The 128,084-nt window shown below is 48.4% G+C and overlaps 1 protein-coding gene across 3 annotated transcripts; it reads right to left on the bottom strand.

The window, feature by feature from the left end:
- Nucleotides 1–4,863: 4,863 nt before the first annotated feature.
- GNA12 (G protein subunit alpha 12) lies at nt 4,864–104,394 on the bottom strand. Of its 3 annotated transcripts, none has more exons than XM_059154221.1 (4): nt 103,990–104,394; nt 60,825–61,040; nt 8,611–8,661; nt 4,864–7,560 (listed from the first exon to the last, which is right to left on the bottom strand). In XM_059154221.1, exons 1-4 carry the CDS (start codon nt 104,302–104,304, stop codon nt 6,991–6,993), a joined length of 1,152 nt encoding a protein of 383 aa, XP_059010204.1. In that variant the 5' UTR covers nt 104,305–104,394; the 3' UTR covers nt 4,864–6,990. The 3 variants fall into 3 exon arrangements, with proteins under 3 accessions (XP_059010204.1, XP_059010203.1, XP_059010205.1); XM_059154220.1 differs by having other exon boundaries at nt 103,948–104,394; XM_059154222.1 differs by lacking the exon at nt 103,990–104,394 and adding an exon at nt 90,472–90,576.
- Nucleotides 104,395–128,084: the final 23,690 nt, after the last annotated feature.

Consider the following 128,084-nt stretch of genomic DNA (forward strand, 5'->3'; position numbering starts at 1 on the left):
CAGAAACACCATCAACGAGGCTCCCTGTGAGGCCAGGCCAAGTTGCAGCTACCCCGAGCCTCTTGACACGCTTGTGAGGTTCTGGCCACGAGGCCAGGCCCAGTGTCCCCTGTCCTTGGGCCGCTCCTGCACATGGGCCACACTGCGCTGCTTCTCTGGCACTGTCCCCTCCCTCCCGCAGCTCTCTGGCTAGACTGCAGCCTCAGTGTCACCTCCCAGCTGTGGTGAACATGGGACCTTCCAGGTCCCACTGACATGCTGAGCACCGTGTCACGTTCCTCACAGTGCTCGACCTCCCATTTGTAAGCCTGTGTCGTGGGTCTCTCACCGGCCTGAGGTCCGCGGGGACCAGGCAGGACACCGAGTCCCGCTTGCCACCAGCTCCCCGCCCACATGGCACATGAAGACACACTCACCTGCTCCTGGAACAAGTAGCCGATCGAGCAGAGGGCTTCTGGGCTGGAGGATCCTGTCTGAGGTGGATGTCCCTGTCTTTTCCCTCATTTGGACTTTTGGCAACACATGGAGATTCGCTGTCTCTTGCCACACCAGCTAGAGTGAGAGCAGAACTTCAGAGGGAGTGTGTTGGACCCTTCCGTGAGGACGGGCTCCTTCTGCCGTTGAGCCCTCAGGCCGGCTTGGTGCCTTCCTCCTTCGGGCCATGTGGGGGGATGCTCCCGGGGGCTGCACTGGACAGACGGGTGAGTCACAAGCTGGGGGACAGGGCTGGGAGCACGGGGGTCCTGGGAGAGAGCACTGTGTGGGGCCCGAGTGTGCAGAAAGGGGCTCTTCTCAGAGAAGCCACCTTGTGTCACGGGCAGGACCCGCAGGGGCTCGGTCGCCTGCCCGAAGCAGGAAGCGCGAAGAGGCAGGGAAGGGCCAACACCCCTGCGGCACCACCCGCCATGCCCTCTGCTCTGGGGCCACCCTCCCCAGCCCGTCCCACCCCCGCAGCCCTCACTCGTGGCCCCCACCGCATCCAGATCCAGGAGCTCCCGGCACAACCAGTGTAAACCACCGGACTGGCATCGTCCATGCTTAGGAACGTCCCACAGCCAGGGGAAAGTTCACCAGGTCGTGGGTGTCTTAGTCCCGGGATTCCCGAGGAGCCTTGGACATGCGGAGTAAACCCTACACAGTTCAGATTTTTGGGAGCGCTTTTGAATTACGTTTTCATTCTTAAAATTAATAAATGCCATCAATGCACGTGAAGAAAAAGCCCAGTGGGGTGGGGGATGTGCTGGAAGCCCAGCTGCAAACAAGAGCATTCTCCCTCTGAACCAAGCAGGGGCTCCTTCCTGCGGGGACGCAGGATGCCCCCCCACCTGCTGGGCTTGCAAGTGCACAGCGCGCAGGGGTGAAGCGGAGGTGTTAGGAATCCTTGTCACACTGGCTCACTCCCTTTCCCAGGTTTCCAAGGTCAAGGCTGTGCCTGAAGGGATGGGAGGCAACCAAGGTGGGGCTGGTGTTTCTCTTTATGCTAACACTACCCACGGCACTTTCCTCCCGGAGGTCGGGGCTCCACACTGTCGCCTGGGGGGCTTGTCCTGCCAGGGCTGGCACGCAGAGGATGAGTGGCAGAAACGGGGAGGGCCTAGATCCGAGGCCACGAGCATCCACTCCCTGTGCCTTCCTGCGGCCGCACGCCCACGAGACCCAGCGGGAGGCCTCGGCTTCTGCAACAGCGTCTGCCCTACGAACCATGCACTCCTGGATCCATAGTCACCCGTGTTTTTCCATCCTAGAGTTGTCACCCGTTGGAGCCGCGGGGCAGTGGGAGCTGGTGTTGGGCCAAATGCTGGGAAAGCAGGCAATTTAAGGCAAATTGTAGTACATTTAACAAAACCCCATACACAGAACGCAGTACAGTGCATCTCTACCCTTCAGGTAGGTAGGAGACGCTCACCTGGCACACGGCGTTCACACACGCAGGCCTCCAGGTGGCACTGTGGGCAGGCTTGGCTCTGCGTGAACTTCCAGAACGGTGCCGGTGGCGGAGTGGGCAGCCGTTCCTCCTAGAGTTTCCCTCAGTGAAGCCCCCGGATGGGCTCTGAGCGGGGTCTCCACAGGAACACTGATGCCGCCACACCGGCCCTGCCCTTCGTGTGGTCCTCTGGGCGCTCAGCCCTGGGCGTGCTCAGGGTGGGCACGGAATGCTGCATCGGGTCAGAGGATAACCTGCCAAATTTAGTTGGTTTGAATGGAGTGAAGAAAAAGAATATTTGCAAGAGGCCCAAAGGTAATTCTTTAAGATTCTAGAATAGAAAGATCTGTTTTAAATTGCTTCGTAAGCAGGCAAGTTCTAGCAAGAGCTCAACTCCAAACAGGACAAACGGTGGGGGAACAGCCAAAGTTGTGCCCCCGCCCGCCACCTGCAGACCACAGCCAGAGTTCTGCCCACCCGTCAGCATGGGGAGTCTAAAAGGTGTCCGGGCTCGCCCAGACTGCCTGGCTGACTCCCAGGGCAGGTCCCCAGTCCCCCAGAGGACTGACAGCTTGCTGGCGACAGCTGGCAGGGACTGGCGTCTGAGGAGGGTAGCAGGGTGGGCAACGGCGGGAGGCCCCCAGTGTCACCCAAAGCTGCGGAGGCCATTCCTGGAGGAATAGGGGCGTGTGGGCACAGCTGGGTGCAGGCACTCCCCCAAGTGCTCCCGGCCCGTCAGTGGCAGGACAGATGGTCTCTGGCCCCGGCTTCAGGGCAGAGACCGTGGGTCATGAAGCGGGGCCTCCCAGCCTCCCGGCTCTGTCTTCCTCCCGGGTGGCCACTCTGACGGCCTCTGGCACAGCTGACCCAGAGCTGGGGGAAGGGGCCGTCCAGCTCTTTTCCGCCCTGCGGCAGACGTCAGGACAGCCTTACCAGACTACGTGTGGTCCCCGCGGGCCCTCAGGGAAGGGCTGTTCCCACAGGGAAATGCAACGGCAGCTGCGGTTGGCTGGGACTCTGTTCACTTGGGGGAAATGCATCAGCTTTTAAAAACACAAAATAAAGTGAACTCACGGGTTAATAAAGAAAGGCCCGGAAGCGATAGGCCGGGAACAAGGGCGCCTTGCTGTGACAGAAGAGGAGCCGCTGGAGAAGGGACATCCTCCCCGCGGCATGGCGGGTCTGGCTCCGCGGCGCGCCGGCCCAGCTCCGCTCTACTCCACACTCTGCCTCATGCTCCGGCGCAAAGTGGCCCATCACATGCCTGTAAGCGCTGAGACGCGACACGTGCCAGCTGGTGAACCGTCTTCATGAACCAAGCGAGCTCCTTTCCTCAGGGGACCTGACAACTTTCTTGTCAGCGCCCAGCAGGGCCTCATGAACGACACTAGAGCCCAACGTCCCCACACGGGGCTCTCAGCCCCCTGAGCTGCAGCACCCCCCACCTCCCAACCAGGACTGGCGGCCCTGACGCCAAGTCAGCAACACACAGAACCCATGCACCAGCTCCCTCAATTTCCAGGGACTGTTCCAGAACAAGGCCCCTAAGGCACATCAGACATACCTTACAGAGAAGACAGGACCAAAAGATGAGAGACGGCCCAACGCTGGGAAAGGGTCGGCCAGAACTCGCTCTCCAGAGAAAACCCACCACTGCTTTCTTGAGGCAAGGCTGCTGGTCCCAGTGAGGGGCAGAGCTGGTGGCCTTGAGTTACATCATGAAGCAGAATTCTCACTGAGCTAAGCACAGAATGCTGCCTGGGAGATACCCTCCAGGTCTTCAATCTGCTTGGACCATGTTCCTACCAGATGGCCCCGCCTGGATGGCTCAGCCTGGGGCCTCTGTAAAGCTCGTCGGGGGATCTGACTGAGGCGCCCGCGTGAACCACTGTCCTGTCCCGGCATTGACATGTGTTGAAATTGGGACCCGAGAGCTCAGCCCATAACCCACAGCCCTGGGGTAACACAGAGCACGTAGCATGCTCATTGCCGGCACTTTTCTGGGGGTGGGGGTGGGGGTGTCTCTACCCTTCCCACATGTACATGTGCATCGTGGGGCTCTCCCAAGCCACGGCCGCTGGACAGCACCCGCAGGCCCCTTTCTGGAAAAGACCGCAGTGTGACGGAGAACCTCGGGGGTCAGGACAGCAGACTCCCTACCTGCCTTTCCCTCTGGCGCCCTCTAGTCGCAGGACTTGGGCAGAGCCAAGTGTCAGTCCTCAAGCTCTGACCTCAGAACTGCACGTAGGGCCTCCCTCCCTCACCGCATGCGAGGGCCGCGCATGTGCGCGTGCGCGCGCGCGCGCACACACACACACACACACACACGCACACAATCGTCTCTGTGTACAAAACACTTTTATTAGCTCTGAAGCTGTGTTTCAGGCGGTGTCCACACAGCATGCTCTTGGAAATAAAAGCCAATTATCAGATAGCGAACTTCAAGTATGGTTTGGATTGGCATTGCTGGGCTCTGAATTTAGGGGACTGGAAATCTGACATGATGATTCGGTCTGAATGTGGAGGACAGAGCTTAACGGACACCCAGAGCAAAGACGGTTGTCACCACACCGGACCCTCCAGCCAAGGCTCGCGGGAGTGAGGTGGGAGCCACGCGTTGGCCGTGTGGGCCGCATGCATCCCGGGGGCGCCTCGTCCCGCCCCAAGTCTCACTGAATCCATGTCCGCCTGTCCCCAGGATGCTCAAGTGAGGTGATCCTAAGAATCTTGGAGAGTATTTTTGGATCTCAGAAATAAAAGAATCTGGCTTATTTTTCTTTTATCTAAGAAGTAAAAAAGAAGAATACGGATGCTGGAGATCACTGTACATCACCAGGCTGAACGAAAAGTCTCAGACCGTTTCTCTATAAATAGAAAAATATTTCCAGGAAAAGCCTACATGTGTCCTTCTATGTAAACAGTAGAACTAAGAAGAAAGATCTTATTTTGAGGAAGTTTATTGTTACATTTTTGCAATAATAGATGAGGCACGACTATCTCCTGCTTCTCCAACAACTCAATAAAAAAGACAATAATCAAGGATAACAGTGAAGTTAAAATAAAAAAAAATACAAAAGCCGAAGGTTTTGGAGACAAAAACAACTACAGTCTATGTGTGGGAAAGCTGTGAATGGTTTTAGCCGAGCCTTGCAAATAGTTTCCTTCCCCAATTCCAACGAACCCCAGAACTTCGAGCTGGGGTCTTCAGAGACTGCCCCCCCAAGCGCCAGGGACCCAGGGCGCAGCGCCCGCCCCACTCTCCATGCAGCTCAGCACACGCCCCCAGCCCCTGCTGCTTGTGAGTGTCCACTGTGGGCTCAAGGGGCCGGAGCATGGTGCACACGGCTGGTGGGGCAGCGTGGCCAGCGGCAGCTGGTGAGGACCCGACAGAGACTTGCAAGGAGGGTGCACCACGCTGGGGACCGGGCTGGAGGGACCCCAGACCTCCCTGAGGGAGCCTGCCAAGAGTGCTCCTTTTCCTTTAAGCCACAGTCATCGGCACGGAGCCTGGGTCACATCCGTCAGTCTATGAAGCAGAACAGGAACAGCACTGTTCTTTCCCAGCCAAGGGAACCAAAACGCCAACATCCACGGACACAAAGCCTTGAGCACCGAAAGAGAAAGGCTCTCACGTTGTTCCCTCATTAAGAACACTGATAACAAGGATGACTCAGGAGAAGGTTGTGCTCCCTCTCCCTGACCCCAGATGGGTCAGCATCTGCCCCAAGACTCGCGTTTCCCTTGCTTGCTGGAAAGGAGCCAGGAGGGAGATGCAACCGACCGGGACACAGGACGGGGAAGAGGGCGCCCGGGGATGGGGGCGCCCGGGGATGGGGGCCTCACAGCTGTTACTTGGCCACAGTAATGGGCCAGTGCCGGTTAGTGGAAGCAGTCCCAGCACAGAGGACAGACCATCCTAGGAGAGGGACGCATGGCGGGACCAGCATGGGATGCAGTGTCCTGAAGCCAGGGAGAGACCTGCACAGAGCTAAGGGACCAAGTGCACACAGGGGGACATGTGTCCGCCCATGCCCACACTCATGGGCTCGGGCAGCTTCTCCTGGACGAGAGCTATATCCGGTGGTGTTTGCTGGTGACGTGTGTACACGGATAGAACAGAGACCTTGGTAAGAATCAAGACCTCAAGCACAGCTGAGAGTGGGGACCAGCTGTCTGAAGGCATCGGGGTGGCGGCAGTCTGCAGAAACTCGGAGAGTCTGGGCTTTTGGAAAGGTCAGCTGTGGCACTTACAGAGGTCTGCTAGGAATCCTGCCAGTGTTCAGGAGCCTCAGAGGAAGAGGAAGTGCTCTAGCACCTTCCACAAGGAGAGAAGGCAGATACAGCCCAGTGCTGGTGCTGGAGGGGCGGCATAAGGACAGACCCCTGCGAGGCCGGGGGAGGATGGGCGGGTGCGTGTAACAGGCACGGCCCCCGCCAGCACACAGGCCGTGGGGCATTAAGGCAAGCCCACGCCCACCCTCTAAAGCTGGGGGCCCCTGGCCGCATCTCGGGTGCCTGGACCAGGGTCTCTCAGAACCGGCACCAGGTTCTACAAGGCAATGCATGTGCTCTGGGAGGGGCACGGAGACACCTGCTCTCCCGCAAACCACCATCAGGCCAAGCACTCGGGCTCATCTGTCTCACGGAAGACTTGTACATTAGAGGGAAAAGCCACCTGCAAGGCCAGCTGTTTGTGTTGTCATTACCGAGTGTGTGTGTGCGGGCACGTGTGCACACCTGCCGCGCACACACAGTCCTCGATTAAACGGTGTCAAAGAAGGAATACAGAGAGAGAAAGCTGTGTTACTAGGTATTACGTGTTAATACCAAAGTGACCCCTTGGATTCTCAGTAGTTTGACTACGCCCCGGGTTCAGTAGCTAACGTCCGAGTGTCCGCGTCCCTGGGCCTGAGTGCGGCGGCGTGGCCCGTGTGGCTGGCGTGGCCAGTGCGGCAGCACTCCTGAGCCCGGTGCCGGTGGCACGGGTCCGAGAAGCGCCCTGCGGGCCCAGGGAGGTGGGACAGCGGCCGCCGAGGCTGCTGCGGGCGGCGGAGAGGGGTGTCCTCTCACTGCAGCATGATGTCCTTCAGGTTCTCCTGCAGGATGGTGTCCTTCACAGCGTGGAACACGAAGCGGATGTTCTCCGTGTCGATGGCAGTGGTGAAGTGGTGGAAGAGCGGCTTGCTGCGGTTCCGTCTCTTGCGGTCGAAGCCCTGCACCAGGAAGCGCTGCACGTCCTCCAGCCTGTGCGGGTCGCCCTTGAAGTCTGGGAAGTGCTTCTTGATGCTCACGGTCTTGACCTTCTCCACCAGGAGGTCCATCTTGTTGAGGAAGAGGATGATGGAGACGTTGAAGAACAGCTTGTTGTTGACTATGGTCTCGAAGATGTTCATGGACTCCACCAGCCGGTTGGTGCGCCTGTCCTCCATGAGCACCTGGTCGAACTCGCTGGAGGACACCATGAACAGGATCGAGGTGATCCCGTCGAAGCACTGGAACCACTTCTGGCGCTGGGACCGCTGGCCGCCCACATCCACCATCTTAAAAGGGATTTTTTTAATAACGAAGTCATGTTCCACAATGCCCTTGGTGGCTTTCCGTGCCAGCAGAATGTCCTGCTTGCTAGGAAAGTAATTCTGTAAAATATGGGAGAAGGGAGAAGTTGAGCAGGAGAAGAACCTGGGAAAATAAGGATCAAGAGTCCGACAGACTTGGGCAAGAAGCTGAACCAAATGCCCAAAGCTACTCCCATCTGAACCACCAGACGCTGGCTACAGAACAGAAGTGAAGGAGGGAGCGGCTTGCTTCAAGCGTGCAGAGGCTCCCCAGCCCGAGGCAGGCTGCTGGTGTCCCCGCTGTCCGCTGCGGCCAGACCCTCACTGTGTTCATGTCCACAGGAGCCGACCACCGGGTCTGTTTCTGCCCACACCCACCTCTTTACTTCCTGACTTCAAGAGCGTGAGCGTTCCCAAACCTTACTGGGAACCAACCTAATCTAGGTTTGCAAAGCTGGCTAGAGTTAGTTGGCCGTATATGTAATGCGTCATTCTGGGAAGCCTGCAGGAATGATCCAGCTACTTCAACACTGGGAGAAAAAGACAGATGAGGGGGAAACCTACAGAGTAGAAGACATTTGAGAGATATGACCCAACTGCAAAGGACGGGCCTTATGAGGGCACGGCTCCAACCGTGCACAGAAACATGCTAACGAGCGCCCCAGGTAGATGCCCGAGTGGACTGGATGGCAGGCGAACCTGGGGCACATTGCGGTGTCTCAGGAGCAACACCGGCGACAGGAGCAGGGGCCTGGACAGAGCCGTTACTGAGACAACGCGAGGATGCATGCGCTCCGGGGAGGGGGTACTGGCCCAGGGGCGTGTCCGATGGTGTGTGTGTGTGTGTGTGTGTCCCATCACAAAATGTTAAAGGAAATCCTCTGTTCACTCACACATCCCTGTGTCCTCTCTGGTAGAGCGAGAATGGGAGGTGGAAACGCTCGCAGCGAGCATGGACATGCCCTCCGCTCTGACACAGTCGGGAGCTGAGTGAGGGCAAGACGCCATGGCCCCGTCCGCAGTCATCGGACGCGGGGCACCCAGAGATGCTGTGCGCACCTATGTGCCGGGGGCCACTCCAGCCTTCCCACACGCGGCTCTCGGGGTGCGGGGTCTGGGGTCTGTACTCACCAGCTGGCCGATCCGGTCCAAGTTATCCAGAAAGTACTTCACCGATTCACCCTGCCATGGAGGAAAAACACGCACGACTCAGTCTTGGTGGAGAGCCCTGATTTGGCGACCAGGAGATCACAACGGATCACCTGAGTGTTATTTCATCTCTATATAATGGGAAGGCAGAGAGACTAAGCGCGTACAGGCATTTTTAAAAAGTAAAAACACAGTCGAAAACATTTTTAAATGTGGTTTCCCTAGGATTCAGTTCAGGCTGTGTTTTTAAAGCACCTGGGTGAGTCTGGTGACAGGCAGGGTGCCGGCCCCTATGACTGGGCTAACTCTCCCTTTCCAGATGTGTGCACTGGCCGGCTCCCGAGCCAGAAGCTCCCGTGAGCACTCCGTGAGCAGTCCTGTGTGGACAGAGATGGCCCAGGCCACTGCAGACGTGGTCTCTAGAGAGGGCGAATCTTCCACAACAGAACTGGGACCACACACTTTCCAAGTTCTGGAAACGGGCCTAACATTCCATGGCTACTCCCCACGTCTGTATGACCTGATTCATAGCCTTGAGCAAGGAGAACCTTCCGGCTGGATTCCTGTGGTGGAACAGCGAACCCACCGCCCCGCTAGATGCCTTCTGCCCTGAATGCAGATACAGACACTGGTCTCCACCCAACGTGCACCTTACGATCACCCAGGGCCTGTCTCAGGAAAAGCGTTTAGAGGGCGTTCAAACACGGACTGAAGGGAGTGGAACAGGGGAAGGGGTGAGTGCACAGGTGCGGTGATTCTCCCTGCAGAAGTGGGATGCAGGTGAGTCCTCACACCCCACACGGAGTCCGCGCATGGAGGACACGGCCTCCCACAGGCTCCCTTACGTGGCCCCAGGCACAGGCACACTGTGGATGCCCACAGGCGCTTGCACAGAAGCGGGCACGGGACAGGCTGACGCTCTAGACTGTCATGGAGGAGACACCATCGGGAGACATGGCATTACGGCTCAAGTCTGTGACGTTATATAAAATAACAGAGAAAACAGATACAATGACAGGAGCAGTCAGCCTCCGACAGGCCTAAAGGAAGACAGTAAAGAGGCAGCTTCCTTCGATGGGAGTCAGCTGTCCTGTTTTATGACGACAGCCTTTGGAGCATTCGCAAAAGAGCATTTTTAAGAGGGACAGAAACACGCATCACACACACACTCGGGCACAGAGGAAGATTCCCAAATGCAGTTCTCCTTCCAAAGATCGGGGTGTGGTAGGTGCAGTCTGCTTTCTGCTCTAGGGACACACTGGCAGGGGAGGTGGCACCTGGAGCTCCAGGATGGAACCCTCAGTTCCCGGCACCCAGCCGCTGCCACTCTGCCAGCCGCCCCCTTCGGCGCCTGTCCCGTCCAATGCCAGCTTGGGCGTGCAGACAGCCATTTCCGCAGCATGAGACAGCTGGTCTGCTCGTCCCACTGCCTCCCCTGCAGGGCAGGACAGCGTGAGGCAGCTGGTCCACAAAGAGGTTGAGACAAACCCATCTGATCCGTGACTTCCCCCAGAACCCCGTCTCTCTCAGCCCCCTGCCTCCTGGCCAGAGACTCTGCAGGTGCAGGAGAGCCGATGAAGTTGCCAGCGGTGTCTGTGCGCCTGGAGGCCAGCTGGTGGCAGCCCCTCCCAGCTCAGGCCACCCGGGGCCGCTCTGAGGTGTGCCATGGTGCCAGGCAAAAACAGGAGGAATGTGCTCCCTGACCAGAGCTCGGTGGAGGATGAAGTCACGGCAGTGCCGATGGCCTGGCCAACGTTCTGTCACCATGGCGTGACAACTGTCCTGGGGAAACACCGAGACGTGTGTGCTCACCCCATGGCACAGGTGTGAAAGGAGAAGTGCTCCTGAGAACGAGCTAAGGATGAAGTACGAGAAAAGCGGAAAAGTTTTTATGTCCCAGTATGAATGGAAAGATCCCTAGTGAGCTTGAAGTCAGGGTCGCTCCACCTGTGCTTCAATGTTAGCATCCTTTCCCTCCTTCATAGGTACAGGAGTTATCTGGGATTCTCTCCACTGCCTACAGGCGCATGAGGAGGGGACCCAGTCTCGAGCCTGGCTGGGCTCTTCTTGGCGCTACCTTGTGGGTCCACGTGAGAGCTGTTCCAGAGCTGTCTGTCCACGGAGCTCTCTGTCACGGGGCGGGCGGCCAGTGGGGAAGAGGAGGGGAAGCTCGTTCAAACCAGCCCCGCCAGGCTGAGTGGGAACTGTGGTTGGGACACTGTGGCTTGCCGTCAGGGACTGGGGTGTACGCCATCACATTCGATACGCAGCCTACGGAATGATCATTCACACGGGCTTCAAGGTTCCCAGAGCATCAGCCCCTTAAAAGGTCCAGGTTTAAATTCTGATGGATCTCCAACCCTGGGGGATGGAGTCATGGCGAGTGGCAGGAACGAAACTGCCCCCGTGGGATGAACCACTCAGTGCCCGCTGCGGACGGACTGTGCCCCCCAGCCCCATCAGGTGCTAAAACCTAGCCCCCAGGTCCTGTCATCGAGCAGCGGGGCTCTGAGGGATAGAGTCCCCATGAACAGGGTCAGTGCTCTTATAAAAGAACCCCCAGAGCACTGTCTCATGAGGACACAGCGAGACGACACTGTCCGTGAACTAGGAGGGAGCTCTCACCAGACCCTGAGTCTGTGGGCACCTTGACCTTGGGGTTTCCAGCTTCCAGAATATTTCTCACAATCACAGGCGTTATATTTGCCAGCAGACCAAACCAATGAAGACAGCACCTTGACAAAAAGAGTATCACATGTGGTGAAAACAGTCTCGGGGTCCCCTCGGTAGTCACTGCAGTCATGTGGTCCGATGAGAAAGAGTATGATAAATGGGCTTTTTCTAATCCTACCTGGTCTGAAAATCTAAGCCACTTCTTTAACACCATGGGTGCATGGATCAGACAAGACAGAATCTGCTAGCCCACGCACAGAGGCCACCGGTCACATGCTCGATGTCACACTACTTTCCCGACCCAACTCCCAGCAACACACGCATTTTCATCACCACCAGCTGGATGGGTCTGGGGTGCTCGTGGTGGAGAAGAGGGCGGATCAAGCAGCAGTGAGACTTCCTGGGGTGCTTGCAATTGTGACACAGAGAGGCAAACGCAGCCAAAGATAGCAGGCAGGGTGTGGACACACCACACCTGTAAAGAGAGTAAGCTTTTTGGCCAGTGGACTCTCTTCTTCACAATGTTCTTCCCTGGAAGCACCCATGACCCACATCTGCCGCGGACACATCACATGTGGCGGGCTTGCTGCTGCTTTGAAGCTTCTGTCCCCACAACCAGACCCAGCCCCCTATACACCCATCTGTCGTGTGCTGGTGGTCCCTGCGTTATGAATGGTCCGGTATCAGCGGACCTTGTGCACCTCATCCAGCTAATTCAAGATCACGAGAGAACAGACTCGACTCTTGCAGTGCCACACAAGACCAGGCCATCTAGATCGATATTTCAGGTCGACTGGTCACACCTGTTTTCCAGCTAGAAGTGAGACACGTTCTCCCACACCCTTGGTTCAGGTCCTGGTATTTGCTCCCAGTGCCGTGGGCTGACAGATGCACAGCGGAGGTGAGGGCGTGAGGAGTACCTGCTGGGTGAGAACCACGCGAAGTTGAAGGCGGAGACGGGGACCTCAAGGGACAGCGGTGACAAAGAGAAACACGAATCTGCACTTGGGGCTGGTGCCCTTTCAGTTTGCAAGTCTATCTCGGCACGCACGAGCTGTCCCTAAAGTTCCTGGACCCGGTAAGTTGATTCTGTGTTCCAAAATGGGGTCAGTCACATGGGATGGAGACACGGGCTAGTCCACGGTGAGCCAGAGGACTCGCAAGTTTACTTCCCTCGTTTAGCATAAAAAATTACAAACACAAATTTTAAAACTGCTGTATATTAGGAACAACAACGATGTATTCGAAAGGTCAGATTTTCCTTCTCGTTACTTAATAAATATCAAATTTAAGACAGAACTTTGGTTTTATCCAAAAACCAAATGTTGTTTGGCTAACTAAACAACGTTTGAATATAGAACTTCTACAAATACTTAAAAAAGATGATCTAACTCCCAAAAGAAAACCCTTCACTTAAATTTGGGATTTGCCAATACCTATGACATCTCACGGGGTCTTGTGAGAGTAAATGGTATCATAGCTGTGACAGTACGGAAGAACATAGAGCATCATATTAATACACATCATACAAACGGAGATTCTCAAATTTTAATCTGGATGCCTATAAATTGTCTGCTGCTAATTTGTAATCCTAAAATATTAGGTACAAGATTCACTATAGCAGCTCCACAATATCCAAAGCCCAGGGAGAACCCAAGTGTCCACAGACAGAAGGAAGGCCGGCTGGACAAAGCACATTTTCTTCACGCGGGGAGTCAGACCGGCTGCGGAGAGCGGATGCCTGACACGCGCTATGTGAGAGAAGAGGCAAACGAGGAAGTCTCTTGTGTATAAGAAATGGTGGCAAAATTGAAACAGTCGCTATTTGCTTATATTTCAGCAAGGAGACACCGAAAGGTAAACCAGCAAGGGATACAGGTGGAGAGGAACAGGGCAGGGAGAGCAGGGGAGGAGGCACAGGGTAGGACAGAGACATCGCGGAATGCATTTTGACTTTGGAACAGATTAACACAGACTTTGGAACCCTTAACATAGCCATTCAGGATGTCCCTGTGCTTGTGAAGTCCCCACCCCAGTTCCCAGGGACAGCTGCTCCCTGCCAACCATGATTAAGACCCCAGGAAAAGGTCCAGAGTGCCAGGCCCCACTCATCTGGGATTTTTCTTTCTCTTCAACTTTTAGGTCAAATTCACATAATTAAAAATGCATAATTAAAAAAACAAAATTTTTAAAAATTACAACCACTCAGAACGGAAACCAAACTACAACAAGCGAACCTAACAGTGTGTCAAGTGGGGGCAGAGCCCAGGACGCTGGTGGCCTTGCACTTCTGCCCCAGAACGTGCGGGTGTGGATAAAGCCGGCCCAAGGCTGGCTCACGCTGGTGGCCCTGCCTTGCCATTCAGGATGTCCCTGTGCTTGTGAAGTCCCCCACCCCAGTTCCCAGGGACAGCTGCTCCCTGCCATCCATGATTAAGACCCCCGGAAAAGGTCCAGAGTGCCAGGCCCCACTCATCTGGGATTTTTCTTTCTCTTCAACTTTTAGGTCAAATTCACATAACATAAAACTAAGCACTGAAAGGTGTGTAGAAGGCACCTGGCTGGCTCAGTGGAGCATGCAACTCTTGATCTTGGGGCTGTGGGTTTGAGCCCCACACTGGGTGTTCAGATTACTTAAACGATAAAACATAAAAAACCCATAAAATTCTGAAAAGCAAGTGTATAAATACAGTGGCATATAAAGTATTCACAGCGAGGGGCAACTGCCCGCTCAACCTTGTTGGAAGACACTGTTGTCCCCACCGAAGGTAATCCCGCGCCCAGCAGTGGCTGCTCCCCCTGCTCCCCTCAGCAACGTGTGCTCGTGGTTGACCCACATCGCAGCAGCTGTAAGTGCCTCCCTCCCTTCTCCCCCCCCCCCCTTCTCTGAATACCCCACAGCAAGCATGCACCACACGGTGCCCGTGCACCTGTCAGCAGATGGACATCTGGACTGTCTCCAGCACCTGGCTGCGGTGATGAACGGTCATGCGCAAGTTTTCCTTTGAACACCCATTTTCAATCCTCTTGGGCATATGTTCCACCTAGCAGTGGAATTTCTGGGCCATACAGCAATTCTATATTTAAGTTTTTAGGACCCATGGCACTGTGTCCCGCAGTGGCTACACCCACTGGCATCCACATCAGCAAAGGTAAGCAGCCTTCCGTCCCCACTGGCACTTGCTAGCCTCCGGATGTTTAAATTAAAAAAAAAAAAAAATTATTTGACAGAGAGAAAGAGAGATCACAAGTAGGCAGAGAGGCAGGCAGAGAGAGGGGGAAGCAGATTCCCTGCTGAGCAGAGAGCCTGATGTGGGGCTTGATTCCAGGACCCCGAGATCATGATCTGAGCTGAAGGCAGAGGCTTAACCCACTGAGCCACCCAGGCGCCCCAAGCCTCTGGGTTTTTAACTGGAGCTGAGCTACTGGGTGTGAAGTGTGTCTCACTGTGATCTTGTCTGGCTTTTATGGTGGTGCTGTCTGTGCGTTAAGAACTTTGCTGGTGTACGAGGAGCTGCTAGGCTCATTCCCGAAACAACTCCTCCAGGTTAGTAGTAAGAAGTACAGACTCAGCCTGGACGACCACAGATTTCGAGTCTTCCTTTTTTTGTGGTGGTCCCTGTGATACAAATGAACTAGAAAGAAATTCCAGAGCATGATTTCAGACATTCTTTCCTCCAGATAAGAAAGCGCCTACCTCAGGGAGTGAGGGAGGCTGGGAGTGGGGGTGGGGAGAAAGAGGGCTCAGAGAGTTCCTAAAGGGTTCCATTGCACAATCCCATCTTTGTGATCCCACATGTAAAGAACCTCCAAGTTGTCACTCCAGTCCTCATGACAAGACAAAAGCTGAAGAAGCTGATAATCGACACCCCTTCTTAGATCCAGCCCAGATCTGATGTGATAGGGCAAACCACTGCCCTCCACCTTGGAGAGGCAGTGAATACAGAGACTTTCAGCTTCTTGGGGACAGACAACGTGGCTGGAGCCAGCCATTGACACATTATGCCAGACTTTCACCAGAAAATGACAGCGCCCACTAAAAGGCAAAAATCACAGTCCAAAGAGACAGAGCAAGAATCGGAGCCAGACTTTGATATGGCAGAGGGTTTGGAATGAACAGACTGGGGATTTAAAATAATATGTTAAGGGTTCTAGTGGAAACTAGATATATGTTAAGGGTTCTAGTGGAAAAAGTGCATAACATGCAAGAACAGAAGGGAAATGCAAGCAGGGAGAGGGAAACTCCTTGACTCATGTGGAAATACTACTAGAAACCAAGAAGAAATCACAAAGTACATTAGAAAATATTTGAAGGGGCCCTGGTAGCTCAGCAGGTTAAGTGTCTGATTTCAGCTCAGATCATGATCTCAGGGTCCTGGGATGGAGCCCTGCGCTGGATTGTGCTCAGCAGGACATCTACCAGAGGATGCTATCTCTCCTCCCTCTGCCCACACCCATGTGCTCTCTCAAATAGATAAAATCTAAAAAAACAAAAACAAAACAACAACAACAAAAAAACCCCAAAACTTTCAGATGTAGTTAATGTATAATTTAGGGGAGAAACCTCTACCTCTAAATGTTTGTATTAGGGATGTAGGAAGTGCTGAATCACTACATAGTACACCTGAAACTAATATAACACTGTATGTTAACTATAATGCCATTAAAATAAAAAATATTAGAAAAGAAAAATGATCCAAAATCACTGACTGAAGTTTCTTTCTCAAAGGGCCTAAAAAGGAAGAGCAAAGAAAACCCAAGGTGAGTAGAAGGAAGGAAATTACAAAAACCCCACATATCACTGAAATAGGAAATGGATGCACAATGAAAAAAACTAATGAGGCCAAAAGTTGACTCTTCAAAAAGGCCAAGAAAATGTGTAACATTCTAGCCAGAGTAATACAGTAAGAACAAGGGCAATCACTAGCATTGACAGTGAAAGGGGAGTTACACTACAGACCCTACAGACATTACAGAGATAGTAAGAGAACATTATGTACAACTTCATGCTAACAAACTGGATTTCTTAGATGAAATGGACCAAACTCTTTAAAGATTTTAATTTACCAACAGTGAAAGCTGAATAGATCTATATTTAGTTAAAAAACAAAACATGAATTTGTTATAAAAAATGTTTCCCACAAGAAAACCTGAGGCCCAGTGGCTTCATTGGTGAATTCTAGCAAACACTCAAAAGAGGTGATGCTAATCTTGCACAAACTTTCAAAGAAACCAAAGAGGAAGACTACTCGCTAATGCCTTTCATGAGGCCACCACAACCCTGACACAGAACTGACAAGCATTACCAAAAAAGCAAAACTACAGACCAAAGCCACCTTGCACAGACACAGTATTCTTCACAAAACCTCAGCAAGTTGGGGCATTGTGATTTATGGTAAGAAATGTATATTTGGTCTTCATTCCCTGGCAGGCAGAGCTCCTAAAAGCCTTGGGATTTTCCTTGGTGATAAAGAGATAAAGATATCTTTTGTAATTCATAACAAACCCCTTTCAACCTCACCTGTGTTTACATTAAGGGGACTTTTGGAAAGCTCCCAAGGACAGGGGCTGGTCCCCAGAAGAACCAACCTTGGTTTAGAAGACTAACTTTCAGCCCCACCCCAACCACTGGGGAAGGGAGAGAGGCTTTGAAGTTGAATCACTTGCCAATGGCCAATGATTAATCAATCATGTCTAGGCAATGAAACCTCCATAAAAATCCCTGATCTATAGGATTTGGAGAGCTTCCAGGCAGCTCAACAAAATATCTCCATTTTTGGGAGGGTGGTGCACCCCAGACTCCACAGGAACAAAAGCTCCTGCGCTCAGAACCCTTCTGGAATGGCACTGCCCTGTGTATCTCTTTGTCTGGCTGTTCAGTTTGTATCCTTTAATACCCTTTGTAATAAACAGGTTAATCTAGTAAGTAAACTGTTTTGAGTTCTTTGAGCCACTCTAGGAAATTAAACCTAAGCAGGGGGTTGTGGAAACCTCTGATCTATAGTCCATGTTGGGAGGCCTAGCTAGTACAAAAAAAGCAAAAAAGCAGGCAAATAAAATAAAAGGCATAAGAATCATAAAGGAAGAAATAAAACAGTGCAGATTGCATGACTGGTTGCTGCTCTGTGGACAGTTTCTCTTTCTCTGGGGAAGTGCTCAGGAGATGGCTGGGTAACATGGTTAAGTGCATATTTAGGCTTCAGAAGAAACTCCCAGGCTATAAGCCAGGATGGCCACGCCACTTTCCATTCCCACCAGCAACGTGGGAGAGGCCTGGTTTCTCCATGTCCTCACTACTTTTGTTTGGTAGGGCTGCTGCTTTGCTTTTCTGGTTTCTAGCATGTATCTCAGCATGGTATTGCATTTCCCCTAATCTGCAACGACCCCAGTAGCTGGTGATGCTGAGCATCTTTCCACGTGCTTCTCTGCCATGTGCACATCCTCCTGGGGGAGATCTGCTGGTATCTTTTGTGCACTTTCCAGTTGGATTGTTTTATCATTGTTGAGTTTCAAGAATTCTTTATGTATTCTAGGGAAGGATCTTTGGTTAGATGTGTGGTTCACAAATATTTCCCATCTGTAGCCTTACAAGAGGGTCTTTCTGCAGAGCCAAAGTTGTCATTTTGAGAAAATGAAAACTGACTTTTTCTCTCCAAAATGATTTTTTTCTCTTATGGGTTTCGCATTTGGCATCACGTCTAAGAATACCTCACCCAGCCCCAGGTCCCAGTTGCTACTACGTTCTTCAAACTCTCTATTTTATGTTGAAGTCTATGCTCCACTCTACGCAGTACCCAAGGTCCTGAGATTTAGTCCCAGTTCCTTTCCTTTTTCGGTCAATGGATCTCCAACTGCTGCAGCACCACACGTGAGAGGCTAGTTGTCTTTTGTTGGACTGCTTCTGCACCTCTGCCCACATCGGTTGGGCATAATTGCGTGGTGCTAGCTTTGGGTCTGTTCTGCTGGCCCACGTGCCCATCTCTCCACCAGTACCACTGTGGGGATTACTGCACAGGCCTGCCAGGTCTCGCAAGACCTGAGACACCAATGGCTAGCACTCTACTGTTCACTTTCAAAATTGTTTTGGCTATGCTTGTGCCTCTCCATACAAATTTTGGAATCATCATATTTATATTTGCAGAAGTTTTGAGATTTTAGTAGGAACAGAAATCCATATATAAAGGTGGGGAGAACATCGTTCCTTTAGTGAGTCTCCTAATCCAGAAGCGTGATCTGTCTCATCTGTTCAGATCTTCTGATTTCTTTAATGAGTGTCCTGTCTTTTTTTTATTTTTTAAGATTTTATTTGATAGAGAGAGACACAATGAGAGTGGGAACATAAGCAGAGGGAGTAGGAGGGGGAGAAACAGGCTTCCCACAGAGCAGAGAGCCCAATGTGGGGATCGATCCCAGGACCCCAAAATCATGACCTGAGCTGAAGGCAGACGCGTAACGACTGAGCCCCCCAGGCACCCATGACCTGTCATTTAAAAAAAAAAAAATTATTTATTTGACAGATCACAAGTAGGCAGAGAGGCAGGCAGAGAAAGGAAGGGAAGCAGGCTCCCTGATGAGCAGAGAGCCCGATGTGGGGCTTGATCCCAGGACCCTGGGATCATGACCTGAGCCGAAGGCAGAGGCTTTAACCCACTGAGCCACCTGGGTGCCCCTGCCTGTCATTTTTAATCCTGTAAGTCTTCTACGTGTTTCGCTAAATTTACATCAAAGTATTTCCCCTTTTCCTTGCCCTTGTTAATGGTATCGGCGGTTTAAATTTCTGTTTCCATGTGTTCACTGTTAATACACAGAAATAACGTTCATTTTTTTACCCGTGTCCCCTAGCCTGTCTGAATCGATTTCACTAGTTCTGTGACTTTTTGGTTGATTCCTTGGCATTTTCTATGTCATCTGCCAATAAGAATTTTTTGGATCTGTGTGCCCCAGGCTTCCTTTCTTATATTTGCTGTCTTACTGCAGTAGCTAAAACAGATTTTTTTTTTTTTAAAGGTTAAAATCCTCTTCATTGGAAACTGTAGAACACCGGCACAAAAAATTCAAGACCCAATAACTGGAGAGATGTGCCATGTTCATGAATTGCAGAAGCCTCAATATTGTTATGATTCCAGTTCTCTCCAAATTGATAGAAAGACTCAGTATAATGCCAATCAAAAGCCCAGCAGGCTGTGTGTGTGTGTGTGTGTGCGCACGCGCGTGCGCACACGCAGAAAATGACAAGCTCATTTTAAAAACATATTTTTAAACAAGTGACCTAGAGTAACTTAATTTTATAAAAGGAAAACATCTTTACAATGCCTGATTTCAAGACCTTCTATGAAGTGGGAGCAAGAGTGGGACTGGTGAAAGGAAAGCCATACAGACAACAGAGGAGAAATGAGAGTCTGGGAACAGGACCTCCTGTAGACGCCAAGTAGGTTTTGACAGTTGTCAAGGCAACTCAAGTGGGAGAAAGGAACATTGTTTCAAAAAATGGTGCTTGGAAAGACTGGTGACCTGTATGGGGGGTAGAAAAAGGAACAGAGACCCTCATCCATACCATACACAAAAACTATCTCAAAATGTGCCACAGACCTCAATGTAACAACTAAAACTACAGATTGAAAAAACCCCAAAAAACAAAAAACAACCTATAGGTGAAAATCTTCGTGCTGTTGGGTTAGGAAAAGATGTCTGTGCTGGGAGAGTGATAAGATGGGCTTCAACGACTTGTGCCTTAGTACGATCTCTTTCCCTCCAGCAGGGGGCAGCACTCCCAGACTGGGCTACTTGGAGCTGATCCAGGGTGGGCCTGATCTAATCAGGTGAGCCTTTACCAAGAGGCACCAAGTTGTGAGACGAAGGGGCCCACGGCATGGAACCCAGGGCAGCGCCTGGCAGACCAGAGCAGCTGCTGGCCAACAACCAGCAGAATGATGCTCTCTGTCACACAACTCCAAGGAAATGAGCTCTGCCCATGACAGGGGACCTGGGAAAGGCCAACAGATGAAACCACAGCCCCATGGACCACCTGATCTCAGCCTGGTGAGATCGCAAGAGCGGACCCAGTGAACTCCAGGCACAGGGACTTCTGACCTGCATCCACTGTGAGACAATCCATCAGTGTTGTGGTTTGACCTGGCTTTATTGTAACAATTAGGGACATGGAACAGGGCTAGGCAAAATCCAGGAACCAGGAAAGAAAGGGTCACCTTCTCTGGTATGCTCTCAGCTTACCAACAGTGTCTTGGCACGTAGGTACCAAATGCTTGCGGGTAAATGAAGACACGGCTTTTTTCAAAGCAGCATCTCCTAGTGCTAGCTTAGACATTACTTCCTTGGGTAACTCGGTGGATTCCTGCCTTGCATTTGGTGTCTAGGATCGATCTAGAGAGACTTGCCCCTACACTGGAATGGCAATAGGAATGATTTCTCCTTCTCCTTATACTAGAGCTGCCTGATTCCCCTAAGACAGACGTTCTAAAACATAGTGTCTGAAAAATCTCTCGCTAATAAGTAAGGCATTAGTCATTTGTTAACTTGAAACAAAGGGGATGAGTCAGAACGCTGTTTCTTCAGGTTCTTTATGGAAAGCCCCTGTACTCTGACTGACTTATTCAAATCAAACAAAGGAAACTCCTCCCCCAAATGCAGTATCTCCTAAACTATCACTATTGACTGTATTAGAAATGACAACCTGACAAAATTAAAAAAAAAAAACAGAGGAACAGACAAGCATAAGTCTGGTTAGCTTTCGGAGTGATGACATTGTCACATGCCAGATGTTTTCTGGAAAAGTCCATTGTCCGCTCCTGAGTGAACGAGAGTGAAAAACACACAGGCTATCTCAGTATTATCCTGAAAATCATGTTGGTCTCAGGACCCCAGACCACACTCTGAGAACCACTGCCCCACAGACCTCTGTATGTGTACCAGAATTCCCCCAGCGGCAAGATTGTCAAAGCCAAAGCTAGCAAAGCCCTGAGTTCAAGGGATAACTCACTGACAGCACCTTCTAGAACAGCACAGGAGAATGAAGAGGAGGGGACTATCACCATCGGCATCAACAGGATGAAACTCAAAATACTACAGTGAATGAAAAAACCCAAGTCCCAGTAAAATATTTACATTCTTCTTGATTTACGTGATGCTTAAAAACTGGCAAAACTGAAAATAACAGTGATTCCAGTAGCTTAATACACATACTGTACTTACTATGTGCCCGGTGCTGATCTGAGGGCTTTACACACAGTAACTCAACCTCAGAACAATGTGTGCGGAAGGCACTCCTGTTCTCCCTGCTCAGTGGGTAAGAGCGGGCGAGTTCTACGGGTCCTCGGCACTGCTTAGGGTTCCCTCAGTGGTAAATACGGACGAGAGGAAGGATGAGTCCAAGTCCGGGCAGTGGCGTTCTCAACAGAGTGCGTGCATGGTGGCTGGCGAACCGTCACCAGTGTTCTCAATCTGAGCAGCAGGTACAGACACGTGGCTCATTCTATTTAAACTGTATATGTGCTTTCAGACCCTCTTCTGTACTCATACAGGATAGGAGCAATACTCACACATCTTACAATTTTAGAAAGGAACAGAGGGAGAGAGACCGAAACGCAGGGAAGGGTGTCCCCCCAGCGGCCGGCTCTGAGCCAAGTACATCTGTCTGTCCAGGGACCGTCTCGAGCATTTCTCCCAGACCCCCCAGTGGGGGTCTGCGTGCTTCCCGCCTGCCCCTCCTCCTGCCACCAGGCTGTCATGGGACTATAAACACGCAAGTACAACACAAATACTTCATTTAAGAAGTCTGACACAGACCAGACGAGCACCTGGCCCCACACGGTTGAGGAACGAAGAGTGGAGCAAGGAACAGGTGCCAGACGAGGCAGAGGGTGTGCTCTTGACCCGCGGCCGTCCTGTCCTCTGCCTCGGGCAGCAGTGGGAAACCCTGACAGAGGACTAACCCGGCAGTCATTAGGAATTATTCAGGATTTCCACGTTCGGGAGAGATCACTTCTAGCGAACCAATTCCAAGCAGTGCTGCCGCGTGAGTCCATGCCTGATTTGCTCCCAAAGGTCTGACCAGCCCTGGAGCGAGTTAGCCCATCTCTGGTGGCCAGAGTCGCCAATCCTGCAGTGCTCTTCCAGCCGTCCAGACGACACCAAGGTTCTCCCCTCTGGGGACAGGGCATTCTTTACCCCGGACCCCAGAGACTCAGGGCCCCCAGGACACAGCACCGGCCGAGCTCTCAGGATGCCTCCCAGAGCTGGTGCAGGTCCACCCGGGCACCCACCACACAGTCCGAGAGTCCCCACAGAGCCCCCCAGAAAGCCTGTGGCTGTCCCTTTAAGCCTCCACACCCCGCCCCCACGTCCCTCCCCCCACTCCTGCAGGCAGCTCATGCAGGCAGCTAAGTTTAGCTCCCACCACTTCCAGTCTTCCCTCCAGGGACATCCTCTGCTGGTGGGGCTGGCTTTCCGAAGGCCCCAGATGCTGGCTTCGCTGGAAGCACTGAGGGGCCTGATGAAGAAGAGCAGTCCGGACCCCAGGAAGGCGGGGACCGCCCCCACGGGCCCCCACGCACAACCGTTCTGGGGAGTGGCTCTTCTGCAGGGACTCTTCCTCACCCCAGCCTATTCTGTCCTCCGCAGTCAGGACAAGGGTGGCCTTGTCAGTCCTCCCAGTCTGTGACTCATTTGGGCCCAGCTTGTTTTGGGCCTGAAACAAGAAAATCAAAACAGAGCCACAACACAACATGGCACCTCACAGACCCCAACCCATTTCCTCTGCCCCCTGGACCTCGGCTGTAGGAGTCCTTTCCAACTCGGGCTCGCGGAGGAAAACCCGGCTGCACGGGAGGTCATGGGAGGTTCCTGTCCCAGCCTGTGGTGCCCCTGTCACCCCCCAACCCGAGCTGTCTCCAGGCTGGGACAGAGGCATCCAGGGCCTCGGTTCCCAAGGGAGCGTAGCGACCAGTGCTCAGACAGCAAGCTTCGGAACTCACACAGCTCCAAGGATGGCTGATGTGGAGACAGAACCCGAGAAACTGTAGATGGAAGGAGAAGTAAAGAAAACCCAGGAAAAAATTATTAACCAGATGTGATGTGGGCTCCACGGAAAGAGGAACCTGAGGGTTTCTTCTGCAGCCGGTGGACGTGACTTTCCCATCCTCCAGAACCGCTGCTCGCTGATGTTTCAGCTCTACGACAGAGGTAACCCCTTCTTCATGGAATACGTGCTTCCAAAGCCGCCTCCAGGCCCTGAACTCAGAAACATTTTCTCTCCATGCACGATTTGGCAACTCCCGGTCCTTCTCTGTGTATATGTGAGTTTGCTAACAAAGCAAAACAATCCCATCAACAAGCTGCCAGCACGGGGTACTGGGAAACAGAAAGGTGACCGGCACTGTTGTGATAAAAAGGTGAACCAACAGCAATGAATAGGTTGCCATCGTACTTTTTGGTTGTGCTCAGTGCCAAACGGTTCCTTAGATCACAACTCGGGCTCCGGCTCTGGTTCCTGGGGTCCCAGCAGTCGTACCAAACAGTGCCAGAGCCTAAGAGCCACGCGGCCCGTCCGGCTGCCCAGCCGTCTGTCCGTGACCAGAGCCTGCCCGTGACCCTTCACAAACCCCACAAACATCACACCTTCATCCTCATTCCTGCACAACCACCGCCTCTCCCGTCAGTCCCCTAACAAAAATCTGCCAGCAGAGAAATCTGTGAAGCAAGACATGCCCCGAACCCTGACTCTATGCCCCAAACTCTCTGACTCCGAGGCTGGGGGCTAGTGGACACAGGACTCCTCTCGAGGAGGAGTTGTAAGGGCCTGGCAGGTGCCTGGCTAAGGGACGCCACATAGACCCTCAAGGTATGCGAGATCGCCGATGGGGTACGTGGCCGGGTCACTACACGGCTCGCCCAGCCACTGGGCGCGCACTGTCTCATGGAAGCCGAACAATCTAGTTGTTCCCATTTTCCTACCTGAAGAAACCAAAGCTTAGAAGCTCAGTTGCCCAAGGTCGAAACAGCTGCTCAGCCCCAAAGGCCAAGCTGGTAAGCAGCCCGCATGCGGCGCCGGGGTGCCGGGCAAACAGCGGAAGTGACCAAGGACCACACGCCACGCTCCATGCTCATGACTGAAGTCCGAATGTGCTTCTAAAAAATTCAATTAGAGTGAGGACAGTAATCTCATGCGACACATGACCCGTCAGGGAGACAGGGCTCAGGGCGACAGGGCTCAGGGCGGCAAGACAATGAGAGGATAAAGCATCTCACTGGGCAGAGCTTTGAAGCCAACAGCCTCCCCCTCGACGGGGATGGAGCCAAAGCCAGGGGCTCAGGGTGCCTTTGGTGGTGGGATGTTTACCCAGCCTCATCCTCTCCCACCTTGGGCTGAACAAAAGGGAAAGAGAAGTGCCCAATGCAGCTTCCCCTCTGCCAAAAACTGACTCATCTGCAATGCTCCAGCCTGGCTCTCTGGAGCCAAAGGCCAGGTCTGCTCATGGAACCAACCAGAGCTGTGGCTGGCCCGGAGGAGAGGGGGGCAGGGGCAGGAGGCCGGAGGCAGGGGTGCCCCAGACGCGCCAGCTCCTCGTAAAGAGCCCTTGTGTTCTAGGCCCTCACTGCCAGGGCCGAAGGCAGAGGGTTCGGTGCCCTCGGACAGCAGGACCAGGGACTCAGCAGCCACCCCCTCCGCAAACACTCTGAAGTCTGCTCTCCTTCCGGAATCACAGAAACACTCCCTGCTGACCAAGTCTGCAGGACTCCTGAGACCCCACTCCCACCACAAAGCCCATGGAAGCACACAGAGAGGGCAGCGTGCCCAAGGGGACTCGCGCCCCGTAGCATGTGGGGGGAGCCGTGGGAGCCCCAGGCAGAAGGACCGTTGGCGTGCACTCGGCACAGTTTACGTGTCTCCTCTGGCAGACGACACTCAGAGCTCCGGTACAGGTAGCCCACAAAGGGCTTCCTCCTCTGGCCGCGCCCGCTGAGTAAACACTTGGTCTGAAAAAGCTCCCCAAACTCCTTCACCTTGGCTACAGGGCAGTTCTGCCAAGGGGGATGTACCCCCTATACGTGTGCACAAACTTGTTTTTCAATTTTGCATGGTCCTATGATCTAAAGCTAGCTCAAAACAAAAGAGAATTTTTCCAAAGCCTAAAATGCCTGGAGAGAGCCATGCAAAGGTTTACATTTTCCAGATATGCATCATAAAGAAGATTCTGGAAGCAGGCAACGACTGGTTACTGTGTTAACTCTCCAATTGTGCCAGGGAAGTTAAACATCTGGAACCCTCACTAACTGCTCTTAACAAAAAAAAGAAAAGAAAAAGAAAAAAAAATCACAGTAGTAAACCTCTACCCTAAAAAAGATTACCTTACAAAAACCAATTGAGCAAAATGATCTTTATTTAGGTTCTGGTTTGTCACTGAGGGAGACTGTTCAGTACCACGTGAGCTGGTCAAAGCCACCTACAAAAGCAACGTTCAGGTCAAGGCAAGAGGAAAGTTTATGTAATTACTTCTGTGAAACCGATCTGTTAAGCAATTTGGAGGTTAGACCTCAGTCAGTAACTAAGGGTCTTGATCAACCCCCTGGTTTATTTTTTTGTTTTGTTTTTTTCCTCTGTAGGGGAAAACTGGATGTGAAATAAACATCCAGTTCACTTTCTGCCTTTAAGAATCAGCACCAGCTGGGGGCGCTTGGGGGGGCTCAGTCGGTGAAGCGTCTGCCTTCGGCTCAGGTCACGATTCCAGGGTCCTGGGATGGAGCCCTGTGTCCGGCTCCCTGATCAATGGTGAGTCTGCTGCTTCCTCTGTGTCTCCCTCTCTCCCTCTCACACACACTCCCAAATAAATTAAAAAAACAAAAATCAGCACCAGCCAGAGGGTTAGAATTTAGACCTCACGAGCCAAGTGCCACCTACTGGAGCGTGCTCTTCTTGGGATGCCCACAAATGTGCATAAACCCCAATTCAGGCTACCTTTGGGGTACCTCCTTAGAACAACATCACAGATTTGTCCAGGAACAGAGCCAAGGGAGACGCAAGCCACCCACAGCCTGAGCAGCAGGAACCTCCTGGACAAAGGGGACATTTGAAAGGTGTCAATAAATTGCTTCTCAAAGCAACATGTTTTCCATCTCAAATGGAGAATTTTGCTTGATATTTCCAAAAAATGTTTTTAAACCCAGTAAATAAAGGAGTGAACTGTAGGGTTATTTCACAAAATCTTGCTTCTTAAAGCTCAGGGAAGACACACTTATTTTATCACATTCTGCCTGAAAGTACTGAACAAAGTTCCTTTTAAGAACAGAACTTTCATGGAGAAGACAAAGTATAGATTTACTTAAAAAAAAAAAAAAAAAATCTGCCCCAAACTAGAAAAGCAGTTCTGGTGATCAGCGTCCGCTGAGGCTGAAATGAGCACTAATGACGGGTCTGGTCCTGATCCCTGTGCTCCGCTGAGTTGACCTGGGAAGGCTAACTCACTGCTTGCTTTCCCTAGAGGGATCAAACTCACTCTCCTTAAGAGATCCTGAAATCTTACCACAAAAATCACCTCCAAAGAGCCAAACGTCACCTTTCTTGGTGGCACCTTTAATACAGATTTTCTTTTAAAAGGCTGCCTAAGAATGTTTATGGTGGCATCTTTCTTAAAAGCTGGAGAATGGAAACCACCCCTATGTCCATCACACACAGGGGAAGAGAGAGAACATGGTTCATCCACATCATGGACTACTTACTAGTCAGTGAGGAAAATGAAGCACGTGCCGCCCCGGGCTAACGCAGGAGGGTACCCCAAACATGTCGTGCGGAAGGAAGGAAGCCGGACACTACAGGCCAAATACTGCATGACCCCATTCCAACAAAATATCCGGAAAATCGTCGGAGGCAGAAAATGGATGACGGAAAGGTCCTACAACTCATGGTAGTTAAATCTGCTAAAAGTCACTGAATAGTACCCTTGGAAAAAGCTGCCTAAAAAGAAAAAAGTTTCCATGAAACCAAGTTATTTACTCAAGAATGCTCCTGTTTTGCTCACACTGAGAATTAGTCCTCTCCGTTCAGGCCTAAGAACTAAGTTGGAGGCTCAAAATTTTCATGGCAGGGAAAGCTCCAGTTATAAAGTGGGTTATGGGGCTGTTTCCATCTTTATTAAACCACCGGTATTTAACAAAACAGCCGCAGGAAGTTAAACAGACCCTGAATGTCAATTAAAAGGATCTCGAGTTAGTAGCCCCACATGGAGCGACAGGCGTCTGCTTGTTCCCCTCAAAGGGCTGTGCCCGGCCCAGGAAGCGGGGCGTGGACATAGCAGGTCCCGGGAGCAGAGCTACAGTCTGTAGCATCTCCCTGTGCTGATATAGTTCTGGCTTTGTGGAGCCCCCTAAAAAAGGAAGGCAGAAGCCAGGTGTGTGGTTTGGTATAGCTGCTAGTCTGGGGATTCCTTTTTTCAAGGGCATCCTCTCTGACAGCACTTGCTTCCCTGAGGAAATGTCTGCGTAGGAGGCCACTGCTGGGCTCCCCTCCTGCAAGACAGGTGCGGACACCCCCAGCCCAGAAGCAAGGCCGGCTGTGTTTTATGTGTTCTTCTCACATTTATTTACTGTCAGACTCATTCTTCCTGTAAGACTAAAACTCTACCTTCCTTTATTTTATTTTATTTTATTTATAAAGATTTTTATTTATTTATTTGACAGAGATCACAAGTAGGCAGAGAGGCAGGCAGAGAGAGAGAGAGGAGGAAGCAGGCTCCCCACAGAGCAGAAAGCCGGGGCTCGATCCCGGGACCCTGAAATCATAACCTGAGCCGAAGGCAAAGGCTTTAACCCACTAAGCCAGCCAGGCGCCCCTCCTTTATTTTACTTTATTTAAAGCTTTTATTTATTTGACACAGAGAGAGAGACACACACACACACACAGCAAGAGAGGGAACGCAAGTAGGGGGAATGGGAGAAGCAGCAGGCTTTCCACAGAGCAGGGACTGGGATCATGACCTGAGCCAAAGGCAGCCGCTTAACGACTGAGCCACGCAGGCATCTTGAACTTCCTTTAAATAGGAGGGGAAAGAAAGTCCTCTTCATAATGTGTCTTTACAAAAAAAGGGGGCAAAATTGTTACCTTTATAATTTACTAAAACCATTTTGGCATCTGATGGGAACTATGTCAGGACCTATGTGTGTCACCACTTTGAGGCAGAGAGATGGCAAAGATTAAAGAAGAAAGCATTCAGACACAAAACTATGAGAAAGAAGGTGGGGGGAGGGGGGAGGGAGGAGGGGTGAGAAAGGGAGAGAAAGGAGGGAGGGAGGAGGAAGAGAGGGGGCGAGCGTTCGGCAGTGGGTGAGGAGGAAGGCAGTTCTCAGGACACCCCTGCGACTTGTCTTTACATTCAAAATAATCTCAAAGAGTTAAAAGAAATTACAACTGGAGATCTTTTATACTTGTGCTGCTGGAGGAAGGTGGCTAACAATACTTCGGAAAGCCTAGTCAATGCCTACTGGGAGTCTGTTTCTAGAAACTCATCCACAGGAAGGACGGGACAATGCCGTGTCTGCAGAACGGCTGCCTTGGGGACTCCCAGATACAACAAATTGTGTCTGCTGGTTGTGTATTTAACTGTCGCATAAAGATGTTGCAGGAAGAGTCCAGAGCTCTCCCCGCAAAGGTTGCGGTGCCTTTTCTAGAAGTCTCCGAAGGCTGCCGCACTGGTCTCCTCATGAGTTTAGGGCTCACGGTGATATGCCCCTGATATTCCTTGGGATCTGCTGACCAGGCTATAGTGGAGACTCTGGGTGGCATTATTTGGTCAGTTATCTGAATCCTCCAGACCACAGTGGGGCGCGGCCTTTATTCGGACTTGAGGCCTCTTTCTGTTGCATCTGGGTATCAGGTTGTACTGTTGCCAACAACTCCATGAGTTACTTTCTCTACCATGGTTCAGGGAACCACAATCACGCTAAAGAACCTCCTCTCATTCAAATATTTTGCTAAAACCATAGCCTTTAAAAAAGTTCACAAAATTAACAAGATTTCAATTCTAATATTTTTAGTTGAGGATAAGAAACCCGAAGCATTTCTACCACACACCCCACCAGCTCGTTTAATCAAAACCAAGGCCCACCCTCTGAGCTGGGGCTGCGAATGAACACGTCCGTCTCTCTTGGCTCCTCTTTGCAAGGCTGAGGGGAGCTGTATTTTTGGCCCCAGCTGGGTACTGGGCAACATCTGAAGTACCTCTCATTTCTCACAGCACGTGCCAGCGAATCCTGATGGGAATGCAAACTGTAATTACTGTTGCCCTTGCTCTGCCCAATCCTCTTAGTGAATAGAGGCCCTGGAGATGGAAGGAAGCATTAATTATCTCAGATGCTTCTGTTCAGGCTGAGTGCAGGAAGTGCCGAGGCAGGTCCACTGCATTTTGTATGGTGACGAAGTGACAATCTGCAAGCTGAAGAAAATGGGGATCCTTCCTGAAGGAAAAGGAGGCACAACCCCTGGAACCCCAATTAAGTTTCCCCCAAATTTTCGCCCCTGACATTTATAATCGCTTTTGGGGAAAGGAGCATTCATTTTGCCAGGCTGATGGCAAAAGTCCAAACAAGAAGATTTTGCTGAATGAATGAATGGGCAGGGGTAAGTGGGTACTCGCTAAACTCCAGAACTCACTTTCAGACTTTGTGACTCAGATATTCAATAAAAGGTGAAGAAAATCACCTCTAACAAGCAGTGAGGTCTGCATCCGGTGTTTATCCCTGGCAACATACCTTGTTTGTGTTGCATAGTATCACATACACAAAATACGCCATCTTAACTGCTCTAAGTGTGCAGTTAGGAGCGTTACATGTATTCACACAGTCGTGAAATGGATCTCCAAGGTTTTTTCTTGAAAATCTGAAATTCTGACCTACTCCCTGCTATACTGCTCCCCAACCCCCTCCCCCCGAGGGACCCCTAACTATGTTCTGGTTTTATGAATCTACCTGACATACCCTTGGTGAACCTCGATGCCCTTTTCCCATCGTAGCTGGACTATTTTACAATCTCACCCACAGCAAGGGCGGAAGTGTTCCAGACTCTCCAGGTCCTCACCCACACCTGTTAATTTCTGGTGCTCCAATAGCAGCCATCCTAATGGGTGTGAGTTGGTATCTCACTATGGCTTTGATTTATTATTTCTTTGATGATTACTGATGTTGAGCATCTTTTGATGGCCATTTTTGTATGAAAGATCCATTTGAATCCCTTGTCTATTTTTTTTTTTAATAGGGAGATTTAGTTTTTTGTTGTTTTTTTTTTTTTTTTTAAAGATTTTATTTATTTATTTGACAGAGAGAAATCACAAGTAGGCAGAGAGGCAGGCAGAGAGAGAGAGAGAGGAGGAAGCAGGCTCCCTGCTGAGCAGAGAGCCCAATGCGGGACTCGATCCCAGGACCCTGAGATCATGACCTGAGCCGAAGGCAGCGGCTTAACCACTGAGCCACCCAGGCGCCCCGGGAGATTTAGTTTTTTAAAAATATATTCTGGATATGAACTCCTCATCAGATTTGTGACTTGTAAACATTTTCTCCCGTTCCATCAGTTGCCTTTTCATTTTGTTGATTGTGTCTTCTGATGCACAAAAACCTTAAAAATTAAGTTTGATGTAGTTCTCTTGGTCTATTCTTGCTTTGGCTGCCTGTGTCTTCTTCAAGAAGTTACTGCCAAGTCCAGTCTCATGTAGCTTTTCCCCTAATTTTCTTCTAGGAGTTTTATAGTCCTAGTCTTAGGGTTAGGTACGTAATCCATTTGGAGCTAATTTTTGTATGTGGTATAAGGGCCCATGTTTTTTAAAATAGTATTTTTTACATAGCATTTCACTGAGTGTGTAAAATAATAATAATAGCAATAATAATTTAATAATAATAATAAATGTATAAAAATCTGTTTGACCCTATCAGTAGCCATCTGGTGTATTTCCAGTATTTTGCTATTGTGAACAATGACGACACAAGTACATCCTTTACTGAAGCTCCTCACAGATGATAGCAAGAATCTCCTAGCTTTTTAGGAGTTAAAATTAACTTTTGGCCAGCTTGTTTCAAATTTCATGTTTTACCTCTTCACTACTTCATGGGTACTGCAATCCCTTACCTTGAAACCATCTGGACTAGACAGACATATTCTGGAATTCAGAAATTTTCAGATACGGGGAAGTAATATGGTTCATACGCTCTACATTACAAAATGTCCCCAGTTGGGACCTCGGGTAGCACCTTATAACCAGATATGCTAATACCTATGCTATAACATGCATATATATGTAACACACACACACACACACACACACACACACACACACACACACACACACACGAGTTTTTAAAACTGGTGGGGAGGCAGATGATAAATGCCTGAAGGTAAGTGAGGTCAGGCTTTGCCAACAAGCAAGTGCAGGTCAGGTCAGGTCAGACTGCATTTTGCTGCCAAATGAGCAATGTTTCCATCAACAAAGTTTATACTCACTAAGTGGAGTGGCTAAGGAATTGCTAATTTAAATCTGTATCTCTCGGCTTCACTTTCATTGAGTTCAATCTAAGGAAGGTGAGGAACCTTCCATTTTAGGTCCTGCCTTAGGAGGTTAAGGTTTTCCTACTATTTCTCTGATGCAGGGAGCTCAGTGAAACACTAGCCACATGGAGGACAGCTCAGAATGGAAATATCCAAGAGTCCTCTGAGATCCGCCCTTCCAAATCATGGACAGAAGACACAGGGGAAAAAAAGATTAGGATGAAATCAAATGCTAATAGTGATCATTTCTTATCTCTTCCATAATTGTTGTAATGCAGTTATAGATATTTAAAAAAAATTCATTCATTTATGGGGCACCTGAGTGGCTCAGTCGGTTAAGCATCTGCCTTCAGCTCAGGTCATGATCCCGGGGTCCTGGGATCAAGCCCTGCATCGGGCTCCCTGCTCAGCGGGGAGCCTGCTTCTCCCTCTCCCTCTGTTTGCTGGTCCCCCTGCTTGTGCTCTCTCTCTCCCTCTTTCTGTCAAATAAATAAATAAATTCTTGAAAAAAATTCATTCATTTGTAAGACTAGGTAACCAATGAATACATACAGGTAAAAAATTTTAAAACAGGGATAAAAGAGGATTTGTACTCATCCTGCAAGTTAACCACCACTGCCAACTAGTATGTACTCTTCCAGACCTTTGTCTTCAAATTCAAGGCGCAGATGTAGGTGTAGAAATTTACAGTTTTAGTCTTTGTTTGGCTTTCCATAGATGGGATCAAATGCTACGTATCATTTTTTCAACTCAGATTCTACCATGTCTCAGTGGTGCGGATCTTCACCCCTTCTAACCAGCCCCCGGGAGCTACTGACTAGGACTACTGGGGACATGTCCTCAGTTAGTCTCTGCCACACCAACGGTCCTCACAGTGCCCTCCTGGGACACATGTGTCTGTAAGCTCTGTTCCCACACACAGAACTGCCGGCCCAAAGGCTACACGCGTCTACATCTGTAACAGCTCTGGCAGCTGCCTCACGGAAAGGTTCCACCAATTCATGTCCCAGTGAATAAAGGCTGAAGGGATCTGTTTTCCCATGGCCTCACCACACCGGATATTAGCAATCTAATTTCTTCTTTTTTCCCCCTACCCACACAGTTTGATGGCTGAAAGGTGGTCTTTCATTACTTTTTTAAGTCTGGGTTTTCTCCTGATCACCGGGGGAAGGAGGGTTTCATACTTATAAAAGCAAACACTTCATAGTAACAGCTCCTGATAGAAACACCGTGGTGACATACAGAGGTAGGGTCCAGTTCCGACTACACACTAACTGAGCATCAGGAGGAAAATGGACTATCTGATTGAGCACAGAGAGCCACACATAATTCTAAAAACACATGGCTTTACACACGTTCACAGCCATATTGTAAATAGGATAACCATAAGCCTCACTCTGCCCTGGGGCACCCCATTTCAAGCTCATTGTCCCGGTAAAATGATTAGCAGGGTTTGTTCCCCCCCCCCCCAACACGCCCTGCTTTGTGTCATCAGATTTTACATGTGGACACACTGTGGCTCAGTAGTCAGTAGAACCCTGTCAGGTGTGACCTCGTTCAGCAAGGCCGGTTACAGGGCAGTGCGGGTTCCCTGAAAGCGGCCTCCTTTATTAGTTTGAGACCTTGCCAAGTGCCTGAAAGCGAACAGGGAGTGCGCCTCTAACTCGGTTTCTTCACGCAGGATTATTACAAATCAGAATTACGGCCCCATTTGCTCCCTAACTGGTCCCTGCTTAAATGCCAGGCTGTTACGCGGCCTTTCGGCAGTGTTCTAAGGTCGTACGAACATGGAGCTTGTAAGCATTAGGCTCTGATGACTTCCTGACACAGCGGTGTCAGGAGGAAGAAAATTAGGGAATGGAATTATTAAAATCGAAGAAAAGGGGCGCCTGGGTGGCTCAGTGGGTTAAGCTGCTGCCTTCGGCTCAGGTCATGATCTCAGGGTCCTGGGATCGAGTCCTACATCGGGCTCTCTGCTCGGCAGGGAGCCTGCTTCCTTCTCTCTCTCTCTCTGCCTGCCTCTCAGTGTACTTGTAATTTCTCTCTGTCAAATAAATAAATAAAATCTTTAAAAAAAAAAAAAAAAAAAAAATCGAAGAAAAGAGTCTGACGTACAGAGCTCAGGAATCTCGAACATGCAAACTGCATTTCGTCCGACTTTCCAGACAAACAAAAAACAACATCCCATGTGCCTAAAGTTGCAAAACTACAACCAAGTCTGTTGCTGACTGTGGATAGACTGAACTGCACAAGGTACGCATAGTGCTTTGTAATCTACTGTTTCTCTACCCCCAACTTACCCTGTCATCTCTCCTAATAAAATATCTCTGCTTTCCATGTTTGGGAGATGTGGTTTGCCTTTCTTTTCCATAAAAGGAAAAGAAAAAAAAAAAAAAACCCAGATAATTAAATTTTTCGACTGGGTGCCAGGAGTTTCAGTTCCTGCACCACACTTCTCACTTGGAGGACACACGTTCTGCGAACTGTCACAATGTCACGTTGGTCCAGGAAAGGCAGTGTTAAAGCAGCCTGCCTGGTAAACACATCCGGTCAACTACACTCACTGGCATGTTTTCTACAACAGACATAAACTCGGGAAGCACGAGATAAATCTCAGTCTTCAAACAATTACATTCAGTGTTCTATTTAAATCACCAAGTTCAACGCAGCCGCCTTCGGGGGCCAGTTACCAGGATCAATCCAGTCTACGGAGGAGGCACTCAGAGCCTCAGATGACCCTGACCCTGCGGTGAAAGGAAGAAACTTCTGGAACGATAGCAGAAACTCAGGAGACTGCTTTGTCCGGGGAGCTCTTGAAGAAAGGCGGTCCCTTCCTTCCCCTCCCACCACAAGGCAGAGAGATCCCAGGCCTTGCTGAACTGAATATGTAAACAAAGACAGTGACATTCCCAGAAGGCTCTGTTCAGTGAGGGACCTTCATAAGGCACCAGGAAAAGAATCCACTTAAAATCTGACCCGATCAATGAAGAGATGATGATGATGATGATGATGATGATTTAAAGGCCCGAGGTATAACCGACAAGCTCAGAACTGCACACATGCAGAGGGTGCGATGTGCAAGCTTCTGGTACAATGTGGCAAATCCCAGTGACAAATGTGCCTCCCGCAAATCCCAGTGACAAACGCGCCTCCTGCCTACTGCCCCCCACCACCGCCCCCGCTCCCAAAGCCCCGAGATTCCTGAGTGTCTCTTCTTTCCCGTACTCCCTTCCTGGATCCAGGCAACACTGACCTGCTTTCGTCACTACATATGAGCCTGTATCTTCTAGAATTCTACACCAATAAAATCAGATAGCGTGGACCCGTGTGAGTCTGGCACCTTTGCTCAAGATAGATATTTGGAGGTTTGCCCACGCGGTAGTGGGTGTGCACCGTCCATTCCTTCTACTGTGTGGCAGCCGCGGAGGTGACTACGGCCTTCATCCATTTGTCCACAGGCAAGTTCGCAGTTTTCAGCTGCTACAAATAAAGCAGCTCTCCACATCTGTGGATGAGTCTTTGTGGGGACATACATTTGCATTTCTCTTCAAAAAATACCTAGAAGTAGAAAGGATTGCTCACAGAAGTCTAGGTCTGACTTTAATGAAGTGCCACATGCTTTTCCAAGGCAGCAGTTTCACCTTCCATCCCTGCCGGCACCCCTGGAGAGCTCTGAGGGTCACCCCTCTGCAGGGTCAGCCCTTTTCACAGGTGCCACGGGACCTCATGGTACTTTCCGCCTGCGTTTGTGCACCGGCAGGAGACTGACTCAACCTTTTCATGTGTTTAAATCTGCCATCTTTTTTTTTTTTTAAAGACTTTATTTATTTATTTGACAGAGAGAGATCACAAGTAGACAGGCAGGCAGAGAGAGAGAGAGGGAAGCAGGCTCCCCGCCGAGCAGAGAGCCGGATGCGGGCCTCGATCCCAGGACCCTGAGATCACGACCTGAGCCGAAGGCATCGGCTTAACCCACTGAGCCACCCAGGCGCCCCTAAATCTGCCGTCTTAACCACCGTTCAGATCTTTCGTCCTTTAATAAAATTCTGGGTCGTTTATTCTCTTATTATTGAGTTTTAAAGAGTTCTTTAAATATTCTAGATACAAATCCTTTATTAGATCTATAACGGCAAATAATTCATTTTCATTCCCTTAAAAGTGTCTTTCACATGCAGATTTTAATTTTTGGGCCTTGATTTGATTTCAGTTAAACATGTTACGGTAAAAAAATAAATAAAATATAAATTTTGGATTCTCTATTCCATTCCATGGACTCATTTGTCTATCATTATGCCAATCCTATGCTGTCTTAATTACGCAGATTTACAGTAAGTCTTGGAATCCGTTAGTTTGGTTTTGTTATTCTTTTTCAAAGTTGTCCTGGCTACTCTAGGTTCTTTGCATTTCCATATAAATTTCAGAATCAAATTGTCAATTTCTACAAAAAGCCCATTGGGATTTTGTTGAACCTATAGATCAATTAGGGAAGAAAAGACACATTGACATATCAAGTCTTCTGACTCCTGTACATGGTATAGCTGTCTATACATTTAGATCTCAGCTATGTTTTTGTGATTTTTCAGTATATTGCAAGATTCTGCACATCTTTTGTTAAATTTGATGCAAAGTATGTCATTTTTTGGTGCTACTGTAAAGGCTACTTTAATCCCAACTTATGATTATTTATTGCTAATGCTTAAAAATACAATTATTTTTCAAAAAGACTGAAATTGAGAAGGTACAGAGACTTCCCAAAAACCTCTGGCCCCCACATATGCACATCACTCTCCAGAATGAAGCATTTAAAAAAAAAAAAAAACCCACAAGACTGAGCCTGCATTGACATATCATAATCACCTAAAGGCCATAGTTTACCTTGGGGTTCACTCTTGGTGGTGCACGTCGTATGGTTTTGGACAAAAGTGTAATAAGATGTTTCTATTGTTTTAAAAAATCCTCTGGCCAATGTCTTCATTACCCCCTGCCTTGTGCCAGCTACAACCACTGATCTTTCTTGTTTTTGCCTCTTCTAGAATGTCATAGAGATGGAATCCTATAGTAGGGAACCTTTTCAGATTGGCTTCTTTTACTTAATTTAAGGTTCTTCCATATCTTTTCATGGCTTTGTAGCTCATTTCTTTATATTTCTTTTATTATTATTTTTAAAACTTTTGTGCCAGCTGTGGGCACAGAGAGTGCCAAGCTTGCCGTGGACACCGGGTGCTCTTCTCCCCCTTTTTCCTCCCTCCCCCTCTCCTGGAAGGCTTGGAGAAAGTTCGTTACTTTTCAGAGCAGAATAATATTCCATGGTCTGGATGGACTAGCGCGGATTAACGCATTCGCCTACAGAAGGACATCTTCGTTGTTCCTAAGCTCGGGCACTTAGGAAGGAAGCTGCTGTAAATATTCATGTGTAGGCTTTTGTGTGGACGGACATTTTCTGTTCCTGTGGGTAAATACCTCAGAGCATGACTGCTGGATCATATGCTAAGACCATGTCCAATTTTGTAAGATGGCACCCAGGTATCCCAAGTGACGTACCATTCCACAGCCTCACCAACAATGTCTAAGAATCCTTGGGTCCTCCACGTCCTTAACAACACTCGGGGCTGTCTGCATTCTGGATCGAGGCTGTTCTCACAGGTGCGTGGCAGTAGCTCATTGTTTTACCTTGCACTTCCCTACTGGCATACAGTGTGGACCATATTTCCATGTGCATATTTGCCATCTGTGTATCTTGTCTGTTACAGTTTTTGGCCCATTTTTAAATCAGGTTGTTTTCTTACTGTTGAGTTTTCAGAGTTCTTTGTGTTTAGGATAACATGCCCTCATCGGGTATGTTTTCTGCAAATATTTTCTAACAGTCTTTGTGGCTCATCTTCTCATTCACTTGACATGGTCTTCCGCGGAGAGTAAATTTTAAATTTTAATTTTAATTTAAAGCAAAGCCATTCTTTCTTTCATGGTCAGGTCTTTGGTGCTGTCACTAGAAGGCATCCAAGACCTAGACCCTCAAGGTCATCTAGGTTTTCTCCTACGATCTTCTGGGAAGTTTTCTAGTTTTGCATTTACATTCAGGATTGTGATGGGAGTAAGGTCTAGAGTCTTTCTTCTTCTTCTTCTTACTCTTCGGCATGTGACTGTCCAGTTGTTCAAGCACCATTTGTTGAAAAGACTATCTTTGGTCCACTCTATTGCCTTCACTCTTCTGTCAAAGAGCAGTTGACTGGGTCTATTTCTGGGCTCTCTATTCTGTTCCACTGATCTACTTCTCTGTTGATTACCATAGCTTTACAGTAAATCTCAGAGTGGGGAGGATCACTCTTCCAAATTTGTTCTCCTTCAATTTGGGTTGGCTATTCTGGATCTTCTCTTGCCTCTCCATATAATCATCAGGATCAGTTTCTCAATATCCATAAAATGATGTGCTGGAATTTTTAACTGGGATTGCAATGGTTGTGTACATCAAACTGGGAAGAACTCACATCTTGAAAATAGTAAGTCTTCCTATCGATAGACATGGAATATCTACTTAGCTCTTTGATCTTGTTCATCTACATTTTGTAGTTTTCCTCACACAGATCTTATACATATTCTGTTATTAGAATTATTCCTAAGTATTTCATTTTTAGGGTGCTTCTGTAAATGATGTTGTGTCTTAAATTTAAAATTCCACGTGTTCATTGTTGGCGTCTGGGAAAGCAACTTGACTTTTGTATGACCTTGCATCTTACGACCACATTATAATTGCTTTGTACTTCTGGGATTTTTTTTTGTCAATTCTTTTGGCTTTTCTACATAGATGATCATGTCATCTGCAAACAAAGAACAGTTTTAGGTCTTCTTTCCTAATATGTATTCTTATTTCCCCTTCCTTGCCTACTGCAATAGCATGGACTTCCAGTATGATGTTGGTAAGGAGTGGTGAAGGAGCAGGCACACTTTATACTTGAACTTTATGGAAAAACTTAGTTTCTCACTAAGATTAAATTAAATGTGATGTTAGCTATAGCTATAGCTTTTTTGAAGATAGTCCTTATCAAGTTGAGAAAGTTCCCTTCATGAAACAGAAGTAGTGAAAGTAGGCAGCGTAGTCTTGTTCCTGATCTTAGAGGAGATGTTTTCAACCTCTCATCACATAGTATGTTAGTGGTGGGTTTTTCATAAGGCTTTTATCATATGAAAATAAATTCCATTCACTTATACTTATTAACTGTGTTTATTAAAGGGTATTGAATGTTGTCAAATGTTTTTTCTGCAATGACAATACCATGTGTTCTTCCATCCTTCATTCTGTTAACATGGAGTATTACAATAATCAATTCTCATGTTGAACCATCCTTGCATTCCCAGAATAAATTGCACTTGGTCATGGTATACAGTCCTTTTAATATGCCACCAAATTCGGCTTGCTAAGTGTTTTGTTGAAGATTTCTGAATTTATGTTTGTAAGGGACACTGGTTTTCTTATAGTCTTTCGCTTTAGTATCAGGGTAATGATGGCTTCACAGAATGAGTTAGAAAGTGTTCCCCTCCCCCTCATTTTTGGGGGAAAAGTTTGAGAAGGATTGGTATTAGTTCTTTTTAAAATGTTTGGTAGAGGGGCACCTGGGTGGCTCAGTAGGTTAAAGCCTTTGCCTTCGGTTCAGGTCATGATCCCAGGGTCCTGCGATCAAGACCCGCATCAGGCTCCCTGCTCAGCAGAGAGCCTTCTTCCACCTCTCTCTCTCTCTCTCTACCTGTCAAATAAATAAATAAAAATCTTAAAAAAAAAAAAAAAAGTTTGGTAGAATTCACCAGTGAAGGCATCATGTCCAGAGCTGTTCTCTGCCAGGAGATTTCTGATTGCTGACTCAATATCCTTATTGGTCATAGGTCCATTCAGATTTTCTATTTCTTCATAATTTAGTCTGGATAGGTTTTGTGTTTCTAGGAATTTGTCTCACTTCATCTAGGTTATCAAATTTGTTAGCATACAATTGTTCACAGTTCTCTCTTATAGACCTATTTTTGTAGAATCAGTGGTTAAGTCCTTATTTTCATTTCTGATTTTAGAACTTGAATCTTTTTGTCTTAGTCCAACTCACTAAAAGTTTGTTGATTCTGTTGATCTTTTTGAAAAACCACCTTTTGCTTTCATTGATTTTTTTAATTGTTTTTCTGTTCTCTATTTCGTCTATCTCTGCTCTAATCTTTCATTTCTCCCCTTCTGCTAGCTTTGGGTTTAGTTTGTTCTTCTTTTTCTAATTCCCTCAGTTGCAAAGTTAGGCTGCTTTGAGATCTTTCTTGTTTTTACAATGTAAGGATTTACGACTATAAATTTCCCCTTTAACATGGCTTTTACTACACCATGTAAATGTTGGTGTGTTATGTTTTGTTTTCATTCTTTTCTAAGTATTTTCTAAGTTCTCCTGGACCCAATGGTTAAAAGCATGCTGTTCAATTTTCACAGATCAGTGCACTTTTCAGTTTTACTTCTATTGATTACTAACTTCATCCTGTTGTGATTAAAGAAGATGATTTTTATGATACCTTTTTAACACTACTGGGATCTATCTGTAGTCTAAGTTAGTGGTCTATCCTGGAAAATGTCCCACGTGCACTTGAGAAGAGTATATAGGCTGTTGTCGTTGGGTGGCTGGTATAAGCCTGTTAGGTCTGATTATTCATTGTGCTGTTTACTTCCTTTATTTCCACCTTTATCTTCTGTCCAGTTGTTCTGTTCATTATTGAAAGTGGGGTGTTGAAGTCTATGGCTGTTACTGTACAACTGTCTACTTCTCCCTTTGTCTCTTTTTGCTTCATGGATTTTGATGGTCTGCCATAAGGTATCCATGTTAATAACTTGTATATTCTTGTTGCAGTGAACCTTTCATTAATATATAAACTTTTGCTTCTTGCAACTTTTTAAAAATTTAAAGTCCTTTCTTCAGGATGTTAGGATAGCCCCCCTACTCTCTTCCGCTAACTAGTTATACAGAATATTTTTTTCCACCTTTTCACTTCCAATCTGTCTGTGTCTTTGGGTTTAAAGTGAATCTTCTGCAGGCAAGAAATAGTTGGGACATGTGTTTTCATCCATTCTTCCAGTCTCTGTCATTTAATTGCACAGTTTAATCAATGTGCACTTAAAATAATTACTGATAGGGAGGGCCCTACCTTTGTCATCTTGCTATTTGTTTTTTAGCTTTTGTATTCATTTCCTGCATTACTGTTTTCTTTTGTGTTTAGGTGAAAGTAGTGAGTTTCTAAAAAATTTATTTGAGAGACAGCACGCACACATGTCTGAGCAGGGGACCGAGAGAGAATCTCAAGCAGACTTCTTGCTGAGTATGGAGCCCAACATGGGGCCTGATCTCACAGCCCTGAGCTAAACCAAGAGTTGGATGCTTAACCAACTGAGCCACCCATGTGCTGTGAAAGTAGCGAAAGATTTAAATTCCTTTTTCATTTCCCTTTGTGTGTACAAAAGAATGAACTACCAATAATGTAACAACACGGGTAAATCTTGGTCATTACACTAAACAATTAAGCCAGATTTAGGGGCATAAATTATTCCAGTTAAATGGGCTTCAAAACCAGGTAAAACACTAATCTATATTGATAAAAACCCCAGTGGTATCACTGGGAGGAGTGGTATCAACTGGGAAGAAGCAGGAGGATCTTTGTGGGACGCTGAAAAAAAACTCTTTTTTAGGGGTGCTTGGGTGGCTCAGTGGGTTAAGCCTCTGCCTTTGGCTCAGGTCATGATCTCAGGGTCCTGGGATCGAGGCCTGCATCGGGATCTCTGCTCAGCAGGGAGCCTGCTTCCCACCCCCCTCTCTGCCTGCCTCTCTGCCTACTTGTGATTGCTCTTTGTCAAATGAATAAATAAACTCTTAAAAAATTTCTTTTTAAATTTTAGACGAGGTGGTGGTTACATGAGTACACGCACAGGTAGAATTCAGTGAACTGTACACACTAGGGTTTGTTCATTCATGTACGTCAGTGATTTCTCAGTAAGCCAGTGAGACACCGCTACAGGGTCCCTAGAATAACTACATGAAAAGGACAAAGAATAGCAAGGGCCGGTAAGGAGAGGAAGGGGCTAGACTTGAACTCTGCTGCTGGAGTAGAAATAGATATAAATGCTGCAAAAAGGATACTAAAACTGACTTCCAGACAGACGACAGCAATGCCCACCTCTCTTCATCAAAAGACTACAATATTCACAGTAACATGTTCTGTCAAAATCCCGAGTGCCCATCAACAGGGGGGTGCATCCTGAACTGCATTATATCCACTCAAGAGAATCCTGCACACCAGTGAGAATGGAGGAGTTAGACGCCGTGCCCTGATGCGATGAGTCTCATGCAACATGATGCGGAAGGAAAGAAGCTAGTTACAGAAGAGTAAATAATGGACGGAGCCACATATACCAACTACAAAAACCAGGCAAAACCTTCCATGCTGCTGATGGTCAGGACTGGTTACTTCTGTAGAGTGGGAGGGAGGGGCTCAATGAAACGATCTTGGGGTGCTCGTCATTTTGTATCCTGATTTGGGTAAGGTAACATGGATGTGTTCAGTGTGAAAACGGAGCTAATATATACCTACTTCTTTTTATATAGAATTATAATGCATAGATGTGTATATATACACACACGTGTCATATATATATACATGTGTAAGAAATTCTCTAACGACAGTATTTTAAAAATGAAACAGGGAAAAGTAAAGTAGTGGTGGGTGGGGTCATGATGTTAATCAAGAAAATCAGGGTAACAGAAGGTAAAATTTGAATCAACTTAAGATGCAGGAGGATGCCAGGGGATGAGAACAGCAAGTGCAAAGGCCCTGAGGCCAGACTGTGCTCAGAATGTTAAAGGAATAGCAAGAAGGCCTGTATGCTTGGAGCAGAATGAAGGAGAGAAGGAGAAGGAGGTAGGAGTGTGGGGAAACAGGATTTCACATCATTAATTCATCAAACATCTTAATTACTTAAAGTATAGCTAAAGCACAAAGTTTAAGAACATAAGTTAACACCTATTACTGAATACTCTTTCAGACTTAAGATTTGTCTTCCTTTTTAGACAAACCACTTTCAAAGATGAATAAAACCAAACAATTATAAGAACAAAAATATGCATAAAGCCTTGTCTATTAGTTGTTTCCTTTAAAAAAAAAAAAAAGACAACGTTGCACATACTTATCCAACAAAACATGTATTTGAAGAGCCAACTTCTTACTCGGGGTTTGGCTTATGGCTCATGTGTAGTGGACAGCACGGTTAAGCACCTACTATACAGGAATCACTATTACTATCACAATCAATAATAATCTAAAAACTGTGTGAATTATATAATTAAATTTATGGACATTCCTCTTTCAAGTTTGCTGGTAACATACTTTCCTTACAGAATTTGAACTTCTCACTATATTATGAATTACTTAACATTTTTAAAGTTTTTGGATAGATAATACATGTACATAGTACAAAATTCACAAAGCTTAAAAAAGAGGGTTGGGGGAGCGCTGGAGAAATAGGTCTCCCAGCTAATAAGGTCTTCGGCTTGATCATCCCTTTCCTGGAGTTGGTACACTGCTTTTTCCTGATTTTACAATCTTGTTTCGGGTTAAACACCATGATATAAGTTGGCTGGAATGAGCTATCAGCCAGCCAGAATGGTCTCAGGAGACTAGGATTTCAGGAAGAAGTTCTGGATGGAAATGAGCACCAGGTCAAGAATAAGAGAGAAGAGGAAAAATAACCTGGAAATGGAGCCCAAGTCCCCCTCCCCTGTCTTAGCAGAGCTCAGGAGGACCTCCATGCCCCGAGTCTCTGCCAGTGTCATTAATAAATGCAGCAGAAACTCGTGGTGCCGGCCACCCACCAGTCTTTCTCTGGCTCCAGCATCCTTCTGCAGTTCTGAAGTGCCCGTGACAGGAGCAAAGGGAAGGGAAATGACCCCCAAGGGACAGGACTAAAATGGGGTGCATGAGGATATCCTGCGAGGGGAGCGACCGGAGGAGACACCTGAGATCCGAGAATCAGCATGAAAAGGAGGAGAGAAAGGCAGCCAATTTTGAGCAAGCTGCCAACATAGCGGGGCTCGGACCCCCGTACCCAACACTCACACTGGGAGCACAACCAGGTGGGAGAAGACGGGAGCTGTGGGTTGTCGGCACTTTGGGAACATGGGCTACTGTGGAGTCACAGATTTCCTGTGCTCAGGCAGAAACCAGGACTGATGGCAGAACTCCACGGACGGTTCCACTGGGCGTCCCATCATACCTCCTGGGAAGTACAAACACAGAAAGAGGCTCTGGAGAATTTGCTAAAATGCCTGGAGTGATGCAAAACACCCATGCAGCGGGCCTTGGCCATACAGAGTTCCTTTTATATCAAATATCCCATAAGGAATGAAATCAAGGAAGGTGCCTTGTGAGACAGGTTCCGACCAGAACTGTCCTTCCCGGGGTACCATGTCACAGCACCAGAGCACCCGTGCCCACCATCCGCTTGGCCTCTGGGAACTTCACAATCACGCCGGCCCAGGGAAAGTGCATACACCAAAGTGTCAATAAAAAGTCACCTGGCTTCTGGGACTGAAACCCCATTTACTGAGCAGAGGTTTCGGTGACCAGTTTTGTTACTGCCACAACAGAGAAAGGGCAGAGGAAGAAGGCAAAAAGCAGAGACTGTCCTGGGCTCATAGAGCTGAGTGCATCTCAGAGCTACCCTTACTATAAACACAGCAGCATTCTAAATGTCCTACATTTAGTGCCCTGAGCGAACGTGAACCTTGGTCCCTCCTTTCTCTCCCTGAATTTTGCTTTCCTCACAGTTCAGGGGGCTGGGATCTCGTTGAAAATGAAGATTTCAATGCCGTCTAATGCTCTGGGCTCCAAACTCTTGGGAAGGGAGGAGGACAATCCTATTCTAGCTAGAAAAGCATCCTTGATCCAATGGGCAACATTAATGCAGATCTAGCCATGCAGCCAAACACACAAGACACGTCTTCTTCTAGAAATGCAGAAACACAAAGGACTACAGTAAGCTGAAGTAGAGAGGTTGGTTAACTGCCTTTGGGAAAGGAAGCGGGGAAGAGTGAGCAAGGGCAGGGTCACTGTTGTGGGCTGAATGTTCGTGTCTTCCCCTGGCCCACCAATGTGATGGGACTGGGAAGTAAAGCCTTTGGGAGGTAAATGGGCTAACCGGAGGTCTTGAGGGACGAGCTCCACGATGGGATCAGTACTCTCCCTAAGAGGAAAGAGTCCAGAGCTTGGTCTGAGCAGGCACCAAGATGAGGGCCCTAGCCAAGAACCACATCTGTAGGCATCCCAGTTTGGGACCCCCTGCCTGCAGAACCACGAGAGAGAGATGCCGGCTATTTGTGTCACTCCACCCCCTCTCCGGCCGCCGTGGTGTTCTGTTACAGCAGCTCTAGCCAGCCTGAGAGGGCAGCCTTTGAATCTGCTGGCCCCGATCTGAAAGGTTCACAGATGACACCTTTGATCTGTTTCTAAACCTTGAACTTACAAGCAGCAAGTGTGCTACACAAGCTTGTGGGGCGCTCCTGGTGATCCCAGCAAAGGTGCTTTCCAATATCAGAAGATGAGGGCCTCATCCAATCTCTTGACCTATTTGTTAAATGGCCAGCTGTCCACACCTTCAAGGAATCCCCAAGGAAATGCTCACACACAAGCTAGACTTTCCCGAGACTCACTGGGATACATTTGCTCAGTTAATACTGACCTGCTAGAAACCCTAGGTGACTTAAAACAAAGAAAAGGTGTTTCACCACAATTAAGAAATAAGGAAGAAAGAAAAAAAAAGGCCTAACGATAAATCCACCATTTCATCTGGCCTTAATGCAAAATTCTCAGGAAAGTTCCCCTAAGGACAGCAGGAACAGGGGCAACGCTTGCTTTTCTAGATGCCTCTTTCCCTAGACCTAACAGAGCTTTTCAGTCTCCTGATTACTTACCTATCAATCTTATCAACCTGGCAGTGGCCTCCTTCCTATGTCCATATGAGGGCTTTCGTTAGAAACCCACCTTGTTCAAAGTCCAGTTGTCTCTGTGACATGGAGTGACTGTCAGGTTTATGAGGACTTCTTCACACATGGGGAGATGCAGGTGCTGGGGTGCCCTGGTGCCTGGTGGGGGGTCGCTTGTTGGGGGGAAGGAAAAGAAGCCTCCACCTGCAGTCCACAGCCCAGGACTGAGTGCAGAAGAAATTCTAAACCAGCATACTAGTTTCCTAGACAGACCTGTAACGCCAGTATGATGCTACTAGGTGTTTTCACAGCTCAGAGCCAATCTAAAAGGAGACGTGCGGAACTGGAGCTCCCACAACAGGCAGCAAAAGGATACCGAGAGTCCAGGCCTCTCCCCAGGTCTTGGGCTCACTCAACACGCGCTCAAGCGGACCAGATTTCTTGAAATCTGCTCAAAGGAGGTGGGGGTGAAGAGGGGAGGTGAAACTGCCATCCTTTGAAACTTGCAGAATAACAGCACATTTCAGTTAACCAGAATTACTCAGACCTTAAGCCTTCTTTCAGGAACAATGCAAAAGTTTTATGAAATCATTGTCTGCAGACGTTCATTTTTACAATTCATTTTAAAATGTTTTCATGGCTTTTTCTGATTATAAAAACAATATATTTCTGCCACGATTAAAAATAACTTTTAAAATAGACTCTTTTTGCAATTATAGACATGCATAAAATGAAAAGTAACAACTGGAGTAGTCCAGTGGATATATTTACTTGAGGTTTTAATTTTCTTTTCTTTCTTTTTTTTTTTTTTTTTTAAGATTTTATTTATTTATTTGACAGAGATCACAAGTAGGCAGAGAGGCAGGCAGAGACAGTGAGAGGGAAGCAGGCTCCCTGCCAAGCAGAGAGCCCAATGCGAAACTCGATCCCAGGACCCTGAGATCATGACCTGGGCTGAAGGCAGCGGCTTAAACCACTGAGCCACCCAAGCGCCCCGAGGTTTTAATTTTCTATGCATATATACATATACACTAATGAGTGTGTATGTGTGTGCGTGTGTGTGTATACCTTTTTCTTTCTTATGTATGTACCGCTTCTCGGTCTGTTTTCACTCGATGTGTCAGGGAATTGTTCCCGTGTCAATGCACAAGCCTCTCTTCCAGCTTCTCTAACTGTGCAGCATCAGCTCCACGGTCGGCAGCCTCACAGGTGGTCAGCCAGTCCCTCTGCACAGTGTCTGGGCTAGTTCTTCTTTGCTTCAGCATTTACAAGCAATACATTGAACATTCTCTACACACACTGTTTGCATATGCATCTAAGTACATTTTCCCTCTCAAATCTTCATCATTATTACTATGAACGACCCATGACACAAGACAAGTGCGTGAGAGAGAAATGTCCAACCGGATTGTAAACACAGCGGCCACCACAGGCAGTATGAGCCAGGAGCAGCACTCCAGAAGGGCCCTCAAACAGCGCCCGCCCTGGCCTGTAAAGCGAGCCACCATCCCAGTGCTGGTGAGGACGTTTCCTAACTGCTCCCTGGAGCTTTGTCACAGCATGGGCACTCAGCAATGGTCTGCATTGCACTGGAACCCTGCGGTAATACGCCGGTGGGTCGGACTTCTTCGGATCGATAGCACAGCAGCTGCTGACAGGAGCGGTCCTTTGTTTTTGCTGCAGTACTCACGGATAAAAACCAACTTCTTTACCCATTTGACTGCTGAGGAGCATCTGGATGTTTTCAGTTATGAATGATGCTGCCATATGTACATGTGCACACACACCTGTCTGCACAGCCAGGAGGGGTACTACTGAGCCACAGGGAATACAGATTTGCAACTTGAGCAAATAACACCAATCTGTTTTCTAAACGAGGTATAGAATTTATATACTCACTAGCACCAGGGCTTACCAGAGTTCTTATCACTCTACATGCTTGCCAATTCTCGGGATTGTCAAATGTTTTAATTCTGCAAATCGGGTGAGCAAACCACAAGATAATGATATTATTATTAATATCATTTCATTGTTTTGAAAATGTCCACTAAGGCTTTAATCCATTTTTCTACAGAACTGTCTATTTTTTTGTGGATTTGTGGAAGTTCTTTAAACATTCTGGACACGTTTCCTTTGTCAGTTATAGGTGATGAACTCATTCTCTGCTCCTGCAGCTGGTGGGGTCTCTGGATGAACGGTAGTTCTTAATTTGATCGTAGTCAATTAACCTTTTCTTTTGCATTTATTTGCACTTTTTTTTTTTTTTTTTTTTTTAAAAGGAGAGAGAGCACGCCTGTGAGTGGGGGCGGGCGGGGCAGAAAGAGGAGGAGATAGATAATCTTGAGAAGGTTCCCTGGCTCAGCATGGAGCCCGACCCTGGCTGGATCTCAAGACACTGAGGATCATGACCTGAGCAGAAATCAAGAGTCGGACACTTGAAAAACTGGGAGACCCAAGGTACCCTCTGCATTTGCACTTTTAATCACTTAAATTCTTCCCTGTACCAAGATCATACAGACTGTTCTATACTACCTCCTAAAAAAATACATCGTTTGTTTTTCAGATTTCGGACTTTAATCCATTTGAAACTGGGTGTGTATACACAGGGTCCAATTTCACTGTTCTCCACAAAGTTCCGCCAATTTACTTCTCTAATTCTGCTGCACCAATTCCCCACTGTACTGGTTATTAACTTTTTTTTTTTTTTTTTAAATACAAATCGCAGTGTCAGATTTATTAGAGAAGGGATTAGCAAACTTTTTGTTTTTCCTGTAAAGGTCCAGATGGTAAATATTTTAGGCTCTGTGAACCACATATAGTCATCTTACTGCATATTCTTCTTTTTCTCTAAGCTTCAAAAAATGTAAAAAACATTCTTAGCTGGGGAGGGTCTAAACAAAAGCATGCCATGAAAGTCAGCCTGTGGGCCGTAGTTTGCTGACCTTTATGAAGAGCAAGTCCCTCCTACTTTATTTTTATTTTTATTATTTTCAAAAAAATTTTATTTATTTATTTGACAGAGATCACAAGCAGGTAGAGAAGGGGGGTGGGAAGCAGGCTCCCTGCCGAGCAGAGAGCCCGATTCGGGGCTTGATCCCAGGACTCTGGGATCATGACCTGAGCCGAAGGCAGAGGCTTTAACCCACTGAGCCACCCAGGTACCCCGCCTCCTACTTTATTTTTCTTTAAAAGTAGCTTGACATATCAGTCCTCAGGGGAGAGCAAGTCAAGACCACAATGAGAAAAAGAAAAGAAAGCTGGAAGACTTACACTTCCTGATTTCAAACTTACTACAAAGCAACAGTAATCAAAATAGTATGTTACTGGCCTAGGATAAACATACAGACCAAAAGAAGAGAAAATAAACCCAACATGTATGACCAACCGATTTTTGTCCATGGGGCTAAGACCACTCAACGGGGAAAGGGCAGATGTTCGACAGGGACCACTGGACATCAATGTGCAAGAGAACGAATGTGGATCCCCACCTCACTCCATATACAAAAATTAACTAAAAAATGGATCAACAATCAAAATGTGAGAGTACATAGGGATAAATCTTCCTAATTCTGCGTTTGGTCACGATTTCTTTTTCTTTTTTTTTTTTTTTTTAAAGATTTTATTTATGTGACAGACAGAGATTACAAGCAGGCTGAGAGAGGGGAGGAAGCAGGCTCCCTGCTGAGCAGAGAGCCCGATGCGGGGCTCGATCCCAGGACTCTGAGATCATGACCTGAGCCGAAGGCAGCAGCTTAACCCACTGAGCCACCCAGGCACCCCTGGTCACGATTTCTTATTTGACACCAAAAGTATGACCAACAAAGGAAGAAACAACAGATAAATTAATCTTCATTCTTTCTTATGTTTCAAACCCTCCATCTGGAATCCCTTGCCTTTTGCCTGAAGTGGAGTCTTAGGTATAGCAGATAATAATCTCCTTCTCTGTCTGAAAATGTTTCTGTTCTACTTGCATTTTGCAGAATTCTAGGTTAGTGGTTATACTCTCTCAAACACAGCACTGACTCAAACATCATTCACTCTTTATGGTTTCTGTTGTAGCTCTTGGGAAGCAAACTGCCAAACTGTCCCTCCTTGAAAGTTCATCTCTACCATTTTCTGTAGCTGCTTTTAAGATTTTTCTGTCTTTGGCTTCTACAGTTCCATTGTGATAGGTCTAGTTCTAGGTGTTGTGTTTTTTTTTGTTTTTTGTTTTTTTAATTAATCTTGCTTGAGACTCATTAGGATCCTTCACTGTGATCTGATGTTTTACCAGCCATTAGCTCTTCAGGTAGCACCTTTGCTCCAGCCTTCTTTCTGTAACTCTTGCTGAAAAGTAGGTTAGACCTTTTTGCACCAGGCTCTGTGCCTCTCAACTGAGCTTTCTATTTTCCTTGTCTTTCTGTTCTACGTTCTTGAAATTTGCTTCCTGTATTTCTTCTACTGTATTAATATTCTCTTTTATTGGGCTCAAACTACTGCATAACACATCCACTGAGTTTAAATTTTGGTGTTTGTATTTGCTAATTCTAAAAGATCTTTTAAAATATGTGAAGTCACTTTTGATAGTTTCCAGGTTTTCTCCTGGAGAAATTTTCTAACTTTTATTTTCCTGAACACATTAAGTATGATTGTTTTACTTTATTTATTTATTTTTTTAAGTAGGCCCATGCCCAGCGCGGAGTACAACACAGGACTTGCACTCAAATCCTGAGATCAAGACCTGAGCTGAGACCAAGAGCCGGATGCTTCACCAATGGAGCCCCAGGTGGCCCAAGTATAGTTGTTTTAAAGTCTGTCTGGTAAGCCCAACGTCTAAACACTTCTGCTGGCCTTTCTTCTGGTTCTAGGCACTGTGCCTTGTTTCCTTGTGATTACGGCTATCTCTAAGGATGCTCCCCTCAACCCCTATCCTTAAAAACATTTCTGGGGAATATCCAAGGTTTAGGATGAAAGTGTCTTTCCCAGAGAGGTTTCTATCTGCTTCTACCAGGTACTCAGGTACACCACCCCGTACGATAGCACTATAAACTAAACTCAGAGCACTGGTGGTCTTCTTGGACTGCCTTACAGAGCCGAGGACCACGTCCTCAAGGGAGCCTGCCTAGACGGTTTCGTCTCTTCCCCCTCCCGGCCCCGGTTCAGCAGTCAGGCAGTGCTCTCCACTCTCCCCATTCTGCGGGTTTACTTTGGTTCACCCCTCCATCCCCCACGCCCCGATGTCCCAGCTCACTGCAGGGGGATTTCCTATCAGATTCCTCAACTCTGGCAATCTTAAGTCTCTACCTTCCCTTTGAACCCTGAAAAGTCTATGAAACAGTGCAGTTTCAGGTTCATGGCTCAGATCACCGGACATCTCAGGGAAGCAGCTGCCAGGGCTCAGCTCACCTCTGCAGGTCTCACACTGTCAGGTTGGCCTGGGGAGTCTTTACCATCTTCTCGGCACTTAGAGGCTTTCATAAAGTTGTTTTCAACATTCCATTGAGCATTTTCAGTTATCTTCGGCAGAAGTCTCTGGATAACAAGCCTGCGGTAATTAGGAGCCAGAAATCTCACAGTAACTGCTTCAGAGTAAATTCCTGGGACGATGAATTACTGCCAGAGGAAGCAACGCTCTTTGCTTTGACGCGCACTGACAAACCGAACCACTTCCCCCTCTCCTGCCACCGACGGATGGCAGCACCTATTTCCCAGGACCTCAATCAGCGAATTCTTCACGACCACGACCAGTCTAACTGACAGAAAGTTACTTCATGGGGTGCCCGGGAGGTCGGTGAAGCGGCTGACTCTTAGTGTCGACTCGGGTCATGACCTTAGGGTTGTGAGATCAAGCCCCGCACCAAGGCTCCTCTCTCAGCGAGGAGTCTGCTGGAGATTTTCTCGCTCCCTCTGCCCTTCCCCTGCATGCGTGCTCACTCTCTAAAATAATCTTAAAAAGAAAAGTTACTTTGTATCTGCACTTGCAAGGTGAGCAGTGAGGATGGCAGGTTTGACTTCTTCTTCAGTCTTAACGTACTGGCTTGTAAGCACTCCTGTTGCAGTTGTTTCTTATGCTCTCAATATATTAAAAAACACCTTTGTTACATGTTGTGATTTTTTTCCCCTAATTTGTCATTTCCCCTTTCACTTTCTTTGTGATGATGTTTGCCATACAGAAGCAAAAAATGTTAACTCAGTCAAATCCATTATTCTTTCTCTTGGGGTTTCTGACCTTGTTATCACACAAAATACTCCATTATTAACTCCAACCACTGTCACACCTCAGAGATGATGCAGATTTGGTTCCAGACCACTGCAGTAAAGTGCACAGCAAAATAAAGCCGGTCAAATGAATTTTTTGGTTTCCCACTACACACAGAAACTAAGTTTAAGCTACGCCGTAGTCTGTTAAGTGTGTGGGAGCATTATGTCTATAACTGCCTTAAGAAAGAAATGCTTGATGGCTACGAGATGTTAACCATCCCCTGAGCTTTCAGAGAGTCCTACTAATCTTTAGGGAGTCCTAGTCTTGTCTTGTCGTCAATGGCTGCAGACTGATCAGGGTGGCGGCTGCTGAAGGTTGGGATGGCTGTGCCAAGTTCTCAAAATAAGACAGCAATGACGTTTCCTGCCCTGACGGACTCTTCCTTTCACGAGGGGTTTTCCTGGTGCGCGTGATGCTGCTGGATAGCATTTTACCCAAGGGACTTTCAAAACTGGAGTCGACCTGCTTCAACCCTTCCGCTGCCTTATTAACTCTGTTTATGCAATATTCTAAATCCTCTGGTATCATTTCAGCAACCCTCAGAGCATCTTCATTGGGAGCCAACACCATCTCGAGAAACCACGTTCTCGGCTCCTCCGTAAGGAGCAGGTCCTCATTCTCTCAAGGGCCGCAATTCAGCCCTGCCTGCAGGCTCCACTTCTGGGGCTCCCGCTATTTCCATAACCCTTTAATTTGTAAAGAACACTCGACCTGCAAAGCGCAAGGGAATGAGGCCGGCCTGCACGTATCACATTTCCACCCAGACCACGACGGCACCAGCTTACAAACCCTCCAGAGGCAGGGCTTGACAGCAACATTATCCACAGGGATCTGTGTTAAAATGCTTAACACTTCATGTTTTTTCCCCCTAAAGGAGCAGATTTTAGAGGTCTGTAAGTATATAATACTATTCATGATTAATGAAATGAAAGGGAAAAGCCTACATCATGAGCAAGAACATGTAAGTTTCTCACCAACCCCCACTCCAAGAATAGCACAAGTCTGTTTCCTGCTTCTGTGTCCTCAGGCAAGAGCCACCAGGAGGAAAGCTCAGCGTGGCCCCCTCGCCGCCCCCAGCCCCCGGCACCGGGATCAGGACCCGGACCAGCCGTCAAAGGCTGGAGCTACTCGGGGTTCTCTGCACTGTAGTTCTGCCAGGCCCTTCACTAGCTCTGTCACTGCAGTCAAAATGCTTCAACTCCCAGGCCTCAACCCATCTCAGGAGCAAACAGGAGGATTTGGTTAGAGAATTTCAAGCCCCTTTGACATGAACAGTTAGTTTTAAGAAGGCTGCATTTCCCACTATGAATCACACTATGAAAGTTACCTCAGTTTGAAAGGTTAAATGCGCGCACACACACGGTACCAAAGTGAAACTAACCTCTAGTCTCCTTGTACCTGAAACAGAACTCCACTTTCTCCTAAAGTTATCCATGAATTTCTAACACTTCTGAGCTGCTCTTCTGAGATAAAGATGATGCCTTCTCTGTCCGTCCATCCATAGGAGTCTGCACCTGCACCCTTGGCTGCATCCGTAGTCACGGTGATGCCCCCACACAGGAAGGGCTCCTCAGAAATAAAGAGGCACACGACAGACATGCTGCATCTCAAGGGCATTACAGAGACAGAGGTCAGCCTCAAAAGGCCCCACACTGTATGATGGCATTCATACAACCTGACCAACTGTAGGGATGAGAACAAATCAGCGGTTGCCAGGGGCCGCAGTGGGGGAGGAAAGGAGCTGTGTGACTATAAAAGGAGCAGCACGAGGGAGATCTCTGTGGTGAGGGAGCACTTCGTTCTGTGTCCTGACTCCAGGGGCGGTTACCTGTGACACAGAACCGCACACATGCGCACATGCACACACACTGCACCTATGTCGACTTCATGGTTTCCTTATTATATTGGAGTCCTATGAGATCTACTCACGGGGGAAAACAGGCCAAGGACGCAGGGACCTCTCTGTACTATCTTTGCAACCATCCACGAATTTATGATTACTTCAAAATCAAGAAGTTAATTTATCACTAATTAAATCAAAATTAAGAAGTTAAAGAAAAAGGCGACAAAAACAGGCACCTAGAAACAGACAAGTATAAATCAATGGAAATGTGTTCCCCAAAGAAGAAAGGAAGTACAGGGTACCACTGGCAACTCACAAAAGAATAATTATAAATGGCTAATACACATAAGAAAAAAACCTAATAATCATGAAGTTGTCCTACTTTTCAGTTGGTAAAAATTTAAGAGGAATGAAACTAGCATGGCTGGTGATAAATAAATGCAGGACGGCAGAGGGACAGGGAAGTCCTGTGCTGCATGGCAAGAGAGGGGCTCTTTGCTGACTTCAGTGTTCACTAATTAAAGACCAATTCCATGCTAATGGGACACCTGTGACCTCCGCTGCTCCCCCAGCAGCACTGGAGGGGCTGACGCTTTCCCTGGGGGCTTGAAGGTCTCTAAGCTGCCCTCTGCTGCCCTAGATCCTCACTTTTGGCACCTGGAGGAAATGAAGGGTGACTGACCTCCACAGAAAGATGGGGACGTGCAGCATGATGCATGTCCCTGGCAGCGAGCACGGACGGCAGGATGCGTTTGGACACAGATACCATGAATGCAGGGTTTACTTCCGTGGGCTCCAGAGGCTGTTCCAGACACACAGGTGGCCCGGAAGGAACGTGCAAAGAGAAACGGACTTTCCAACAGTGTCCTCAATTTAAAATCTAAAATAAAATACTGGGCTCAGTATGAGCCACAGGGCTGATGCTGAGGGAATCCTTACGCTGGATGGGCAGTGAAACCAGAGGACCTCCAAATTCCCCTCTAGTTCTATGACACAGACCTGACCACGTCTCATTGCCTCCACCATGATCATGCTGGTCTGAACCCCCACTCTGTCACCTAGATTACTATAAAAGCCTTCAAACAGGCCTCCCTGTTTCTATTCTTGAAACAGGGGCCAAAACAATCGTGTTAAAATGTAAATCAAACCAAAGATACCGCTCTGCTCCTGGGAACCTGTCCCCTCTTACTCTACCTGCTCACTGGGCTCTGGAACACAGGCTTGACCCCACCTCAGGGCCTTTGCACTGGTCACTCTTCCAGCTAGGACACTTCCCCCTTCCCCTGACACCTACAAGTCCTGCTCTCCCACCTCCTTCAGGGTTCTCAAGTGCCACTTGGGGGAAGCTACAGGAGTCTGGGCTCCCAGTACAGACACAGAGTCGTCAACAAAGTGGCTCGGGTGTCTCTGCCGTGTTCTGCACATCACTTCCACTGTGGGCTTGTGCTGAGCACCCAGGTTCTCAGCACTGGTCAATAGCCTCTGGGGAGGTGGAGGGGTTGGGGCAGATGTGTCCAATCATTTTAAGAGCAAGACTCAGAACAGAGTCCCAAGGCTGCACCAGACCATGAAGAGTAGAATATGCAGGCTGGCTCTGGGGCCATACGCTCAACACAATTACCGTGATGGCAGGGAGCATAGAACCCCCACCCTGTGATCACCCTGTTTATCCAAGCATGCTCCCCCTCCCCACACTCTCCCAGCTCCCTGATGCTTTCCTCCAACACACACGACACATTCCTGCTGGTTTAGCGACCGGCTCCTCTTATCAGAAAGTCAGCTCCTTGCGTTGTTTGTTTGCTGCGTTTTCCCCAGGACACAGGGCAGCTGCTCCACAAATATTTGCAGCTCCTGACTCAACAAAGGAGAGTTCCAGTAACTTAGAGACCCAATTCCCCCTCCCTGGGGCTCCATACGAAGCCCCCAATCAACTCAGAGGCAGAAAGGTCCCAAAGGGACTGGGCAGAGGCTGCTGGCTGCCAGCCCGGCCTGGGGCCGTTCTGTGCTTCTGGCTCAGGAATACCAGGCTGGAAGGGCCCACAGGCAGCAGCCCCCCTGCAGGTGTGGCCAGAGGACTCAGCTCCCAGATGAGATTGACGATGATGCGCCTGGCGAGACTCCTAGGAAGTTGCCCTAGAAGGAAGAGGCCAGCCGCTCCTCCACACCCACTCCTGCTCTCTGGCTGGGGTGCAAGCCAGGGAAAGGAGCCCCATGACAGGACACTGGGAAGGGCCTGGACAGAGGCCTGCCCTCCCATCCCTGGACTGGCTGTCCCAGAACTTCTTCACCAGAGAAGGGGAAAAAAACCAGTCCCTCCCATGTGGGGTTTTCTGCCACGTGCCACCAAATGTCGCAGGAGCAGCAGACGCCCAGGAGCACCAGCATCGTCTGAAAGTAGAAAGATAGTCTAGTACGCCCCAAACTGCACTACAGGAAACATCGCAAGCTACAGGCAGATGCTCACTGCACTGCTGAGGGTTTTCTTGTCTCCCTCTCGTCTAAAACCTCCGATGACAGCATTTTAAAAAAATCACGACCACAGGGTATCCAGGGAGCAGAGAGAAGATGGGATGAAGGAGTCCAGGGCGCGGCAGGTGCCCGGGCGGCACTTGGGCGGGCAGAGACCCAGCCAGACACACTGGAAAACACCTGCGTTCTCCCCAGACAGCCCGCAGACATAACCTGTCACCTGCCAGGCACTCGGTGACCTCAAGTCTTACTCCTAACCCACCAGCTTCCAGGGAGTGCTGCCTGCGTGGCCAAGAGCACCAGCCAGGCCACCACAGAGGACATCTGTCCCTAGAAGGACGGGGCTGGCTGCAGGTAACTGTGCTGCTGGGGAGCAGGCCCTCTGACTCCTGTGCACTCAGGGAAAGCCACGGAAAGTGACTGTAGCTACAAATCGCTTTATCTTTGCTTAGCCTCACCCTCTCGAGTCCCAGAAGCTCACTAAGAGAGCTGAGGGACGTGACCCTGCGGCATCCAGCCTTTTGAAAAGGGACCGGTTCATTCTTTCCTCAAATGATGTAACTGATGTTTGTTTCAGGAATGTGAAGGAGAATTTGGGGCACTACTTTACCCCGGAGCTTTAGGGAAGAGGCATTCTAAGCCTAAGAACTTATAAACCCTGTTCCTAAGCCCTCAAGAAGCCCACGTCCCAGGGGTGAGGGACAGGAGGAGCAGGCGGCCAGGCGAAGCCCCTGCAGACCGTGCCTGGCAGAGCTGTGCGAACAACTAGGAGGAATTCCAAAGCCCCAGGCACCACCAAACTAAGTCTGACGCGTGGGGACCTCACGCCAGGCGCAGGGCCGGCAATCCCAGGGCTTCTTTCAGAGCCAATGTGCTATTCCCTAAGCCACAGGGTCACTTTCACTCTGAAAACATCACACTCAGTGGCTTCTAAGGAGGCAGCATCACACACAGAATCGTGATGAACACCGTCTGCCACATCTAAAGGAACCTGAACACCCAGCCTTTCTGAGCAACCTCCAGGAAGGTTAAGGGGATTCCTTGCAATGTGACAGGAAACAAAAATCATTCTGTGTCATAAGCACAATCGCCTGATTCCCAGAAATCAAGAAATCCTGCACAGTCCACATAAACTTGCTCCTCTGAACTGAGCCTGGAGTCCCATCTTCCAAAGCCAGAAAAGGAAGGCAGTCTCAGCAAGGGACAAGGCCCTGCCACTTGGAAATACGCGCTGAACGGATGTGAGAAGTGAGTTACAATCCACGTGGCCTGTCCGGTGTGTGCAGCACACCTCCTGAGGGTGGCCCCAGCTCTGCACAAATGCCACGGGAAGGCACGTGAGGACTCCAACAGGAGGCACCAGCAGAGGACACACCAGACCAGGAGCCCCACCCAGCCCTAAACGCAGCGGGCTGGCCACGCTCTGGAGAGCATGCTGTGAGAAGCCACAATTGGCTCCATCCATTCAGGGAGATCAGCACCCCGTGATTTCCCTCACTGTTCACCCGCTATGTCCGGGGGACTGGGGGAGTCCGACGGTGAAGGTGAAGAGGAGAATGAACTATAGAACAAAGAGGTGTTCAAAAGACTAGCCCCCACCCCGCCTGGTAGCGGTAAAGCTAGCAGGGAAGCTAGACCCGGATGGGCCGAGCCCAGAGAAGGGGGCAGAGCTATGGAAGGCCCAGAGCAGCTTCCTGCTGCCCCCGTGGCCCCGCCCCCGTCCCATCTCACTGCCAATGTCCCCAGTGGTTCATTCTATCTCATCTTTATAAATCTCCTTGAAAAAACCTCTCCCCTGACCACTGCTTGCCACATTAGAATTGCCCATTTTCTCCCTTTGTAGACTCCCTAATGAAGACTCTATATTCCTCAAGTATATTGCTTGTAGCATTTTACTGCTATTACTCGTTTGCACACCTGCTTTCAGAATGAATGGGACTCGCCTTCAGCACAGGACCTGGCACGCAGAAAGTGGGAAAGCACACCGGCCGATGCCCAGCGACGAGGACGACGACGTGCGAGCCCATGGGCCCTGTCACTGCAGGAGTTATGCCCCAAAGACAGCAGGCACACAAATGCCGTACCGTTCTAATGAACGAGACCCTAAATTCAAAGGTATAATAGAAAGCAGACAAACTGTGGAAATAATATCCCTATTTGGTATCACAAGCAGATTAATTAGTTCGTAATTTGCAAGACACGTTTAAAAATCCAAAATTCAGGGCGCCTGGGTGGCTCAGTGGATTAAAGCCTCTGCCTTTGGCTCAGACCATGATCCCAAGGTCCTGGGATCAAGCTCCACATCTGGCTCTCTGCTCAGCAGCGAGCCTGCTTCTCTCCTCTCTGCCTGCCTCTCTGCCTACTTGTGATCTCTCTTTGTCAAATAAAAAAATAAGATATTAAAAAAAAAAATCCCAAATTCTCTTTTATTAGAAAAAGGTCATAGAAGTAGACAATATTTATATTCATTGCGCCTATGAGAAAAACTTCTTGGTTTGGCGTCTCGCAATGTCTTATTTATTTGAAAGCTAAGGTCCAACATGGTACAGGTTATCTTCCTTTCTTTTTCCTGAGCTGTGGGGCTGTATTGAATTCTGTGTCTGAATGGCAGTCGACATCCATGAACACACAGAAGGGCACAGCTGTGTCCTCTCTGGAGCGGGAGAAGTCCCCGCCCTGCACACCCACCCTACCCACCACCAAGGAGAAAGGGCCCTCACAAGGCTGTCATCAGACTTGGCCTTTCTTCTTCCCCTTTTTGTTTCTGCCTCTGCCTGGAACGGCAAGTAAAGTCCAGAGGGCAGAGGGAACAGGAAAAAAAATCTAACACCTGGCTGACAGCAATTCTCAAAGCTACTGGATTTCTCCACCGAGAGACCGTCAAAGCCTTGTCACCCAGGGAGGAGACAAAAAGCAAAAACAAGCTGATGAAGCATCACACTAGAAAGGTTCTGACACAAAGTGGAAGATCCACAGAGCGGAGAGGCGAGGGGTGCACTGCTGACGGGGGACGGAGGGCTGATCGTGCTGTATGACAACGCTCACACCCCTCACGGTCACTGTGGCCCCTGCTTTAGGACAGTCCTGAAGGACACACAGCTCCCTGGAGCCATGTGCTTCCCAGGTACCGAGTCTTCTGAAAGCCCGGCTGGTGGGGGGTGCCCACAAGATGGAAACAGAAAGACCGATACCCACCTTCTGGCATCTTTACTTGAACCCCAGGCCAAGATTAAGTCTAGATTAAAAGATCTCAGAGACAGGCCCATGGTTGGTCTTATCACTCCTGTACCCCAGCACACTGCAGTGTCCAGCACACAGAAGGTGCTCCATAAATGTTGGATGAATGAATGAACAGAGAAACAAGCAGACTGGCTTCTGAGGCCCGAGTTCCTTATGGTCATAACTAAGAAGACACGGCCTGCAGCAAACCATAGCCTCTCTGGCTTATTTCCCTGTCTGTACCCACACGAGACCTTGACCTACTCAGCCGGGAGGTCCCTTCCAGCTCGAGGATACTGCATGCAATGGAACAAGCAGACAGAAGTCTGGCAAAACTGCCCCAGCATACCACCCTCCCAGACCGAATGCTTCTTCAACACGAATTGTAAATAATTGGCTCTGGATGTTTACACTTGCTTCTTTGGTAAATTCTCGATTGGTGGTAGCGATTTCCGCCTTCTCTCCCAGAACATACCAGTTTACAGGGAGAAAGACTTCGACCCCAAGTTCACACCGAGATATCGTATTCCCTGGTTGTTTCTGATATTCCTGCCCTTTAGAAGATTAAGGTTTCCTTTCCATGACAACCACCCTCTTGTTTTTTTGACTCTTCCACCTTAATTTTTAAAGTAAACTTGAAAAAGACTGCGAAGAGGAGAAAGGGTTCTAAGAATATCACCTGTAAGATCCGCCAGTGCAGAGTAAAATGAGTGGGCGTAAGCTTGAGAGAAACCGGGTATCTGCATTGTCTCCCAATATTTAATGGTAATGAGAACGACATCTGCATTGTCTCCCAATATTTAATGGTAATGAGAACGACAGGAACTTTCTGGCAGACACCCTGGCAAGCATGGCCTTCCCTGAGCGCTGCAGGCTCATGTCACCGGGAGCCGAACCCCTGAAAGGACGCTCTGAGGGCACACATCATCCCTTCTGCGGTTTTCCTGCCCAAAAATGCATCATCTCATCCTAACGATGAGGAAATACCAGACAAACCCAAACAGGGACACTCCACAAAGTAAGTGACCAGTGCTCTCTAGGTGCTGAGGTCACAGAAACCAAGAAAAGATGGAGGATGGTCATGGGCTGGAGACTAAGGAGTGTGGTGACTAAGGCCGGGAAAAGGTATGCTGGGACCTCGGTGGTCTTCAAGGAACTTCTGCTGAAGGTCCAAGCAGCCGTGTACAACGCGACCATGCGACCATGCCGCCCGGAGGCCTGCGCACTCACCAGCTGGAACTCGCTCCTCCGGCTGAAAGCCTCCCTGATGCCGGAGTCCCTCCAGAGAGCGCTGAGCGCCGGGACGTACAGCTGGAAGGTGGCGGGCTCCACGGGCAGCCCTGCCTTGTTCTCGAAGGCCAGGAGGAACATGCCGTGCTTCTCATTCTCCGAATACTGCCATGGAATGCCAAGCTTGTCTCGCGCATCGACAAGAACCCGTGAGCCCTGCGAGAGGAAAGACACAGAAAGGGTTTAACTATGACGAGAGCACCACAGAGAGCCTCCGCCCGGGCATCAACTGTCCTCAAGTAGGAAACTCCCAGGCCCCCACCAGGACCTGTCCCTTGGTTTGCTCCTTGATACCAGGGGAACACAGTGCCTCTTTCAGCTTCAAGAGTGGCCAGCAGTTAGGAGACAGGACAGAACCGAAATGGACCACGAGCCGAGTGGCCTGCCCCTGGCACTAATATAGGAGCTGGGGGGGGGGGGGCAGATCCTCGATTTAATGCCACCACTGCTAGGGATGAGGAGAAACTGTTTTCATTATTAAGACTTTTATTTGTTTTGAGAGAGAACATGAGAGAGCAGGAGTTGAGGGGAGCTACAGAGCAAGAGAGAGAAGACGACTCCCTGCTGAGCAGACTCAACCCCAGGACCTTGGGATCATGACCCAAGCAGAAGGCAGATGCTCCACCAACTGAGCCACCCAGGCGCCCACTGTTTTCATCATTTCCTTAGTTCCTCACTGTTAAAAGATAAGTATTTCCAGCCCCTTTCTGACCTCGCAGTCGGGGCCGAGGGGATGGAGAACTGCCTTAAGTACAGGAGCAGAGGCGTCCAGGCTGCAGGAGACAGCCCCCCCTGGGAATCAGGTCCAGTTCATCATTCTTAGGCTAGGGCTTCTGAATGAGCAGTACTGTAGTAAGCCAATTTCTGAGTTCGAGGGGACCCAGTGGATACTGTGTTGGGCCAAGAGCAGCAGGGAGCCTGTCTGGAAAAGCCTTCACAGGCTCAGAGTGGTCTGGAGGGGCCCTGAACAACTGGGAACAGTAACTCACCCCCTGGCATAGAGAACCCCAGGAAGCTCACTGCCCACTTGGCACTTGCTTTAAAAACAAAAAAACAAAAAACAAAAAAACAAAAACACCTTTATTGGATATAAGTCATACAACATACAATTACCCCATTTAAAGTGTACAACTCAGTGGTTTTTAGTTGGCAGCTACACTAAAAAGTTTCACTTCCAACACTTGGGTCAGAGCGGACTCCTCAGTTCTGCCTTCTTACTATCTCTCCTGCTGCATCAGTTTGGTGCCTAAGACCTCTGTTTCTGCCTGGAACCACCATGCTGAATGTAACTGGGACCAAAAAGAGTAGGTAGGGTCTCTCCTCCAGGCCTGGCAGATCGGGACTGCTGGTGAGAGGCGTTCCTGTGAGTTTCTTCCTTAGGGCCCACACGCATCTGCCGCTGGTAACCAGGTCCATCTGTACTGATCCACAAACATGCATTCAACACTTACTCTGGGAAAAGCACAAGCTAGCACTGCGGGCAAGCAAAATGCTTACGGAAGCAGAGTCTGATCTCCAGAAACTCAGAATCTAGCTAGACAGAAAGACCTAGGAATTAAACAATATTAACAACCATTCATGATAAAAATGCCCAGAAAACTAGAAATAGAGGAGAACTTCCTAAAACTTCATGAACACTGACAAAAACCTATATCTGAATCCTTTCCTCCGAAACTGGGAGCAAGACAAGGCTGGCCACTCTAAGCAGCACCAATTGACATGGTAATGGTAGTTCTTGTCAGTATGGCAAGATAAAGACAAGAAATAAAAGGTGTAAAGACCTGAGAGAGAGAGAGAGAGAAAATAAAACCAAGCCTCCTTTCAGATGAAATGAAATGGTAGTCTTTGTAGAAAATTCCAAGGAACCTACCAAAAAAGCCGCCTAGAATTCAAGTGAACTCATTCAGCAAGGTCCCTGGATGTAAAAATCAATCCCCAGAAGTCAACTGTTTACTAGAAGTGAGCATGTGGAAACGGAAATCTAAAAGGCAGTATTATTAGCAATTACTAGAAAAATACAAATCTTATAAAACATGTATAGGACTTGTATGCTGAAAACAAAATGTTGATGAAAGAAATCCAACTAAACCTACTAAATGGAGGAACATACCATGTTCATGGATTGGAAGCTTTAAAATAGTAATGACATCAATGCTCTCTAAACAGGTACACAAGTCTAACATGAGGTCTATAAAATCACAGCAAAACCTTTTATAGGTACGGATTTGGATATGGTGTGTGTTGTGTGTATTTTAGTTCTGAAATTTATGGAAAGATGCTAGATTAGCCAAAGCAATTTAGAAAAACTAAGTGAAAGGAATCACTCAACACTTCCTATACAGCTACAATAATCAACACTGTGTGGATTCAGTGACACATGTCAACTGAACACCGGTGAGAACCCAAAGATGCTCCCACACAAGTATGGCCTGCTGATTTTTGTAAGAATCCAAAAGCAATTACACCGAGGAAGAACAATGGTTTCAACAAATGATGCTGTAGCCACTGGACAACCACAGGCAACAGAAAAAGGAGCCTTACCCCAAAAGTTAAATCTTATATAGAATTAAAACACAAAACTAGAGTGGAGAAGAAAATGTTCAGTATCTACAGCATTGTCCTAAATGCATGATTCATAAAAGAAAGATACTCGAAATTGGATCTCATCAAAAAACTCTGTTCTGCAAAAGACTCTTGTAAGAGGCTGAAGAACAACAACAACAACAACAACAAGAAAAAAGAGGCTGAACAGAGGCTCTCTGGGCTGGGAGGTGATATTTACCCGCCACTTCTCTAACAAAGGACTCCTATCTAGAATATATAAAGAGCACTCAAAACTCAATAGCTAAAAAAAACAAAAACAAAAACTCAACAGCTAGAAAAATAATCCAGTTGGAAAATGGGCAGAAAGTATGAAGAGATGTTTCACCAGAGAGCACACACACACACAGCAAGTAAGCAGGTGAGGGCGAAGCAGGTGGGACCTTGGCAAGGTACTGCCATCCACCATTAAAACAGCTAAAACAAACCCAGCAAGGACAGCAAATGGGGGTGAGGACACAGAGGTACTTGCTGTCTCAAGTGCTGATTGGGGGGGGGGCGCCCAAGATGGCACAGCCACTCCAGTTTCTTCAACAATTAAACACATACCTCTCATACAATCCAGCAATCTCACTCCTGGGCATTGAACCCAGAGAAGCGGGAATTTAGGTCCTCACAAAAACATGTGCAAGAATGTCCAGAGCAGCTTTATTTGTAACAACCCCGAAGTCCCTCAACGGAGAAACGGTTGCACACCGTGGGGGCCTCCACGCTATGGTACAGGACTCGGCAGTAGAAGGGAACAAACACTTGCATTATGCGACAACCCAGGTGGATCTCAACATGATGCAGAGTAGAAAAAGGCAGTCCCGAGAGGTCATGTACTGTGTCGCTGTTTCTATAACATTCTTGAAGTGACAAAGTTATAAAGAGAGGACACAAATTAGCAGCTGCCAGGGACTGGGGACGATCAGGGAAGCAGGAGGGCAGGTGACTGGGTAGCTGGAGGATCTTGGAGGTGATGGAGCTGAGCTGTGTTGGCTACACAGACCCTCATGTGGGAGAGCACGTCACAGAATCTTACACACACACACACACACACACACACACACACAGAACCAGCATCCATTTCCTGGTGGTGAGTTTGCACTGCCGTTCCAGAAAATGTAACCACTGGGGGAAACTGTGTGATATCTCTCCCTGTTATCTTTGTGAGTTCCTGAGAACTTCTAATTATTTAAAAATAAAAGCTTTTTAAGAAGTTAACCAGCAGCCTTGACAATAAATGCTCTAGTTTCATGGTATGGAAAGGGAAGGTTTACTAGGGGCCAGCAGGAAAAGGGAGACGGATGGGTCTCGAAGGGAGTTTTCAAAGTGCAGGTTAGTGTCAGCAAGTGGCAAGAGTGAATTAGAGCCCACCCAGTGTGGGGAACAGCTCTAAATCCTCAGCTCTCCTGCCTCTGGTCTCTTCCCATCTCCCCACTTCCTCTGACAACTTCACACCAAACTCCCATCTGCCCAAAAGGACAATATCGGAAAGCTTCGGGAACCTAAAAAAACAAAGGTGTTTCATATTCTCCATGTGCTGCACGACAGAAAGGTATCTGTGTACAGAGAAGGTAGTTGAGATCTCTCCAGTGAGATTTCTAGTACAGGGTCTAGTACAGGGTTACATCCAGGGTCACTGCAGCTTTGCGCAAATCAGACAAAGCTCCCCACTGTCCTGGCACATGAGGCACCTTGTTCAGCGAAGGAGCTGGGTCAGAATCTCGACACCCCCCACCCCCGGCCCCAGCCTCTGGTCAGGTAACCAGCCCACCTACCATTCTTGACCGCCCAGCCCACACAAGTCACAGCCAGCAAGTTCAGTCTGACACACCAGGTATCTCTTCAGTGCTCTTTTCACACATGAAAAAAATTGAGCCTCACAAGGAGCTCACAAGGGAAATTGAACCTCTGCTCCCTCGGGAGTTTCATTTTTCTATGTCAGAGCTGAAGGCAGGGAATCAAAACGGAGTTAGAAGACTGAGTGATCATTTCCAAGCCTGTTTTCAACCCTGCACAGACCAGGCCTTCCCTAATTATTGGGGTGAATACAGGTTTGGCTTAGAAAACCCTGGTCTATCCAAAAGCAGCCTGTGTTCCCACTGCACACACTGCCACCCAGGCAAGCTTGGAACTGGTCCAAATTAACTGCTCCCAAACACGAAGAAAAGGCTCCTTATTTCTCTTTTTAAAAATCCAGGGAAATTGACAAAACTGATGAACTTTGGATTATACCAGTTAACTATGTTTTCTATATTTTAGTTTCTTCATTTGGAGGGGAAAAAAAGCATCAAGAAAAAAAAAAAAAAAAGGTCCCTCTTGCCCTTTTAAATTTATCCTAGTAAAAGAATACTCTCTGCCAACTTTATTCTGAACATCCAAAATCAAGATAAAAGAGAGGTTTCTACTTTGGGACATCTGCCTAAAATTGGAGTCTTTTTCTTGCTTTTTAGAGAGCATAAAATCGTTGGAAATGCTCTATTTACTATACTTCAGCAGAACTGATAGCTACCCGGGTTCACCATCATTATAGAGCTGCTGATGATGTCTTAAAAGAAAGATACTGCTATACAGCAGGCATACGACAAAAATAAAACACCTCGCCTCATTCTTTTGTAATGAAAGACCAATTTCCTGAAACACAGAGTCCAGAAGATCCTGAAAATCCATATACACTCAGAAGAAAAGGGAAAAAAATGAAGGCAGAAGACAATTTGCTTGTCTCAATAATGGCTTTAAGGAGAGCTCTTCTTTCAGTAACAATGTTACGGAAGTATTAATTTTTTGAGAACTATCTGCCTTATTCAGTTACACAAATATGAACAGTTAAAGGCTTTAGCAGTTTGGTGACTTCATCTCGATACTATGTAACACTTTAGACTGTTCAAAGAGCACATTTTTAAGACAACTTATAAATCCAGCAATTTAAACTTCTAGTCAAAGAATAGGTTCCCTGTCTGCTGGGGATGTAGATTTGGGGGCTTTTCAGTTTTACTGGATGGAGACCAAAACTTGCAAATCCTGTTATCTCATTTCAAAATAAATGTTGTTTGTTTAGCCCCTAATCAAACCAAATCTTTTCAGTCATTCCTTACTAAAATCTTCCCACAGTAAATACTAAAGCTGAGATAGATCGAAAATGCTAGATCAAATTAGCTTTTTCTACAGAATGAAACAGTGACATTAAGGATATGTTAAGGTTTAGAATGTTCCCCAATCAGATAACAGTGTATCTACTTGGAAAGCTCTTTTTCTTACATTATTTTTTTTAAGCCCACGAGGGCCAAGTTGTTTGCCTTTGGCCGCCATCCAAATAAAAGAAATGCTGCCAGAAATGTAAACAGGATACGTTTCTTTAAGTTAATGAGTCCAGCAAGCAAAGGCAGATGGCTCCTCTTAGTTTCTCTCTGAAACTGAAGCGGAGGAGAGCTTCTAATTGAGAGGTCAGAGAACAAGTGAGAAGGGGAAGCGGCAAGCGGACAGCCAGGTCCGCAGAGTGCCACTACTGTCGGGACAGGGACTGCGGCTGCCCGGGCCGGTCCCCTCCCCCACCATTCCTCCCCAAGGAGCTGCTGGGAACAAACCCAGTAACAGAACAGGCTGGTCCTCACCTGTCGCTGCTCCGGGAAATCCACCTCGGGAGTTCTACACTGAGATGTCCCTCAGACAAAGACAAGTGCCAGGGAAGGAGGCGGGACCACGAAGGTGGTAAATGCGCGGGGCAGGGGTGGGGGGCAAGAAGCAGTGCAAAGCACCGTGTGCAGAGGCCATATTCAGAGGCAGGAGGAGGTGGCCGGGCACTAAGCCCCTCAGGGGAGAAGAGCAGAGAGCTGTGGGGTGGTGGGGGTGAACTGGGGTGGGGGGAAACATCGGGTCTGGAAGGAGCAGCTGCCTGCTGACTCAGTGGTGGGACGGAGCCAGTGCAGGTGTGGGGGGGCACTCAGAAGCCCCCCACCCCACAGAGAATGAACGAGAATGACGAAGGAAGGAAGGAAGGAAGAGGAGAATGAACAGCCAGAGTGGAGAGTGGGGCAAGCGGAGAGAATGCACAACTAGACCACCAACCAGCTCTCCTGAGCTGAATCCAGACAACGGTTTGGCTCGGGATGGGGGAGATCTGGGTAAGTTTAAGACAAATTAAATTTAACGGGACAGCAGGAAATCCAAGGCAACACGTTAAGGAAATGGAACTGTAAGAAAAACTCTGGATTTAGGAAGCATAGGGGAGAAGCAAACTGTCAATCACGAGCTTTTTCCGGGTACCCAGGAAAGGCTGGCGCTCCTAAAAGCTAAAAAATAAATAAGCAAACAAGGAATTCAACATCAGTTCAGAATTCCTCAGATCTCCTCAAATGGAATGTGAAAACCCAAGCTGAATGTCAGAACTCGAGAGCCCGCAGGCTGCAGGCTTCTGAAGTTGCCTCCTGGAGCCTCGCAGGGAGCAACCTTTCCTCTTCTCTTTCAAGTGGTAGGCTCAGAACCCGGGAATCGACTTGGACTAAACAGCCCCTAAGTGTTGTAAAGACAAGCCCTGGCGCGAGAGGGAATGAAGCCTTCTTGTCGAAGTAAATAATAAAGACATCTGAGAACAAATAAATACAAAATATCCCTCCAATGGGGGGGGGGGTGGGTAGAGCCCATAAACACTACACACAGGGAACACAGCTCAGTGTGCTAATTCAGTGTTTTCAAAATTCAAGTCAGGATCCACACAGTGAAATAACACAGTGAGCTTTTTTAAAAATGGAAGAGAACATTACAGTAAATATCCGAATAATAGTAGCAGCAAGAGTTTCACAGAAATTATGTGTTAGGGTGCCCGGGGGGGCTCAGTTGGTTGAGCATCTGACTCTTGATCTCATGGCTGTGAGTTCAGGCCCTGAGGGGGGCTCCATGCTGGGTGTGGAGCCTACTTAAAACACATTGTTTTAGGGGCATCTATGTGGCTCAGTTAAGTAACTGCCTTCAGCTCGGGTCATGATCCCGGAGTCCTGGGATCAAGTTCTGCATCGGGCTCCCAAATCCATGGGGGGTCTGCTTCTCCCTCTGACTTTCTACCCTCTCGTGCTCTCTCTCACTGTCTCTCTCTCAAATAAATAAATCAAATCTTAAAAACAACAACAACAACAAAAACCAAATTGTTTTAAAGAAAGACTTCCATACACAGGGAGAGGTATATACACAGATGGATGTGTCTGTATATGTCCAGGCACCTGCACATGCACCCATGCTGGGTAAGATGTATTTTCTGCTGTGCACTGTGCTCAGAGAGCCATGGGGCCAAACTTGCGTGGTCTCTGCTCTAGGGTGGGCCCTCTCATGTGCCTCTACCACTTCAAAGCTAACAGGACTGAGCTGAGGCTCAGAACTCCAAACAGTAAGGAGCTGGTTTTGGGGAAGAACAGATAACAGTTTAGAAAGAGGTTAAGGGAGGGAGTGTGAGAAAATCGGGCCACTAGATTGCATTTGAGGAAACACGACCTTGGCCCATCTGTCAGGGTCATCTTGGACAACAAGGAGAGGTCCGGGCACACACTCATGATATTTTCTACCCTGTAGATTCTGGTCAGGACAAGCAGTGAACACGGGCTGCAGAAAGACTGCCTCGTCCAGAGGTCGGGGGTGTGACACACACATCACAATCCAGTCCCGGAATAACAGCCGCTGCGTCCAGCCTGCTCAAGCTCGGGGCCTTAGCATATGGTGGGAAACAACAGCATGGAGGTCACGAAAATGCTATCTTTCCACAAATCCTTTAAATTCTGATCAGGGCGTCCAAAGAGCAGATGCAGACATGCACAAAAGTCATGCTCTCTCAGCAAGCCAGAGGCTGGGTCAGGGACGCTACAGTAACATCGCTCATACCAAAGTACTTACCGTGTGAACAATACTGTGTCAAGTGCTTAACGTCCATGAGCTCATCTGTAACACTGCAAGATGAGCAGGAGTGTGCCCATTTTACAGATGTGAAACACTGAAGCTCAGTCACACAGCCAGTTAAATGTGATTCTGGGGTTCTACAGGTGGTGTTTCTTTTTTTTTTTTAAAGATTTTATTTATTTATTTGACAGAGAGAGAGATCACAAGTAGGCAGAGAGGCAGGCAGAGATAGGGGGAAGCAGGCTCACCGCTGAGCAGAAAGCCTGATGTGGGGCTCGATCCCAGGACCCTGAGATCATGACCTGAGCCGAAGGCAGAGGCTTAACCCACTGAGCCACCCAGGCGCCCCTACAGGTGGTGTTTCTTACCTATAGTCTATTCCTCTATGGGTTTATCAGGGAAGTGAAGGCACAAAGGCAGAAGGCAGAAGCTGTCTGCTTCCTGTCTTTTGCACAGCTGACATCAGGCCCAAGACTACAACCAGATCTGAGTTGACCTCTGAGGACCTGACATTTCTGGTATTTAAAACAAATAAACAAACAAACAAAGAGTAGTTAAAATCTAGAAGCATGGGATATGCCTACACGGGGCTCAGTTAGAGAAAATTTAGTGAGTTCAGATCATACTTTAATCTCTGAACAGTAAGAACCTTTCACTCACATAAATGACCTGGGAGCACAAAATTAGAGCATTTGACGGCTGCTCTGTCCAACATAGAGGTCCTTAACCGTCCATGACGACTGAGCGGTGGAAGAGTAGCCAGTCTGAGTGGAGAAGTGTTATCCACACATACTGCCTCTCAAAGACTTACGATAACACATGATATGTGTTGATATGATAATAAACACAAATATCTTTTAGTTTTTAATAATGATCACATGTTGAAATTATAATGTTTTGATATTTCGGGTTATCATAATATATTAATTTTCTTTGCTTTGCCTTTCTTAGCATGACTAATTTAAAGTACATTTGTGGCTCACATTACATTTCTGTTGGACTGAATCACTCACGTGAACATTTCCTCAGACAGAGTTTGTTTCTTTCCGATTACAAAAATATTTTGAGCACAGAGAACAGAGGAAATACAGAAATATATTAAGAGGAAATTAAGTCCTCAAGAATATTACTATTTAGAAATGACTGTTGTTAACGCAGAATGTTATCGGTCTTGCTCTTCATAGAACTGTCTTTGTGTATGTTTGTATAAACATCTTCTAAGTCTTCAAAAACATTTCTAGCAGTAGATCATAAACATTTCCCAGGTCATTAACTATTTCAAAACCTCAGGATCTGTAAATGCTGTGTAGTAATCCCACCTATGGGAAAGGCTATAATTAGGCGGATCCTCTGTTGCTGAACCTCTGAGTTGTTCCCAAAGCATGGAAAGTATGAACAACAAGGCCGGGGGCTCCGCAGATGGACGGGGACATCTGCACGTATCAGACTCCTGTCCTGTGACAGAGTCCTCAAAGTCGCGTGATGAAATTGCTGGGTCAAAAGTATGCATACATTTTTGAGGCTCCTGATAAGTATTACTAAATTGCTCTCCAGAAAGGCTGTACCAATGTACACATATTTATAGCTGGTAAATTTCATTTTCCTGAAACTGATTTTTTTAATTGGTCTGTCTGGCTTTGCTAAAATTGCTCTACAATAATATTTAACCAGTCACATCCTCAATCCATAGCTCCAAGGAAAATTCCAAATACTACCAACCGAAGATGAAACCAATTTATGGGATGCCTGAGGGGCTTGGTCGGTTGGGCATCTGGCTCTTGATTTTAGCGCAGGTCATGATCTCAGGGTCGTCAGATCCAAGCCACATGTCGGGCTGTGTGTTGAGCGCAGTCTGCTTGAGATTCTCTCTCTCCCTCTGCCCCTCCACCAACTCAAGCTCTCTCTATAAAATAAATAAATCTTGAAAAAAAAAAAAAAAGAAAAAGAAAAAAAATGAAGCAAATTTAGTGTGTATGTGTGTGTGTCACAACACACACACATATATACTGACAACCCAAAGTGTGGAAAAAATAGTAAATTAATAGGCATTTGGCTTCTATACTTCAAACAAGCTTTTATAGAAGCATTTCTCCTCTAAGTTCTATTAATAATAAAACATGAATAATAAGCCAAGTACATCAAATGATGAGTAAAAGTGAGTTATTTAAAAAGCGATCAAAGTCATGAAGTAACCATTAATAAAAATGCTTGAATTTCTAAAGTGTCTGCTTACAATCAGAAAATGAAGATCAGCCAGTACTTCCAGTAAAGCATCTTGGATGAAGGCAGAGAAAAGAGGTAAAACCTTTTAGCCTGTAGCCTGAGATTAGAAGCTTCCTCATCAGGAGAGCTGTGAATCTGAAGGGAGGGCTAACACCCAGTCTTATCTGTACAGAGACCCCTGGAAACGGTGAGACACTAAGATAAAGGGCAAGAGGCAGAAAGATCGCCTGGACAGCACACCAGCCTGCGGACCATTCCCATCCCCCTCTCCAAAGACACCCGATGGGAAGTCTGAGGCTGGCTACAAGACTAACTAGACTAACTAGAAAGGGGAAAAGATGATAAAATTACCACCGCGGAACACAAGCAGCACAAAATTGCATGTGGACGTGTCATACATCTGAGAGCAGCATGAGGCAGACTCCGCCCAGCTGCTGAGACCTTCCGGGTCAAGTCTCCGGTGTGCACACACCTGGGCAGGGGGCAACAGGGGAGGCAGCTGCTGGCGCCATCAGGAGCTGCTGGAACATCACAAACCTGGCTTCCTGGCCCCACGGAGGAGGAACTATGGTTAAACAAGGTCAAAGCACCTTCCCTGTTACTAGTCGCGCCTTTTCCTGCATCCCCACGCTCCAGCTTCTACATGGAGGCCCGGCCTGTGGGGCTGCCAGGATTTTCACTCCGTATTTCGTGACTCCGTGCGTGTGTTTCCTACTGACTCACACTCCACCACCTCCTTGTTCAGATACCAATGCAGAGCTAACGTGCAGTGGTGTCCATCAACGCACACAGACCAGCAAGGCCCCGCTGCACATCTGGCCCTGCACGCTTCCAGTGACCCTTCCGCCCATAGGAAAGTTCCCTCGGGGCACTCTGCAGGTCACATCTGTAGGCATCCTCTCCAGTCTATCTTCAAAATAAGTCAGTTCATGGCTCTCTTTGCTCAAATGCTACAGGAGTCCCTGTCTCATCAGAGTTAGAGTCCAGGTCCTTAAAAAGGCCCAGAGGGTCCCACATGACCTGACCCTGTTGTTTCTCTGACCAGGTCCTTAGAAAGGCCCAGAAGGTCCCACATGACCAGACCCTGTTATTTCTCAGACTTTATTTTCTCCTCATCTCTCCCTTTGGCTCCATTACAATCACAAGGCTTTCCTGCTTCTGCCTCAGGGCCTTTACACCTTCCGTTCCCAATGCTTAAAACCCTTTGGCCCCACATATCCCTTGATTGCCCTACATAATACACTCCCTCAGCTCCTTTGATTCTTTATTCAAAGATCAGCCTCTTAGCAAGGCCTTCCATTGGCCATCTTATGTATGACTGCGACTTTCTGCCACCCCAAGCCCACCTCTCCTGTCCCTTCCCCACTTTATATCTCTTTAGCACTGACCACTAGCTGACTAATGGACCCTATGATCCACTCATTCATCTTGTGTATTAGCTTTCTCCTCCCAGGGGACTGGAATGCCCTCGAGGGTGGGATCCTTGGTCTGTTCTGTTCACTCCCATATTCCCATTCCCGGGGCCTGGCACACAGTAGGCAGTAGGCAGTCTACTTGTTGGGAGGACAAATGCTGGAATTTCAGGTTCCTCATCTGCTAAACAAAGATTACCCTTCTGTTTACCTCTGAGGGTGCAGTGAGGAATACATGAGAAAGTATGTGCATACTAACAACTAGACAGTCTTGTACCCAAACTGATCAAATAGCGCACACCAAATGTCCCCAGTCCCTTCACGTTACTTCTCAATGGAAACCTTACCTCCTTAAACTGAGATTAATAACTCAGCACTGGCTCATGTATTACCTGAGAGTAATTTAGTTGTATAATGGGTCTGGAAATTCCTTTAAAAACGATCTTTCTATACATCCAAGATAAAAAGCCAGTTTACAGGAAAAGTTCAACGAAAGAGCTTAATTTACTGTAGCAAGTAAATTAAACTTCAGTATGAAGGTTTAAATCAAAGAAATGCCCCACATCTGTGTATTGCTTCTTTCCAAAATATACAAATGCTTCTATGATTAGTTAAGATACAAATAATGATCTAAAATCATAATGCACTTGGAGCAGTCTTCCGGTGTTAGACCTACTCCCGGCCAGCAGACCAGCCCGGCTGTCCCTGGAAAGGTGGTAAGAACAAACAGGGAAGGTCGGTCCAGGGAAGATGCCCTTCAACAGGGGATACGGAGGCCCGCAGCTCGGCCCTTTGAGACCGTATGCACAGGACCAGAAACAATGAGGACATTCGCACAGTCAAGTGAGGAGACTTCCTCTTCTAACAGCAAAAGGAGCTGAGGATGTGGCTGGGAGCACAGAGCTGGTGGAAGCCCCAGCCTGAGGTCCCCAGGCCGGGCGTTGATGTCAGCCCCAGAAAGGAGGTCCCCAGGCCGGGCGTTGATGTCAGCCCCAGAAAGGAGGTCCCAGCTGGTACTCAACGCTGCAGCTTCCGACCTGGGTCTCCCTAACACCAGCCCCGCAGCACTGCAACCGAGCCTGGAGGCAGCGCTGTAGGTGTCAGGCCAGCAGGCGTGGAAGACTAAGAGCAACCAGAGCTACCAGAACCCCAGTGTGTCCACACCTGCCCTGGGATCCCCAACACAGATGAAAGTAGGAGCACGTTTAAGGGGAGTCAGAGATACACTTGGCTGCTATTTACTCAAGGAACTCGGAGAAGCAGAGTGAAACCAGTGTACCTGCAAGACCACTACCAGTACTCACAGGCTGGAAAGCTCTAAAGAAGGGCTGTAAACTGAACCGTGAGCCCCCCTGAGCAACACTCGACCCCTTCCACTGGGCAGACCTAAGGGAGGCTCTGCTGGGCCAGCACTGGGGTAGTGCTGGTAGTTCCAGGCACTCAGCCAAGTGCTCCCGCAGCACGCATGGGAACAGGGGCTCGCTCCCCCCAAATGGGTTCTGCTGACCATTTAAACACAGCCCCACAGGCCATAGCAAGCACCATCCAGAGGGCACCTGGGACGCTCAGTTGGTTAAGTGTCTGACTCCTAGTTTCGGCTCAGGTTAGATCTTATGATCCTGGGATTGAGCCGCCGCCCAGTGTCCGGTTCTGCACTCAGAGGCACGTCTGCTTCCCTCCCTCTCTGCTCCCTCCTCCCTGCTCACACTCATTCTCTCTCTCTAATAAATAAATCTTAAAAAAAAAAAAAAAAAAAAAGCACCCTCCATAAAGAACCAGGTAAAAAGTCACATATTGCTTCCATATAAAACCAAAAGAAACCTGACATTTAGCACAAAAAGCGTTAGTTATTTAGAGGTTGGAAGGAACCTCCCAGAAAGTTTCCTTAGTAATGTCACACTACAACTATGGGAGAGGTAGTCCAAGAGGTTTTCAAGTGCTAAATACAACCAGCGTTCCAGACTGTTCTTCACCAGAAACCTGCAGACTAAGTTAATCCTTGTGTTACTAATTCCATGAAAAAAACAAAACAAAACTATTTTTAGTTTTCAAGTAAGTAGAAATATCTCCTTAAAGACACACATCTGCTTTTCCTCAAAATTATGATAAATCATTGAGGCAGTGTTTTCCTTAGCTTGCTTCTTTTTCTTTTCAAGCTGCTAAGACACCAAAACCGTCTTTAGACCTCTGCAATTTCCTAAAACCATTCAGACACACCAGACTTCCCTGACTGCACTGCCAAAGCCAGGTGAACACACAAACATTCACGGTGAACTTCCAAGGCCATCTAGATAACATGCGGGGCGGGGAGCACAGAAAAAGACAGGGAACGCACCGCAAAACCTGCACCTTTCACTAGGGATAAAGCTGGTAAACAGTCACAGTTACCCAGCATCGGTAGATGGATCTGAGGATTAACACACCTGACTTGTACACAAAGTGCAGGTTAGGGGTGCTGACCCCGTCTCCATCCCCCTACAGCGTTGAAAATCCATGCGTAACTGTGACTCTCCCGAAACTTGACTACTGCTTTTTGACCGGAAGCCTTAGGGAGAACACAGATACTCAGTTAACACATTCTGCACGTTCTATGTATTCTACACTGTACGCTTACAGCACGGTGAGCTGTAGAGAAAATCATCAAGATTTAAGAAAATCATCAAGAAGGAAAAATGCACACATAGTGTTGTAGTTCTTAAAAAGAAAATCCACAAAACCGTGTATAAGTGGATCCATTGTAGTCTAAACCTGTGACATTCAAGGGTCAATGGCACATACACAAAGTCAGAAGAAGTGAGTGACTTTTAAAACGTAATTACTTCATCTCCAATAAGAAGAGGTTACAGCCTCGAAATTGTAAATATGAATCAGCTTTGATGAAACAGAATGCTCTTTCTCAGCAGGATGATGTTTTTGACGGTTTCAATTATTTAACGAGCAGATGAGAACATATGCTCACAGCACCAATTTCTTAAGTAGCCCCCTCCCCCATCCTGCTGCCTTGGCCCCCCTCCCTGGGGCAGAGGACGCAGAGTACCCACTGGGTGCCCCATGTTACAGGAGCTACACACACCAAGGACACTTGCTATCCCTGCAAGTAAAGCCGAGCTCATGGGCTGTACCTGCGGCGCCTCCAGAGGAAGACGCTGGGGACGAAATGACAGTCATTCAGGGAGAGCACTGAGATGGGAAAAAGTGGCCAGGCCCGAAAGGAGGGGCCAAGCAGTGCAGGAGGGAAAAACAAGATGAAAACGCAGGCAACTGACCGGTGTGAGGTTTAAGAGCAGAACTGGAAAATCAGGAGGCACTGGGATTAGTCACAAGACTGGGATTTGAGGCCACAGCTGGGTCCGCCCGTCTGCAAAGACTCGTGGACGAGCTGGGAGCCATTCCGGAAGCGGTGCCTGGCTCCAGCCGGCTCTGGCTGGGCGCACAGAGGCAGTGGCAGCCCAGGCCATGGTGGCAGCCGTGGTGGCACTCAGCGTGTGTGTGCTCAGCCCAGCGGCAGACGTCCAGTTTCTGTCCTCTGTCCTGCTGCATGCAAGTCAACTTCTGTCCCCACAAACCCCATAACCTCAACTGAGGACAACAAAAGACACCAGAAGAAAAGACCCTCTCAACGCTGATTCACAAGTCCAGTCTGGGGCAAATCCAACACTTTCCAGGGAGGTCTTCCCCAAACATCAAGTCTTTATTCCAGAGCTACCTTCTCAGTGAGGCCTCAGCCAACTGTCCTACTGAAAACCACAACTCCCACCACAAAACTCCTTACTTCCTTTTCCCGCTTTCTCATGGCACAGAATTTCACAGAATTTCAAAGAAGGACCTCTAAAAGGTGCAGCCACAAATCACCCTCCAGACAGGAATTCCTTATAAATATCCGCTTTCTACCCGTAAAAGGTCACCAGCCTATGTTTGACAGGAAGAGGGGTTCCCTGTGCTATCCCACAACTCCTAAGCACCTTCCTGAGCCTTGTGCCCCCACCCCCCACCTTCCCCTCTTCCACACAGCCCTCGGCTCACCTTTCCCTCACCACGGCACCTACCAGGCCCCGTGTTCTCTGCACAGCGCCTGGGACACATGTGCCATTTTATTTCTACGCCAGATACACTGTAGGGATGCTATACCACAGGTGGCGACGAGGAATACATTTCTCTCCTGTGGCGGGGAGCCCCTTCGGTCAAGTTCAGGTCATTGTCAAAGCCACCAGGTGCCAGCACCGTGGCGGTACCCAAGTTACGGCAGAGACAAGACAGGCCGCTGCCCTCTGCAGCTCACAAGAAGGGCAAGGGGAGAGACGAATCACCAGGCAAGAGAGATAGAAGCAACCACCGCAGCCCAGCCTTGGGAGGGGACGAGTGCTCTCCAGGCACTAACGGGTCTGCAAGGAGAATGGGGAAGAAGGTCACTGTCAGCAGGGCTGTCGGGGAAGGCCAGTGGGGTGACCAGCTAACCTGGAGGGCAGGAAGGAGCCAGCCGTGCGGTAAGTGGCAGGCTGGGCTTTCCTAGCAGAAGGGAAGCAAGGCCCTGAGCTTAGCAGTTTCTAAACACTGAAACCAAACACCGGAGGGGCTGGAGCCTGGGCAGCAGGGAGGGGGTGAGGAGGGGGTGGGAGAACGCAGTCGAGCCTGGTGGGTGCAGGACCCCACAGGCCGCTGAGGTGCAGGGTGTTGGCAGTTTTCCTGGACTATGATTTGAAGATATTACAAACCATAACTTAGGACTAGTAGAAATGTAATGTTAGTGTCATTTCACCAAACAATCTTAAAAATGTGCCAAAGTGGATTCAGAAATAGCCCACTCGGGAGTGGGGCTCTTTGGGTTATCAGTTTACCCGCACGCACAGAGGTGCTTCCAGATTTTTCCACCATCCGTCAAGAAGACAAGAGAACAGAGGGTTCTACTTGTATGTGCCGTCATCACACAGTGGTGGTTCAGGACAGAATGGACACTTTAGGGAACGGGCTTCTTGTACTTGTGGGCAAAGTGAAAGTTCTAGCACCATCTTTATTCTGAGACACCAGAGGCTCCCTGATCTCGAGAGCTGACCCTCGGCAAGCAGCCTGCAGTCATCTGAACCTCGGGGGAAAACACAAACCTCGAGGCACCACAAATGGGTCTACATGGCACTCTCGCGATACCAAAAAATATACAGAATGTTCTTCCCTGGGCCACCCCAGGCTCAGAGCAGAGGGAACGCTGTCCCACCTGCGAGCAGAAACAGGGAGCGGCAGGCACTCCTGGTCCCAGTTCGGAACTCCACGCTCTCAGCTGGCTGGCCTGGGGTGGGGCAGGTCTGCAGATGGAGGCTTGCGGGCCAAATCCATCCTGTCTTCTGACTTTGGCCTGTGAGCTAAGCATGATTCTTTGACATGAATATCTGCATTTGATTCAATGGTAGGAACACTAACTTTGAACCCCAATTAAAGGCAATGTTATCCACCCCCACCCCCCACAGAGAATCATCTTCTTGAGAGTCCACCTGTATTACATAAAACTACAGCACAATTCTCACTGTTACACTTTGGATTTTATCAGCAAAAAATTCATTGAAATTAATTTTCTTTCTTATTACATGGATAATCTACGTAATAGATTTGATATGGACTCCCGGCCTGCAAAGCCTAAAATACTGTCTTCACAGAGAACATCTGCTGACTCCTGTGACTTCTGCTTCTTCCCTGCAAGGAGAGTGTATCTGATGTTACAAAGCCCCGTGAATGAGTTTTCATGGTCCCCTCTCTGCAGACCACTACTTCTCAGCCTTGGCTGCTGGGAGAGTCACCTAGAGAATTTTAAACATCCTGATGCCCAGGCTAAACCCCAGACTCACAGAATTGGGAGTCTCTAGGGGTGGAGCCTGAGCTGGGCCCTTCCAGAAGGACCTCCTACCACTGTGATCACTGCGGACCTGAACTAGGAGGGCAAATAGGCTTGCAGGAGGAGAAAAAAAGCGATTTCACGCTTCTGGGCATTCCTAGTCTAGGTCACAGCTATCTTTCAGTTGTTTCTTCTTGTGTTAATTGTGTTCTCTATTTTCTGTATTCTGTATTTTCTGTATTCCAGGAGCTCCCCATCAGACTTGAATAAAATGATGCCCAGACATCTGTGGGGCTTGCAATCCTGGAGGGACAGCCTTCCCCAGGACTAGCTAACTCCCTCTCATAGACAAACCAGCCAATGCGGAGCCCAGGAGGCAGGATCCCCCTGTTCCAACCACGCAGGGCCGGGTCCTGGACAAGCAGGGACCATCACTGTCAACTTTCTCCATCAGTTGCTCACCCTGCTCTGCTCACTCTTTCCCACAAAAGTACCACCAAGGCTCCGGGCCATGCTTTTCCTTCCCCCTCTGTATCCTGACGGACCCTGGTGCTTCCCGGGGGCCTGGACTGGTGGGCCGTGCCCCTGTGCTGAAGATCAGTCAGTATGAACTTCCTCCTTCATGACTGCCATCTCCGTGTCGATGTGTCTTACCACTCGCACTTAGAACAAATCTGGGTGAATTTCCTATGGCTCCTCTAGCTCATGTACTTGACAAGTCCCAATACTTTGTCCACTCAAACACATACACAGGGAATTTTTCACTTAGCTGAAATAAGGAATAGTTTTCCAGTTCATTTAATAGCTTTGCTAAGACCTTCCACGAGGAGCAGTATTTGACAACACTCCGCAAAGCTGCGGATGCACTGACCTGACCCGGCAAGTCCATGTCTAAGCAATGCTCTGGAGAAACTGTGGCCACAGTTTCCACAGACATGGATGAAGACACATAGGATGGCTCTGCTCGTCACAGGGAAACCGGGAAGCCACGCTGCTCCGCGTTAATAGGAAGAGATTACAAATCACGTAATTAGCACGATGGTTCAAGGAACAGACTAGATCTGTAGGTACCAACATGGACGGGATGCAAACATACTGCTGAACAAACCCATTTCTAAAAAAATATACTCAAAAGGCCGTTTATATAAATTCTTCACTATTTATTTTAGAATGCTCACATGTGTGTGCGCATACACATGCACATGTACACTGGGAGGTAGGGGCAGAGGGAGAGAATCCCAAGCAGATTTGGAGATAAGCGTGGAGCCCAGTGTGGGGCTCAATCCCATGACCCTGAGACGGTGACCTGAGCCAAAATCAAGAATCGCTTAATCAAGTGAGCCACCCAAGTGCCCCTTATATAAACTCTTACAAACACATGAAATAAATATTGATTACTGATACATACACAGGTACTAAAAGTATCAAAACACAGACTTGAATACAATCAAATTCATGCTTGGGGCTGCTCTGGGGAGAAAGGTAGCAGCCGGTAGTAATAATGCTAAGAATGAAGCCAGTGTTCACTGAACCCTAACTATGTCCAGGGACCAGTGTGACAGGCATTAACTCACTTGATTCTTAGAGCAACCAGAAGACAGCTATAGTTATTCCCATTTCACAGATGGGAAGACTGAGGCTAGCAAGATGACGAAAAACCCACATCCCCTGCTCCCAAGCTGACTGAACTATCAGTATTAATATGCAGGGACTCCTGAGGTCCTCCAAGAGATCTCCCCCATCCTCTAGCCCATAGACCCGTTTCCCCACTCGGTACCCAGAGCAATCCCTTAACAAACACAAGTCAGATCATTTTGGTTCTCTACTGAAAACTTCCCAGGAGCTCCCCATCAAACTTGGATTTAAGCGTGAAATCCTTAGTGTGGCCTTCAAGACTGTGTATGATCTTCCCCATCCCTGCCCTTGCCGACTACACTCCACCCACACTGACCTTGCCTGCTCCAATGCCAGGGCACACCCCAGCCTCTGGGCTTTGGCAGTCACTGTTCCCCCTGCCTGCAGCACTCTCCCTGTAGTTATCAGCAGGGCTGGCTTCCTCTGGGCGTCTTTGCCAGCTGTGTGACGTCCAGACCTGCTCCCACAAATCAGTTATGCACGCCCGGTTAACTGACCCCGTGGTTTTGACCTTATACCTTAAAAAAGATGCAACTGCAGCCACAGTCTAATGAACGCAGACAAAACTCCACGGGAATCCTGCACGTTCTACAAAATGTGATTTAAGTGAAAGATATGAACCAATGATTTTCTGATTAATGTTCTGCTTATTGTACATAGGCTTAAAATTTTTTATGAAGATTCTTAGATTATTGACATCCCACTGAGACAGGCTGAGAAAGAAAAGCGTTAGGATCACTTGGGCTTTATTTCCGGAGACCCCTTCTTTCAACAGTGGGAAACTTGCTACTTCCCATGCTCAGGTGCCCAAAGGTAATCCCCCCTCCCCCCCCCCCTGCAGAAAGCTCTCATGGACGAACTAATCCACTAGCATTCTTTTCAGTGGGTCGTAAACACAACTGTGAGAACATGGATGTCGGCCCCCAACTGACCACAGAGAGGAATTAAAACCACGTGTTTTCAGTTACATGGAATAATGAAGACAGAACCCCCTTTATCAGCTACTCAGCACCTCCCAATCTGTATGTAGGGCTATACAGAAGGCAACAAGGCTGCAGCTCCCCGCTAACTCAGTGGGTGGCCCAAGGCAAAGCAACTTGCCCTAACACTCCGGGAGTGGGGGAGGGGGGTAATGGTGGCTCCGGCAGGCGTCCTAGCCTCCCCGCCCTCTGTTCCACTTCCACTCCACCTTAGCAAGAGAGCTCTACACAAGACCAGGCAGGCGATTCTTCTTCCTTTCCTTTCCTACTAGCACAGGGCAAATGGCCAGGAAATACACGACAGTCCTGACCTTCATGTTATTAAAACATGAAAAATATTTTATGAGATCATCCAAATTAAAATCGGATTTTCGAGTTTCTTTCTGACTTCTTTCCTCTAAAAGCACTTACTTGTATGTCCAACAAATATATGAATGACTCCCATATGCCCGCACCACGCCGGGCCTCTGGGATACGAGGCACAGGAGGTCAGGACCCTGCACATCCCCCCAGGACTGGCATTCCAGGACACACCAACTAGAACCAGGTAAAAATGTAATAAAGGCACACAGACTAAAAAGATTCAGAATGATGTGACAATTTCTTAATAACTCTAGCTTTAAAAATGTTAGAATGTTACCTCCTTGGCTTTCCTATGTTCTGGGTTTAAAACTTTTCAGCTATAATTGCAAATTATGAAGCTGCTGCTGGACACCCCTTTTCCTTTGAGATGTTCCACTTCGCAGGGTTTTTGTCCCCCCCACCCACATGTCCCCGAACTCAAAGACCATCCTCTCGTCTGAAACAGCATCTGCAGGTGTCTGATAACCAGGAATGGTAATTCAGCCCAACGGGACCTTAGATCTGCACACTCTTACCTCCCAAACCCAAGACCTACCTTGAGGGAGGTTTCTCAAGTCCCACTAAAGATAAAGACAGTGACTAGCAGAGGAGCTGGACAAAATTAACATCCTCAGCCCTCTCTGCCCCCTGCCCGAAAAGCACTGGATTTATCATCAGAATTCCTCATACCCGTTCCCTGACCTCATGCTTACCAGAATTCAGTATGGTTTAAGAGATTAGCTACAATAAGCCTTTCAGGAACACTACAGCCACCAACCACCACCACGCCTTGAAACAAGTAATTTTTATTCTTAGTGACTCTTCCTATGTTATGTGTAATGATAAAAAGTCTGGTCTGAGGCCTCTGTGGCAGGCTTTGCTGGAAGGGCTCTTCCGCACGTGCTGGTCCGAACAGCCCAGAGCCAGCGCCCAGCATGGCTGGGTCCTCCTCCTCGAACCGACACCCCGCCCACCTCTAGACCCGAGGGCCCTGTTTTTTCTGCGACTGCAGGGACAAGACTATTTATAGAACGGGCTACAGATCTAACTGAAGTATTGATAGCAGGAAGGGCAAACTGGGTCCCCGGTCTACAATTTCTGCGAGCTGAGAACTTTCCAGTGGGACAGGATGAGCACCCGGGAAGGTCATCCCAGGAAGGTGACGGGAACGGAGCATGTGAGGAGCTGAGCGCCGGGAAGAATGAGACATTCTCGGTCTTTCAATCACACGGATAACGAACCTCCGCAGATTTAGAAAAAGAAAACCATTTGGAAGGGGCCCAGTCCTTCCTCAAAGGAGCTGGAACAGTTCATCCAATAAGCACTTAGAACAATCTGTCTAAGGCGGAGCAGAAAATCAAAAGGACATCCTGGACCTCAAAGGGTCTTGAATTCTAATGGGACAGACACACAAAATCAACTAAAAAGATAAAAATATTTAAAAAGCACGTTGCAGACACAATAAAGTATGAAATATAGGTTAGTATCTGTAAAGTGCACGGCCATGAGCGGCTGTGACGGAGTAAAGGGCTCGCAGTGAAACTGCACACAAAAAGTTGTTTAGAGTCTTTGTTTTTGATGAAAGTAACCCATGTGCTTACTAAGTAAGCAGAAATAAGAATAAATCTCCCCCCCCCCTTTTTAAAAAGATTATTTGACAGAGAGAGATCACAAGGAGGCAGAGGGGCAGGCAGAGAGAAGGGGGAAGCAGACTCCCCGCTGAGTAGAGAGCCTTATGCGGGGCTCGATCCCAGGACCCTGGAATCATGACCTGAGTCGAAGGGAGGCTTTACTGACCGAGCCCCCCAGCCGCCCCTAGAACAAATCCCCTTTAATGAGAGATCCGTACATACCACGTTTTGGTGACTATAATCATGAACCCCCCCAGCATGCACGCATGTATGTATGTACTCACTAATTCATTTCACTCAAACTTTGGACCCTAAAGAATAGCTCACTCCTTTTTCAGTTAAACATCACAAGCATGTTTCCATGCCTCAAACACATGATTTTCACTATCAGCACCTTTGAAACATTCCCAGAACCTGGTCATTTCTCACCATCTCTCCCCCTCACACCCTGGCCACCCCCTCCCAAGTGACAGTAAGCACTGACCCTTGAACGTCCAACTCCAATCGAACGGGTCACTCCTCTGGGGAAATCTGTCACATGGAGCCCGTGTCCCTCAGACATAAAGCCAGAGTCCCTCCAAGGACCTGCAAGGCCCCACTGGATCTGCACCCCTTCTCAGGCCCTTCCTCTTTCTGGGGCAGAGTTGGGGGTTAAACTGGTTCTAAGCTGCCACCCAGTTTCCAGGCTCCAGCTTCTTGGCATTTTCTCTGTGGGAAGCACGGTCTCCATGTCCCCCTGCTAGCTCCTGGCTTCCTCGCACTGCTCAAGTGTCCCCTCGGACAGCAGGCTCTGTCCAGGCCACTCTCCTCCACACCCCTCCTCCTCCCTCTGCTCTTCTTCCTTTTCCCACGGCACCTCACACCTTCCAATGTTCCGGAGAAGTTAAGGTTGATTGTGTTGGCCGTCTGTTTCCCACACTAGAGTACAAGCTCTAGAGGAAAGGGATTTCCTTTCCACTGATGTATCCTAAGTACGTAACACATAGGGACATCCAATAAATGAGTGAAATGACTTCTCTCTGGGTGTGTGGAACCCAGTGCGCGCTATCGTGGAACCAAGTACCCCCCACTGCTGGCAGTCAGGTGTTCGGGGGTCAGCGTTATCGAACGCCACTGCGGCATGGACCCTCAGCATTCAAAGTGTGGTGAGGACCAGCAGCAGCCTGGACCCCACCTGAGATCTTACTGGAAATGCCGCTCCGCAGGCCCTCTCTCTCCCAGGCCTACTGAAAGGGACACTGCATCTTCACAAGACTGTGGGAAGTTGCACGCACAGGGAAGGGCCCAGACCAGGGGAGGCGAGCAGGTGCCCGGAGTGCGACCCTGAGGGAGGCTCCTGTCTCGGGTCACGCAGAGTGACGCCCTGGCCCCAGGTGGTACACAAACCCCGTGACCAGCAGCACACTCAGACTAGGGATCAATTTTAAAGGGGTGAGGGGCACTGGGAAAACATGGCAGCGGGGGTAGCAAATGCCCTGATCTCATGCTCTTCCCTCTCCACCCTTCATCGGTGGCCAGACCACTACAGACCGGAATCTTGGCACGAGATTCTACGCACCCCCAGGTGGTCTACGTGAACTTGAAATACAAGCCTAAGGCTGTGGGAGGATGGCTGTTGGCCAAGCAGAAGCCAGAGAGCACCAGACCTGTGCAGGTCAGCCCTGCGGGGCAGAGAGCTGAGCCGAAAGGGTGGAGGGGCCCAGAGAAGCTGCCAGATGTGAACTCTCACAGAAGCCTTTCGCTTTTCCCAGATTCGGTGTGTCCTCCTTTTATAGTGAAATAGAGAGAAGCCAAGCAGTGAGGAAAGTGTCAGGTAAAAAATAAGGACCTGGAAGGCAGGGAGCCGTCCTAGCAAGGGCAGGGAGCATATCCGTGCCAACAGGCCAACAGTGAGCGACTGTGGTCAACTCTGACGTAGAAGTTGCTGGGTCTAAACGAAGATCAAGGACACTCTAATTTTTGAAGCAGATACACAGCCTTCTGAAAACCCTCTGAGAAGGCTCACACTGACAGTCATAGGAAGGGCATGAAAGGAATAGGTACACAGAGCAGACAAACCAGCAGAACGGCTGCGGGGAAATGTAAGCACACAGCAATCGCGACAGTGCAGAAGAACACGCCTCGAAAGCATTTTTGCCCCAATTTTAGCTTCTCAGCATTCTCTTTAAAATAGTTAAAAGCCTCTTTAATATCTCTTCATATTTCCAATTCTTGGCATCAGAATGGTGAAAACAGTAGCTTTCATACACACACACACACACACACACATATAGGATTATAAAAATACAGTGACTCCTCACATAGGTTTAAGTAGGAAGTGGAAGTGAAGAAGTTTAAACGAAGAGTCCTGAAAGCAACACCAACAAGCCCATGAAAAGCTCCTTGGGGCCATGGAAAAATGCAAGTCCAAACCTCGAGTGCGGCCATCTGCACAGCAGACAAGAGCACGTGCTGGCGAGGAGGAGAAGCTGGAGCACCCGTGCGCTGCTGGAGGGAACCGAGGGAATGTACCACAGTGTGGACAAGGTTCTGCCAAGTGCTGATCGTCTGTGTTCTGGCGATCTCACTCCCAGGTACATACCTGAGAGAAAACTTGTTCACGCAAAACACACGTCCACACTCGAATGTTCACAGCAGCATTAGGCAGAGGACCCCAAAGTGGGAGTGACCCCCATGTCCAGGTGCTGAGGGCTGGAGGAGCAGAATTCGCTCTCCTCGTACAGCAGAATGCGATCCGGCCCTAAGAAGCCAGGCAGTGCCCGTGTGTGCTGGGGCGTGGATGGGCCCTCCAACAGCAGGTGAAGTTATTCCCGCAGACGAGTCACAGGCTGGGAGAAAACCATCTCAGTGCACACGGTATTCAAAACAACCAAGAACTCCTAAAATTCCTTCTCTCTCTCTCTCTTTCTCACTTTCTCTCTCACAAAACTGAACTCTGACCAGCAACCACATTCCTTGGTACTTACGCAAATGAATTGAAAATTTTTATTTACATCAAAACCTGTCCAGAAGTGAGTGTTTATAGCATAAACCCTTTCTTTGTAATTGTCAAAACTCTGAAGCAGCTAAGAGATCCTTCAACAGGTAAATGGATAAACAAACTGTGGTCCACCCAGACAGTGGAATATTATTCAGCACTAAAAAGAAAGGAGTGATCAAGCCAAGAAAAGACACGAAGGAACGTTAAATGCATATTGTTAAATGGTAGAAGCCAACCTGAAAAGCCTGCATACTATACGATGTTCTGGAAAAGGCAAAACTATGGTGAAAGATCAGTGGTCACATGGGGAGCATGGGTGGCTCAGTAGACTGAGCATCTGCTTTTGGCTCAGATCATGATCTCAGGATCCTGGGATTGAGCCCCGCATCAGGGGAGCTCCCTCTACCCCCTTCCCTACCTACCCTCCCCACCCTTGTGATCTCTCTCTCTAATAAAGTACTTTAAAACAAAAACAAGGCTTATTAATTTTAAAAAAAGTGTTAAGTGAAAAACACCAGACATAAAAGGCTACACATTCATATGAAGTACTCAGAACAGGTAAATGAGAAGAGGGAGAGAGAGTACAGATTAGTGGTTCTGGGAGGGGTAACAGGGGGCAACGGCTTACTGAGTCCATGTTTCTCTTTGGGGTGGTGATAATACCCTGGAACCAGACAGAGAGGATTGCTGTGCAACACCGTGAATGTACTAAATGCCACTGAACTGTTCACTTTAAAATGGTTAATTTTATGCTATGTGATTCTGACCTCAATCATGGAAAAAGCAGAGAAAAAAAATAAAAAGATCGTGTCAAAGCACTTTGCCAGTTAAGTTTTCGATGACCAACTGAAATGCTGAACACTGCTGTCCTGATTTAAAGCACCCGAACGGAGAGCAGAGCCAGCAGATAGACTCCCAACAGAGGCCACCCAGGGAGAGACTGCAGGACCGGGCAGAGGCCAGTGGAATGACGGGTCCAGATTCAAACAGGTCACATTTGAGATGCCCATCACACACCCAGGTGGAGACGTTGAGGCAGTGGTGTGAAGGGGTCCAGAAATCAGGGCCAAATGTGTGAAGCTGGAAATTACCAGTAGATGTAGAATATCAGAGGACTAAGGACATCCGTTTTTATCATATCCCGTGAATACTACTTCCCGGTTTGTTCAACTTCATGCTCCTTCCTGCCAAGCAGAATTTAAGAAATTGTTACAGAGTCAAAGAGATCCATACCCCATCCCTTTTATCCTGTCTTTGGTGTCATAAGGCCTTCCTTAGCCTGACATCACAGAAGTACCCATCTACATTTTATTATAGTATTTTGATTTTAATGTTTTGCCCTTAATTATACAGAATTAGAGTATTAGAAAGGGATTTAACTTTCTTGTTTTCCTCCGTGATTAGCCATTTCCACAGCACCATTCCTTCAACCATCCCTTGTTCCCCGCTGTTCTGAAAGCCTCCCCTCATGATATTCTAAAGGCCCAGGTACAGGTGGGTTGGTCTGGGATTTGAGTTTCTCTACCTCACCAATCCTACTCCTGGGCCAGTACAACCCTGCTTTAATTACAGCAGCTTCTCGTGGTAACTGCTTAAACACAAAGCATTTTTCCCCAGAATTTATTCATTAGGCAAATCTTAGAATCATTCTGTCAAGTTCTAAGAAAAATAAATTGGGATTTGACGGGCATTGTGTTCAATTCATAATCTGGCATTATTACAATATCAAGAATTCCTACTCACAAAAAATTTTTCCCAGTCGTTATGTTCTTCAGCACACTTTCATGGCTTTCATCATATAGGTTTTACTTTCTTGTTTATTCCTAGTATTTTATCCTAGGTTGCTGTTATGAATAGGATACATATTTTAAAATTTTTATTTAAATTAAATTAATTAACATATAATGTATTAATGGTTTTTTTATATAACACCCAGAGCTCACTCATTACATCACAAGCCCTCCTTAATGTCCGTCACTCAGTTACGGGACCCCCACCCACCTTCCCCTCCAGCAATCCTCAGTTTGTTTCCTATAGTCTCATATAGTTTGTCTCTCCTCTCTTATTTTACTTTTCCCTCCCTTCCCCAGGATATCTTTCTATGATAGGAAAGTACATGGGCACACACGTTCAAACACCAACATTTTGTATCTAGTCACTTTTGGAACTGTGTTTAATTCCAACAAGATTCTGGGTGATATTTACCACTTACAAAGCTAATTTTGTCCCTTCCTTTCTGGTAGATATGTGTAATTTCTTTTTTTCTTTTATTTAATCGACTAGAAACTCCACAACATCACTGAATTAGATTAGCACCTGGCATCCTTGACCTGTTCCAGTCTGAAATAACAATGTTTCTGTGCAGGGAAGAACCTTTCCTCCAGACAATACCTGACTTATCTGTGATTCCATCTACTGAGTACTCAAAGGTCTCCCCTTGGATCACATTGTTTACATAGAATAGTTTAGATGACAGGATCAATGTCAAAACTATTTGGGGAAAAAGTCATCATCAAGGAAACAATTACCTGAGTAATTAACTATAAAAACAGTACAAAAGAAAATAACTATTCATGGGTATCACCAATTACTTATAAAAACAGTGGAGAAGGCTCAAGACTTATCTTTTACTCTACTTCAAAAATACTTACATTTAAGACTTATACCCAATACTTTATTTTTAAGAATATTATTGATTTTAAAAGTTAAGGGAAGACTAGAAAAAGGCATTCATGTTGTCGGAGAGTTTTACTTTGTACAAGATACAGGAAAGAGAGCCCAGGCAAGGTTGTGGCTCTTTTCTTGAAGCTTCTGAGCATTCAGAAACAAGACAAGTTTCCAATTAAAAAAAAATGTTGAAAAGAAATGCTAAAGATGCTGCGGTCTCCTTGGTAAATATTTACACATTCTGAAAATATTCAAGATTACAAAAATTCTAAAGGAAGATTCAAACCACAAATGAAGTTAAAACACCTACAATTAAAAATGAAAACATCCCTGTAGCTGTAGAGAGTTGACATGGGGGAAAGGACATTAAGTCATCACTATTGGATTTTTTTAATATAAACTGTATTTATCATACATTACATATCAATTACATTGATCACATAGGATAGATTCCTAGGGACGCATACTATAAAATTACTATGACAAGCCACTCTAATGTTTACTGTAGAAAACACATTTTAAAAAAATGGATTCATAATTGCCTCACAGAAATAAACAGGTGGCATTTTGCTACTCTTCTGGTATTTTCTCCTGGTATGGTCACACCTACTTGTATAACAGATCACAGCCCATGAACTGCTGCAGAGGGCGTGTGTCTGAGTTCTGCGCAGCAATCCCACGTGAGACTCCGTGGTGACAGCTGTCAAACTGCGGTTTCCAAACCTATCACTACTGTCATAGCACAGCGAAACCATACACTACTGCTGCTAAGGGTATCAGTGCTTAAGCAACACGCCCATTTTTTTTAAAAAGCAGAGCCGAAGTCAACACAGTCCTCTCTCCCCAACTCCCATTCAGCAAAGTCGTGTGGTACAAACGGCCAGCCACTGGTGTTCTCACCTGAAGCGTGGCCCCGACCCTGCCCTTCGCCTGTGATTAGGAAGCTGCCATAGTTAAGGAGGCACCCACGGGAAAGGAGGTCTAAAAACCATAAGGCCACACACTTGCAGAAGGAGTCAGTGCTGTTATATGGCGCCAAAGAGGCAGGCAGGAGAAAGGCCAGGCTGTTACCCAGCTTTGTAGGTGCCTCCCCTGAGTCCTCCCATTCCTGTCACCTGTGCACACTAGGTTAAACACCACAGAAGCAGAACCAGTGCAGCTATTCCTGCTCTCAAGGACTGCAGCGTAGCAGGTGTCCAGGGCAGGAAGTTCCCCTCTGCTCAGACAGATCTTTGTTTAGTGCACAGGCCTACAGCTGAACGGCTCGTTCTCTGCTGTGGAGTCTGAAGGGCTCATAGCGGGACACAGATGGGTTGACACCCAGAGCGCACCTGCAGTCCTTGCCGGAACAGTTCACAGTTGGAACGACGAGATAACGGTGCACCCTTGTCCGCCTCTGCGGGCACAGGGATGAGAAGAGCAAGGCTTACCTGGACATGGGGTTTAGGTGCATGTCTCCCTGCAGAAGCCAGCAGCACTCCGGCTGGCACTCCAAGGTCCCTTCCCCAACGGGGGGACATCAGTGATGGCGGGACTGGACCCGACCCCGTGTCCTGACGTAGTTTCCATGCGGGCCCTTCCTGTGTCTGCTTATCTGGGAGACCCCTAATGGCCTGTGTAACTTTTCAGTGTCTTGCTGGCCCTGCACTTGTCCCTTCTTTCTCATGTTACTATTTATCAGACCCCAAAATAAATGCTTTCACAGCACACCTTCCTTTCCAGACTTGGGTCTTCACCTGCCTTCTGCCTGCCACTCCGACCTCCTTTGGGTACAGAACTCTCCGTGGCCAGGCCGAGTCTCTCCACCAACCTGTTCTTCACACAAGGACTCTGGGGCAGTTTCCCAGATAGCATTTCTACCTCGTCTGACTTCCCAGACCAGAGCTGAGTGTTACAGACGGATGCTGCTTTCCATCTGTGTCTGTGGGAAGGGAGAGGAGGGAAGCTGGAACCCTGTCTGGGGCACAGGGAGCTTTCTCTTGAAATCCTACGAAATGTCCTGTATTTCAAGTTCACTTCCTGTCTCATGAGCTTTGGCTCAGGACACATTCTGCCTCTGCCAAGGTCCCTCTGCTTCTCAGTGCTTTCCCTAATGTTTCCCAGGGCTCCATTCCAGGCCAATGCTCCTCTTCTCTCCAGACTGTGATCAGTGAGATGTTCGGGGTTGCACTGACCCACCATCCTCCTCAACACCACTGCCGGGGGTTGGGGCTGAGGCCAAGAGGTGAACTACCTGGCCTGAGAATCATGTTCCTGCCTTTGGCTGCATTGTTTTTGATTGGACCATATGAAACTGTTGTTTTTGTAGGTCAAGAGTCTCAAGAATCAGAATTTCAGACACTTCAACCTACATATGTAATAAGGCCTCTTTCCCTTCTAGTGAATTTTTTCATATTCACATGTAAGATTATTTTTAAACAGACGCACACCCATCTGTAAACATTATATACGCATCCCACCAGGTGATGGGAGAAGGTCCCGTGAACCGGCTCCATCCTCACAGCCCGCCCCAGACGGGTCACTGAACAGGGAATCACGGCAATCCCCTGCTCACAACTCTGCCCTCATGGCCCACTGCCAGGGGCATGACCTTGGCCAAGGCGGCCCAGCCAGATCCGAGCTGGTTCTCTCTTCCACCGTGTGCCCCGCATCGGTTCCCTAACCACCAGCTGCTTCCCTGCCTTACTGCTTCAGCGCACCTGGGGGCCTGCCCCTCAGTCCCTCTGCTGAAGGCTTCCCTTCCAGCTCACCGCAGAGCCGCTGCCTTCCTGCCCTCGGGACTCACGTGCTTCCGCCTCGTCACAGAATCCCCCAAAGGACACGGATTCCAAGGGCACAGCACGGGGCTAACAGTAGCTCTACCCATGGGGGTGGGCAGGAAAACCCAGTTTTGTTCTTAGTTACTTCTGCAGTAGGAAGGGAATCCCTTGAGTAAATCAGAGAAGTCGAAAGCGATCACGCAGGAGGGTGTGTAGCTTGTGCTGCTCCCCGGAACACTGTGTCTGGTGGGGCCAGGCGTCTGAGGGCCACCTGTAACAACGCGGCATCAAGAAGCGTGTCCGGGTATAGAGGTGGCCTGGGGGAGCTCCTGGCCTAAAAGCTGCTGAAGGGAGGGAGGGCTGAAGTGCCCCCGTGAGGGACACTGTGGGGACAGCAGAAGCTCGGGGACTCTGAGGTACTGTCAAGCCCCAGGCTTCCACTGCCCAGTGAGCAGTCAGCATCCCCATCACAGCCAGGCAGACATGGGGCGGGGGAGGGGCACCCGATGGCGAAGGCCCCCAAACAGGAAAGCTAACTCCCTGTGAACGGACTGGTTCTGAAGGAGGGAGCCTCGAGGGCCAGAGACTGGCACGTCCCTCCTTCTCCATACTCACTGGTCCGGGGCTCCCTCCTCCTGCAGTCAGCACAGAGGGCTCGGGAGGGCAGGCAAGAGCATCCTGGACCTGAAGCCCCCCCTCAGTCAGGGTAAAACCCCCACCCTGACTTCACAGGGTTACTGAGGAGTAGAAGGGTCCTCCAAGAGCCAGTCCTCTTGGGTTCTGTGACCTCTCTCTCTCTCTCTACCGGCCTCCAGGAGGATTGCTGTGATGAGACATCTGCTGGAGGAGGGCGCTCCGGCAGCGCTGGCGTGTCTGTTTAACGCCCCGCCGCGCTCCTTTATCCTCGTCCGGCTGCGCACTGCTACGGAGCAGAGCGCCAGGCTTCCAGCTCTCAGCCCCGAGCCTCTCAGGGAGGGTCTCCTCCCCCACATGGTCCAACTCACATGTTTCAGCCTACAGGTCTCTAATCAAGTCCTCGGAGTTCTGAGTGAAGGCCCTTCCCTTCCCCAACCTAGAACAAGAGTTATGGAGCTTCATTTCCTGGAGAAAACATGTAAGTGGCCACAAATATATAGTTGGGGGTCATCCCATCTGCGCTAACTGCAGAAACAGAACTGGTAATCGATGGAAAACACAAACACCCCGTGCTAGAAAAATTCCAAAACCAGAGGTGCCTGGGCGGCTCAGCCAGTGAAGTGTCTGCCTTTGGCTCGAGTCATGATCCCAGGGTCCGCTGAGCAGGGCGCCTGCTTCTCTGTCTCCCTCTGCCCCTCTTCATGCATGCACTCCCTTGCTCTCAAATAAAAAAAAATCTTCAAAATAAAATAAAATCCCAGGAACAAACTTCTAAAGCAGCTAGCTACTCCCTTTCACCTGTAACAGAAACCAGCAGAAAGGTGAGAATTTAAATAATCACTCCCCCTCCTCCCTCGGCAAATGGCAGGTGTTTTGCCGGGAGCACTATGTAACTTGTCCACAGAGATGAGCACCGTCTTATCCCATAAAGGCCGGCACTGGGCTTCATGTGGGGCTTGGTTGGCGGCTGTGAAGCCCGCACCCCTGGCCCAGCGCCCCACACTGAGCTGCCCTGTTACAGGTTTCTCTGCAGTCTAGTCACTGATTAGTCAAAGACACGGGTCCAAAGGAATCTCAACACACATCCTACAGGGGATGATGATGGCCTCCTTTAGCTGACTCGGGCTCCCACCCTCCCAGTGACTTACCCAGTGATGTCCCCTCTCCTGCCCACTCTCCCCTGTGTTTCCTGTCCCCACACAAGTCAAACAGGCAGGTACGTGGTGCAAAAAGACTCACCCCTGGGCACACAGCACAGCAAGGCGCCTGGCTCTGAATGTCAGGAATGGGTCTTGCTGTGCCCCTGACCTCTATCCTGGCCTTCCCTGGGTACAGCAGGGAACCTCCCTGCCCCAGACCGGATGGAACCCACACCACACACAATCACCAGAACCTTCCACCAAGACAATGACAATATTAACACGGCACAGGACACGGATTCTGAATCACTGTTCTGGTGGCTTCGTTTCTGCTCTACTCAGTTTCAGGAGCTGACTCCCTAAGGCCTGGGTTCACTGGCCAGCACCAGTCAGGGTTCATTAAGATCAGTCTTCACTGCTGAGTGTTGATGTCACAGAGCCGTTTGGCAAAGCAGGGGCCATGGTTTTAGGCTAGACAGTAAATCAGATGCCCAAGTTCAGAGAGAGGCACTGTCTACTCAGGCTCTGCTGAAGATAGCAGGGGTGGGAACATTTTCTTGGCATTCCTGACAAGTGCATGGCGGCTCTCCAGGTCCTTTCTATCCACCTGCAAATACTCCCGAGAGTTAGCAACTGATCCTCTTCTGTCCTACGGACGCAGCACTTCTGGAGCACGAGTTCCCAATGGACCCAGCCCGCTGAACCAACGCAGAAATAGCGGCTGCCCAACACACACTGTGGAACACGGCCTGGGTTCTTCTTTCCACACCCCCGTGTGCCCAGGCCCACCTGAACGGGCACCCCAATGTCCACATATCTTCACGTACCAAAGAATCACTCCAAAAAGCTAACCCTGTGGTCAGCAACCATTACTCATGTTCTGCCCATTGAAAGGCCTTTGGGAGGAATTAAGCAGCTGCTCTGTCCATCCCACTGGGCAGAAGAGGCGAGGAGGACCACTGCTTTTGCTGAAATACAGACTACAAGAGTTAGCACCGGAAACAAAGCCTCGAGTCCTGAAGGGAGGGTCTGTCCTCGTGGCCACGCCCAGCAGGTGGGGCACACATTGGCTTCCTTGGTTTGAAGATTGCCCTGTAATTACATCTCCAGATAAGCCTGAAGTATGAATCTGCCATTCACAATCGACAGGATCCTGTCCTCACTCTCAACTTCATAATAACAGAAAATAATCATGAGCTAGCCACACAAGGCCATCTAACATCAAGCACAGCTATATTTCAAGTCTCACATGACCGATGACCGAGGGTCAAATCTGCTCCCCTAAAGTCGGTTCGATTAAACAACCATCATGTCAGCCCGAAAGCTGGAGGAGAAGACCAACCATCCACGTGCCACGAATCCCCATCAAAGGCCGGAGGGGTCTCTGGATTTTGTGAACCCCTGGAAAGAGAGATTTTTGTTTCTCGGCATTACCAAAGGACCAACCAAGTGTGTCCACATGTAAAAGTAAGTTTGCTTACTTAAATGCAATTAGCCAACAAGGCAACTGTTCTCCCAGACCCTGGAAGTTGCACTGCCACGTCTGTTCTCACGCAAGCCCGCTGTGGCTTCAAGCACAAAGGGTGCTGAACCCAAGAAACAAAGACTCGGCGGGCCAGGAGCTTCAAAGTGCTTAAAAATACAGAACAGAGCGGGGGCTTCTTCAAGGTCCTATTCGCTTTTGCAAAAAGTAATGACACAGAACAATCCTAAAAAAAGATGTTAATTTACAGAAATTTAACATAATCTTAGATATTCTACCACTAAATTTCTTAACCTGCAATCCACAGAGCACAAGTAGGCCCACTTTGAGGCTTAGGATGGCGAGGGACTCCTTTAAACTATATGCATGTGTACAAACTTTATAGGGAGAAGGTCCACAGCTTTCAGATAAGGGGCATCCTGACCAAGGTCTCTAGCCAGCCACTGCATTATGACCAGTCCTCTGCACTAGAAAGTTCTGTCTAGCTCCTATGCTCCTTAATACTCCATACTATCAGAATTCTTTGTCCTAACTGGCAGAAATGCGTGGCACTGAGATGGTCTCATGTGTGTGTTTACCCCCTGACCTGCTAAAACTCCATGGAGCCTTCAGGGACCGGCTCAAATCACACTTCCTACATGGGCGTTTCCTGGTAGCTCAGCCAGAATTAATCTTCCCTGTTCTCACCGAGCCACCTGCCTCCTTTTACAATGGCATCTAACATGACATCTAACATGACATCCATTCAGATTTTATATTAAAGAATGTAACCGTCTCCCCAGCTAGTCAGAGTACCTGGAGGGTAGACAGTGGCACCTGCCGTCACCAGAGGCATTACCACACAAGTTCCGAAACACCACATACACAAGCTTTAGGAACAGCCCAGAGAGAGACTAGCATCTTTGAGATATAAAAACAAAAAGAACGAATAAGAAGTCCTACTGGGAATAATGACAGGAGGTCAAAGCAACGAATAGATTCAAATCATCCCTGCAGAGGGTAGTGTGAAGGGATGAAGTTAAAGAAATGATAGTTTCAAATTCAGGCACAACTGTGATCCTGAAGGAGGAGTCCTGGACTAGTCATCAAAAGACCAGGATGATGGAAACTTCTGGTTCTGCCAAGATGGGAGTAGCCCCATTCCTCCTGAGTCCTCTCCCTTACCACTAAAGATGCTCTGGACAGACCACAACAAGCAAGAATAGGAAAGACAGTGGAGACAGGAAGGCAGGCTGCCTGGGATTTCAGGATCTGAGGAACCACGTGGCGGGGAGTCCCCAGGTCCTTACTGCCTGTCCCAGACACACGCTGCACAGCCTCCAAGCTGGAAAGCCAAAAGGTGCGGATGGAAAAGAGCTCCGAGAAAAGCTTGTCCCTCCTAGCAGAAGGACTGAGGAAAGGGTGGTCTTACAACAGAAAACTCTTTTTGGCAACACCTATCCTATTCTAGCCAAATGCCAACAGAAGAACTACAACACATCACCCACTGAGGTTTCAGCAGGATTGAAGGGGAAGCTGATCTCCCATTTCCCCTTCCTGCCCCGCAGAACCAGGAAGCATCTTCCAAGTGGCCTAGGTAATGTTGGCAGGGCCAAACAAGTATCTCCTCTCCTAGCCCCTGCCGGGAAATGCAGAAGGTGCCCCAGTTCCCCAACCCGGGTGGCCTCAGTGGGGAGACAAGCCTCCATCCTGACCCAGTCCCAGAGGGCAGGAAAAGGAGGTGGGAGGCTGGGCATGGTGCCACCGTGCTGCCCCCAGTACTCCCCGGGATCAGCCAGGCCAGGGTGAGCTGATGTCACATCCCACTCAACAAGGCAACAGAGGCTCAGGGAACTAAAGGTCAGGAATAAGAGCCACTGACCCTCCTACCACCAGAGTCTCAGAGGGAGGGGACAAAAAGTGCGGCCGAGAAAGTGTTTGAAGAAATAATGGTGGGAAACTTCCCAAGTTTGGCAAAAGACACATCTGTACAGATTCGATAAGCTGAGCACACCCTAAGCATAATAAACTGAAAGAAACCTATGTCCAAACAAATCAGAGTTAAACTCTGGAAACTAAAGGACAAATGAGCAATCTTCAAAGCAACCAGAGAGATAGGACACATTTACTTAGAGAGAATGAGCAATTCAAATAACAATGGATTTCTCATCTGAAACCAGGGAGGCACGAATAAGGCACATTTTTCAAGTACTAAAAGAAAGCGTCAGCTGTGAATTCTGTAACTGGCAAAGAGATCTCACTGATGAAGGGGATACAAAGACATTCTTGGATGTAGGGAAGCAGAGTTTGTTGTAAGCAAGGCCACCCTTAAGAATGGCTAAAGGAAGTTCTCCTAAGGAATATTCGGAGAAAGGAAAAGGTAACCTCAGGAAGAAAAGATCATCAGAGCAGGCAAAAATAGGGGTAAATATAACAAAACCATCCTACTTCTCCTAAGTTTCTTAAATCCTATTTGATGACTGACATAAAACCATCTGATGTGGGACTCAGGATATAACAATAAATACTTAAAACATGTATATTTAAGGGGTGCCTGGGTGGCTCAGTGGGTTAAGGCCTCTACCTTCCGCTCAGGTCGTGATCTCAGGGTGCTGGGATCAAGCCCCGCATCGGGCTCTCTGCTCAGCAGAGAGCCTGTTCCCCCCCCTCCCTTTTTTCTGCCTCTCTGCTTACTTGTGATCTCTGTCAAATAAATAAATAAAATCTTTTAAAAAATGCATATTTAAGATATGGGGAGGGTAAAGGGATCTGAACGGAAATAAAGTTCCCACACTTCACTCACAGCTGTAAAACACTGATGCCAGTGCACTGGGATAAGCTATGTGCGTATATTATAAACCTAGAGGAACCAAGAAAAGTAAACAAAGCTTTAATCAATACACTCAAAAAGCAATCACCAATTGATCAAGATGGAATCCTAAAACGTGTTTAAATAGCCCACAGGAAAGTAAAACAAAAGAAAAAGAAAAACAACAAAATGGGAGGCTTATGCCCTAACATATTAATTACCTTATCTTAAATGTAAATGGCCTAAATACTCACATTAATAAAAATGACCAGAAAAAAAAAATATGGTGTAACCATATGTTGTTTACAAAAAATTTGCTTCAAAGTAACAATGTGGGTAGGTTTAAGGGGTGGGAAAATACACAACATGAAAACATTCACTTGAAAGAAAAAGAGTGGCTATATTAAAATATCTGATAAAACAGACTTCAGAGCAAAGGAAATAACTGAAGACAAAGAAGGACATTACATAATGACAAAAGGATCAATCCACCAGGAAGTCATAATAATCCTAAATGTTTATACACCACACAACGGAGTCTCAAAATGTATGAAGCAAAAAGGGACAGGAGAAATTGACAAATCCACAATTATAGTTGGGGGACTGCCACACTTCAGTTTCAGCAACTGGCAGAAATACTAAACAGAAAATCTGTGAGAATATAGAGCACCACCATCAACAACAGTACCTGACCTGTGTAGAAAACTCTACCAAACAACAGATACACATTTTATGCAAGTGTCCATGAACATTCACCAACAAAGGCCCACAGAATATATACCAAGATGGACCATATTCTGGGCCATAAAACAAACTTTAAATATTTATTTATTTATTTTAAGATTTTATTTGTTTATTTGACAGATTACAGATTACAAGTAGGCAGAGAGGCAAGCGGGTGGGGGGGGGGGAGACTCCCTGCTGAGCAGAAAGCCCGATGTGGGGCTTGATCCCAGGACCCTGGGATCATAACCTGAGCCGAAGGCAGAGGCTTTAACTCACTGAGCTACCGAGGTGCCCCCAAACCTTAAGTATTTAAAAGAATTGAAATAATATAAAATATGTTCTCTGACCTTAATAAAGTCATAGAAATCAATAACAGAAAGATAACAGGAATATCTCTAAATTCTTGGAAACCTCAATACACTTCTAAATAATACATGGGACAAAGAAAATATCTGAAGAGAAATAAAAATACATATGACACTGAATAAAAGTTAAAATAAAACATAACAAAATATGTGGACACAGCTAAAACAGTGCCCAGTGGGAAATTTATAGCACTTAAAATGTTTACATTAGAAAAGAGGAAAGGTCTCAAATAAATAATCAAAATCTCTACCTCAAGAAACTAGAGAAAAAAGAGCAAAATAAACCCAAAGGAAAAAGGAAATAAGAACTGAAATACATGATATTGAAAAGAAGAAAGCCATAAGGATAATAAAATAAAAAGCTGGTTCTTTTTTTTTTTTAAGATTTTATTTATTTATTTGACAGAGAGAGCTCACAAGTAGACAGAGAGGCAGGTGGGGCGGGGGGAGCCCGATGTAGGGCTTGATCCCAGGACCCTGGGATCATGACCTGAGCCGAAAGCAGAGGCTTTAACCCACTGAGCACCTTTTTAGGTGCCCCTAAAAAGCTGGTTCTTAATGGGGGAAAAAAATAAAAGCGATAAACCTCTAAAGAGACGGACAAATATAAAAGATACAAATCACTGACACCAGGATGGAAAGAGAAGATACACCTCTCACCATTCTCATTCAACATAATATCAGAAGTTCTAACCACTGCAGTAATGCAAGAAAAAGAAACAAAGAGCATGCTTTAAGAAGAAATAAAACTCCCTATCCGCAAGGAACGATGATCTGTGTACAAAATCCCAAGGAATCTGTAAGAAAGCCCTTAGAACCATTAAGTGTATTTGGCAAGGTACAGGACATAAAATCAAGATGGAAATACCAATTCTATTGCTGTGTATGAACAAGGAATATGTGGAAACTGAAGAAAAAAAAAAAAAAGAACACACAGTATCATTTAGAATTGCTCTAAGGAAAAAAGATACTTAGTTTAAATTCAAAACATAAAACAGATCTGTCTGCTGAGAAATGCAAAATGCTGATAAAGAAATCAAAGAAGATGGAAATAAAGACATACTATGTTCATGGATTGGAGGACTTGCTATATACAAATGTTAATTCTCCATAAAATGATCTATAAGTTTAATGCAATTGCTATCAAAATCCCAGCAAGATTTTCTTTTTCTAATAGACACAGACAAGCTTATTCTAAGATACCAATGGAAAGGCAGAGGTCCTAGAATAGCTAAGCCAATATTGAAAATGGAAAATGAAGTGGGAGAAAGCACTCTATCTGATATTAAGGCCTACTGTATAGCTGTAGTAATCAACAGAATGTGATAATGGCAGGAGAGATATACAGATCAGTGGGACAGGATGGAGAACCCAGAAACAGGTCCATACAAATATGCCAACTGAATTCTGACAAAGGAGCAAAGCAATTCAATGGGAGAAGCACAGTTTTTCCCAACATGTGGTACTGGAAAAACTGAGCATTCCAGGCAAAACAAAACAAAACAAAACAACCCCCCCCCCCAAACCCCTAAACTTCCACCTAAACCTCATACATTTTCATGGGATAATTACTCAAAATGGATCAAGGACTTAAATGTAAAATGTAAAACTACCATACTTCTAGGGAAAAAAAAAAAGGGATCTAGGGCTAGGCAAAGAGGTCCTAGCTTTGATACCAAAAGCATTACCTATAAAGGGGAAAAACTGGATAAACTGGCTTCATTAAACAAAGTTTTGTTCTGTGAAAGACCTTGTTAAGAGCGTGAAAGGGAAAGCTACAGACAGGGAGAAAATATCTGCATAACATAATACGTGACAAATGATTGGTATCTAGGATGTATAAAAACACCTCTCAAAACATTTAACAATAAAGCACAATAAACAACAAACAACAAAAAACAAGCAACCTAACTAGAAAACAGGTAAAAAACATGAAGAGACACTGCACCAAAAAGGGTCTACGGATGGTAAATAAACACATGAAAAGATGTTCTACATCAGCTGCTGTTAGGGAAACGAAATCTAGCTCTTACACGCCTATCAGAATGGCTGAAATAAAAAAGGGCTCTCCGATGCTGGCAAGGATTCGGGGAAAGTGTCCCTCACACGTGGCTGGTGGGGATGCAGGATGATGCAGGCACCCTAAAAGCAGCTGTAACATTAACCACGCAACTGCCATTCAACGGAGCGACTGTACTCCTGGGCACTTAATTCCACACGTGTGAAGATGTGCATACGTGCAAATACATGCACATGAATGTTCATAGATTTATTCATAATAGTCAGAAAACTGGAACAACCCAGAGGCCCTGAATGGTTACACGGCGTGCTGTGCTAAATCTGTACCACGGATACCACTCAGCAAACAGAAGATGAAACTATTGATTTGCGATACCCACAACTACTTGGGCGATTCTCCAGGGAACTGTGCAGAATGATAAAAGAGGTCATGTTCTGCATGGCTTCATTTATGTAATAATCTGGAATGAATTATAAAGTTTTAGAATTGGAGAACTGATTAGTTACTGCCAGGGTCAGGGAAGGGCAGAAAGGAGGGGCTATGAAAGGCAACATAAGGGATCCTTAATGGTGATGGGAATGTTCTGTATCTTGATGATGTTCCCTTGTCAATATCTTGGTTGTGATATTGTATCACAGCTTTTCAAGCTATTACCATGGAAGGTAAGTGGGTAAAGGATACACGGGCTCTCCTACACCTGGATGGGACTCCATAATTATCCCAAAATTAAAGTTTAAAAAAAAAAAAAAAAAAAAAGGACTAGGTCTGGTCACCAGCTCTGCCACGTGTTACTGGAAGGCTGACCTTGAGCAGATTTTAAACTCTCTATTCTCAATTTTCGCATTGGCTACAAGGGACAATACCAACTGAAAAATGGTAAAAAGTGGCAAATGTCATTTGTGAAGGACAGGGTAATGTGCACGGCACATGGTGAGTACTTCGAAAACAGCTTGCTAACACCACATCTCTATGTAGACCCAAACATTATTCTAAATAGTATCAATCATATGTCCACTGCTAAAGGCATGACAAAGCTATTAATTTAAAAGGTCTCTTCCCAAACTGATCGCCTAAAAATGGTGTGGCGAGGGGAAGAATTTTTGGTTTTAAAAATCGGAAGATAAATTTCTAACTAGTTACTGAATAGTCACAACAGATAAAGTGAGTTTAAAATGGAACTACAGTTAGTAAAAAGTTGGGAAGAAAAATAGGATATTGGCTAACACATCTTATTTCAGTTGACTAGGAAATCAGTAAAAGTTAATGTAAAAGTTAAGACGGGGCTTTCTAAAACGTACTTAACACGATGACTTAGATTTAAGATTCTGTGTTTCTAAACATTTTCTCCACCTCCAGCATTAAAAGAAAGTGAGAGGGAGCCAGCTAAATCCTTATACTTTTATACCTGCTTGCTTTGGAGGTTCAGAAAAGCAGCAAAAATACAATCTGGCTCTGTGGTAGAGAAAGACAATGACATGCACTTTACCCCAGAAGATGAGGGGAATTTTAAGCACACAGTGGATCCCCTTGAATCACACTGGGCTCCTAGCCTTAAAGTTGATGAAGTACTGGCCGGAGCTGACTCACAGAGAGGCTTTTGAAAGAGGTGAAAAGGAAAGGAGTGTTTTATCATTCAAATTATTCCCTTCCTTTCATTCCCCAGCAAGATTCTAAAAGAGCTATTTCTACTAAAATAAATTATTTTAATAACAAATACAGAGAGTGGGAATACCAGTACCCAAGCCTGGAAGGAGGAAGGCCTGAGAGGCCTTACCCAGGGTTCCATCATTCAGGTCCCCATGAGGAGCCACTTTCCCCCAAGACCTGGAGAGTTTTCTCATGGATGAAGTGAAAGAAATGTACCAGATAGGTTTCTACAGCCCTCTGCTAAATTTAAAGTCCCTTGGGGCACCATAAAATCTAGTCTCCAGACAGCTGTCTGGTATGACAAACTCTCCTCTACCTCTGCTTTGAGACATACCTGTAATTTGCTTTCCCCAAAATGGGCGCGGGAAAGAGTATGTGAGAGGACAAGGAAAGGAGTAGGGAAAACTAAAAACTAAAAAAACAAAACAAAAACTCTGCAATGATCATAGGTGCAGGAGGGAATCTGCTTCCTGCCGCTCATGGTCAATTTTATCCAGATTTCCTTTCTTTGGGGCCCTCTGGCACAGACTCACAGTAGAGAGAGACTAGAACCCAGACTTTGCCAGCTCTACAGGTTTCCCCCCAAAACACTGCCAAGAAGAGGAGGGGCAAGGAATAGGAAAGCCAGAAGATTACACACCACTTAAGAGATACTCTGAAAGTTGCAAAGCAAGGAAGGACTATGTATCCTGATGCAGACAAACAAAACAATTATAGGCCACGGAGGAAATGTGAACACGGGCTGGGTATCTGAGAATATTAAGTAAGGAGTTACGAACTCTAAGGTCGGATAAGGGTACCAGGGCTGTTTTTAAAACGAGGTCTTATCTTTCGGCGACAGACGCTATGAGAGTTTCTAACGGCGTAGTACGGTGTCTGGGATCCGCCTCGAGCCACAGGGCAGGGGTCTGGGCGAACCCAGCTGTAAGGAGATCAGGGCCGAAGTGGGGGAGGGGGCGTGGGTGCGGACGGCTCCTTCTATTCTCCGGATTGTGGGTAGGTCTGAAATTTTCCTAGGAAGCAATTCCACCGAGGGCCTTGCGGCCGGTTCCCCCTCCGGTCTACGCGGCTCGTCCGCACTTACTGGGAGGGCAGGAGAAGGAGGGTTCCCTGACCCCCGGAGGCTGGCTGTGGGAAGCGCCCAGAAGCCATCCCGCAAGGGCGCGTCCCCGACCCGGCGTCCAAGACCCGGCCCTCCCAACCCCCCGAAGCCGGCAGCCCCCGAGAAGGGAGAGGCGGAGGCACCCCTCCCCGGCCAGCGCCCTCCCGTGCCATCCCGCATTCCCGCTCCCCAGCCCCGGCATCCGGGAGCTGCGGCCGCACCTGCGCGCACCTGGGCGCACCTGGGCGCAGGTGCGCGGGCGGGGACGCGGAGGCGCGCGCACCTTGAGGATGTTGTCGAAGATGGTGTCGCGGAACTCGAGCAGCGCCTTCTGGTCGAACTCGCGGCCGTGGATGATGCGCATCTGCTTGAGGAAGGTGGACTTGCCGCTCTCGCCCGCGCCCAGCAGCAGGATCTTGACGAGGCGCCGCACGGCGCGCCGCTCGCGGGCCAGCCCCGCGTCGATGTCCCGGCTGCGCCGCCGCGCCTCGCGCTCCGCGTCGCGGGCCCCGCCGCCGCTGCCCGCCCTGCGCTCGCGGGCCCCGCCGGCCTCGGCCGGCAGCAGGCAGCGGCTGAGGGTCCGCACCACGCCGGACATGGCCGCTCAGGCCATGGACCCCGCCGCGGGCGAGGCGAGCCCCGCGCGGCAGCCGGCCGCTCCCTCAGGCCGCGTCGGTCCGCCGCCGCCGCCGCCGCCGCCGCCGCCGCCCCGAGGCCCGCTCTCGCCCGCCGCTCGGCCCCGGCAGAGGGGCGGTGCGCGCGCCTCTAGAGCCCGGCGATTGGGCCGGCTGTCGTCCATCCGGGCGAACGCGCCCTCCGATTGGACCGTGCCGCGCCGGGAGGCGGGCGTCCCTCCACTCTAGGGGCGGGGCCGGCGCCGAAAGAGGCGGGATCTTCGGGGTGGGGGCGTTTCTCATTGGGCGCCCGGGATGAGGTTCTTTCTTTCAGAATGAAAGGGAGGCGGGGTGGCCGGGGAGGCGGAGCGGCCGTCCGCCATGACCAATTATAATTGCTCTGGCGTCACGTCCATCACGGCGAACGGGCTTGGGATTGGGAGACTGGAGAAACCGGGCGGGACCAGAAGTGCCAGGTGTACAGAAACATTCTCCCTGGGTTCCCAGATTGGGTCAACCTGTGAGACCAGAAGGTTTGCTGAGTGGACTATGCCTTGCCGGAAAATGCCAATAGGAGGTGCAGCTGCTCTTTTTAGGCTCACAGAGACAACTGTTCCTAAACCATTTCCTTCGAGAAACACGGGGGAAGGGGACACACATTTTCAAACAAATGCACCCTTTGAGAGTGGCATGGCCTCTGGGCGTCTGTCTTCTCTGAAAGCTGGCTAAGCAATCAAATCACCAGAAGCACCCCCTCCCACCCGAAAAAGTCTTAGGTAGCACAGTGATTGGAGTCTGCAGTTGCTGGGTCTGAGTTGGAATCTCCCCTCAATCCCTTACTGGGTACGGAAGCTTACAGGCAGCTCCCCCCAACCCCCAACCCCATATTTAGTGTCAATCTTCTATGCAAAATGGGGGCGACTAGAGCAACCAACTCCTACGGTTATGAAGACACAGACTGAGAACGTGAATTTGTAAAACACGTCTCAGGCTGCTGAGACCCAAGTAAGATCTTGCTAGGACCTTATTACAGATTTGAACCTGTCCCAGGTGAAGCGAGTCACAACCTCTTGGTAGTAGTTCAGGTATCTCTTAACCTCCAGGTGACTGGCCAGATTTGGGAACCGTGGTCGGTTAAAAGCCAAACTGAAGCGTATTAAACTGTTTAAGAGTTTGTAGTATTGGAGCAAAAATTCAGTCACACCAGAAGTGGTTAAGAATACTCCTCAGAATGGGCCAGGGCAAAGAATTCTATAGAGAAAGTGCCAGGAGCAAAGAAAGAAAATTTATTCTCTATAGCTTAAAGGTTAGCTGGCTGTTTGTGATTGGTTGTCTTCAGCGTTTCGATTTTGTAACTGTGAAGCATTTACAGGCTTGGATTTTGGCTTGCTTTCCTAAGCCATCACTGCATTAAAGCCACTTTAGTCCAATGGCCTCCTTGTTGAATTGTTTTAGCAAGTCTTAAAGATGATCCTGTCCCCAAACCCTTCTCACCAGGTGGATAAAATAAAAACCAGCTTGTAAACGGCTGACCCAAGTACCCAGGTTCCACACAGGATGGACTGGAGCCCTGCTCTCAATTTCACTGTATCCTTGTCTCTGTGTAGAGAGGAGTGAGTGTTAGAAAAAGTGATTTTGAATGTTATGTCATCCCATTCTACAAATAACCTTTACGTACTCATGAAAACACCAGGCACTGGAGACTTTAGGAGAGGAAGCTGAAGGTGGAAAAGATTAATTCTTCGTGTTAAGAAACTTCCACGTTAAGGAACCAGGATGCTCAAGTCACTGAGCACACTGGAGACTACAGGAGTCCCTAGTCTCCGCCTCAGATCCAGGATATTGTAGGATCTCAACTCCCCAAGGAGCCTAAGTCCCAATGATGGGTGGCATGTCATTTACAGGGGCATGAATTTGTATCACTTATGAGTCAACATATGATCTAGTACTCTGTCATCCTTCAAACATGATGAAAAAGAAAGTCTTGTTTCTCTGTTAAAATGGCCTTCTGCAGAAAGACACAACACCAGTGTTATGACAGAAATGGAAAGGACTTGCAGAAGCCTCAGAAAGCAGTGTTTCTTAAAGAGAAAACAGGACTTTTGAGTAAATAAAGAGGGAAATGTAGACTTCAATGCTGGACCAGAGTTAGCTCTCCATTCAATTAAAAGAAATCTTGAAAAGGTAAGGCACAAAACACTGTTGAGCAAGTTACAAATAACTTTACATCTTTATAAATAACTTTGTGTCTGTGTTTATGCAGTTATTATGTAGTATCCAGTCTGGGGAGTTGATAAGGTCTCTGGGCATAGCCCTTACATTTGTCAAAGGGCTCAGATGCTTGAAGTAAACAAGCTTATCTGTGTACTTAATAATGATCTCTTAATGATCCCTTACATTCGTGTGATGAGTTGTAGTTTTTTAAGTGCTTCCACATACACCATCTCATTTGTCCTCTGCTGGGAGGGAGGCAAGGCAGAGATTATCGTAACAGGACAATCTGGGTCCCAGGAAGTTCACGTCACATGTCACGGGAAGTATAGTTAGTAAGTTGAGGAAGCTTGATTGGAGACCTGACCCAGTGTCTTCCCCACATGCAGTATGAAATGGATGAAAACATGAGAACTTGGAAGCTTGGTTCTACCACCTACTAGCTATGTGATCTTGAACAACTCACTTAACCTCTCACGCATAGAAAGAAGGCCCTAACACATAATGGGCGTTCAGTAATTTCTAACATTGTTATCCTCTTGGAGCTGTGGGGATCCAGTGCTAGAAATTTAGAACAATGATACAGGCATGATGAGGAAGAATCCAGAAGGACCAGACACTATATGATATTAAAATCTAAAACCTGGGGAAAGGTCAGGTTAAATAAATTCAGGTACAGCCGTATAGATGAAATAACATACAGTTCCTACAAATAAGCAAGACTGAAATTGGTAAACAGACGGCCACCATGTGTTTAAAGATTGGTCCAGGGGTGGGAGGCGTGGCCTGAATGCTCCTCCCACCTCGTGTTCAATTCCACCTCCTGAGCTAAGGGGCAGCCGCAAGGAAGGGTCCAAGGGCAGGGCCTGGAATACGTATGTGGAAGAGCGAGCTTCCCTGGGATCTCTGGAAAAGAGAACAGCCACAGGACTCCCAGTCTCCAACTCTCACTCTCATTCATCGTGAGCTCCAAGGTCAGAGATAAGGCCCAAGACTCTGGGGTTTCCAAAAGGAATAATCTCCCCTTGGATCCTATGAATGTAGTCCTGTGTGATGTCTTATTTGGCCTGGAGAGAATGTGGGAGAGCTGCATGGGCAAATGAGCTGAAAGCTTTCCCGTCTCTGAGGATGGGAGCTTGCCAACAGGCACAACTGCTGAAACACAGGAGCTTCCTCTCTGGGCTCAGGGGAGCAACATCTAGCCTGTTACCTCATATTTCCTCACTACAAAGGGACCCTAAGAGCTTTCCCTGGAAGCCAAAGAGCTGTGAGTAGAAAAGAGAAAGTCTGAATAGGCTTAAGGGGACCGAGGGGCCAGAGAGAAGAAACGGAACGTCTCAAATAATGATAAATGGATGAAAGCTTGACGTCACCCCCATCACCACCACCACTACCATGATTGTCACCACCATCATCACCATCATCACCATCAGCACCACCATCATCATCACAATCACCATCACCACCATCACCATCATCACCATTCCATTACCACCATCATCATCCCCCCTCAAGAGAGTTGTTCATGGTATAAAATGGCATTGTAGGGGTGCCTGGGTGGCTCAGTGGGTTAAAGTCTCTGCCTTCGGCTCAGGTCATGATCTCAGGGTTCTGGGATTGAGCCCGCATCGGACTTTCTGCTCAGCGGGGAGCCTGCTTCCTCCTCTCTCCTCTCTGCCTGCCTCTCTGCCTACTTGTGATCTCTGTCAAATAAATAAATAAAATCTTTAAAATAAAATAAAATGGCATTGTAGGGGCAACTGGGTGGTGTGGTTGGTTGAGCATCTGACTTTTGGTTTTAGCTCAGGTTGTGATCTCAGGGTCATGAGATCAAGCCCTGCATCAGGTTCTGTGCTCAATGAAGAATCTGTTTGAAACTCTATCTCCCTCTGTCTTTCTGCCTCCCCTCTGCTCACACACTCTAGCTCTCAAATAAATAAATCTTTTTAAAAAAATAAAAATGATAACGAGGCATTGTACCACAACAACAAATGATAGTGGTAACCATTGAGAAATACTAAAAAAACAAGATGAGAGAAGTGGAAGATAAAGTGAAAGAAATATCTCGAAACCCAGAGGACAAGTATAAAGAGATGGGAATCATGAGAGGAAGGAAGGGAGAGTTACATGGAAATGCTAAGAGTTCTAGAAGGACGAGGGAGAGGGATGGAAGAAAGAAGTAGTAAAGAGACTTCCTTTTCTGACAGTGTTGTAGACCAAATACTCAGACCAAACCTTCTGCAATAAAAATTAAAAATGCCTTATAAACTATTTAAAACTTTTTTTTAAGAGTCACTGAGCTGATTAAGGAAGCCTCAGGGGCCAAAATCAAAGTGGAAACAAAAAATTCAGATTTAAGCAGATTAGTGCTGAAGCCACCAGCTTTCTTGACAACATCTGTTGACCCCTTGAAGATTAGGTTTCTGTTTTCCTGGCTGCAGGAGATAAAACCTAAAGATTGTTGAAGGTAGGGAGTCTGATAGGAGAGACCTGCGTAAACCTAGGACCAGAAAGGACTACATACATATTCAGTGATAGAGCTGGTAAAATCAACAGTATGGATGTCAATCATTTATCAACAGATTAAGTTCCAAAGGAAACAGTGTACTTTTTTTTTTTTTTAACAACCAGTGAACACCGAAGAAAATAAAGCATCATGAGTGAAAGACAGCCCAAGATACAGACAACAGAATCACACTAAAAAATGTGGGATATTGAACTTGTCAAATACAAATGATAGAATGAAGACGCTTAATATCACAAGAGAAATAGAAGAGCCTGGATGGCTCAGTCAGATGAACGTCTGACTCTCGGTTTTGCCTCAGGTCGTGATCTCAGGGTCTTTGGATCAAGCCTTTTGTTGGGTTCCGTGCTTAACAGGGAGTCTGCTTGGGAGTCTCTCTCTCTCCTCTCTTCCAGCCCCTTCCTCTGCTCCCGTGTGAATGGGTATGTTCTCTCTCTCTAAAATCAATAAATAAATAAATAAATAAATAAATAAGAGAGGATGTTGAAAGTACAAATAAGGAATAAGAGACTATAAAAAACGTTTGGGAGAATGTGAACAAGAGCCAAATAATACATCTAAAAATGGAAACTATGATTGAAATAGAAATGTAATGGGTATGTTAAGTTGCAGACTAAGACACAGATGAATGGAGGAAGCTGGAACACAGATCTGAAAACATCACCTTGAATCCAACATGAAAATATGGAGAATAAGGGATAGGAAAGACCTACTGAACATCTATCTAATCAGAGTTCCGGAGGGACTAGAGAGAAGAAGAGGCAGTATCTGAAGAAATTACAGCTTAGAATTTTAAGTCGCCTACAACACAAACTGCTTAGCTTAACAAATGAAATCTGTCCATCATGACCTTGAAGGACATCAAAGACAAAGAGAAGACCTTGAAAGCAGCCAGAGAGAAAGCAGTCATGGCTACTATTTATAGGAGAGTTACTAGGGGCCAGGCACTATTCTAAGCATTTTGCATGTGCCATCTCAGGAAACCCGGGAAGCAATCACAACAGTTGACGGACAGCTGTTCTCTCAATGGCCAAAGTAGAAGCCAGATTGGAATTAGTATCTTTTTTTTTTTTTAAGATTTTATTCATTTATTTGTCAGAGAGGGGAAAGCAGGCTCCCCCTTGAGCAGAGAGCCCAACATGGGGCTTGATCCCAGCACCCTGGGATCATGACCTGAGCCAAAGGCAGAGGCTTAACCCACTAAGCCTCCCAGGTGCCCCTGGAATTAATATCTTAAAAGTATTGAGGGGACATAACCATTAGCTTAGAATGGTAAACCTAGTAAAAATATATTTCAAGAAAAATGGGAGTACACGAGGGCATTTCAAATAAAAACAGACAATTACTTTATCCTAATACCATGTGTTATGGGCACATAACTGTGCCTTCATCCCAAAATTCATATGTTGCACTCCTAATACCCTGGACCTCAGAATGTGACTCTGTTGGGGCATAGGGTCTTTAAAAAGGTAATTAAATTACAAGGTCATTGGGTGGGGGTTGTGACCCCGTGACCAGTGTCCTCATAAGAAAAGGAAATCTGGGGGCGCCTGGGTGGCTCAGTGGGTTGGGCCGCTGCCTTCGGCTCAGGTCATGATCTCAGGGTCCTGGGATCGAGTCCCGCATCAGGCTCTCTGCTCAGCGGGGAGCCTGCTTCTCTCTCTCTCTCTCTCTGCTACTTGTGGTCTCTGTCAAATAAATAAATAAAATCTTAAAAAAAAAAAAAAAAAAAAAAGGAAATCTGGACACAGATGCATACAGAGGGAAGACCATGTGAAGACACAGGAAGACGACGGCTGCTTATAAGCCAAGGAGACAAGCCACAGAAGAAACCAAACCTGCCAACACCTTGATTTTGGACTTCTATCCTCCACATATGTGAGGAATTTAATTTCTATTGTGAAGCCATTGAGTCTGCAGTATTTTTGCTATGGCAATCTACTATAGTTTGCTTTAAGAAGAAGGAAAAATCATCTCAGCAGGAAGGTCCGCCATACAAAAAGAAAGAGGGGCAGTTTGTGAACACATAGGTAATTCTTATCAGTGACAATATTAAATAACAATAATAATTTTAATTTGTGGAGTTAAGGAGAATATAGCCTTAAAACACTGGACACCAAGAGTATATATATATATATAGTTTGAGAGGAGAATAAACATTTTGATTAATGTTAAACTCTGTCAAGTTAAATATTCATGCTGAAAATTTGAGGGTAAGCACAAAAAGAAGAGAAATAGAGTGCATAAATTCCACACAGGCAGAGGGGAAAAATGGAATGAGGAACCAGAAATCAACCAAGACAAAAGAATGTGAGGAACGAAGGAGAGAGAAACACAGGAATAAAGGCAGGACAAATGGGGCAGAAATATATTTGGTGTAAATACATCCAGATATATGGTTCAAAATAAGTGTGAGCAGACTAAAATAGTTCAAAGACAAAATCTGTCAGACTGGATGAAATAAAAACAAGGTCCAGCTGCTTGCTCCTAAAGGACGTACCTGATGACCCAGAAAAGATCAAAGTAAAAGAGTAAAGGAAGATTTGCCAGGCAAATACCCAACAAAAGAAGTCTGGCATATCTATAGTAATAGGAGACCAAGTAGATTTTAAGTCTGGAAGCACGGCTGGAGACGAAGAGTCATTTTATACGATAAAAGTTTTATGGCACTGGTAAGACAGAACAATTCTAAACTTGTATGCACCTAATAACATCCTCAAACACTGAAAGGAAAGAATGGACACAGCCTCACAGAGGAATCCACCATCACCGCTGGGGTGAGGGTGTGGGTTAAACACACCTCGGCCAGTAATTAATAGTTGAAGAAATCAAAAGATGCTGTTGTGAAAGTCTGTTACTGTAGCCCCCAGAAGAATCACTTCCAGTATGAATCTGGATTGGATGTGGAGCATGTACTGACAAATAGAGTGTGGTTTTCTTTCTTTTTTCTTTTTTAAAGATTTTATTTATTCATTTGACAGATATTACATGTAGGCAGAGAGGCAGGCAGAGAGAGAGGGAGAAGCAGGCTCCCTGCCGAGCAGAGATTCCAACGTGGGGCTTGATCCCAGGACCCTGAGATCACGACCCAAGCCGAAGGCAGAGGCTTAATGCATTGAGCCACCCAGGTGCCCCTAGGGTGTGGCTTTCTTAAGGAAGCCTTCTAGCTTCTGTTTTTGTGTACTCAGAGCTCTGTGCTGCCTTGACAAGTCCAGGTGATGAGTTGGAGACACTGGGAAAAGGTAAAGACCCAGGACTACCTGCAAAGGAAGACCGTTCCAGCCACCCCCGTGTCCCAGCTGAGCCGTGCCCTCAGGCTCAGCCGAACCACACTGAGGGAAGGACCAGCACAGCTGCCTGGCTTGAGTCCAGGTTGCAGAGTTGTGACCACATGAAATGCTAAGTAACTAAGATTTGGACCAACTTGTTATGCACCAATAAATAAGTTAAGCGACAATGAACAAGTCTGGCCTACTAAGATAGGTTGAATCACGATCCCAACAATTGCAGAATACGTATTCTGTCCAAATGCAAGGAACATTTTCAAATGACGACCAAGGGGGTCAGAAGGCAAGTTTCAACACATTTTCAGGGACTGGTGTCATCCAGACCTCATTCTCTGACCATGTTGCAGTTAAATTTGATATTACAACCTAAAAAAAAGGTGTCAAGTTAAATTTGATGTCATTAACGTTAGTAGTTCTTCTGAAAGCCGCAAAGTTTTATAAGTCAGAAATAGACTAAGCAAATAGCCCAGCTTGTTAAATTTGTTTGTTAGAGTATCAAGTAAAAAAGGTCATAGGCTTGTTTGTTTTTGCCTCCTAACCTAGCACATCCTTACTGCTACAACTGCAATGTGGCAGTACAGTCCACAGTGTGGCTCTCTATTCTGATCTTGGCTCTGTCCTCTACTCACTGTGTGGCCTTGAGCAAATTATTTAATCTCACCGTGCCCTGCTTCTCTTCATCCGTAAAGTGCGAACAGTAATGGCATGAGTTGAAATTATTGAAGATTAGATGAGATCTGTAAAGTCCTAAGAAGAAAGATTTGTGAAAAGTAAGACCTCTGTAAATGTTGATTATTATTATGATTATTACCTTCATATTCCATACACTGACACTGATACCTGGCAGTAAAAAGAAGGGGATAAAGGATGGATGGATGGATGGATGGATGGATGGATGGTTAGATGATGAATGGATGGATGGATGCATGGACGGAATGGTGGATGGATGAGTAGATGGACAGATGGATGGGTGGATGGCTGGGTGGGTGGGTGGGTGGATGAATGGATGGATGGATGAGTAGATGGATAGATGGGTGGGTGGATGGCTGGCTAGATAGATGGATGAGTGAATGGCTATATGAGAGGATGGATGGGTGGGTAGGTGGGTGGATGAGTGGATGAGTAGATGGCTGGTTGAATGGCAGGCATAGTCTCCAGGGGCCTTGAAGGCATCACAAAGGAACCTCTCTTTAGCATAGGCCTTGTCATTTCTCTTGGAAGGGGAGAAGGGAATTCTTCAGGGTGGTGCCTGCCATGGTTTATAATAGAGTTGTCTTGCTGGTTGACTATTTCAACCAGAGTTAGCATGTTTTTTTTTTTTTTTTTTTTTTTTTTTTTTTTTTAGGAACATTAGTCATGGGACCTAGGACTCATGTGCTCTGGCACGTCTCTATTTGAACCTAGGTTCTACTTAACCTAACCCCACGTGCCAGAAGGAGAACATTTATGGGATCTAAGAGTCAGCAATTTTGAGAACCAAGCAGCCATCTGGACAGCGGGGTGAGTTTTTGTTTCAGGTGCTGGTCTGGGTTCAAACATCACAGGTTGGTGTCTGTTATTTCGTCCTCAGTAACAACACACGTGGAGACTTCCCTGTCACCTCTGAGGAGCAGGTTAGGATCTGGGGATGCCTTTGGGCGATGCTCAAGAAACAGCCAGTTCACAAGGGCTGCACACATGCAAGGTGAAGGAGAAGGTCACACGTTCTTTGGACTTAGTTTAGTCTCACGAAATTCTCCTAAACCCAAGATTTATTCATTTCTGGCTCCCACTTCAAGTCCATTGAAGGCTCTAGGGGCAGGGATCGCCTTTTGAGATTTTATTTACCAGAGAGAGAGAGAGAAAGAGAGAGAGAGAGGGGGCAGAGGGAGAGAGAGAGAATCCCCAAGCAGACTTCCCACTGAGTGTGGAGCCCAGTATGGGGCTTGATCCCAGGACACTGAGATCAAGAGTAGGATGCATGGGGCGCCTGGGTGGCTCAGTGGGTTAAAGCCTCTGCCTTTGGCTCAGGTCATGATCCCGGGGTCCTGGGATCGAGCCCCGCATTGGGCTCTCTGCTCAGCAGGGAGCCTGCTTCCCTTCCTCTCTCTCTGCCTGCCTCTCTGCCTACTTGTGATCTCTGTCTGTCAAATAAATAAATAAAATCTTAAAAAAAAAAAAAAAAAGAGTAGGATGTTCAACCCACCGGGCCACCAGGCACCCCTGAGATCTCCTTTATTTCAACTCATCCCAGGACCCAGGCTGACTCCGCAACCACCACCTTGAAGACTGCTGATCCCAGGAGAGGGAAACAAAGAGCTCTGGAGGGTTTTGGACCCGCAGTGCAGTGAATGACTGGGAAACGACAACTTCTTCCCACACAGCTTGTTGGCCAGAACTTGGGATGGTTAGCTGGAGGCATCTGTTTGGGGGAGGCCATCGTACTCAGTGATTTAATCAAACACTAACCTGGGCCTTGCTGGGACAGTACTCTGTAGATGTGGTGGACACGGGGCTCGAAGTAAAGGAGATTACCCTGTGAATGCAGGCGCACCTCATCCAATCAGTTGAAAGGCACAAAGAATAAAAACTGAGGTTTCCCTGAGCAGAGGAATCCTGCGTGGGTCTCTGGCCTGCCGACCTGTCCTACAGGGTTCACACCTGTTAGCCTTACAATCCTGTGAGCCAGTTTTAAAAAATAAGTCTCTTGTGGTATATAAATATAAGCCTCTTATACATATATATTTATATGTATATATACACCACATTATATACACAATTATTATATATACGTACTATATGTATAGTATCATGTGTATATGATGGCCTGTTGGTTCCAGTCCTCTGGGGAAGCCCCACACTGGTCCACAGCTGCTTGTGTCTGTTTCAACAAAGGGACCAGGAAGTACTGTCTTAACCAGATATCATAAAGACACCCCAAATCTTTGGTTACTAGTAATAACTACTGTGGAGTTCCTGCAAAGGTTAGCGATAATCCACGGAAAATACTTAGGGTCCAGAATATATCCTGGATATCCTAGGCTCTGCTTGCCGCTTGCTGGCTGTGCCGACTCCTGGACCAGTTACTTATCTCTCTGTGCCTCAGTTTCTGCTTCTGTAGAACGGAGATGAACTAAGCAAGCCTGAACAGGTTGTAAAGACGAAATGGATTAATAGCCAGGAGGAATTCAGCCGGGCATGTGGGCGGTTACCTTATTCCTGTTACAGCCTGGCTCCCTCCTTGCCCTTGGCCTTCTCTGTCTAGAAACGCTGTCTTCCTTATTGTGGGTTTCTATGTCCTCCGGGACCGGGAGCAAGGAGGTGTCCTAGGACTGGCTACGAAATTTGCAGGCCCCAGTACAAAATGAAAATACGGGGTCCCGGTTCAAAAGGTGTTAGGAATTTCAAGGCAGAAGAACAACAGAGTAGGTGTGGGGCTCTGCGTGTGCTGAGAGCATGGGCTCAAGGGTGGGGGGGAAGGGGGACAGGGGTGTGGGAGTGTGTGGGGGCATCCAGGGCCAAGACTCTCACGGGGAGCATGTCTGGGGCACGGAATTGCTGGGTGTAGAGATGACCCCGTCCTCCTGCAAAGTTGGGTTTGGACACCCGCTCGCACCAGGCACTGGGGACAGGCGTAGCTGTTTCCGGTCGCTCCGGCCTACCTCGGGAATGCACAGGAAATGGGTTGGTTTTCCCCGCCAGTGATTCACTCCCCTCAGCCTTGCTCTTTCCACTCTCTGCTTCCTGTCCCTTCGCTAGAGCTCGGACAGATTCTGTCATTTCCCGGGCACTTTGGGGGCAATAAAAAGGCCTGTTTGGTTGAATCTAAAACTTCCATCTCAAATCCAATTTCACGGTCATCTTGTCCCCTTCTGCAGAACAGCCAGGCCTTGCCCTGAGGGCCCGGGGAGGGAGGCAGGGAGGAGGAACCAGCTGCTCTTCCCTCCTCTTCCTCCCTCCCTGCTTAGCCGAGTGGTGTAGAGCAGGGAGAGGAGGTGGAGGGGCAAAAGGGGCCGTGTCTCTTTCTTAACTTGACTGTGACACACCCCCTGCCTCGTCGCGGTCTCCCGCTTGTATGGCAGGCAGTGGAGGGATGGGGAGACGGTGGGCTGACATTTTGGTCACTTCTTCAGCCCCAAGAAGACACCTTACCCCTTTCACTGCCAGGTGGGGGGAACTGATACTCCTCTACCTCTAGCTTGGGGTCCCGCATCACAGTTCTGGGACAGCAGGGAAACGGCCCTCCTCCTAAGACAAGACCCAGAGACACTCAGAGCTCTGCGGGGAAAGCCAGAAAGCAAACAGCTGCTCCTCTGGCTTTGACACAATAATATTATTATTAATATAATAATATTATTATTCAATATTATTGAATGATTGCAGCTTGTTTTTACCTAACATGTCTTCTGTGTGCCCCGAGATGCGCGGAGCTCTTCACTGACATTAAAGCCTTACGTTTTCTCAACCAGGAGGTACGTGCTATTTTAAGTCCCGTTTTTCACCGATGAGAAAATTGAGGCGAAGAACGGTTAGGAACCACGCCCACGGCCACAAACCCCCGCAGTGGCCAAGTCAGGGCAGGACACAAGATCCTCCCAGCTCCATGCCCCGCGCTCATACTCCACTCTCTGACCTTGTGGAAGCGTCTATACAAGGTGCACAAGTACTATGACAATGGTGGTAGGGGCTGATTCTGCCTGTGGAGTATCAGGGAAGGCTTCATGGAAGAGGTGATCTTTGAGTTTTGTTGTAAAGGGCAAGCAGTTGGAGGGAATGGCCTGCGCAGATGTGGCTCTGTGGCCTGGACAGCATAGCAGGTAAGGACTTGTGGGGAGCTCCGGAAGGATGGGGCCCAGGCTCTGTGTCAAGGTGAGTGCTGGAGGATGAGGCTAAAGCCAGGCCCACTGAAGACCCTGAGAAGCATTTTGGACTCTGTTCCTGAGCTCGAGAATTCTCACAGCACCGAACACATTATGAAATTATCTCATTATTTACACGCTCATTCTCTGCCTCCCCCATTAAGGTGGACACTCTGTGAAGCCAGGCATGTGACCGTTTTGTTCATCTCTAGATCCCCAAGAGCTGGCGGGCAGTGGGCACTCAGTGCATGTTTGGGGGAAAGAATGTATGAAATCCTCCTGACTGGGAGGTGTGGTCCCTGTAGCTAGACCTTGCTGCCACTGTGTCCAAGTCCTCAGGCTCCCACTGAGCGGCTGCTGGCTTTGTGGGTGTTCTAACCTTGGCCCTGATCTGGTCTGGCCTCCTGGAGAACATGGCTCGAAATCCCCACTGGCACCCACCAGGTGGCGCTCATGCCACACAAAGAAACCCAGAGCAGGTTCTGTTGAACTGCGAGTGAGGAGGGGTAAGTGGGGGTGAAAATCTCATCTGGGAGCCACAAATGAGTTCTCCAGGCTGCCATTTGTTCTCATTAGTGCCTGGATTCCCTTCTGCAGAACCAGACGGGGTGACCAGTGTCTTGGGACCCCAGGCCTTGTCCCCCTCCCCAGCCAGGGGCAGCTGTAGGTGAGAAAGCACAATGGCACGGGGAGGGGTTGCTGGGGTCGGGACCAGGGGTGCCTGTGTCTGTCACTCCCATCCAGCCAGGAGCTCTACTGCTGGCCACTACACCTGTTCACCAGGCTTGGTCTTGGCCGCTTGGGAGAGCAAGGCCATTCATCAGCCTACTGCATGCTGCCATGCCCCCACCCCCCCCACAAACCGCCCCAGCCTCCAGAGGCTCAGCAAGCCCAGGGCTGCAAGGTCAGACTCCTGACACAGCTCCAAGGGAATTCTCCCTGCTTGTAGCTCGAGGTGGGTGCTTCCAGCCCCAGGGGTCTGGCCATGTCTGCCTTCTCCCACACAGCTGAGTTCTGGAAGCTTCTGAGGCCACCCTGGGAAAGAACCTGTCTCATGACCTGGGTGGTGGGGATGCATTTCTTCCATCAGGGACTCAGGTGTTCTCAGCCTGATGGCTACTTTGAGACCGTATTCGAACCCATGGCAGAAAACGCCATCTTGGCCAGTTCTGGGTAAAGTGGGTCATTTAAACTCAAGAGTTTAGAGGGTCCCTTTGCCCTTCTTTTGGCCCTGGCGTGGCAGTTATGTTCTAGGGGGTCATACAGACTTACGGCGCTGAGCAGGTGCCTGGTCATTGGTTGTTCCTGATGCCAGTGTCCCCTAAAAGGACAGGGGTGTGTCTCATCCCCCTGCTCTACTTGTCCGGAGAGAGTTTCCTCTTCGGTAGCCTGTTCGCTGTCCCTTACTTCCATGCCCTTTGTCCCCTCTGTCCTCCCACCCCCACCAGCTCCTCCCGTATTGGCACCCCCCAGCTTACCAGATTTCCCTGGGGTCTGTCTGTCCCCCGCTGTCCAAGTCCTGGGGACTTCTCATTCCTCTCCCACCGGAGGGGGCAGGCTGCAGGACCCCTTGTCCGACCCCCCAGTGACATCCAAACCCCGTGCTTTCCCCTCCGTCTCTCCACTTTCCTTCCCCAGCTGGAAGGGGCTCCGGCTAGTTTAGGAGCAGGGAGAATGCGTTCTCTGGATCTTAGTTTCTTTCCACGGATTTTGGAGCCACATGTTTTGTTCTGCCACAATGGTCAAGATTTGGCTTTCTAAGCTCTCTCCCCCGAGGGGATGGCTGCCGGCCCTGCCAGGGAGGGGCGTGAGGTCGAAAGGGGTGTGCGCATGCACGTGCCCTGCGTATTTCCGGTGGGAAGACGCTCCCAGGACCACGTGGTCTTGGTGAAACAAACACACCTGTTCCACGTGGCAGGGGCGTGGCCTCGTTCCTGGGATCTGGACGTGAGATCGCTTAGCCCTGCCGTGACTGCCCGCGTGTGCTGGGGCAGGTGCGTACCAGGCAGTACGCGGGCGCTAATGGCGTCCTGGGCTTCTGCTCCCGCGGTTAGAGCAGAGCCGCTCACTTTGCAAACAGCATGCATGCGGCACACAAGCAGCGGAGGTATCCTGAAATTTTCTGGTAGCCTCATTAAAAAAGGAGGAAGGAACCGTGAGAATAAATTTTAAGAACATATTTTACTTAATGTGTGAGCAGTAGCAACATGTAATCAATACACGAATTATTGATGATGCAGGTTTAAGTCTCCAAAGTCTGGTGTGTATTTCTGCGTGTAAGGCATCTCAGCTCTGGTGCTACATTTTAATGAGAAAGAGTTGACCTGCCTTTAGATGTCACAAAACCTACAGCCGGAAGAGAGATTCGCATACCCCAGGTGCACCGAACGTACTTAAAAGTTTCCCAATAACTGAACAGTGTCAGTTTTCAAATTAAAAGAAAATTTAAAAACTTGGTTGCTCAGTCTCACGCCCCACGTGTCCAATGCTCAATAGCCACGTGTGGCCAGGGGCTACCCTGTTGGACAGAGAGGTCTAGAATGTTCTCTCCTTCTCTTCCTCTCAACACACGTTCTCTTCTTCCTTTACCTGGCTAACCGCTCCCCACCGGTGAGCGCTTGCTTCCCCCAGCTTCCCAGGATGCCCTGGCCCCTCGCTGCTGGGTGGGCGCGGCTGCAGGTTTGTTTTCCAAATTAATGGCTGATTTTGAGGAGCACAGAGACCCACCCTTGAGGCCCGGCCGCAGTGTTAAAATGAGGCTGCTGTAAAACTCGCATCTGACAAAGACATGTATCCAGACATGTGTATAAAGAACTCTCCAAGCTCAAGGGCAAAGAAACAAACAATCTAATAAAAAATGCACAAACGATTTGAATGGACACTTCGCCAAAAATAGTGTTTGGGTAGCAGATCAGCACATGAGGAGACACTCCGCTTGAGAGCATGATATGGTGCCTGGAAAGAAGGAGGGTGGGTAGAGAGAGCCTCGGCTGGCAGGGCAGCTCCTGATAATCTCGGCCGGGCCAGCCGGGGGTTGGGAGGGTGTCACAACGCCCAGGGCTGCCTCCAGTTGGGCCCGGCAGCTCAGGGCCCTCCCTTGGCAGTTGCCTCCTGAAGAGAGAGCGAGGGCCGTCCCTGTGCTAGCAGACGGACAGGCGATGCAGCACGGTCCTGAGGTCAAGGAGGCTTCTCCAGGGGGGAATCCCACAGCGGAGATGTTAGCCAGCAGAAAGGGGTATCAGAGAGCAGGGGATCAGAACATCACGGAGGGACTGCAGCAAGGACAGCTTTGTGGGTGCCCACGGTGGGGGGGGGGTGGCAGGAATCATATTTGAGGTGAGGCTGGGAAGGTGGCAAGGGCCGGTCTTGCAGAGCCTAAGGGGCACATTTAGGATTTTGATCCTGACTACCGACTCCCTTTGAGTCTAATGGCCAATGCAGCTCAGACCAAACCTCCCCATTGGCCTGGCCGGGGGCCCACCAACCAGTGTCAGACTGCTGCCAAGCTCCTGCTGGCATTCTGGGCTCCTCTGCTGATATATGTCCTGATGCCTTCAGGCAAGTTCTGAGAACTCTCTCGGGCACAGGGAGCTCTCACCCAGGAGCTCATGAGAAATGCTGAGTCTCGGGCCCCGCCCAGAGCAACAGGACTGGAGTCCTGGGGGTGGCTTCGAGGGATCGACCTTTCGCAAGCTTGGCTTATGATCTTGTGCCCATTCTGGTTTGGGAACGCCACAGTCTAGGGCCAGCTCTGCATTACACAGGTGTGTGGACTCCCGCCCCCAGGCTTGCTCTGGGTCCTGCATGGAGACCGTGTGGGGCCAGACAGCACGCCCGCCCTTTAGTGTCTGAAGAACCTACCTTGACACCGTCGGTAAAAAATGCATCAAGACCCACCTTGTGCTTTGTGGGAAAATGCCTGGGTGGTTGGCATGAAATAGAATTCATAGGCTCATTCTTCTGGAAAAGAAATCCATCCATTTGCAGGCAGTGAAGGGTGTCTGTGCAATGCCGGGGACAGTTTTGGGAGCCACGGTATGGCTTTGGCCAAGACCCACCTGCTCTGAATATGGTTTCTGAAGCAGCCAAACAGGCAGCCTCCAAAGTTGCCCACAGTTCTGGCCACGTTCTTTGCTCTGCTGAGAGAGTGGGTGCCTCTGTCCCCCTCCTCTCCAGCCGGCGGCGGTGGGGGGGTGCCCACTCACCCTTGGGCACATAGCTTCAGTGTCCCCTCCTTCCTGCTTGAGCTTGTGTGGGACTTGCCTAGAAACTGCCCCCTGAGGGTAAGCAGCTGGGGTTGAAACCAGCCCCTCCCCTCCAGGGTGTGCGGAGCGGGCTCAGACCAGTGAAGAAGACCCAGGATCCCCATCTTGCCTGAACTTTGCATTTAGCAGCTGCGACAGCAGCAGCACCTAGCTGGCTTGACATGGCCATGGAGGAGTACTGACACCACAGATCCAGTGAACAAAACCCATCGGGGCTTGCTTTCCCTTCTAGTTAACCAGCTCTCCATACTGCTCCTGCCCCTCCACGGATGGGGCTGGCTCTCAGCGCGCTAACTCCTGGCACCCCAGTCTGCCCTGCAGTGGGCAGAGCAAGCTCCGCTGACCGGGCATCCCCCAGAGAGGCGCATGTGGGAGCTGCCCAAGGGCGACCTCTGGGCTTTGGCGGAGCGCGAAGGGCACCGGCCACAGGGGGCCGGGCTGGGGAATACCGGGGTCCAGCTTCCGGCTTGCTGGGTTTGCCAATGGGACTGAGCCACTGACTGTCTCTTGGCAGAGTCCAAGCCGTGCTGACAGGGGAGGCCAAAGGGCAGAGGGTGTTATTATAGAGGGGAGACCATGATTTACAGCAGCAGTGGTCCGGGACGGCCGGGCTCGTGGACAGCAAGGAGATGGAGGAGAGCTGGCAGGCTCCTAACAGGATGAGGGATGTACATTTCATTGAGACGGTGTGCCCGAGTCCACGCGGCAGAGATTAAATAGCCCGTCCCCTGCATGCAGAGAGGCAGAGATAAATCAGGCTTTACTGCAAGCAGGGTGGCAGGGAGTTAATTAGGAACAGGGGGAAAAAAATACATTTCAACTCACAAGGAAACCGAGGGAGCAGCGATGCCCAGCGTGGCCCCACCCGGGGATGTTTCTCTTGGGGAGAAGCTGCGGTCCACCCTCTCACCAAAGGACACACGGAGGGGCTCTGGGAGTGTCCCCTGGGGAGAGTCGGCACCCGGGTGAGAGAGGGTGAGACTGCTGGTGGTCCTCGGAGCTGAGCCCACTTGCATCCATGGGGCTTGGCCGGTGCCTTGCCTGTGGGATTCGTGGGGTCTGGAACTTCCAAGCTGAGGTCAGCTCCCCAACTGGCCCACTGTCTTTCGGAGGCCCGTTCGCTGGGCTGTTTCGGCTTCTGCACCACGATTGTGCAGTACCCTCTACCTGGGACGCGCACCGTTCAGAGCCCAGCTCATTTCCAATTGGTCATCAGCTCATTAATCATGTACTGAGCCCCTCCTTTGTGCTGGGCTCCTGCGTTGGGATCTAGAGTCCTTCCAGCCATGTAGCCGCCAGGCGCAGAGCCCTGAGCAGGCAGGGCTAACCCAGTGTATGGAGGTGTACTGGGGGCACTCAGGGGCTGTGGGCACCAGAGTCAGGGCAGCTGGCCTCCCTCTGTGGTGGGAAGAGAGGGATTGGTGATCAGGAAATTCTAGAGGGAAGCTTGGCTTGATGTATGTGACAGTCTACTGGGGCTATGGTTATAGTCCAAACGTCATCACTTAGAATGACAAGGCTTTGTGTGTTGGTAACACACCTGGCTGTGAGTCCCTGCGTCTCTCAGGTAGTTGTCCTTTGGGTAGTGACCAGATGACTTTGATCTTTGGCATCCCCATTCCCTGCACTCCCAACATGTGCTGGTCCGTGAAGGGAAAGGATCTCGAGAGCCTCTCCCTTGGTTAATTCAATGCTTCATCTAGGAAACAGCACAGCCCACTGGCCACGACTGGTCACGTGGTGCAGCCTGACCCGAGGGGGCAGGAAGCGGAAACTAGTGGTAGATCCGGAAGGAGAGGGAACCCAGTGACGGTGTACATGTCTGGGAGCCTGCACCCTGAGCTGAGTCCCAAGAGTAGAAACTAGCCAGACAGGGGAGGGCCAGCAAGGGGAGGGAAGGGGCAGAGCACAGCTGGAGTGTGTGTACGTGCATGTGTGTGCATGTGTGTGCACGTGTGTACGTGTGTGTGCACATGTGTGTGTAGGGTAAGATGATAGAATCAGCACAGGGTGCAGAGACCAGACGGGGCAAGGCTTTGGAAATCAAACAGCAGAGCAGATGCTATCCTGAGAGCAGTTGGTTGCCGGGGGTGGGGGTGGGGGGTCCCTGGAGGGCTCTGAGCTGTGGCGGGACCAGGCCATATTTGCATCTAGGAAGATTCCTCTGGCTGGAGAGAGGCGAACAGGCACAGGGAGCCTGAGCAGAATGGGGGGAGACGCTTTCTCTGTCCAACGGAGGGGAGAGGGGCTTGTCCTTGGGGTGGGGCTGATGACAGAGAGAGAGACCCCGTTCTGAGTGGGTCTGTCTTGCAGGCTCTCGTGCAGGACCATCGCACAGGCTGACACTTTGGACACGTTGTTCTGCTTGGCTTCTAAGCCTGTGAGTCCATGGGGGGCACAGATCTGGAAGTTGTAGCCTTGGGATGTGAAAGAAGCTTTAATAACTACTGGTTCTCAAAAAAGAATAATACAAAATGGGGAGGGGACCACCATTTCTGGCCCCCTATAATGGGGCAAGCACTGCTCCATGAGCTGGGAGCTCCCTAACATGGTAGGAGCGATCCCCATGCTTTTCTGGGCGTCACCCTCTTTCCTCCCTGCCTTCTGCTTCCAGCTCAGGCCAGTCCCCATGTCCTGCAGCTCTGCAGCCCTGAGCCATCATCCCCCCTTCCCCAGGGCCACCCCTAAAGGTCAGAGGTGCCTCAATCCTTGTAGGAGGAGCCCAGGGTTCCAGCAAGGCGTGCACAGGGCAGGGTGGGGCTGGGGGAGGGCACAGAGGGCTGAACTCTCCTCCTATGCACCGGTGTGAACATCTGACGCCCAGACGGGGTAATGGAAACTTCTAGAAGCAGTCAGATGCTCTGCAGGGGAGCATATGGGTCTTGAAAAAAGCTTTATGGTTTTTATCATTACAGAAGTATTATGGGCTGGCTGCAACGTTCAGATCTTTGCAAGGCGGGAAGCCAACGCCCCCTCCTCCCTCCAGTTCTGCAGCCCAGAGGTGAGCCTCGCTGACAGTGGTATCTACAGGCACATTTTCTGTGCATGCACAAGCCTGCATACATGCGTACACACGTCGGTACGTGTGCATACGCTCACATATAGTATGTGCTTCATGCATCATACATGTATTACACAGAAGGATAATTTTCTCCTTTTCTCCCTCCACGGGCTGGGACACCTTTGGATGTCAGGACACACGAAGCAGCCTCCCTCTTTTTCACGAGCCCAGAATCCCATGGGTCCGTGATGGCCATGCTCTGTGGACTGCTGAATACGTTCTTTTGCTCCGATTTGGGGCTATGACCAGCAGCAGGCACGCATGAACACAGCCGGTGCGCCCTTGGAGGTGAATTTCACTGGTACAGAGGCTCAGCGGTGGGATCTGCTGTTACCTGGCCTGGGGCTGAGGCTTGGTTCTCCCCCAGCGGGTGGGCACAGAACTCTGTACCTCAGTTTGCCTATCTGTGAAATGGGATTGCAGCAACCCCCTCCCCTTTTACAGAACAGCATGGGTCTGTGTTCAGTGGGGCATCGATGCCACTGTGGGTCGAGCTCTCTAACGACGGCTCTCCACCTGGGGTTGGGTGGTTTGGGGTCCAGGACCCAGGATCCCAGGCTCCAAGTGGGGCCCGGCCAGCAAGGGAACAATGCCCAGCTCTGGGAGAACAACGGGCCCTTCCCCGCCTGTCAAGGCATGAGGATTACATGCAGAATAATGCAGTCCCCGATCAAACCTGCAGCTGTAACTCAGGCCCCAGACGCTGCCAGCGCCATAAATTTGGGCGGGAAGTGCTGCTCTAGCAGTTTGCGAACAAGAGCGGGGGAGGTCGGGTGAATTACAGCCACGGAGGAAGCCGAGGCCCCCTGCCCGGCATTGTTAGCCAGAGCCTGGGATTGATTGCTCACTGGCTTAATGAAATTGAATTTTAATTTATATCTCAGCCCACGACGGGGGGGTGGGGGCCAGGGGCGTGCCTGGGCAGAGGTGGGCTCAGCCCCAGGATGGGGGCATCTCCGGCAGGGCTGAGGGCCCAGTGGTGCCACAGACAAATCCTGCAGGAGGGACGCATGGGCTGGCCAGGGTGGCAGGTGCTCCCCAAAGTTTCAAGGGCATTATCCTCATGGGCATGTTTGGCTTTTCCCTTCCCGCTAGCGTGCTCTGGGGGGTGGGGTGGGGAGGGCACTTCACAGAGTCAACATTTCGGGGTGACACTGACCTGGCCCTCATTCCCATGTCTCCTGGCCTTGGAAAGCCACTTGTCCTCCTCCAGGCCGGTTTCCTCCTCCAAAGCTTGAGATGGTGGGAGCACCTATCTTTTAGGGTGTTTTGAGGTTTCAGGAGGTGGTGTTTCTGTGTCCGGCCCACGGTGGAGGTGAGATTTGCAGGAACCACAGTCCCCAGTGGAGCCTCCCCAGGCATGGCCCAGATCTCATGGGCAGCGTGGGACCCACCCCCGTGGCCAAAGGAGAATGAGGGTCTCCTTCGGGCCCAGTGAAGAGGGGGCTTCACAGAGGCTCCAGGTAGGGAGGTGCGGGGTTCCCAGGAGCTAGGGTCCTGCCTAGATGGGAAGCAAGGACAGGCTGAGGGGGCAGGAGGGGCTGAGCCTGACCTGACCTGCCCGGGAGGTTGAGAGAAACACCAGAATTTTTCTCTGCCTTTTCCTACTCGGTGGCCTCCATCATCTGGGCCCTGCCAGGGGCTTCCTATGTGACAACCGGCAGGTGGCTTCAGGTGCAGTCCCCCCATGAGTGAGGTAGGGGGAATGGCCCAACTTCTGAGGGTCTGGACCCCTCCCCACGTCAGGCTCTGTCCATTTCCCACCGTGGCACCTGTAGGGTCTCTGGGCTCAGGCAAGCTGTGATGAGGCCCACGGGCCCCCTGGAATGAGGGATGCAGAGACATGGGTTGTTCCTGGGTCCTCAGATAGAAAGGAGGCCACGTGTGGTAACATCCCTTCATGTATAAACGTAGCTGTCCATCCCTGATGAGCAGGCAGAGGCCGGACCCCTGGCCGGCCCAGAGGGTCCTGATCAGCACCGACGTGCCCACCCTGTTCTTCAATGTAAACACACTGATTACAGAAGAAAAGTCTAGGGGAAGCCAGCATTGCTCGCCAAAACCAGACAGTTCAAAAATAAATATCTTAATTGTCTCCTGTCTCCTCCTCATACTATAGTGTATATTATCTGTATATGCATGTCTATGTATTTTAATATATCACGTATATATTATTTGTGTATATCACATACATATCATTATACATAATATTATTTTTCAAAAGTCTGCGGAGTTCCTAACGTCATTTGCGTGTCGCATACCAGGAAACGCTTCCTCACTCTGAGCCTGTGAATTCATTCTCTTGGGTTGAGGTCTGTTGCTAATCCGTGCACCCTGCAAGCAAAAGCAAAAGCAAATTCAGGCCCAAGGAGGAGCTGATCGGCTGGCGGTCCCAGGGCTGGGGAGGGACAGAGGACAGCAGAGGGGGGACAGTGAGGCCCCGGGTCAGGACTGGTGGGGGTGGGCAGCAGGTGGTGGGTGCAGTGGAATGGACAGGGGTGTCCCTGGTGCTGGGACTGGGTGCTTTCGACACACCCTCCTAACAGTCCTCTGAGGGGTGTTAACATTCTTGCTTCATTTTACTATCTTTTCATGAAATAATTCAAACACAGAGAAAGCCAGAGAGTAGAATAGACCTGTCCCATGCCTGTCTTCCAGCTCCCCTGAATTCTATGACTTGTCCTGCAGGTGTTTTTTCGAATCTGATGGAAGAAAGAGACCATGACAGGTGTACCCTACCCCAGGCCTTTTCCCTTCTCTCTCCTACCTGGGAAAGAGCCACGTTTGCAATGACTATTCGTCATCTCATCACACGAATTTGTGGTGTGATCAGGCACATAGGTCAGCGTAAACAGTGCGCGTGACCCTCTTCTGATTTTATACAGACCCACGCCCATTTTACAGCTGGAAACACCCATGCAGTTCCCATGGTTGTCAGCGGCACAGCCAGACTCACACCCTGCTGGTGGGGGCTCCGGTAAAAGCACAGAGAGAAGTTTCTCCCCTGAACGGGCCACCTGGCGCCTGCGGGAGGATGCTGGATTTATCGATGTGACTTTTAGGGTCTGGGACCTCCAAGGAAGTGCCAGGCCTTGGAGGGCCCCGGGTGACTTGGGGGGATGGCAGGAGCCAAGAGGAACCTGCCCTTTTGGCCCCGTGTTATTTTACAGAGGGAAATCAATAGCTCCTTGCTCCAGCCGCTGGTGCGGGGAAAGTCTGTGGCTCTGGAGGGGACAGGAGAGGCCGAGTCTCTGCAGAACCAGGGTGGGCGTAATCCTGGGAGACTGATGTCAGCAAGCATTGCGGAACTCTGGGCTGGGGGAACAGGGTCCCGGTCCCCCACCCCCGTCTCTGACCAGAAAGTGGGTCAGTGGGCCTGAGGGTGAGGATCTGCAGGGGACCGGGTGTGACAAGCTGGCCGCAGCCTGCCTGGGGAGATTTGAAGAGGGAGGGTGCATTGAGGGCAGATGGCAGTCAGCCTGCAGGGAACAAGGCCAGCAGTGGGGCTGGGGGTGGTGGAGGAAATTGGGGCAGGGAGGTGGGGGGGGTTGCCCCATGAATATGCATGTGGCTGAGGG

Source organism: Mustela lutreola, chromosome 17, assembly GCF_030435805.1.
Source record: "Mustela lutreola isolate mMusLut2 chromosome 17, mMusLut2.pri, whole genome shotgun sequence".
NCBI classification, from domain to species: Eukaryota; Metazoa; Chordata; class Mammalia; order Carnivora; family Mustelidae; genus Mustela; species Mustela lutreola.

What these genes read in the sequence shown, in the direction of transcription:
- GNA12 (XM_059154220.1), bottom strand. Translation starts at nt 104,304, where the DNA reads ATGTCCGGCGTGGTGCGGACCCTCAGCCGCTGCCTGCTGCCGGCCGAG. An exon ending in GCCCGCGCACCTGCGCCCAG is followed by an intron (nt 61,041 to 103,947) that starts GTGCGCCCAGGT and finishes TTCCTCTCGCAG; the next exon opens with GGCTCACGGGTTCTTGTCGA. An exon ending in TGGACCGGATCGGCCAGCTG is followed by an intron (nt 7,561 to 8,610) that starts GTGAGTACAGAC and finishes CATATTTTACAG; the next exon opens with AATTACTTTCCTAGCAAGCA.